At 44.6% G+C, this 144,179-nt stretch overlaps 1 protein-coding gene across 4 annotated transcripts; it reads right to left on the reverse strand.

The window, feature by feature from the left end:
- Window positions 1–16,954: 16,954 nt before the first annotated feature.
- On the reverse strand, window positions 16,955–76,303 carry ST6GAL2 (ST6 beta-galactoside alpha-2,6-sialyltransferase 2). 4 transcript variants are annotated; one of them, XM_070379496.1, is made up of 6 exons: window positions 75,723–76,303; window positions 47,290–48,196; window positions 40,678–40,775; window positions 38,968–39,069; window positions 34,443–34,617; window positions 16,955–21,661 (listed from the first exon to the last, which is right to left on the reverse strand). In XM_070379496.1, exons 2-6 carry the CDS (start codon window positions 48,146–48,148, stop codon window positions 21,408–21,410), a joined length of 1,488 nt encoding a protein of 495 aa, XP_070235597.1. In that variant the 5' UTR covers window positions 48,149–48,196; window positions 75,723–76,303; the 3' UTR covers window positions 16,955–21,407. The 4 variants fall into 4 exon arrangements, 3 of the variants coding, with proteins under 3 accessions (XP_070235597.1, XP_070235596.1, XP_070235598.1); XM_070379495.1 differs by lacking the exon at window positions 75,723–76,303 and adding an exon at window positions 75,227–75,589; XM_070379497.1 differs by lacking the exons at window positions 16,955–21,661; window positions 75,723–76,303 and adding exons at window positions 22,632–23,676; window positions 75,227–75,589.
- Between the last annotated feature and the right edge of the window lie 67,876 nt (window positions 76,304–144,179).

A 144,179-nucleotide genomic window follows, 5' to 3' on the forward strand; every position in this document is an offset into this window, starting at 1 on the left:
GCCTGTGTGTCATGTACATGGAAATGAGCATGTGTGAATATTTACTACATATTAAAATCCATCCAATCTTTAAGCTTACCTATGTGTGCTCAGTTGCTCAGTCATGTTTGACTTTGCAACCCCATTGAGTATAGCTTGCCAGGCTCCTCTGTCCATGGGATTCTCCAGGCAAGAATACTGGAGTGAGTTGCTATGCCCTCCTCCAGGGGATCTTCCCAATCCAGGGATCGAATCTGCATCTGTTGTGTCTCCTCCATTGGCAGGTGGATTCTTTACCACTGAGCCACCTGGGAAGCCCTAAGCTTACCTATGTTCAGTTCAGTTCAGTTGCTCAGTTGTGTCTGACTCTTTGTGACCTCATGAACCATGGCATGCCAGGCCTCCCTGTCCATCATCAAGTCCAGAAGTCCACCCAAACACATGTCCATTGAGTTAGTGATGCCATCTAGCCATCTCATCCTCTGTCATCCCCTTCTCCTCCTGCCCTCAATCTTTCCCAGCATTAGGGTCTTTTCAAATGAGTCAGCTCTTCACATCAGGTAGCCAAAGTATTGGAGTTGCAGCTTCAACATCAGTCCTTCCAATGAATACCCAGGACTGATCTCCTTTAGGATGGACTGGTTGGATCTCCTTGCAGTCCAAGGGACTCTCAAGAGTCTTCTCCAACACCACAGTTCAAAAGCATCAATTCTTTGGTGCTCAGCTTTCTTTATAGTCCAACTCTCACATCCATACATGACCACTGGAAAAACCATAGCCTTGACTAGATGGAGCTTTGTTGGCAAAGTAATGTCTCTGCTTTTAATATGCTGTCTAGATTGGTCATAACTTTCCTTCCAAGGAGTAAGTGTCTTTTAATTTCATGGCTGCAATCACCATGTGCAGAAGTGCGGTGGCTGTGACAATGCAGGAGCGGCCGAGAGGAGCTACTCCACATCCAAAGTTGGGGCAGCGGCTGACAGGAGTTACCCCATGTCCAAGGTAAGGAGCAGCGGCTGTGCTTTGTTGGAGCAGCCGTGAAGAGACACTCCAAGTCCAAGGTAAGAGAAACCCAAGTAAGACAGTAAGCGCTGAGGGAGGGCATCAGAGGGCAGACAGACTGAAACCACAATCACAGATAACTAGCCAATCTGATCACACTGACCACAGCCTTGTCTAACTCAGTGAAACTAAACCATGCTGTGTGGGGCCACCCAAGACGAAAGGGTCATGGTGGAGAAGTCTGACAGAATGTGGTCCACTGGACAAGGGTAGGGCAAACCACTTCATTATTCTTGCCTGGAGAACCCCATGAACAGTATGAAAAGGCAAAAGGATAGGACACTGAAAGATGAACTCCACAGGTCGATAGGTGCCCAATATGCTACTGGATATCAGTGGAGAAATAACTTCAGAAAGAATGAAGGGATGGAGCCAAAGCAAAACCCAGTTGTGGATGGGACTGGTGACAGAAGCAAGGTTTGATGCTGTAAAGAGCAATATTGCATAGGAACCTGCAATGTTAGCTCCATTAATCAAGGCAAATTGGAAGTGGTCAAACAAGAGATGGCAAGAGTGAACATCGACATTCCAGGAATCAGCAAACTAAGATGGACCGGAATGGGTGAATTTAACTCAGATGACCATTATATCTACTACTGTGGGCAGGAATCCCTTAGAAGAAATGGAGTAGCCATCATAGTCAACAAAAGAGTCCAAAATGCAGTACTTGGATGCAGTCTCAAAAATGACAGAATGATTCAATATCATGGCAATCCAAGTCTATGCCCTGACCAGTAACGCTGAAGAAGCTGAATGGTTCTATGAAGACCTACAAGACCTCCTAGAACTAACACCCTCCCCTCCCCCCCACCCCAAAAGCTTACCTATGTAGAGTACATTGAAGTGAAGAAACTGTTTGTCATTGGAAAAGGAGCATAAAATGGCTTCTGAAATATCTATAAGGTTTATGGATCTTTAAAAAGTCTAGTGAAGATGTAAGATGCCAAGAAGGAGTGAAGTATTTTTGAATGCAAATTACTTTAAGTGCACGAATTTGTTTTTCACTTGCACGATTCCTTTGTCACAGTAAGACCTTGCCTGAGAAGCAGCAGAGTTGCAGAGGGGTGATGGGGCTTTCCACTGTCCCTGAGTGAGTGTGGTGAGTGTGTAGCGACAGAAGGGCATCGCCCTGGCCTCTCTCCTTTTTATAACCATAGGCAAAATGGATGATTTCCTTTTAGTTACTATTTCTGTGCATTCTAAGCTAGATTTTTTTTTTTTTTTGAGCTGGAGGATATGATTAACCTGTCAATAGCCTTCATATATTTTTTATAAAATTACAGTAGTTGGTGCACATAAAATGATAAGTTGAGTATTATACACTCTTTTTCAGAAATCTTCCAATTTGATGTGTGGAGCTGGGCTCTGAAGGTGAGGAGATGCTTCTGTCTTTTCCAGGAGCTCAGCTCTGATAACTGATGTGTGCTTCTTCTTCTTCTTTTTTTTTTTTTCTGTTAAAGATTTTTTTGATGTGGACCATTTTTAAAGTCTTTATTGAATTTGTTACAATATTGCTTGTTTTATGCTTTGGTTTTTTGGCCTAAAGGCCTGTGGGATCTTAGCTCTCCGACCATGAATTGAACCCTCACCCCCCTGCATTGAAAGGCCAAGTCTTCACCCCTGGGCCTTCAGGGAAGTCCCCAACCTCTGCTTCTTTAAGAGATGTTTTCAAGCATCCTTCCCTGTGGCATTTCTCCCTTAGGTACCAAGTCTTGGAAGTTTCGACTTTTGCAAGTTCAGTAAATTGAATAATTACCCTCCCTAAACCTGACATTCCTGTTTATGATTATTTCCTATTTGTCAGTGTTTTTCTAAAAAAATTTTATTTATTTATTTGATTGTGCCAGGTCTTAGTCGTAGTACATGGGATCTAGTTCCCCAGCCAGGGATCAAATCCTGGCCCCTGCATTGGAAGTATGGAATCTTAGCCACCAGCCTACCAGGGAAGCTCCTGTCAGTGTTTTAAAAATCAATGAAGTAAGTAATCATGCATCATAATGGTGGTGGGTGGGCAGAAGGGCCTTGAAGTGGGAAGTCTGGCTAATGTAAATTTCTCTTGGGTGGTGAAATTAAATTCACATTTTATGAAATTAAACATTTTTCTTTGCCTTTTTGGGTCTCCTCCCTCCCCTTTAGTATGCACTGTGCATCTGCATTCACGTACCTCCTTAGGGAATAGCATTCCTTTATCTCACAAGGGTCAGAACCTTTAAGAGACAATCTTCCTCCTTGAGGGCTTCCCTGTGGGCTCAGTGGTAAAGAATCTGCCTGCCAATGCAGGAGACCTGGGTTCGATCCCTGGTCGGGAAGATCCCCTGGAGAAGGGAATGGCAGCCCACTCCAGTGTTCTTGCCTGGAGAATCCCATGGACAGAGGAGCCTGGTGGGTCACAGTCCATGGGATCACAAGGAGTTGGACAGGACTGAGTGACTTAGCACACACATACAGTCCGTGGGATCACACAGAGTTGGACACAACTGAGCACCTACACACGTGTTACTCAGAATAAGTCCCACAGTTTGGAGACACAGATGTAGATGTTAGAAAAGCTGAGATGTGCGTTTTAATATTTTCTGAAGATTCAAGTACATCTGGCTAGAATATGCAGGAAGAGACTTTCATTTGAGCTATGATTTATCCAGTGATCTCTGGGCCTCTAGTGTTAATAATTGTTTTGAACACTGCTCTTCTCTTTCAAGTTGCCTTTTCAATCAGCATTTGTACAGCTGCATCATCATAGCCATTTGTCTGCTGCTCTTTCAAGTTGGAACATTTCAGACTCTCTCTCTTTTTATTTTGTTTTTTAGAGTCAGCTTTGTGTTTGCAGTGTCAAGATTTACATTTGAAAGAAACAAGCAGTGAAAGAAGACAAGATAAAAATCAGTTTCTCAGAGATCCCCCTCCTCCCTTTTTTTAATTGAAGTACAGTTGATTTACAATGTTGTGTTAATTTCTTTTGCACAGCACAGTGATTCAGTTACATTCAGATAAAGTTTTTTATATTCTTTTCCATTATGGTTTATCTCTGGATATTCAGTAAAGTTTCCTGGACTATACTCTAGGACCTTGTTGCCAAGGGGGAAGTGGTAGGGGAGGGATGGGCTGTGAGTCTGGAGTTAGTAGATGCAAACTATTACATACAGAATGGATAAATGATCTCTCATTTTCTTTGAGTTAAATTTCACATGAAAAGACTCCTTCCTCCCAGTGCAAAGGGCCCAGGCTTGATCCTATATACTGCAACTTAAGATCCCACCTGCCACAACTAAGACCCGTGTGTGTGTGCATGCTTAGTCACTCAGTCGTGTCTGACTCTTGGCAGTCCTATGGACTGTAGCCTGCCAGGCTTCTCTGTCCATGGGATTGTTAGGTAGTTAGAATAGGGAAAAGGAGTCCAAAATGGCGGTGGCTAAAAGACAAGGAAAGGAAAACCCGTGAAAATAGAACAAAGGAACATCTAAGGACCAGAATAAGGACCTCAGGTAGAACAAACAGCACTCCTGGCTAGCCCAATTTACATAGGCAGGCCCAGCGGGGAGGAAAGAACATATAAAAAGAGGAGCCAAAGGGCCAGGGGTCTCTCTCCTGCGCTTGCATGCACTCTCTGTCTCTCTTTCTCCCTCTCTCTCTCACTTCTCTTTGTGTCTTTTGGGTTGGCATGCCCTCATGCCTCAAGGATGTATTTTCCTTTTATTTTCTAAATAAAACTGAGCTGTAACACGGAGCTATAACACAGACTGTCTGAGAGCTGTGATGCACCGAGGGGTTTAACGTCCGTCGCTTCAAATTTTTGTTGTGACAAACAGAACTGAGGGAATTACATGCTCCCCTGACAGGATTCTCCAGGAAAGAATACTGGAGTAGGTTGCCGTGCCCTCCTCCAGTGGATTTTCCCAGCCCAGGAATCGAACTGGCATCTCTTATATCTCTCATATTGGCAGGCAAGTTCTTTACCACTAGCACCACCTGGGAAGCCCAACTAAGACCTGGGGCAGCCAAGTAAATAAGTAAATACTATTTATTTATTTAGGCTGTGCTGAGAAGTAGTTGCTCTTCAGGCTTTTCTCTAGTTCTGGGGAGTGGGAGATACTCTCTAGTTGCAGTGCCAGGGCTTCTCATTGTGGCAGCTTCTCTTGCTGCAGAGCAAAGGCTCTAGGGCACATGGGCTTCAGTAGTTGTGGCACACGGGCTTAGTTGCTCTGGGATCTTCCTGGACCAGGGATCAAACCCATGTCTTCTGCATTGGCAGGCAGATTCTTTACCACTGAGCCACCAGAAGTCCCTGAATAAAATAAATGATAATAATAAAAAAAGAATGTCAGGCACTCCTCCTGTTTACTTCTGGAAACTTTCAAGGGTATGATTTTAACAATGCTGTTTTTCTTATTTTCTTTTCCTTTTAAGAAAACATGAACATAGCTAATAGTGGGTTGGAGAAGGAAATGGTAACCCACTCTAGTATTCTTGCCTGGAGAATCCCATGGACGGAGATGCCTGGTAAGCTACAGTCCACAAGGTCGAAAAGAGTCAGATACGACTGACTTCACTTTCACTTTCACTTTTCAATTATTTCATTGTATCAAGTAAACATTCAGAACCAATGCCTGGGTGACGTGCTCCAGACGGTTTTAACAGGGAAGGCACCTGTATTTCAGTCCATCAGGGTGACCAGGTGTACTTTAGAGAATGGTGGTGTTGCTTCTAAAGGCTGTCATTTATTCCCCTGACAGCACAGATTCCTATTTTTATAATAAGAGTTTCCAACTGGTGGAGGCATTGTCTTGCCCAGATAAAATTAATGTATCATGAGAAAGTTCCAATGCTGGGAGTAAAGTGTCTAGTGGAAAGGGCACTTCTTAAATTTTTACAAAGTAGGGGATAACTCTGGTTACCGAGGTGAGGTTCATGATGGGTAGAACTCTTTGGGAAAAGAAAGATCTTGGGTTCCATGTTGATCTGTTAAAATAGTTCAGTGGCATAGTCAGAAGGAATTTAATAGATTCAACTAAAATTAAGTTAGAGATGAAGATAAAGGAAGAACAGCACCTAGACCATGGCAGTGATGTGATGTGGATGGAACCACCCAGGGACAGAGTATAGAGTCGTAGGAGAGGGCCAGCTTTGGAGGAGATCCAGAATTTTATACAGAACAGAGGAGGAGTCAACCAACAGAGTCAGGTTGCAGGTACAACCAGAGTCAGGAAGAAGAGTCCTAGAGGGCTTCATGGAGGAGGTGGGAATTGAGCTTGGTCTAGCGTGTATGTGTGTATAGTTGCTCAGTTGCATCTGACTCTTTGTGACCCCGTGGACTGTAGCCCGCCAGGCTCCTCTGTCCATGGGATTTTCCATGGAGTGAGTCGCCATTTCCTTCTCCAGGGGATCTTCCCAATCCAGGGATTGAACTTGTGTTTCTTATGTCTCCTGTTTTGCAGGTGAGTTCTTCACCCTGTGCTACCTGGGATGCTCTAAGCTTGGTCTTAGTGGATGGTTAGTATCTGAGCACCTGGAGAGGAGAACAGAGGGAAGGCACTGGAGACATGGAATGAGATGAATAAAGCATGGAGGTGAGCAGGGGTCTATGTGCTTGTTTCAGGCAATCCTGATGAACCCAAGTGATGAATTCAGAACTGCTCCCTGTGGAGGAGTCACCTCCACCCTCCAGGAGCCCAGGCCTGGAGGCAGAGGACAGACAACAGAGGAATGAGCTCAGCCCTGTTTCAGAGGAAAGGCTGATCCACAGCAGGAGATGCCGACGGGGAGGGCTCTGTGGACGGAGGGATGTTCAGGTGGGGACCGTGCTGGGCAGATGAAGGCAGTGAAGGGTGGGGTATGGGAACAGTGGGATCAGAGGCGTGGAAGCCATCAGAGCTTAGCCCAGTGTGTGCATCACCCAGAGAAAGGCAGCTCTCCCCCAGTCCCTCCCCAGGAGGCAGGTGGGCAGAGGCCAAGCTGGAGACATAGGCTCAGCACTGGGCTCGCACCTATATTTCATTAATCCTTAAATAGGTCAAATCCCTTTCCCACTGTCCATGGGGCTCATCGATTTTTGTGGTACAGAATTTCGCTGTGTTACAAAAAATCCATTTCCAATTTATAAGAGCAAGAGATGAAACAGCTGTTACTCAGCTTTTCTTTATTGACTGAGGAAGTGGAGGAAAAAAAAAAAAAACGCTTCAGAAAACAGGAGAAGAGGAGGAAATTGCATGAATTCTTCAAACCATAGATCCCACAGACAAAATCCTTTCTCTATCTCTACTTTCCAAGTATTTGGTGGAGGGTCGGGGGGCGAGGTTTTGTCTGCTTCTATTTCATCTTTCCCAGGCCCATTTGACTCTGATGCTAGAGGTGGGCTGAATGGGTAATTTGTGCTTTTGGAAGAACATCAAACAGATGCAAGTAGCTCATTCCATCCATCTCTGAAAGACAGGGAGTTAATTAGGATGGGCCTGCGGCTTTGATGTGAGGCAGAAGAATCATAAGGAGTTCAGAACTTCTCAGTTCAGAGACATTTTCAGAAGGAGAGCTAGCTCACAGTTGTGCTGTGATTCCAAACAGCAAAAAGAGCTGGACCATCCAGTCAACCAGATCTGAGAACCATGGCTTTAAGATGTGGGTAACTGCCTGAGTGCCCCTCCCTAAGGAAATGGTAACTCAGGCCAGTATTCTTGCCTGGAGAATCCCATGGACAGAGGAGCCTGGTGGGAGTCAATGGGGTTGCAAAGAGTTTGACATGACTGAAATGACTTAGCCCGCATGCACATAGCTGATTAACAACCTCGTGGTAGTTTCCAGTGAACAGCAAAGGGACTTGGCCACACATGTACAGAGACACAGGGATTTTTAATGATGTTGCAACTTTGCCATCAGCTTGTAGGTTGAGGAACCTTGATTCTGTAAGCCCATCTTACAGTTAATCCTAGCCCGAGAGGAAAAACCTTCATTATGATCCCTAGAGTCTGGAATGTTGGAGCCTGAAGGCATTTCTTTCCAAGAGCCCACAGTCCTGGAGGAGGGTTTGTCCTTTTTACTCACATACAGGACACCTGGCTGTTTGAGTTTTTCTGATTTCCTAGTTGGAGAAGGCGATGGCACCCCACTCCTGTATGAGTTTGAGTGCTGCCTTCTCCATTTCTACAGAAAAAGGCATTGATATTTCAGTAGAGGTGGCATTGAAGCTGTAGATTGCTTTAAGAAGTGTTATCATCTTGGAATTTTGCTTCTGGAACATGTTTTTTTCAAGGTGTGAATTATTGAATTACTTGAGTTTTAAATTTCATGTTTCCATAAATACAACCTCACACTGATGACTAATCTTTATCTACCAAGCAGCATGTTCAATGACATGGTCGACGTGTCAAGCACATGTAATAAGCTTCATAAAGTTACTGCCGACATAAGTTATAGGGGAAAATCAACTCTCAAAACCTTCCGATAGAAGCAGAACATATTATGTCTTTAAAAGTAGATGTCTTTTCACAATGGTTCAGAAATTTTCAAATGGAGAGAAGAAACTCAAAAAATTGTTTACTGAGGTGTCAGATGTTCATTAAATGCTATGTAAAATTAGCAGGATGATAAATCTGATTCTGAAGCTCTGGAAAAAGTACAAGGAAATCTGTGTTTGGGAGGAAAGTATACAAGCACACACACACACACACATACTTGTATATGTATATGTGTATGTAAATTATATACATAATTTATATAGTTATTTGTATTGTATATGTAAATTATACTTGTATATGTAATTTATACCTTATCTCATTTCTGATTTTACAATAGCCAAAGTATTTTAGCTTTCCATCAGCCTACTCTGAAATTTTGAAGCAAATTGTAATTTATATTTATAATACTAACTTTAATAAATGTTCTAATTTTTCCATTTAATTTCTTACTTACAAAAACTTTTCTAATGAACATGATGTCAAATGATGTTATCAAAATATTTCAATAGCTGTGACTAAAAGTGGTTGCTAGAAAGATACAGAAAAAAATCTTTGCTAGAAAATTGTCTCATTTTTGAGGAGCGCTTTTGATTGCTTGGGACACTAGTCAATCCTTGGTTGCAAGAGATAGAAACAGACTTCGGCAAGTTCATCAGAAGAGGAAGGATGTTGAGCTGTTGATGACAACAGTGAGAGGGCTGAGAATCAGTCTTTTTTTTAAAATTGGAGGATAATTGCTTTACAATGTTGTATCAGTTTCTGCTGTCCAACAGAGTGAACCAGCTACATGTGTATGTATGCACCCCCTCCCACCTGGACCTCCCTTGCATCCTCTTCCATCCCACCCTCTAGGTCATTGCAGAGCACTGAGCTGAGCTCCCTGTGTTTTACAGCGGCTCCCCACTAGCTATCCGTTTTACACATGGTGGTGTATGTATGTCAATGCTACGCTCTTGATTCGTCGCACCTTCCCCTTCCCCTGCTGTGTCCACAAGTTCATTCTCTATACCTGCGTCTCCGTTTCTTCTCTGTAAATAGGTTCATCAGTACTATTTTTCTAGATTCCACATAAACGTATTAATCAATAATTGAAAATGAACCAACTGATGAAGGATTAATCTCCCATATATATGAAGCAGCTCAGAGAGCTCAGTATCAGGGATGTAGTCCTGAGAAGTAGGAGGTGGGGCTGTGGACAGAGCCCAGCTTGGGGCCACTAGTGACCTGGCCAAGATGCTGTCAGGCTCATGTCTCAATGATCTTGGGGACTTTGTGCCACAAACGCAAACCTCAGAGTCCAGGGGGAGGACATGCAGTTGGTCAGTGCACGGCTGTGTGCCCACCCTCTTGGTCGTAGGCTGGGAGAGGAAGCACATGGTGTTGCCAGTTTCCCTACTGCTTCCCGGAGACTTGTAAGGAGGCATTCCTCCCAACTCGAACGAATGTGTGAATCAGGTGGGCACATCCTCAAAACTGTGAGCTATTTCCTGCACTCACACCTTCGATTACTCAGCTCCTGCCTAAACCTTCCTTCTACCTTCACACTTTTGAAGTGACAGCTTCCACCTGAAATAACATGGCCCTTCTCCACAGGATCCAGTCCAAGCCACCATCATTCAATAAAACAGCTCCAGCCATCTCAGGAGACACAGGGGCTTCTGCAGCAGTTGTAATGCCCTCGAAATATTCTGCAACTTATAGTCACATTTTCAACATGAATATCACTAGGATACCCTTTATGCCAGGGCTCCCCAACCTCCAGAATCTAGTTCCTGATGATCTGAGATGGGGCTGTTGTAATAATAATAGAAATAAAGTGCACAATAAATGCCATGTGCTTGAATCGTCCCGAAACCATCCCTGTCCACGGAAAAATTGTCTTCCATGAAATTTGTCCCAGGGACCTCTGCCTCATACAAGGCGGGGAAGAAGGAAAGGGAAGAGAAAGGAGACCATTAAAATTATGAACAGATGTTCCTCTGGGCAGGGAAGGAAACATGCACAGAGGCCACACTCCCATTCCATTTTCCCGGGGATAACTCAGCTTTTCATTTGCATCTCAGCCTCAGTAAACTGGCCCATGTTCAGGTGTCACACAAGGCATGGCAGCCTAAAGACCAAGGGTTGTCTGGGCTCCATTCTCCTCTTCCTGCCCCCATAGTGTAACAGCTCCCACTGTCTCCTCCATGGCAGGACCATGGTACCCCAGCAGACTCTGCAACCTCTCTTCTCTGCTCACTTTTTTGGCCACATGACCCGAGAACACAAATGGCCAAGATGGTGGTGACATTGCTGTGTTCCCTGCTGGAAGCCTTCCTCTCTTGGTTAGGAAGCCTCCAAACAAGAAAAGCACTGGGACTTCCCTGGCAGGCCAGTTGCTAAGTCTCTGCACTTCCAGTGCAGGGGGCATGGGTATGATCCCTGGTCGAAGAACTAATTCCACATGCCTCATGGTGTGGTCAAAAATAATGAATAAATAAAATTTTTAAAATGAAAGGTTTAAAAAGAAACAGAAGAAAAGCACTGAATTGCAGTGACCAGCAATAAAAATATTTCACTGGGTCTGTCGAGAAGGCCAACCTTTATCTTGACTGTCTTAGGGGCTCCAATTAGGCTGAGAATTAAGTTGACAAACAGTAGATTTACAGAAGGGTGTGCAGATTCTTGGGCTTCCCTTATGGCTCAGACAGTAAAGAATACACCTGCAATGTGGGAGACCTGGGTTCGATCCCTGGGTTGGGAAAGTCCCCTGGAGGAAGGCATGGCAACCCACTCCAGTATTCTTTCCTGGAGAATTCAATGGACAGAGGAGCCTTGTGGGCTACAGTCCATGGGGTCACAAAGAGCTGGACACAACTGAGCAACTAAGCACAGCACACAGCACAGTGCAGATTCTTGCAGGCACGTGGGAGCCTCCGGAGGCCTTGGTGCTCGTATAGCACGTTGAACAGAGTTTCCGTCATAGGGAAGAAACTAAAATACTCAGAGGCTAAAGGAAGGTCAAGGTATTTCATCAGAGTTTGTACAGATTTCTCTCCACCTCGACTCCCCTTCTCAGGGAATGGGAATGCTTCTTTTCTCCTAGAACCAGAGGGTATCATTCATAGCGGAGCTTCATTTCCTGCCTCCAGGAGGAAAATAGGTGATCTGAGCACACTTCTTGCACCTGCTGTCTTTCAGGTGCCTTTAGATCAAAATAATCCTTAAGCCAAAGTGGTCTGTTTGAAATGGCCTATTCTGCTAGCCTCCGACATGAGGCGTGATCATACGATGGGTACCCTCGTTTTGACTTTAGATCTATTTATTTTGGCCAATGATGAGAAAGCACCACATACTGGTGGCTGGTTCACCACATACATCAAAACCCTGGACAGTATCCCAAACTTGTGTCAGCGCGAGTCTGTGTGCCCACACACAGTGAGGCCAAACAAATGGAAACATTGGAGTTTGGAGCAGAGGTTTGTTGCAGGGCCCTACAAGCAGAAGGGTGGTTCATGCCCTAAAAAGCCCCTAGCTCCCCCAAACTGCCTGAAGGGTATCAGCAAAACGCTTTTAAAAGCAGGTAAGGGAGGGTGCCTCAGGGTGTGTGATCAGCTCGCCTACAATCCTCTGATTGGCTGATGGGGAGGCTGCAGGTTGTGTCACAGGGTGAACAGCATCAGTCCTTAGGCTATAGGAGGCCTGGGCTGTGTGTTCAGGGTCTCAAGTAGTTAACACCTTCCGCTTGGTGGAGAGGCTGGTTTTCTTTATATCTGCAAAACAGCTCAGGAAATGTGCATCAAATACTGCCGTCTATGTATTTCAGAGAGGAGCTGCAGCAGAGAGTGTGGGGGAGGGGTTCTGTCCCCACCCCATCCCCAAGGCCCTATGAGTCCTGCTCAGTAACAGTACCTCCAGTCACTGCCTCTCATGTCCCCTGGACCATACTCAGACCTTAGACCACACACCCCTGCTGGGACACAAAGGGATTGAACCTGGGTCTCCTGCATTGCAGGCAGATTCTTTACCACTGAGTCACCAGGGTGTAAAGGCTCAAAGCAGAAGCTATGTGCTGTTCATCCCACTCTTCAGGTCCATCGGCCGGCTCCTCTGCTGGCTTCTCCTGGGTGGTTCCAGGGCTACATGCAGCCGTGGAGTCACCCAGAATGGATGGTTCACCTCATCCCCAGGTCTGATGGATGGTGTCAGGCCAATAGGCCCTGATGTTTCTTGTAGGCCAGCGTGACTGAGCGACTGACACTTCTTCTTTCACTACTTTCAGCTTGCTTTGCAGCACTTGCTCTGCAGATAACTGCTGTACCAATAGTGCACATGTTCAAAGAGAGCGCAAAGCTGTAAAGAAGAGGAAATAAATAGGAACTGAGCTATTGACAACACTCCCCCGTTTGCTGATTTATTCTGTTTAGTGAGAGTTTGTGCAGATTCTGACCAGCATCGCTGAGAGGTGATTAGCTCCTTCCTGGGGGCAATACAATGCAGGCACGGATCCTCTGTAGGCGGGAAAAGGGTCAGAAAGAAGAAAAAAATTTTCTTTCATATTTACCTGGGCTTCCTTATTTCATGCAAGAGGAGGATTCCTGCTGCATTTTGTTTAGAGAGACTTGAAAACAAATCATCCCCACAAAGACATAGTTTCATTTTACTTTAAAATTTAAACGTCTGAAACGTCTGTGAAAAAGCAACCATTTGCTCTGTTTAGCATCCATGAATGTCCTCTTCTATTAATTATTTAGATATATTAGACTGAGGAGATCAAAATATAAAAATAATAACAAGACCAGCAACGATTCATTTTATTAGCTGTCAGACCCTGTGCTAAATAATTTACGCACACTGTCTAAATTAATCATTGCAATAATTCAGTGAGTAGGTGCTGTTATGACCTCTATTTTCGCACATGAAGAAACAAATGTCAGAGAAAATAAATGCTGTACTCAAGGTTGCCTGGCTAGTGAGGAGGTAGGCACTGACCTGGCCTTTCTCATCAATAACATGATCCCGTGCTGTTGGTGGTGACATTACAGGGTGCTGGGTGCTGAACTTACTGTATAGCAGTGAGCATCTGGGGGTTCTGATCCCCACCACATCTGGATCAATTAAATAAATAAAGCAAAGCAGGAGAAGGGTTCTCTTCTCTGACCAGCCACACTGTTGAAACTCATCTCTTCCCACCAGACCACAAGATCTCCTGAATATTGTTAAAATTTGTTTTTTGTTTTTATGTTTATAGATCTTTCAAAAATATGTCAAGTATCAGGATAAGATAAGCTCCTCATTTTCTCACCATGCCAAGATAATCACTAGTTCTAATTATTTGGGCACTTAAAATTATTTTTAAGTCATGTATGTATTTATGTATGATATAAAGGTCTTCCCTAGCGGCTCAAATGGTAAAGAATCTGCTTGACAATGCAGGAGACGTGGTTTCTATCCCTGGGTCAGGAAGATCCCCTGGAGAAGGAAATGGCAACCCACTCCAGTATTCTTGCCTGGAGAGGCAAGTATACTGAGGAGCCTGGTGGGGTACAGTCATGGGGTCACAAAGAATCGGACATGACTTAGTCATTAAACAATAACAACAGCAGCCGTCAGTGCAGCGGTCTAGCGGGCCTAGTAGCTCAGAGGTGGGTGGGGAGGCCAGTAACACTGAAGCAGCACAGCAAAGTGAACAAAGGCCGAGGGACTAGAAGCTTGGATTAGATCCTGCTCCTGCAGCATACCAGTTTTCTATTTTTTTTTTTTTAATTGCAGAATAGTTGCTTTACAATGTTGTGTTAGCTCCTGGTGTACAGTAAAGTGAATCAGCTATACGTATACATATATCCCTTCCCTCTTCAGCTTCCCTCTCACTCCCAGCTTTCTCATTTTCGTTAAGTTATTTTGCCTTCCACTCTCTACAAATTCCCCTTATATCCATTGATTTTTCTGTTCCTTTGACTTCTGTGATCATTTCACACGTAGTGTCTCATTCTTCAAAGTGGTTTCTCCAGCACAACACCGAGGAGTTAGGATGGGAGCTGTGTATGTGTTGGGGGGAGTTTATGGGGTGTTGGCTTTCTCTTTGCATATGAGACCTGCTCCTTCCACTGGGCTGTGACAAACACAGAGACGGGCTGCTAATCAGGAAGTAGAAATTGCACTTGACACATGCAGTTCAGGGGTTTAGGGAACTGCTCTCTCCATAAATTTCAAAGCACAATTTCTCAAAATATTCAAGCAAAATGAGGCTCCAGAGTTGAGCCCTCAGGGTATGTGGGGAGTTCGGGGGGTATGTGAGCAGCAGAGTAGTGTCTCAGGGAGAGGAGGCTCTAAAAAGCCTGACACAGGGCTTCCCTGGTGGTCCAGTGGCTAAGACTCCGTGCTCCCAGTGCAGGGGGCCCAGTTTTGATCCCTATTCAAGGAACTAGATCCCACATGCCAGTAACTAAGACTTCACATTCTGTGAGCATGCCGCAACCAGGAACCAGGGCAACCAAATAAATATATAAATATTGAAAAGAAAAAGAAAGCCTGACCTAAGAGTTCCAAGCAGAGGCTTTAAGTCAGATGGGGACTGCAAGCTGGACTCCGTCACTTCCTGATTGTAGGGTTGCAGGCTGGTGAATTAACCTCTATAATCCCAATATTCCTGAAGCTAATATTATAACTACTTAGAAGGTGGTTTGGGAGGACCACCTGCCTGCCATTAACACAATGCTTGCCTAAACGAGCTCTTGTATTTTGTATCTGAAATTGAGACTCCACAGATCCTTTCTGTTGGAGAAGGCAATGGCACCCCACTCCAGTACTCTTGCCTGGAAAATCCATGGACGGAGGAGGCTGGTGGGCTGCAGTCCAAGGGGTCGCTAAGAGTTGGACACAACTGAGCAACTTCACTTTCACTTTTCACTTTCATGCATTGGAGAAGGAAATGGCAACCCACTCCAGTATTCTTGCCTGGAGAATCCCAGGGACGGGGGAGCCAGGTGGGCTGCTGTCTATGGGGTCACACAGAGTTGGAAATGACTGAAGTGACTTAGCAGCAGCAGCAGATCCTTTCTGTAAAGAACCAGATAATACATATTTTAGGATCGGTGGCTATTAGGTCTCTGTAGCAACTACTCGATTCTGTATGGAGTAGCCATGGCTAAGACGTCAACACATGAGTGTGGTTGCAGTCCAATAAAACTTTACTGACAAAAGGAGGCTGTGGGCTGCAGTTTGCCAACCTCTGCTCAGATGAGGGGTCAGCGGAGGTTTGCTGCCAGAGGGCTTCCCTCCTGCCAGATTCTGTATACCTAGGGTTTTGTAAGCACAGCACGGAGCACCCAGGGCTGTCTCCCCTGGCACCTCTAGCCTGAGGCAGGTGGAGTTGGCCTCCTGCTCCCTGCTCTTTGGCCTCATCTTTGTCCCGGGGCCGCCTCATCTCAGCATCCTTGCAGGGCTCCAGCTCTAGTCTTCCCGAATCGGGCCTGCATTTCAATGACCTGGAAGCCGGCATCTTGCACCTTATGGGGAAAGAAAACTGATGGCAAGCTACAGTGTGGGTCCCCTGTGACTCAGCACATCACTCAGAGGGAATTCAGGGCCTCCAGGCTGCTCACGTCAGACCTCACAGTCAACCCTGGACACTTCCCCTCCAGGACTCCTTCACATTCTAACCAGAAAATCTCTGGGAATTTCCTTCCGGGGGCCTAACTAACTGATTTCCCTTCATGAGGAAAGGGCAGAGACACTAAGGATAATGTGACATAGTACTGGGTAAGGAGACTTCAGTGTCTCCAAGCCTCCCTCTAGTCATTCATTTATCGTGTGTGCAGGCATCCGAAGTTGCTTAGTGTGTCTAACTCTTTGCAACCCCATGGACTGTAGCCCACCAGGCTCCTGTGTCCATGGGATTCTCCAGGCAAGAATACTGGAGCGGGTTGCCATGCCCTCCTCCAGGGGATCTTCCTGACCCAGGGATCGAACCTGCGTCTCCTGTGTTTCCTGTATTGGCAGACAGGTTCTTTACCACTGAGTCACCTGGGAAACCCTTATTTGTAGTCTCTAAGACTAAAAGCTCTGTCATGCTGGAGACAATAAATTAATCAATGTGCTAGCCTATAGGTAACGTTAGGACCTGTCTGCCTAATTTTGCCTTTTGTGCTGGAGGGCTTCTCTCCTGCCGGATTCTGTGCACTTGGGGTTTCCTGAGCATGGCACGGAGTGCCTAGGGCGGCCACTCCTCTGAATGTCCATGCCCTTTCTCCTGGTCTGGCAGGTAACCCTCTGGTGAGGACCGCTGGCCCCACCTCTGTTTCAGGCCGGCTGTGTCCAGGTTCAGAGTGGGAAGGCCTGCTATTCTTACTCCTTTTACAATCTTGCAGTTAGATCTCGGCTCTGTGCCATTTTTTTTTTTTCTTGAGACGCCTCATGATTTTGCCCCTCATTCATTATTTTGTGCAATTTCTACAAATTAAAACAGAGACGCATCTAGACAAATGAAAACATGTTTTATTTACAGGAAAAAAGTCTGTACATTGTGTACACATAAAAATATACAAAACCAAACTAGAAAATATCAAAGTGTTAAACTGTGTACAAACACATTTAAAAGGTGACTCCTGGAAAACCTCAAGCCTTAATTCATGTTGAAGAGTACACATTTCATTTTAAAAAGTATCATACAAAAAAATCCCCAAAGCTGTTAAAAAAGTTGACTGGTTTCCAAGGATTTTTTTTCCCAAGAAAAATTTCACAAGGATTTTTATATAGAGTCTAACACGATGTGTGGTGTCATAAATGTTAGGTTTTAACAGTTCTGACGCAGTTAATTTGTGTGAAACCTAAGCTAGAAGACTATTTTCCATAGATCCAAATAAGCATTTCTTCCCCTAATCTTGCAAAAACCATGAATTCTAGATCAACTTCTCGTCAAAGGTCAGAGTTCAGTTAGGTTTCTGATGAGGACACCACCTTTAGGTTGTAGTTCTACCCTCAGAGCACCTTGTAAATATTCCTGCCATACTTTTTAATGTAGCCAGAAGGTGTGAAATATGAGCGCATGGGAAAACTGGATTTTTTTATTTCATAGAAAGACATATAACATTTGCTTACTTCTCTTAAAAAACTGGTGCTTGCATAATTAAAAAATTTATTGTCAAGGTTTTAGAAATAAAGTTTGATGAAAAAAAATGTTTAAAAGCAACCATGTACGTAGATATGTATATATACAATTATATAACTATATCTACATGCACACTTGTTATAATAAGAGTCAGAACTATATCAGTGTCTTTCATTCCTTAAATTCCATTAGCCTGAGCTCATAGAGAAATTTTCTGGATTTCTTCTTACTAAAAGGCTTCAGTTACTTAATAAAGCAAGAATCAGAACTTATAATTTCTTCCCTCAACCAATTAATATCTTTCATTTACCAGTTGTATAAATAATGCCTGAGAGACAGATATATGCAGAATAATTTCATGATGGAAGTATCTGGAGTATAACACACAAGTGTGAACTCAGGCACACTTTCCCTAAGCACTGAATTTCAATATACAACTGCCCTCATTGGCTGTGGAACCTCTGGGTAAGAGTCCTAAACGATCAGAAAGTGAGAAGTCGACATACGCAATCTGGTTGAATATATTCAGACACTATGTGGCTTGCACACTCAGCCACGTGTTTCTTGGTCATCACCCTACCTCCTGGCTCTGCCTCTTGCCATAGTTAAGCAGCAGTGAGACTGGGTCACTTTGGCCACCAGCCTCAACCATGCACGGTGCCTTGATCTCTAAGAGAAAGGCTGGTCAGGGTGCTCTCATCATGACGTTATCTGTGCACACGAAATCCTCCATCACCTACCATCCCTCACGTGATCCTGATACCGCCAGACTGGACCTAATTAATTCTGTGGCTGTGAGTATTCCTGCCCCTAAGGGACAGCCCACAACATCAGGAATTAATCTGTTCCACCAGAAGGAACTGGCTCATGGTCATGTAACAGAGTGACCCTGGGTGGCTTTAAACACTTACTTTCATTTCCCAGCTTTGAGAAGGCTGATCATTATTTCAGCATGGCTTTGTCTAGATGCTATAGCTACTGTGATGACGATTACTAGGGAGCCCAGGGTTAATTAAAGGAGGGTGTGGGACATGTTGGGAGGACAGGGCTGGGGTTCCCTGAGCCCTGCATACTGTGGACAATGACAGACCCTGGGACCAAAGTTGAACCAAAGCCCCTCGCCAACCCTAATGGAGGAGGGTACTTATGTAATTCCTCCTGTCCACCTGTGAGCCCTTCGCCCTTAAGGTGATGTACAGGGCCAGCACTGGCATCCCAGGGGACAGCGTGGATGCTCTACCTATTAGACCCTCCCTTCATACCTAGGGAAGGGCTGGAGAGCCTCAAGGGGAGGACCTGAGACCTGGACGCGAGTGAGTTGTCATTTCTGGTCAACATTTCAGTGTGACAACAGCAACAACAAAAGATGGAGTGAAGTTACCTCAAGAAGTGACACAGTGTGACCTTCTTCAGTCCTGAGAGAGAAGGACCACCTAACGGCCTCGGTTTACAGAGCATCGCTTTATAGCAAGGGTGGAAGGTCTGGAAGGGGTGAAGCCTGAAAGAAATGCAGCGGGCACCATTTCCTTTAATTCCTTCATGGAAAGGCCGGCTGCTTATGGCAATGTGTGTATTTAGAGGGCTTAATCACTGTCTGCTGACGAGAAGAGTCAACACATCAACTATAACTGCCTAATAGATTCAAGGAGCTAAACAACTGAAACTCTTAAGCAGAAGAATGCCCAGCCTGCAATGTATGAATACTTGTACCGCGTTGTCTCAGTGTTTTTAACAGACCCTGGTTCCCAAGAGTCTTTAAGGCCATAATAAATCCAAAACCTTTAATTAAATGTTCTGTATCCTCTTCAGTCTTTCTTATAAACTCTGTGAGCTAAAGGTACATTTTAAAAGTGCATGGGTTGCAACAAAATGTATTTGGAGGCCTTTGAAGTGTTTTCTGGGGCTTCTGAACTTGAATATCTATGCTGACCCACCAGCAAATTTCCTTCTGCCCAGTATCTCATGCCGGCAGAAGGGGCTGTTCTGGATACAAGGAGGCCCAGAGGGAAACCCAGTAGGAAGGTGAGTAAAGAAACTTCAGTGTCATGGGTATCTGAGGTCAGAGCCTGCACAGTCTGGGGAGGGCCCAGGGTGACTGGACCAGTCACCCTGCACCAGCCACTTTGCAGTGTCAGGACTCACTGAACACCACACAGGGCTGTATCCGTTCAGGAAACGAGGGAGAAAAGCGGCCTGTTCATGTCTGCTTGGATATTAGTTGGCAGGCTGGACAGAACTATCCATCCCTTACCATAAATCTGGAAGCGAGGCTCTCACAGTAGGCTTGTAGTGGATATTGTCACAATCAAAGCTTTTCAATGACCCCAAATTCACTGTGACAATAAGCCATAGGAGATGTCTGCGACTTGGCCCAGTTTCTGCTGAGTATACTGACCAGAGAGGCCAGTTTCTGTCAACCATTCTTGCTCAGGAAAAAAAAAAAAAAAAAAAATCCTGGAACAAAAAAACCTTCTGTACTAAACTTTCCTGATGTTCACACTCTTGTGGAGAAGAACACATTTAAGGAAGCTGTGACTGTTCCGGCCAATAAGTTGTAACTGGACCATGGAGATAGGTGTTGGGTATGGATTGAAATTGTACGTTGAACTAAGGTATTCCATAATGTTTCTGTTTTACTACATTTATGGAAAAAAAATTTTTTTGATGCTTTTGTGACAAAAATTGAGATTACAACCAAATGAGCTGCTATAGCTAACACACTGGACTGACTCTCCTCTCTCACTGTCTTTCCCTCTGAATCATATACTTTTATTTTTTATTTGCTAAAGACCAGTGCTTTCACGCAAATGTATTTAATTATATGGCTTTGTTATGTTACTGACGCACAACAGATCTGTGAAGATGATGATGGGATTCCTAAACATCTGACTGTAGGAAGAATCAGCGGAAGTCAGTGTATCACCGTTAGGATCCCAACAGATGATATGAACCTGTGAGGAAAACACATGGAAGAGACAGGTGTGCAGCTCTAGAAGCACAGGGGGACAGCTCTAGGCTGGAAGGACCCCCCCCCCCCCGCACCGCCACCATGGGGAGTCCTAATCGTCAGTGCCTGTAGACATGCAGGTTGTGTGGAGGGCTGGCGGGTGCTGAGGCCAGAAAAGCTGGGGCCTGGGGCCGTGCTGCCCACGGCCGCCTGCTGCCCCATTCTGTGCACACCTGCCGCAATGTTCCCGCGTGCCTGGGGATTCTAGTCAAGCAAGGAAACGCTGCAGGAGAGCAAAGTGCCTCCCCTGGGTGCTGCCTGGGGCTGGCTTCTTCCTGGACTATCCAGGAAGGGGGCTTCATGCTTTTAGAAACGTGTCCTGATACACAAAACTGCAAAGCCTTCGGTGGCAGCTGGGAGCAGAAGTGGAGAAGACACCTCACAGGATATCCTGTGGGGTCTGCTGTTCCTACAAACAGGTCTGGGTGATAATCAGGGTTCGTCATCAACCCTGGGCTCTTTCACAACAAATGACATACAAATGACACAGCAGATGTGTCAGGTACTGTCCCGAAGCGAGGCTGCTTCCAGGTACAAACCACATCTCCATCAGGTGTGTCAGCTGAAAGCAAAGACCAACATTCTGGAGCTATTTATCCATTTCTTACACATTTTTTTCCCCTAGCTATCTTTGAAAATTTTTCTTTTGTATCTTTCTGGAGTTTCTTTGAATTCCATTTCTATGTTCTGAACGGTCGGACACACTCACTGGCTTAGAAAGGGAAGGATCCCCATGGTCAGCACAAAGTCACAGCTGCAGACACAAGGTCACGCTGCCTCCAGGGTGCCTTCCAGCATCTCCGGGATGCAGAGCCCGGCTGGCCCCTCAGGCACCTGGCGGGCAGCGCACGGCCTGCAACCCGGGCAGCACGACCTTGCCTTTGCGGTGCAGGTCACCATGGGTGCCCACGTTGAGCCGCTGCACCAGCAGCTTCTCGTAGAGCAGCGGGTGGTAGGCGCCCAGTGTGCAGGCGGCGTCATGGTAGGGCTCGTGGTAGTGACACAGGTCTGTCTGCCGCACTGATGGGACGTATTCGTACACGTGCACCTCGCCACACAGGTTCATCATCAGCAGGATGCCTGGTGGGGGAGGGGGAAGCAGAGCCGTGAGCAACTCGGGGAGGGGGAGGCATCAGTCCTCAAGGGTGGCGGATTCCACCGTCGTTTCTTCCTTGTCTACGTGTCTCCCTGTCCTAACCATGTGTCTGCTTACAGTCTCTTTCCCACCAGAGAGCAGAGGATTCGAGGGTGAGGGCTGGGTCACTTATCCATCTTCTTGTCATTAGTGGCATGCACAGTATTGGTGGAGAGTTAAGGATCCATGTTTGTTGAATGACTATATGACCTACTTTCCTTTTTAAAATTTTAAATTTATTTTTTAAATGAAGGATAATTTGCTTTACAGAATTGTGTTGGTTTCTGCTCAACATCAACATGAGTCAGCCATAAATATATGTCCCCTCCCTCTTGAACTTCTCTCCCACCTTCCTTCCCATCCCACCCCTCTAGGTTGTCACAGAGTCTTGGTTTGACTTCCCTGAGTCCTATATGACCTACTTTCTTAAGGAGAAGTAATGGGGGGATGGACATCTTTAGATGGGATGGAGGGTCACAATTGGGGCAGGAGATGCCTGCTCTGTGTCCCCTACCTTGTCGGCTTCACCTTGCGACTCTAGCTTCCAGTGAGTGGCATGTGTGAGGTCTGGGGACTGGGGCCGTGCTAAGACATGATGCTATTACACATTCACCCATCCAGCTGACCACTGGGGACCCAGGAATGAGAGAAGAAAAGACCAAGCAGTCAAACTTAAGCAGAGGACAGTTGGGGCCAGATCTGCATCCCCAAGTCCGAATATACTATTTCATTCCACACCCAGGTCCACCTGATTTACAACAGGAGAACTGTGATGTAACAAAGAAATGAGTGTAATGTGAAAAAAAATTTATTATAAAATCGTTAAAAGGAAAGAGATGGAGACACAGAGTTTAAGACAGCAAAAGAGACACTGATGTATAGAACAGTCTTATGGACTCTGTGGGAGAGGGAGAGGGTGGGGAGATTTGGGAGAATGGCATTGAAACATGTAAAATATCATGTATGAAACGAGTTGCCAGTCCAGGTTCGATGCATGATACTGGATGCTTGGGGCTGGTGCACTGGGACGACCCAGAGGGATGGTATGGGGAGGGAGGAGGGAGGAGGGTTCAGGATGGGGAACACATGTATACCTGTGGCAGATTCATTTTGATATTTGGCAAAACTAATACAATTATGTAAAGTTTAAAAATAAAATAAAATTTTAAAAAAAGTGTTTTTCTCACTGAAACTATCCATATTAAAGTTTCTTTGATTTCTTTTTTATTTTTAATATTTCAAATAGCTATAAAACTGCGTCATCATAGAGGAAGTCTCATCTGGATCTGTGCTAAAGAGCGTTATTTTCCGAGCTCTGTTATTTTCCCCATCACCTCTGTTAACACTCTTTACACTTGATCTTAGAAAGGGCGAGAAGCGATGTAGTAACACCTTTTAAACTTAAAATTATGTATGTGTGTGTGCTAAGTCGCTCAGTCGTGTCTGATTCTGTGACCCTATGGACTGCAGCCTACCAGGCTCCTTGGTCCATGGGATTCTCTAGGCAAGAATACTGGATTAGGTTGCCATTTCCTTCTCCCTTTTAGGAAAGGATAATCCTTGTTATGAAAAAGACATGAAATCACACAGTGAGTTCCTGTTACAGACAAGGCTGGTCTGCAGAGGACAAGCATATTTCTAAGTAATCAACTGTGTTTGCAGCATGAAAATGCTCACAACTGGGTAAAGTCCAGCACAAGGGCCTGGGGGAGTAGTGGGAAGGGCTTGGGGATGCAGAGAAAGGTTCCTGGGGGAGGTGAGGGTTGAATCTGTAGGCACCACCTGGGGGGAGGGGGAGGGGAGACAGGATGACAGAGAGGATCCGGTGTTCTGTTCAGAAGACATCAGGACGTGCCTTGACGGCCACAAAACTGCTTTCGGCTGCGAGTAACGCTGCTCCTTACAAGAGACACGGAGATTCTTCAGGTCGGCTTCTAGGAAGTCAAGCCGTTCCCAAGAGCTATGTGGAAACATCAAGTCCCAGCTCAGTCCCCCTCCTTCCTCCCAGCAGTGCTGGCTCCCTCCTCCTCTCCCCCTTCCATGAGCCCCACAGTGTGACCCAGATCCAGGTAGAGCCAGAGAGAACCAAGGACCAGTGCCTTCATATATAAATATATTTTAAAACAACTCTTAGAGCTTCAGAAATTTGCTAGGTATTTCATGGCCATCCCAACTGAAGGCTGACAAAGGTTTAGGAAGTGGGGTCCTTATCTTGAGTTATCTGCATTCTTCCTCCTGGTTTTTGCATCTCATTCTGTGTTCTTGTATGAACTTGCTTCCCTGGTGGCTCAGGTGGTAAACAATCCTCCTCCAATGCAGGAGACCCAGGTTCAATCCCTGGGTCTGGAAGATCCCCTGGAGAAGGGAATAGCAAACCATCGCAGTATTCTTGCCTAAAGAATTCCATGGACAGGGGAGCCTGGCTGTAGTCCATGGGGTCACAAAAGAGTCGGCCATGACTGAACGACTAACACACACACACACACATATGAACTTGTGAGTTCCTGTAACCATGAGCCTTGGTCCAGAGCACTAAAATTTAAGTTAGAGCCGATTCTGCCCCAAGTGTTTAAATGACAGGCAGTTGTAGCGGTGATATCAAATCATTAGGGCAACACCTTCAAAGGGAGGGAAAAATCAGTTTGCAACTTGTAGGGTACATGTGAAGTGTGGGCAAGATTTAGAAAACCAAGTGGAGAATATTTTTAATTATTCAAAAAATTTTCAGACATCATGGTCATTTCATTTAGCATATGTATACTCTGCTTTTTAACTTACCAACCATATATTACACATAAATTAGAGTTTAAATTTAAACTCTGCCATATAATAAATATTGAACATCATTATTAAATGTGGTTAAATCTGCACATCACTTTTCCTAGGAGTTTAGAGTACTTAGCCACACACAAAATCCTGAAATGAAACTTTTGCATGTGTTGCAAAGAGGAAGTGCGTGGACCATGATGTCTGGAGTGTGTGCCAGCCCTGGCACAGCTCGGGGCTAGAGTTGGGAGATGGGGTGTGAGGAGGAAAGACCGCAGGAGGTGGGGTTGGGACCACACTGGGAGGGAGCAGGCTGTTAGGGACTGTTGGAAGCCTCTTCAGTTAAACTCACTCTGTATTCAACTGGGCACAGGCTGAGGACTGGGATTTATAAAAAGTTTCTTTACGAAAAAAATGTAGGGTTTACCCTGGTGGTCCAGTGGTTAAGAATCTGCCTGCCAATGTAGGGGACACAGGTTCGATTCCTGGTCCAGGAAGATCCCACATACCGTGGGGCAACTAAGCCCGTGCGCCACAACTATTGAGCCTGTTCTCTAAAGCCTAAGAGCTGCAACAAGAGAAGCCACTGCAATGAGAAGCCCGAGTGCCACAACTAGAGACTAGCCCCTGCTCGTTGCAACTAGAAAAAGCCTGAGTGCAGCAATGAAGAACCAACACAGCCAAAAAATAAATACATAAATTAAAAAAAAAAGTAAACTAAAGAACGAATGTTTACATTTAAAAACAGGCGGCAGGCCCATGACCTACCATCCTGAGAATGACTGAAGAGAGTGTCTTCACTATGGTCTGAGACAAATGCCTGCACTGCCGGCAGCATCTCTTCTGACCTGCGGTGATGCTGCTCTATCACCATGGTGACGTCAACACCAACAACACATGGGCTGCAGACATTTTCTCTGCACTATGCTGACGAGGGACCGGGTCTGAGTTCCCCAGCCTGCCTCTGGGTTTGATGACTTGCCAGAGGGACCTACAGGGCCCAGCAGAGAGTCAGTGATTTATTACAAACCTGGCTCACACTGTCCAGACTCCAGAAGGATGCAGGTGCTGGAAAGAGGCCCCACTGCTGCATGAGCATCTGGGCACAGTGACCCACTCTGTCAGAAGGGAGGGTCTCCCCAAACCCAGGCTCCCAGAAGCCAGCCAAGGGTCAACCCTGCAGGCAGGGGTCCCTGGTGATCAGCAGGCAGGCCAGCGGGGCTGCAGCCTGTCTGCACAGATGCCCTGTACGTATAAACTCACAGCATCACATTGTTCCTCATCATTCCCCCAAGCCAGACCCATATGGGGACTTCACATCTGGCTACACTAAAAAATTTTTTTTTCATTTCCTTTCTTAGGACTGCTCAGGATTACCCCCAGAGCAAAAATGAATACAAATCATCTCATGCTATCTTATTCAGTAAAGAATTTTTAGAAAAATCACTTAAGGAACTTTAATGTTACATAATTTCGTTTATGGACTATCCAAAAGGAACTGCTTTCAGCACTAATAAAATTTTACTGCTTTCAGTGTGCAGCCAGACTTTTTGATAAGTGGATCAATATTTAGACACTTTTTAATGTATTTTTCCAAACCAATCAAATGGGCATGCAGCCAGTTCCTAAAAATCTTTGAACATAATTCATGTTAAGTTTTTTGGCCAAGTTTTACAAATGAGTAGAGATTCATTTGAAGAAAAAAAAGTGCAAATTTTTCTGGGCAATTATGACTCAAGAGCCATTCATTTGCCAAATTACAGGTTTTAAAATATTGTATAATTCAATATAATTATCTAACCAATTAAAAAGCATTTCCACTGGTCTTAATAAAAAGTCATAGTCTATGACTCAGCTTAACAAGCAGTATGTACACTTATTTATTTTTCTAAAACCTGGATAAAAAGCAAACTTCCACCTGCATCTTTGCATGTTATGTTCAGACGACCACAAATTCTGAATAAACAAGGTTCTCCTATAAAGACTCTACTTTTGGGGCTCCTCTGGTGTCCAGTGGTTGACAATCTGCCTTCCAATGCAGGTAACGCTGGTTCAGCACCTGTGTGGGGAACTAAGAGCCCACATAAGCAACTAAGCCCACTCGACAACTAGAGAGCCCACACCCTGCAACAAAGACCCAGCCCCGTGCAACCAAAAAAAAAAAAAAAAAGAAACCCAAACCTCTACTTTTCATATACGTAGATATGATTGATGTGTTAGAGTCTAACAGAACTTAATCATTTAGATTTTAATTGTGATCACACCAAATTATCTTACTTTGCACCTGGCAAAATATTTAAAATGATATCCCAAATTGTTAACAATAATAGAATTTTCTCCTTGATGAATGTATCTTTTTAACATGGAGCAAAATAAGCTATGGACATAAATAGAACCTAATGCAAGTGATGGGAAAAATACAGGCTCTCATCAATTTCAGGTAATACTTGAACATAATTCAAATAAGGAATTTCTGAGAATATCCAATAAACCCTGCAAAACATGTTTCTGAATGAGGGGTGAGGGTGAAAAGTTAAGGGTATTGAATGTGCTGGTCTAATGGAAATGTAGTAGCTATTCTGTGATTTCTCCATAAATTCATCATAAGATGGAAAATTATGAAAACTGTACTTAAGATTACTGAAGGAGCAAAAATGACATTTTAAGTGACATTTCCAGAAGATATCTGTAATTAAAATGTGGTTTCTCTGGGGATGAGATGAATTGGGAAACTGGAATATATATACTATTGATACTATTTATAAAATAGATAACTAATGAGAACCTATTGTGTAACACAGGGAACTGTGGTGAATGGGAAGGAAATGGGAAGGAAATCCAAAAAAGATGGGATATATGTATATGTATAGCTGATTCACTTTGTTGTATGGTAGAAACTAACAGGCTGTAAAGCAACTATACTTATATAAAAATTAATTTAAAAATATCAAAGACAATATTCACAATAGCAGCTCAACAAAATGAGTTACTTAAATTGTAAAAAAAGAAGTGGTTTGGAAATTTGCATTTCATGTAATAAAATAATAATTTAACAAGCATGTACTATATTAAGTAAAATCATGTAATGCATGAATAATACTTGAAAATCAATTTTTTAGCCCATTTATATTGTATTATTTGATGGTAACATACATTCGGGATTCACTGTTTACAGGGAAATGTAAAAAGTTGTTCCTCGTCAACATAATAATGATTGGTTTTACACAGTCATGTATGAGATGTTAAGTGGCTTATTATTTTGAGTTAACGTGTTATTATTTTGTGTTACCATCTGAGTTTGGATGATATATTGGAAAATTAGAGTCCTGAATGCAAAATAAAGTGGAAAAGAAATGAAGTCATGACTTGTTTTTAAGCATATTATTCTGCCTGTATATTCAATAGTCTGAAATTACAGCGTTTGCATCTGTGAAGTCTAGAAATAGTACTTATGCTATAAACAATTGAGGCTGCCTTTTCAAAAGGTGTGAGCGGGTGCTGGTGGTTTGTACAGTGAAAGCAAGTCTCCTATCAGTGCTGGTCAGGCTGGTGCAGAGGCCAGTCTGCCTGACGATGCTCAGCCCGGAACCCCCTGGGGTGAAGCTGGAGGGCCTCCTACATCAGACGGCAGAACCACCCAGGCAGACTTCAGGACTTCGGATGAACTCACACACCTCCCACAAAACTATCAGTGTGTATGAAGGCAATGTGGAAACCATGGAATTCCTAGGAAATGACTCTCCATTCCCTAGGAAGGCCTCAGTGCTGTCAGAACCACCTCCCAGTACCAGGTAATGAGAGAAGGCCTCTAGCATCCAGACAGGGATGAAAAAGAGAGATGTTCTTGCCATGTGAACAAGTGGCTCCCAGTGGACTGAAGGGTCCTGACACTGTGGAACAAATGTTCCAAAGAAACGGGTCCTGTGGAGCATCCAAATTACCTGGATGTGTGCTGCTGCTGCTGCTGCTAAGTCACTTTAGTCGTGTCCGGACTCTGCGACCCCAGATATGACAGCCCACCAGGCTCCCCCGTCCCTGGGATTCTCCAGGCAAGAACACTGGAATGGGTTGCCATTTCCTTCTCCAATGCATGAAAGTGAAAAGTGAAACTGAGGTTGCTCAGTCGTGTCCGACTCCTAGCGACACCATGGACTGCAGCCCACCAGGCTCCTCCATCCATGGGATTTTCCAGGCAAGAGTACTGGAGTGGGGTGCCATTGCCTTCTCTGGGATGTATGCTATTTCTTTTTATAAAAAAAGAGTTTTTTTTTTAATGTGGACCATTTTTAAAGTACTTGTTGAATTTGTTACAGTATTGCTTCTGTTTTATGTTTTGTTTTGTTTTTGCCACATGGCATGTGGGATTGAAAGCGTACCCCCTACATTGGGAGGCAAAGTCTTCATCACTGGACCACCAGGGATGTCTTATGTTACTTTTTTTTAATTAAAAAAAATATAAAGCAGAAAAAACTCAGGTTGGTGCTCTGTGATGACCGAGAGCAGTGGGATGGAGAGCAGGTGGGAGGAAGAACCAAGAGGGAGAGGATATGTGTATGTTGTTGTTTTGTCCCTCAGTCGTGTCTGACTCTTTGTTACCCCATGGATTGTAGCCCACCAGGCTCCTCTGTCCATGGGCCACGGACAGGCATACTGGAGTGGGTTGCCATTTCCTTCTCCAGGGGATCTTCCTGACCCGGGGATCGAACCCAGGTCTCCTGCATTGACAGGCAGATTCTTTACCACTGAGCCACCAGGGAAGCCCAGATACACATATCAAATCAGATCAGATCAGATCAGTCGCTCAGTCGTGTCCGACTCTTTGTGACCCCATGAATTGCAGCACGCCAGGCCTCTCTGTCCATCACCAACTCCCGGAGTTCACTCAGACTCACGTCCATCCAGTCAGTGATGCCATTCAGCCATCTCATCCTCTGTCGTCCCCTTCTCCTCCTGCCCCCAATCCCTCCCAGCATCAGAGTCTTTTCCAATGAGTCAACTCTTTGCATGAGGTGGCCAAAGTACTGGAATTTCAGCTTCAGCATCATTCCTTCCAAAGAAATCCCAGGGCTGATCTCCTTCAGAATGGACTGGTTGGATCTCCTTGCAGTCCAAGGGACTCTCAAGAGTCTTCTCCAACACCACAGTTCAAAAGCATCAATTCTTCGGTGCTCAGCCTTCTTCACAGTCCAACTCTCACATCTATACATGACCACAGGAAAAACCATAGCCTTGACTAGACGGACCTTTGTTGGCAAAGTAATGTCTCTGCTTTTGAATATGCTATCTAAGTTGGTCATAACTTTCCTTCCAAGGAGTAAGCGTCTTTTAATTTCATGGTTGCAGTCACCATCTGCAGTGATTTTGGAGCCCAGAAAAATAAAGTCTGACACTGTTTCCACTGTTTCCCCATCTATTTCCCATGAAGTGATGGGACCGGATGCCATGATCTTCGTTTTCTGAATGTTGAGCTTTAAGCCAACTTTTTCACTCTCCACTTTCACTTTCATCAAGAGGCTTTTTGGTTCCTCTTCACTTTCTGCCATAAGGGTGGTGCCATCTGCATATCTGAGGTTATTGATATTTCTCCCAGCAATCTTGATTCCAGCTTGTGTTTCTTCCAGTCCAGCGTTTCTCATGATGTACTCTGCATAGAAGTTAAATAAGCAGGGTGACAATATGCAGCCTTGACGTACTCCTTTTCCTATTTGGAACCACTCTGTTGTTCCATGTCCAGTTCTAACTGTTGCTTCCTGATCTGCATATAAATTTCTTAAGAGGCAGATCAGGTGGTCTGGTATTCCCATCTCTTTCAGAATTTTCCACAGTTTATTGTGATCCACAGTCAAAGGCTTTGGCATAGTCAATAAAGCAGAAATAGATGTTTTTCTGGAACTCTCTTGCTTTTTCGATGATCCAGCAGATGTTGGCAATTTGATCTCTGGTTCCTCTGCCTTTTCTAAAACCAGCTTGAACATCAGGAAGTTCATGGTTCACATATTGCTGAAGCCTGGCTTGGAGAATTTTGAGCATTACTTTACCAGCATGTGAGATGAGTGCAGTTGTGCGGTAGTTTGAGCATTCTTTGGCATTGCCTTTCTTTGGGATTGGAATGAAAACTGACCTTTTCCACTCCTGTGGCCACCACTGAGTTTTCCAAATTTGCTGGCATATTGAGTACAGCACTTTCACAGCATCATCTTTCAGGATTTGGAATAGCTCAACTGGAATTCTATCACCTCCACTAGCTTTGTTCGTAGTGATGCTTTCTAAGGCCCACTTGACTTCACATTCCAGGATGTCTGGCTCTAGGTCAGTGATCACACCATTGTGATTATCTGGGTCATGAAGATCTTTTCTGTACAGTTCTTCTGTGTATTCTTGCCATCTCTTCTTAAAATCTTCTGCTTCTGTTAGGTCCATACCATTTCTGTCCTTTATCGAGCCCATCTTTGCATGAAATGTTCCTTTGGTATAGCTAAAACAAAATTCTACTCTTTTTTTAAAATAATACATGTGCCATGCACAAGGGGTATTTGTGCATGTCTTTGCTGCTGCTCTGGACAAGGGGATGGTACACAGAGTACATCTCTGACACACATAAGGATGTCCTTCTGTGACCCAGAAGCACAAATACGGCCTTTGGTCAGAAGTCAGGGAAAAAGCAGTAAGTTGGTGCTTCCAACGTGATCAACATACCACACCCCCTCCTCAGCAGTCATATACACCTGGGAATTTATCTTAAGGAAATAGTTTAAAGGGAAGAAAAGTCTGCATGTTCACGTATAGAATAAATGATAGTATGTATTAGAATTGACATGTGGATATAGTAACAATTCATCAATATGATGGGTAACATCAAATGTCTTCCATCAGAGAGGTCCCTGCCCATAAAGCACAGCGTCCAGTAGGAACTGGTTGCTCCTCCAAAAGTTCCTTTTCTTCCTGCTGTCCTTCGTAACTTTCCCTGTGGTGAAGACGGTCTCCATCTACACCGCCCAGGGCCATAGCCACTGGGAACACAGGACTTTAAGAGCCTGAAATGGGGCTCAAGCACCGAGGGAGAGATTTTCCTCCTGTTTAATCCTAATTAACTTACACTTGAGCAGCCACCGGTGTCTAAGAGCTGCCAGCCTGGACAGGATGGAGCTAGAAAATGACCACAAGTGTGAACTGGCCCCATAAAAAGGTGTTGCTATGACTCTCCTTTCTCCCAGGACCATGAGGACATTCACAGGAGCAAGTGACTCGCCTGCAATTGGAAAGCCAGTGACATCAGAGGACTGTCGTTCAGCCCAGCCCCCACTCCTGAAACGACCCCCAGCTGTAATCCCGTTGTCCTGGAAAAGAAGCCACACAGGCAAGCAGTGTCCCTGAAAACTCTAAATGCTCAGCACACAGCTGTGAAAGGAAGCTGGCCACAAGTGGCAGGATTTCTTTCAACAGCAAAAACACACGGAAATGTTGTTTCCCAGCTATGACTATGTCAGAGGAAACTTTCAAACTTCATATCGGTAGTAAGTGTGTCTGAGAGCCCCCACTGTGCTCCCAAGCTCTTGCTGTGATCAGATTTCTGCCACAGGAATTCCCAGGGAGACTTGATTGGATGGCCACATCCCATTATGCTGTCTCAGCATCATTCCATCCTGTTCCACGTTCTTCCCTAGGTCAGCAAGATTCCATGACACCACACGAAAGACAAATCATAGTCCACCCTGGTTTTTCTGACCTATTCTAATCCCAGATGTCTGCGCCTAAGACTGACACTTTGTAGTTTGTTCCACTCATACTGGAGCTCTAGAATCCTTATGTGGTAGCTTGGATTACTGTATCTAACCTGCCATTACTTTGCCAACAAAGGTCTGTCTAGTCAAGGCTATGGTTTTTCCTGTGGTCATGTATGGATGTGAGAGTTGGACTGTGAAGAAGGCTGAGTGCCAAAGAATTGATGCTTTTGAACTGTGGTGTTGGAGAAGACTCTTGAGAGTCCCTTGGACTGCAAGGAGGTCCAACCAGTCCATTCTGAAGGAGATCAGCCCTGGGATTTCTTTGGAAGGAATGATGCTAAAGTTGAAACTCCAGTACTTTGGCCACCTCATGCAAAGAGTTGACTCATTGGAAAAGACTCTGATGCTGGGAGGGATTGGAGGCAGGAGGAGAAGGGGACGACAGAGGATGAGATGGCTGAATGGCATCACTGACTGGATGGACGTGAGTCTGAGTGAACTCTGGGAGTTGGTGATGGACAGGGAGGCCTGGTGTGCTGCAATTCATGGGGTCACAAAGAGTCAGACATGACTGAGCGACTGAACTGAACTGAACTGAACCTGCCACTTGTGGTTATAATATAATTACGTATCTGTACCCTTTGCTCTGGGAATTTTGCAGTGTCTCCTAGGAGAATACCCAGAGTAATCTTTCACTCACAGAAAAAATAGAACACAACATGGACTTCCCTGGTGGCACAGTGGCTAAGAATCCACCTGCCAGTGCAGGAGACACAGGTTCGATCCCTGGTCCAGGAAGATCCCACATGTCGCAGGGCAACTAAGCCTGTGCGCCACAAGAGAAGCCACCGGAACGAACAGCTTGCGCACCACAACCAGAAAGTATCCCCTCTCTCCACAACTAGAGAAAACCTGCACACAGCAATGAAGACCCAGCTCAGCTAAAAATAAATAAATAAATATTAAAAAAAAACAACCACCTTAGAATCTGACAAAGTGCCTTGGAAACAAAGTGTTTCAAAGGCATGACATAAAATGGGTGAGGGAGCTCTGCTTAAGGAAAATAACATGCAGTCATGAATTTTGTCTTGAATTCTGCATAAAATATTTCATATTTTTATAATACCTCAAAACTGCTCTAAACCCACAAGCCTCACTTTGCATGCTTCTTGGGCCTGTATCACTGACCAACTCACGTCACTTCCATAAACATTCCTTTAGTCATGGTTATCACCTGTGCAGCCCAGTGCAGGTTGTGTATTCATTAATACTAGGGTAGAGACTGCTACAGTGTTTTATGGACAAAATTCCTATCCTGGGTTTCCACTGCAGCTTTCATATGCCAAGGGGAGCTAAGGTCTTTCTTAATATCACCCTATTCAGGTGCCACCAAGACAGTAACAGGGCAAGAGGCTGAAACATGGGAAAAGAAATGGGTTAAGACCACATTTGAGGATAAAAACCTGAGTGCAAACAATACACTAGGCCAAGTGTGATGCCCTTGTTACATAAAGTCCACTATCCTGTGGAGAGAGTGGTGCTCAGCCTGAGAATCCTGCTACTCAAAGCCCAGACCCACTGGTGACCTTGCAACCCCTGCGAGGTGGTCCAGTGGCCATGAATTCCCATCCTCGACCTGGCCCCACATCAACAATGTGCATGCAGTGGTGGTGGTCCTGAGCGGCCCTGAGGTCTCCACCCCTTGAGTCTGGGGGGCCTCTGACGGCTGTGACCCACAGAGTGTCCTTGGGCTTCTGCCCTGAGAAAGCCTGCTTCCATTTCCTGTCACTGGAACACCTGCCAGGAGCCCTGAGCTTCCATCAAGAGTCCAATTACCATGAGGCCACCACCTACAAGCACATGGTCACCAGGCCAGCTGAGCTGCAACCCCCCAGGCATCCAGCAGATGGGCCCAACAGGGGGAGCAAGGTCACCCCATGGGGCAGCTGAATGCCCGCAAGTGACTCCATGAGTCTGGAACAAAGGGGTCACCCAGCTGGGCCCTTCCTGACACACTCCATCACGAGAGAAAATGAAACAGTTCATTTCAGATCTTGGAATGTTGAGGTAGTTTCTTACTTGCCTGCAGAAACTGAAACAGAGTCTTTGCACTCTTTTTAGTGAATCTATCTTCCCTCTAAAGACACCCTCTAGATGCTCTTGTATAGCACGGATGTACATTCATTTAGCATGAACCTACACCTGCTGCTACTCACCCAACCTGATAGCTACATACCGATAAAGCCAGAGGACGGCGGGTTGGGCTGGATCTTCTCCTTCGTGTTCTCCTGGATGATGTCCCAAAGCTGCCAGATAAACTTGGGGTGAAGAATGTAAAATGGCTGGTTCGGGTTTCTCTGACGATGCTGAACATACGGTGTGAACAGGTTGTAATCTGGCTTCTTGTACCACTAAGAGAAAAAAACACACAGTCAAGGCAGAGGTCCACACTGTGAAAAGGAAACCGGGCAGTGCTGGGGTTGTGGGTATTTAGAGGCTGAGGACCAGACTGGGAGGGGGGGTTAGGATGCCCCTTCTGTAGGCACTTCTACACTGGATGAGGGGTGAGTGAGTATAGGGGCTGAGGTCCAGCCTGGGGGACTGGTGCTTATTCTTTAGTAAAAGGAGGGAGAAGGGCTAGAGCAGGGTCAGCAGACTTTTCTAGAAGGGACCAGGTAGTAAAAGAGGTTAGGCTTTGGGGCCATGGGGTCTCTGCTGCAACTCCTGGGCTCCACTGTATACTTACATGGAAAGCAGCCACAGATGGTACAATATGCGGCTGTGTTTCAATAAAACTTTATTTACAAAAACAAAGGCAAACAAACAAAAAAGAAGTAAAGAAAAACAAAACAAAAAAAAAAAAAGGGAAAAAAAAACAAAAAACAGGGCCAGATGGCCCATGGCCATGGTTTCAATCACTGTATTTCAGAAATATGCTTTCCCAATCTAATCTCTAGTTCAAAAACATGTCAGCTGTTGCCTGGGGCCGGAGCCAGGTCTGGGAGGTGAATGAGTGACACACAGGACTCTCTGCAATGATGGGGAGATTCTGTTCCTTCATTGTGGTGCTGAATACAGGACTGTATACATTTGCTGCTGCTGCTGCTAAGTCACTTCAGTCATGTTTGACTCTGTGCGACCCCATAGATGGCAGCCCACCAGGCTCCCCCGTCCCTGGGATTCTCCAGGCAAGAACTCTGGAGTGGGTTGCCATTTCCTTCTCTAATGCATGAAAGTGAAAAGGGAAAGTGAAGTCGCTCAGTTGTGTCCGACTCCTAGCGACCCCATGGACTGCAGCCCACTGCCCAGCAACACACACATGTACAAAGATTACACATAAATGATTGCATGAAACCTCTTCATGGAGGGGTTTGATGGAGGGGCTTATGTAACTCAATGAAGCTATGAGCCATGCTGTGCAGGGCCACCCAAGACCGATGGGTCATAGTAGAGACTTCTGACAAAACGTCCACTAGAGAAGAGAATGGCAATCTACCCCAGTATTCCTGCCTCAAGAACCCCATGAAGGGCATGAAAAGTCGAAAAGATAAGACATCAGAAGATGAGCTTGGCCATGCACTCCATTGGGTGGCAATGAGTTGCACACAACTTAGCTATTGAACAACAACAATTATATGAAAACATATACACTAAGGTTGATTTTTAAAAAGTGTTCAGAAGCATCTCAGGTGCCACCAAGAAGTGGGGTTTGGAGAAGGTGTATGGGGAGGGGTTCATCCGGCTGACCGTCCCTTCAAATAGACGCCTCGGGCAAAGATACTGGTGTTTCTGCTCAGTGGTGTCTGACACTTTGCAACGCCATGGACCATGCCTGCCAGGTTCCTCTGTCCATGGGATTCTCTAGGCAAGAATCCTGGAGTGGGTAGCCAACCCCTCCTCCAGCAGATCATCCCAACCCAGGGATCAAACTTGGGTCTCCTGCATTGCATGCAGATTTTTTATCTTCTGAGCCACCAAGGAAGCCTGGGCTTGTATTACGATCCTACATAACAGTCCCTGGTTGAATGTGGTCTGTGGCTTTAAACATTTTGAGAAGAATAATTTGAACTGTGGCCCCCAAACCCCGGGGGGCAGTTAGAGAGAAGCTCAGGGTCTTCGCCACCTCCTCCAGACCCTCATGGAGCAGAAGCAGAGCCTGGCCTCCCAAGAGTGGCACAGTCACTGCCCATGTCCATTGATCAGACAGCTCATGCCCTGAGCTGGGAAGCTTCTAAATCAGGAGGAAACAAGGCCCACAGCCAGAGACTCTCATGGGTCCAAAACAGCAAGAAAGCTGTCAGAACTTAAAACCACAGACCTCAGACTGGAAGGAAGCTGACAAGTGCAAACACCCACTTGATGCTGGTTCTCAGTAGAAGGTGTGTGTGGGAATTGATTAGAGAGCTCTCTCAAAATCACAGGTGGAGGCTGGATACGGCCGGATTCCTGGGAACAGGGCTTTGGAGATGTGCGGGATAAGCCTTCAGGAGATGCCGATGTGCACTCCTGGGTGAGAATAGTTAGAGTCATGCCAGGTGTGTGTCCAGCCTCTGTCTCAGAATGCACAGTGACAGAATGCTTCTTCCAGAGGGACAGTCCATCATGGGCAGCTCTTTTGGAAAGTTACCCCCCGATAGGGCTGAAATCTGTTCCCATCTTCATCAGAGGAAGCTGGCATCCTCTGGGGTCATGGAAAACAAGTCCACAGCCAGTGGCACAGCTTATAGCATTGCTCATGGGGATAAAGTGCAGCCCATCTTCCTAGCCCCCTTTCAGAACAAGTAGACTGGCTTTTCACGCCAGGCTTCCCCAAAGTACAGAGGTTGTGAATGTAATTCTCTTATATATGTATTTTTTCAAATAAAGAGCTGACTCATTGGAAAAGACCCAACTCATTTGAAAAGACCCTGATGCTGGGAAAGACTGAGGGCAGGAGGAGAAGGGTGTGGCAAAGAATGAGATGGTTGGATGGCACCACTGACTCAATAGAAATGAGTCTGAGCAAACTCTGGGAAATGGTGAAGGACAGAGAAGCCTGGCGTGCCGCAGTTCATGGGGAAGCAAAGAGTTGGATGTGACCTAGCGACTGAGCAACAACAACTTACTTTTGGCTGTGCTGGGTCTCTGTTGTTATGCACAGGCTTTCTCTAGTTGCTGGGAGCAGGGGCTACTCTCTAGTTGTGGTGCTCAGGCTTCTCATCCAGGTGGCTTTTCTTGTGGTGGAGCACAGGCTCTAGGTCACTTGGGCTTCAGTAGCGGCAGCACATGGGCTCAGTAGTTGTGGCTCCCAGGCTCTAGAGCGCAGGTTCAGTAGTTGTGGTGCATGGGCTTAGCTGCTCCATGGCATGTAGGATCTTCCGGGATTAGGGATCAAATCCATGTCTTCTGCATTGGCAGGTGGATTCTTTACCCCTGAGCCACCTGGGAAGCCCACTCCCTTATATTTTGCTGGCTGGAAAGAATATTGTTCTTTTGCCTTTTTATACTGCTCATGGGGTTCTCAAGGCAAGAATACTGAAGTGGTTTGCCATTCCTTTCTCCAGTGGACCACATTTTGTCAGAACTCTCCACCACAACCCGTCCATCTTGGGTGGCCCTACACAGCATGGCTCATAGTTTCATTGTTAGACAAGGCTGTGGTCCATGTGATCAGTTTGGTTAGTTGACTGTGATTGTGGTTTTCATTCTGTCTGCCCTCTGATGGATAAGGATAAGAGGCTTATGGAAGCTTCCTGATAGGAGAGAAAGTCTGAGGGGGAAACTGGGTCTTGTTCTGATGGGTGGGGCCATGTTCAGTAAATCTTTAATCCAATTTTCTGTTGCTGGGTGGGGCTGTGTTCCCTCCCTGTTGCTTGACCTGAGGCCAAACTATGGTGGAGGTAATGAAGATAATGGTGATCTCCTTCAAAAGGTTCCATGCATGCACTGCTGAACTCAGTGCCTCAGACCCTGCAGCAGGCCACTGCCGACCCACGCCTCCCCCGGATATTCATTGGAAGGACCGATGCTGAAGCTGAAACTCCGTTACTTTGGCCACCTGATGAGAAGAACCATCTCAGTGGAAAAGACCCTGATGCTGGGAAAGATTGAAGGCAGGAGGAGGGGACAGGAGAGGATGAGATGGTTGGATGGCATCACAGACGCGATGGACATGAGTTTGAGTAGGCTCTGGGAGTTGGTGATGGACAGGGAAGCCTGCGTGCCCTAGGGGTCACAAAGGCAGAACTGAGTAACTGAACTGAACTGAATAATCTTGTTTATCCTCTATTCTATAAGATTAAGAAGGTTTGGAGGCAGAAGCCAAAGAGCTGCACACTCAAGAAAAACCTGTGACAGGCTCCATTTCAATAATAATGAGTTCTGGAGTCACAAAGCTTAGCCTGTCCCACCAAGAACTTCCCATTTATTTCAAAATATCTTTTAAAAAATGGGAAGGTGATGTAATCATCCTACAATGGAAAAATTCAGCATGTAAGCAGTCCAATTTCCGGTATGACTAGGACTTTCCTAGCATCTAGATGTTGTACGTTTTGTTTTTTTAAGTCCTCCAGAACAAAAACACTTTATCATCAGAGGGTTGATGCTCACCATGGAGCTACTGCAACTGGGAGTCAAACAGTATGAGCATATGTGAATTTAATTAGCGCCTATGATCAGTTTCATTCCGCCTGTCCAAGTTCAGTCCCTGACTTCTTCCTGTTATGTATCAGTCAAAGGCACCATCTAACCTGCAAGGGTCAGGGCACCAAGGAAATACTCACCAGGTTAAGATTTGCAGAATAAGGAGCTGGGTCCCAGGCCACCAAGATGACATCTTTATACAATGCACTGTCCATGAAGTGGTAGCTGGGGTTGGTTAGAATCTGCAAATATATACAAAAATCACTGCAAAGCAAGGGCTTAGGTCTTCAGAATTAGTATTTTTTAAAAGGTGAAAACTTGTTTTTTATAATCTTATTTATTTTTGGCTGTGCTGGGTCTTGGTGTTGGGCAGGCTTTTCTCTAGTTGTGTTGTGCGGGCTTCTCAGTGCAGTGGCTTCTTTTGTTGCAGAGTACAGGCTCTAGGGCATGCAGGCTTCAGTAGTTGCGGCACTTGGGCTTGGTAACTGCAGTTCCCAGGCTCTAGAGCACAGCTCAGTAGTTGTGGCACACGGGCTTAGTTGCTCTGCAGCATGTGGGATCTTCCTGGACCAGGGATCGAACCTGTGTCTCCTGCATTGGCAGGTGGATTCTTTACCACGGAGTCACCACAGAAGCCCAAGAAGTGAAAATTTAAAAGAGGAGTTGGAAAAAAATGTTCCTCAGATTTTCTAGGGGAGGGAGAGAGGCAGGCTTTACATACTAGAAATTTAGAAAATATCTGGAGAAAGGAGGGGGAGGCAGTTTCCTTTTTTAAGAAAAGAGCCCTCAATGGACCCATCTAAAGATACCAGCTCTGGATTGAATCCCCTGGCTCCTCGGCTACCCCAAAAGGCTCTTCTTCAGCGGCTTTCACAGGTCATTGAGGGTGAACTGCAGACCTAGAAGAACCAGAATCTTCAGGTGCCTCCCTGAGACAAACAGCCTCAGGACAAATGGAGCCCAGAGATCTGGAGACTGGGGCCCTCTCTGGCCCTGGGTGAGTCCTTCAATTTCATCTGCCCATCACCTTTTTAAAACTAGAGTTTGGTGGTGGGGCGGGGAGGGGGGAATGATGCATTGATTTGTCTCAGTTTTAAGACACTCTTCTTCACATCTTAGTATTTCTGAAGTTAGGGTGTATCTCACAGTGACAGGTGTCTTAATTTGCTGGAGCTTATCGTCTCCTCTTTGAAAAGCTGTCGTCAGACAGAAGAGGAATCTTCAATCAGTGGCGTTTCTGCATTCAGGAAGCAGGGCCTGACTCTCACCTCTCTCTCAGGCTGCGAGCCCAGGGCCTGATGCAGAAAGCACACCTTTTGTTCGGTAAGAAACTCACTATAAATTTCTCATCACTGCATTTTTTACATACAGTTTGAAATGCTAGAAATTGTTGTGGTTTGTTCTGAGAATAATTTTGTTACGAATTTTGGAAAACATTCTTCTTAAGAATATACAGAAAAGAATCTTCCTTTTTAAAATTTTCAAATGACAATGACAAAGTGAAATTTCTGAGGTGTTCTGCTGCCCCTTGAATTCTGTATCTTTGCCTTTCTGCCCTCCACCCCTGATTTATTCTGTTTAACTTCCTTTTTCACAGTTCCCAGAACTCAGTGTGCTACCTATATATATTTCTACCTTGATTCTGATTTTTCCTTTTGATCTTATTTACTTTTTTTCCCCTCTTCACAGCACACATGAATTCCCAAGTCTCTGCATTTTTTCTCAGTAATTTTTTATTATTACAAAACCCTGAGATCATGGTCATGGAAAGCTGGGTGATTTCTCTTCACTCATCCAGTTAAGCTATTTACTTGTAAAACATACATCCATGAAAAGTCTACCCAGCTTACCTGGGAATTAATGATGCGGACGGTGGTTTTATTTCCGACATCTTTCTCGTAGCCACGTGTAGGAGCAGAGTTAAACCTCAAAACCGCATCATGGGAATCTGAGGGACACATGTGACAAAATGACTCTTTTTTTGCCTCTGCATAAAAATCAGCATTATCTAGGAAAATATCTTAAAGCAAATCTTTCAATACCTGAAACTGGACCCCAGTAAAGTTCAGACACTCCTCCCCCCTCTCCACACACATTGTTCGGTATACTGTTTATTTAGAATGAGATCCTGGCTGGGGGCAAATAAACATGAAACCATATCAATCCATTACAAGTGGTCCTACAGCATCTAAGTTATATTTAGATGCTTGGTATGCATTCATAGTCTTTAAGGACATGCTTTACGTGTGCAGGAAATGTCAAGATGTGTATGTGTATCTAGACTGCTCTGTGGAGTCTCATGTGTTTCCTAGAAACAGTGCTGAAACCACAGTTAATCAGCTATAGGGAATTTCTATGGGTTTTCTCCAGTTTCAAAACAGTATGGAAGTTCCTTAAAAAACTAAAGCCAGAGCTACCATATGACCCAGCAATCTCACTCCTGGGCATATGTCAGAGAAAACTCTAATTTGAAACACACGCACCCCAGTGTTCACAGAAGCACTATTTACAACAGCCAAGACATGGAAGCAACCTGAGTGCCCACCAACAGATGAACAGAAGAAGATGCGGTACATCTATACAATGGAACGCTACTCAGCCATAAAAAAGACTGAAAAATGCCATTTGCAGCAACATGGATGGACTGAGAGATCATACCAGGTGAAGAAAGTCAGACAGAAAAAGACAAATCTATGATATTTTTATGCGGAATCTCAAAAAATGGTGACAAATGAACTTATTTATAAAACACAAACAGACTCACAGATATGGAAAACAAGCTTATGGTTACCAAAGGGAAAATGAGTAGGGAAGGGACACATTAGGAGTTTGAGATTAACAGACAGACAGTACTGTATATAAAATAGATAACCAATAAGGACCTACTGCATAGCACAGGGAGCCATACTCAATACCTTGTAATAACCTATAATGGAAATGACTCTGAAAAAGAATATATGCATGTATAACTGAATCACTCTGATGTACACCAGAAACTAACACAAAATTGTACATCAACTATATTTCAAGTTTTAAAAAAAATGACTCACCCATGTATAGTTTGTAACACTGTATAAGGGTCATTTGGAAACTATCAGCTCATTAAGTCATGCAGATCTTTCAAATATCTATGTATTTCATTATAAGGTATCAAATATCATATATATCACCATGGATACCATCACTTTTTAAGTTTGAAAGCTTCTAAGCTCATGGTTGAAAGCTTTGTCACTGGCAATGAATACCATTGGTTATGTTTCTAAAAGTGACAGGCTTACTTACTTCCTTTTTGAGAAAATACCTGCCAAATGTCCAAGTCTAAATTAAGTATATCTGTCTATCAGTCGTCTGTCCCAAGTATAACTGTGTTTCGTGATAAAAAAGGGCTCGTTCCACTCACAGCTCAATCACAAGAGTGCTTTTCTACTGGGGGCTGGTTTGCAGAAATGCTTTCATTGTTATTTCCCATTTGGTCTTAAAAACACATGTACTTCAAAGACTGAAATATAATAAAACCAATCATTTTTACTGCTTCATCAAGGGCATCCATATTTGGAACTGGCACCCTTTCCTGTTACTGTTAAGCTTGGCAGCAAAGCATTCCATGAAGGCTAGTAACATTGGGTACCACTGCTTTGATCTGTTTTATCCACTGCTGCTCCTGCATCATCCTATTCAACTGCCAACAGCCAAAAGGACCTGTGAGTGCTATAATGGAAATAGTTCTCACCTTGTGAACCCCTGAAAGGGTCTCGGGGACTCCAAGTGCAAGGTCACACACTCTATGAACTGCTGACCTGGGGCAAAAGTGGGGTGGCCTCCAGGCACTGAGAGGTAATCAGGGTGGGCACCAGGGCCAGAGGTAGGATGCTAGCACTCCTGGACCAGTTCTCTCTCTAATCCAAGCCCCCTCAACACAGCCTCCATCTAGAGGTAAGGTGAACAAATGGAGGAGGCCAGGCAGTGGGTGCATTTCTAATTGATTATGTAGAAACTTCAAATTAATCAATCACTGCAGCAAATGCCCCAGGTTTTAAAAGCTGGTGTTCTACACTGAAAGTGTTAGTTGCTCAGTCATGTCTGACTCTTTGCAACCCTATGGACTGTAACTCACCAGGCTTCTCTGTCCATGGGATTCTCCAGGCAAGAATACTGGAGTGGGTAGCCATTTCCTTCTCCAGGGGATTTTTCCCAACCCAGAGATCAAACTCTGGTCTCTTGTACTGTAGGTGGATTCTTTACCATCTAAGCCACCAGGGAAACCCTGTTCTACACTGAGGTGTGTTTTAAGCCTCAGAAGGACTTGACAAGGCACAGGGCACAGAAACGCAATCTAGCTTCACTCTTCTGGAAGTGGTATGAGTTTGAAGAGTTAAGAGGTCAATTTCGTGGAGGACATAGAGAGACAGGGACAGAGACTGAACCTCCTCCAGCTGTCAGGGAGCAGAAGGGACCAGGATGGGAGGGGGAGTGTGCAGAGGACGAGCAGAGTCCATCAGGCAGATCTTGCCTGGCTGTGCCTCTCCCAGATAATCGCCTTAAAAACTGAACTGTCCATTCACATTTAGAGGGAGAGGAACGGATCAGACAGGAGACAGGAGAAGAGAACATAGAGTCAGTCATTTCTGGAGGACACATTTCCAGGCAAGAGCCACTTCACGTTGACCTTGAGAACAGAGCCAGGCTCAGCACATCACTGAGGAAGACGAAAACCCTGCAGGGAGTGGCCGGCCAGAAGGCACAGCAGCATGAAATCCAGACCCAGCCCCGGTCGCTGCATTCCCAGAGCCCCCAACCCTTCCTGAGCAGGAATCTGTAGAGGGAGCCCACGCCCCAGTCTCCGGGGAACAGCCTGCCAGAGACAGTTCTTCTTCCTCCCAAACCTGCCACTCAGGTCTTTCTCACCTCACTGTGACTTTCACAATGTGCTCGCTCCAATCTTGGCTCTGGAGCAATCTTTCCCTAATGAGACCCTGATCCATCACTTCTCCGCTTTAAGATTTCAGAGCTTTGCACCAGGAAGCCAGGGATGGAGTTGGAGTTTCTGAGACCCAGACTGGAGTTCAAACCTGGCTCCATCCTCTGTGTCTCTAGGTGCATCAGTTTCCTTTATCTACAAAATGGGAATAATCTTGTCTGTCACTTGGCATCACAAGGCTGGTTAACACATAAAAGCATGGAGGATGGGAACTTCCCTGCAGTAACAGGGAAGACCCTACACATTGCTGTTGTTCAGTCACTAAGTCGTGTCCAACTCTTTGTGGCCCCATGGACTGCAGCTCTCCAGGCTTCCCTGTCCTTCACTATCTCTCGGAGTTTGCTCAGACTCATATCCATTAAGCCCGATGATGCCACCCAACTATACGTGGTACCTACTATTATGATCATTATGTGAAGTCTAACTTCTGGAGAATGACATATGAGAGCATGGGGCTGACTTGCCACTAGTCCAGCTTATCTGTTGGCTCTCCACCCCCAGCCTCTTGTGCTCTCCCTCATCACCCACACACTGAACTGTTTTTCTCGTCCACCTGCTCAGCTGGCCTCAGACATCAGCCCTCGAGGGGTGGCCAGATTCCAAGTTCATCTCTTCCCTGTCTGTCTACGTGTCTCTCTGTCCTTCTAATTGTGAAGTGTCTCTTTATAGTCTGTCTTTCCCATCAGACAGCAGAAGATTTGAGGTTAGGGCTGGGCCTCATCCATCTTTCCATCACTAGTGGTGAGCACAGTGGCTGGTGAAGAGTTTGGGACCATGGTTGTTGAATGACTATATGACCTGCTCTCTTGCTTTTTAAAGCAATGGTAACAGGATGCCAAATTCCAAGTTCACCCAGGAAGACGTCCCCTCCCTGCAAGGCTTCTCTCCATCCTCCCATTTCCCACATGCTGGCCGGAATCTGAGTTTCAAGGAACAGACTTGATCTCGCATTCCAGGCGATGCCTGTTAGCTTAGGGCAGATGTGTCTTGTCTAGAGCGTGCTTCCCCAGGATGGCTGCTAGTGAGCTCACAAATAATTATTATTTACAGAACAGGTGAAAAAAGATCATCTCATGACTCTAGCAATGAGTGTTCCATGTTTCCAAAACAGTTCACTTTGCTTTTCAGTAACATATTCAAAGTGGAGGTGTTTACAGCTGCTACACTGTTCTCAAAAACAATGACAAGGTATGCCTCAGTGCAACGGAATTGGGGAAACACTGTGGCACCGCAGCAGCCAGAAGAGGGAGCTGCTGAGGCAACCCCGGGGCATCCCTGGTTCCCTTGGGGAGGGGGCCCGGGGAGATTTTCTAGCTCTGCCCTCATAAGACCAGAACCTCCTGCAAGTCTTCTGATCTTCACTTAGCCAATTCACAAGTACAATAGATGCTTAGGGGTTAAGATGAGTTTAGTTAAACAGTACAGCATGCGCTATTGGTGGCTCAGATGGTAGAGAATCTGCCTGCAATGAGGGAGACACGGGTTCAATCCCTGCGTCAGGAAGCTTCCCTGGAGAAGAGAACGGTTATCCACTCTTATATTCCTGCCTGGCGAATTCCATGGACAAGGAAGCCTGGTGGGCTACAGTCCATGGGATTGCAGAGAGTCAGACACTACTGAGCCACTAACACACAGCATGCCCAATTCCAAGCTTCCTGAAGAAACTGGCTCTGTGACTTTGTTCTCATCAAGAGAGGTGCTAACAACTGTGTATTTATAAGTGTGTGTACATTCAGTTCATGTCAGCACCTGGCATCACGAGGGCCGATGCTGAGATGCCAGCTTATGAAAATGAAAGGCTTCTTTCTTGTCTTTACAAATGGAATTGTGCTATATTATATACTCTTAAAAAGGCAGATACAAAACTGGATTCAAAGGAAATGAAGCAAAACAATAGAGAATTTAAAAAAATTTCCAAGTGTTGGTTCTTCATGTACCTTTCTACGATTCTAAACATGAACCTTTGTGTGAGCGCAGATGCTGTCAATTAAATCTGGTTGCCAGAAACTAAGAAAGATATAACTGACACATCGTGTTCCCCAGAAACATGGAATTCCCAGGGCCATTCACACTCTCTTCTGAATTCTGAACAGAAAAGAATTTATAAGACTCTGGTCAAACAGAAGAGAATTTACAAGACTCTGGTTGGGGATATTTATGCCCGAATAAAGAGTGAGGGAATTCTGCCTGATGGATGAAAGCAATGCAAACACACAGGTAGGAGGCAGTGGGGCTTAAAACAAAGCAAAAATAAAAAAAACCAAGAGCAAGTCGGCGCCTGCTTTAAAGCATGCTGGTTAAATTCCTCCTTCCGTGATTAATCATGTCCTGGGAACCAGAGGGAAGTGTGGCTTTACTTCACCCCAGGGGCCCCTGAGCCAGAGCTCCCTCCTAATTGGAAGCAGCCGCTCTGCTCAGCTTTGGCCGCAAGTTTCTGTGACACTCGGACAACGTGATTATGAGCCTGCTTAATGTCAGCACGGGGACACTGGGACTCCAGGCCGCAAGCTCAGGCTTGAGCTTTGTTTTTTTTCAACTTGTTAAAAATTTCAGATTCAGCCTCATTGCCGAGACCCTGTGGGAGTAGGTCTGGGCTGTGCAGCCTGGTGATGGGGCATCAGCCACTCCTAGAGGACATGGAAAATGCCCCGGCCCCAGAGATGGCGATGACTCCTTTCTGTCCAGTGGGCAGTGACCCCTGCAGATTGCGTCCAGGGGGGCTGAGCTAACACCGTCCACCGTGAGGAGTTACAGGGGCGTGGTTTTACATCTGGCCTCCAGGCCAAGGCTGCGCCCAGTAGGCACTTGATTTCTTAGCACCTAGTACAGAAACCTGCCCAGAGGAGGGGCCACGTGTCTGCCTAAGGAGTGGAGGAGCTACCGGATCACCGGTGCTGCAGCGGGCTGGGCTGGTCACAAGGGTGTCGAGGGCCTGAAACTAGACTGCAGTTTCTTGAGAAGGGACTCTGCATCTAGATGTGGGAACCCTCCTCACTTGCCTGCTGCCAGCATGCCCCACAAATCTGGGGCTCCAGGCTGCAACAACAACCCTTACACGTATTTCCAGACAGCCTACGTGCCTGTCCAGTGGCCTTCAGGTTTCCCAGTCCCCATAAGGGCGGGGAGGAGGCCTTAAAATTAACTTTTCTCTCTACAGCAATGCAGGAGACACAGGAGACGCAGTTCGATCCCTGGAGAAGGGAATGACTACCCATTCCAGTATTCCAGTATTCCAGGAAGAATACCTATTCCAGTATTCTTGCTTGGGGAATCTGCTTGGGGACAGAGGAGCCTGGTGGCCTGCAGTCCATGGGGTCGGAAAGAGTCGGATATGACTTAGCGAATAAATAACAATAAAAGGAGACCTCTGCTGGATCCACCGGGGTTCATTCGGTCCCAGGGAAAGAAGACCCAAGACTCTCCAGAAACACAGTGTCAGACTGGCCGCCCTGGGGGTAGGGGTCGGGTGGCCTCGGGGACCCACCTATCTCCTCGCCCAGAGATGAGTTGAGGATGGCGCCTGCCGACGTGACCACGGCGCAGGTCCGGAGCCTGCGCGGGAGCAGCCGGCTGAGTGGCACCGGAGGGACCAGTGCGCGCCAGCCGAGTGCCGAGAAGGGCGGCTCAGTGCCGTCCAGGGTGCGCACCTGCACGCGGCCCCGCAACGCGCACAGCAGCTCGGTGCGGCTCCGCCCGGATGCGCGGCGCCCCCGGAAGCGCACGCCATGCTTGTTGGCGCGCAGGTAGGCACCCATGGCCTTCTGCAGACGCGGGTGCAGCATGCGCGCCGACGCATCGCCCTTCCAGAGCCGTCGCAGCAGGGCCCGGGACATGGACGAGTACAGCCGCTCCCCGTCCTCGCCCCGCGCGCTCAGGCTTTGCCTCCGTGGCCCTCGCTTTGCCCGCCGTCCGGGGGCTGCGCGTGGCGGCCGAGCCCCCTCCGGGCCTGGGTCCCCAGGGAAGAGGCGCCCCGACGTGCCCGGAGCGGAGTCCTCCGGGGCAAAAGCGCTTAGGGACGTTCTCCCTGTCTGGACCGAAAGAAACTCTTGTTCACGTTCAAAGCCATCTGCGGCCCATGTCCGCAGGGGGCCAGATGGGAGTCCCCGGGGAGACCCCCGCCGCAAGTCCGCGCCCTCGGGCAGGCCCTCTGAGGCCCCCATAATGGCCCGCTGCCTCCCTTGTGCGGGCAGCAGCCTCCGGGTCTCCAGAAAGGAGAAGGAGCTGGGCGCGGGCTTGGCTGGGCTGCTGTCGGTGAAGTAGAGGAAGATCACCACAAAGAAGAGCCCCCATGCAAACACCCCGCAGAGCATTCCTTGTCTCCATTGCTTCAGGTGCGGTTTCATGGCAGGTCCACGGGGTCAGCGCCTGTGTCCTGAGATGGCGACCTGGACCTGAAAACAGAGGGTGTCACAGTGAGCCACGCACGAAAGCGCTGGGGACAGTCCATCCTAGAGGGTCTCTTGGGGCGGTTGGAAGGAGCATCAGAAACCAGGATGGCCTGGAGCTCCGGCTAAATTCAGTGCTCATACGCCCCCACTCTGAATGCCTACAGAACAAGAAGTCCCATCCCCTCAACCCAGGGTCTTGGGAGAAGGGAGGTGAGCTCGGTGTACCATGGAGAACTACCCAAGGCACCTTGGTGATGTGTCTGCCTGCCCACCACCACGACTGCTTAATTCTCCCCGCTGCCCCCCTTCCCCGACCCCTCCCCACAGCTGGTTCCAGATTTCAGTTTAGTGAAGCTGGCAGCAGGGCTCAGTCCGGGTCGCCCTCTCTCGTCAGAACACTGGCTCAGAGCTCAGATCCTGTACAACAAAGGGCCAAGCGCTTCTAAGGGAAGCTTCCCCACAGTGCCCCGATGGTCCCTAGTAAGTGATGACCCAGCCACTGAGGCTGCAGGGGAAGGTTATGTTAGGGTGTCTGTGGACCTCAAAACACCCCCAGATGTTCACCCTCACCACCAGCCTCTGATAGAGTAAGATGGACAAATGTCGAAATTTTAAATAAGGGAGCAGATGAGGAGATGGGAGCAGATGAGGTTTTCATGCGAGGGCAAGGGGTTTACTTAGATAAGAACTGAAACCAAGTGGGCGATCCCTAGGTCAGTGTGGTCACCTGAGGAGGCTACACAGAGTCTCTTGTGGAAAAAATGATGTGCTAGGGTGAGAAACCCACACGCCTTATGGCCCTGTAGCTGATTACAGATGGACATGGGTCCTTCGCTCTCTTCCCATGGAGAGGTGGGTCTGGGTCTCTCCCATTTGAGCAGGGGGAGTGCTCTGACCAGTTACCAGGCTCAGGTCCAGCAGCTTCCATGTCCTGCCTTTAAAATGCTCACGAGGGAGGAAGTAGTCACCAGCAGAAGCAGACATCTCTCCACGGACTGAGAGATGCCCAGCTGAGCCCTGGCTGTCCAGTTGTCCCAGCCCACTACCATCCTGGACTCCAGCCCAGTGGAACGTTCAGATGATTCCAGTTCTGTCCAGCCTCTGGCGGCAGCTGCATGTAAGACCCCAAGCGGGAACCCAGTGGAGCCAGTTAACCCTCAGAACCAGGTATGATAAAGACACTGGTTTAAAGTGATAGAGGTTGCTCTTCTGAGCCACAGGTCTGGAGCTGATTCGTTACATCAGAAACGATCATTGGAACAGGCTCTGCTAGAAAAGCCAGATGAGAAGTTCCCCAGATGCCTCAACAGTCATGCACCCTTGAGACAAGTCCAGCTTCTCAGAGGGATTATGTGAAGAGCAACATTCACTGAAGTGTTTTTTAAGTTGTGGCTTCTTAAAAGCTGCTGTCTGCTTGACACATCAAAGCAAGGCTGTAGATTTCCTTCGCAGCCACACATCAAACCCACACACAGAGCATGGTCTCACCAAGCCAGACACACTCATGCCAGCGAACAAATGTACAAGAAATAGTGCCAGCAGTTAACTTGCTCTCTGTCAGACTCTGTGCTCACTTAACATGCTTCCTTCGTTATCTTATTTGGTCTTCCCAGCACCTGGTCAGGCTTCCCAGGTGGCGCTAGTGGTAAAGAATCCACCTGCCAATGAAGGAGACATAAGAGATGCAGGTTCAATCCCTGGGTTGGGAAGAGCCCCTGGAGGAGGAAATGGCAGCCCACTCCAGTATTCTTGCCTGGAAAATTCCATGGACAGAAGAGGCTGGGGGGCTACAGTCCATGGGGTTGCACAGAGTTGGACATGACTGAAACGACTTAGCACAGTGCCTAGTAAGTAGGAAACACTGCTGTGTCCATTTTATAGAGGAGGGGGTTGAAGCCCAGAGAGGTTAAGTAACTTGCCCAAAGCCACAGAGATAGCACGCAGTAGACAGCACCAAAAAAGCCACCTGCTTACACTTTTAATGCTAAGTTCTGACTCCATCTGATGGTACCAGATGAGGCTGTCTATTCTAAATACGCCAAACTGTGGGACTCTGAATACACATTTCCATTCCTGACCGTCTCGGCAATGTCCTGGTACTGGAAAAGCTTCTCAGGGCTCACCACCAAGTTCTGTCCATAACTCTTGAGGGACAGCCAACGAGCAGCGTCCCCAGACAGACACTGCCTGGGGACCACACTGAGCAGAAACTGCTAAATGATCTTCCCAAACCTGTCCACTCAGGAGCCCACGCTTCAAACTGTGATGCCCCAGACTGATGATCGAAAAGCTGTTTCCAGGATCTCAACATTTCTATTAGCAATCACAAAATTACCCTTAATAACAGTTATTCTGTGTTTCCTCCAGCTGAGCACCATGCCGCATTGCTCTGACACCAACCACCGCAGCTAGCAGGGCCCCCACGGGGAAAAGACTCAGTCCCACACGATGGCCCCACTTCAGACACCAGCCTGGAGTGGGCTCCCCAGGCCACTTGCACTTCTGGCAGTTTGGCTACTGATCTGGGGGCTCCCTTAAGTTTGAAGATTTGCTAAAGAGACTGGCAGAACTCAGGAAAGCACTAATATTAATACACACCAGTGATCACAGTCTCTGGGAAAGGGATACACAGAGTTTGAGGGGTGGGTGGGGGTAGTCCCAAGGGCAGAGGTTCCAGGCTCTCTATACCTGGGGTCTAGGAATGTCACATGAGTGACATGAATGTGTTGACCAATCACAAAGCTCCACTGAGCCCTGACCCGAGTTTAGTTGGGGTTTCTCTAGGTGGACATCACTGACTGAATACTTGGCCATGTGACTGAATTCAAACTCCAGTTGCCTTCCCACCTCCAGAGGTCAGGCTGGCCCAAAACCCCCACCATCTCATCACTGGATCGGTCTTTCTGGTGATTGCCCCCATCCTGGAAGGTTCACCAAGACTGACCTCTTTAGCACAACAAAGACCCTCTTATAACTCAGGAGATTCCAACGGTTTTAGAAGCTCCATTTCTAGACCTGGGACAAAGACCAATTCTTTGTACTGCAGTAAGGCAGTAGTAGCTAATTTAAAAGGTAGTCTTTCTGCTCCTGGCTGGAAATCCTCATTACTGCTGGCTGCACTGGGAATAGCTTTGAGCTAATCCTGGCAGGTCACTAAAGAATAGGAAACAGAGGCTTCTTATTTCAGCATTCGCTTCAGAGTCAAAGTGAGAGGTGTGCACAGGGCTGGGGTTGGCAAAGCCTTGACTTCCTGAGGAGGAGCTGGGGGCCAGCACAACACCCAGCTGCCTCCATTCAGCAGGGTCAGGAGGCCATGGGAACTGAGCTGGCAGGGGACCTGCCACATCCCACGGCACACTCAGGGCATCACATGCACAGCCTGCTTTATATGGATATGCCTGACTCCCAGCAGAAGACTCGAGAAACCCTTTCCCTCATGGGGAGGTGAGAGATGTGAAAGGGAGGGATGTGATGAGAGGATGTCTCGGGACTCGAAAGGAGGAAAGGAGAAGCCCTACAGGACGGACGGAGCTGCAAGGGGCCAGGACCCTGGGAGATGTGGGGTTCCCTCCACAGGTCTCTGGGAGGTGGAAGGGCAGGTCTGTGAGGCCTCGGACGTGAAGAAACGAACATCATCCCAAGGTACAGGATGACTTCTCATCAGGTGAGACTTCCGCGCCTGATGCTTGGTAATAACCTGAAGGCATGGGTTCGCTGCCTCCGCTCTGGGTGAGGCTTCAGCTGTTAATAAACTGCAGCTGTGCCTGCAGCCTCTGTCACTGCAAATCTCTGCTGCCAGTTAAGGAAACGTCCTCCAAAATGATGAAATCTCAAGGAGGTGCAGATCCTCTGCCAGCAACAGGCTGCAGAAATCATTACATGTGTCATGGTCCCAGTTATTGGTACTTTTGCAAAGATCCAGGACATAGAGGTGGAGGATGCTGTCAGAGTCAGAGCCTGGATCAGTTTTTGCCTTAAAATAACCATACAGCCTAATAGGGTTTCCCAGGTGGCTCAGTGGTAAACAGTCTGCCTGCCAATGCAGGAGATGTGGGTTCGACTCCCTGGGTCAGGGGTCGAATAGAAAATGGAATAGAAAATGGCAACCCACCCCAATATTCCTGCCTGGAGAAACCCATGGACAGAGAAGCCTGGTGGGCTATAGTCCACAGGGGTCTCAAAGACTTAGACATGACCGAGTAACTGAGCACATGGCCTAATAGGAAGAAATGTTGGATAAATGATAGAAAAAACATTTTTCTCCCGTTTGTATAGTACACCTGAAATGCTATGATGATACAGCTCAAATAGATAGTGTCTGTAACTCACTGATCTATTTCATCAGCAGCAGGGGGACATGAATGGCGCCAGGGACATACAAATAGAGGCTCATCATACAAATCATCGGTCCCCAGGCGGTGATGAAAAGGGGCTCCTTGATGGAGCACATGCAGCCTTTTCTGGGATGGTGTCTTTGACTGAGGCTGTTGAGGTCCTGCTGGCCAGGTGAGAAGCATGGCCTGTGCTGTGTGGATTTCTCTTTTTCTTTTAGGATTCCAACATCAGCACCTGGCCGTGCTAGGGCATAAGTTCCAATTGGGTGCTCTCTGCCTATTTCAACCAATTTTCTTCGTTCTCACCTTTTGCCTACTTTCTGTCGCCTTTGTAGCCAAGCTTCTAGGAAATGTAACATACGGACAAGGATTAGAGACAAAACAAAAAAGTGACCCACCGCGAGAAATCATGTTGATGCTTCTACCTGCTATGGAATTCTGATGCCCAAATCTTATATGCTAATTCTCAGAGAAATGAGTCCCATTTCCACATGGATGTTTCTCAAGAGCACAGAGTATTCAAATGCTCCCTCAAGTCATTCAGAAAGAAATCACATTCTCAAAAAGGCACAATTTGTGATAAGTTGTCTGATGAAATTATGCAATGTAAGCACCGGCACAGACCAACACCACGATGCAGCTGAGGACTGCGTACATTTGTGCTCAGTCACTTCAGTCGTGCCCAGCTCTTTGTAACTCTATGGACTGTAGCCCACCAAGCTCCTCTGTCCATGGGATTCTCCAGCAGCTGAGGGAGCTGAGGGTTAATACCATCTTATTAAGGCTAAAGAGAAATTAGGGCTTCCCTGGTGGCTCAGTGGTAGAGAACCCACCTACAAATGTAGGAGATGTGGGTTTGATCCCTGGGTCAGGAAAATCTCCTGGAGAAGGAAATGGCAACTACTCCAGTATTCTTGCCTGGAGAATCCCATGGACAGAGAAGCCTGGCAGGCTACAGTCCATGGGGTTGCAAGAGTAGGACACAACTCAGTGATTAAACAATGACAACAATGAAAGAAAAGTTAGTTCTGGGCTTTGCTTCTTGAATACTGTCCTACCTACCCCCTGAGGTTGACAAGCTTGATTGCTGGTTTTCTTGAATGGAGAGTGTCTTTTCTTTTTCTTTTTTTTTTTAACACACACATTGATGGATGTGTCTGCCCCAACTGCCATTCGGCCAGGTTTTCTCTTGGCTTAAGAGACTCTTGTGCCCTTTTGTGTGTGTGTGTGTGTGTTGTTGTTGTCTAAAACCTAAGTATTTGTTTTAACACTGAGATAATAATAAAGAAGATGTAGTGTATGAGCTACAGTGAGGCACTCGTGCATCTTAACAGCCTTCAGGAGTCATTTTCTTTCAAGAATCATTTTTCTAAAATTAGCTATCATCACATCTTCAAGGAAACACTCAGCCAGCCAAGCACAGGAGGGGGCTGCCCTGGAGGGAGTGCTGCTGTCTCTCTAGCACCTCAGGCCTTCCCTTCACAGAGGACCCGCTTTCGTTTTTTCATTGTTTATAAATGTGAGGAATCCTCAAGGCCAGTAACAGTCCACTCCTTAGGGCATCCTCTATCCATTTCAGCCCATTCATAGGCTAATGTCGGAAGAATAGAAAGGAAAAGGTCAGCCAGGTCGAGCAGAACTGGTGGGAGGAGACCCCCTTCTCTGTCTCCCTCTTAACCAGCAGGAGGGCAATTCATCCTCAGAAGGAAGGGCACCCCACTGCTGGAGGCTTCTGGTCAGTGACCCCAGGCCCTCAAAAGGGTGCGGCAGTCCCGGATGGGAGGAAGGATGCTACTGGGGCTGGACCACGGAGGGCGCTCGCTGGGCAAATGTGTAAGTTACACACCTTAGCACTAGGCTTCCTCTCAGGGCAAAATGTGGCAGCTGGGGCAATGTCAGAGCAGAAAAGCGTGAGCCATTTGACGTCCTATGAGCAGCTCCCAGCAAAGGAGACCCATGTTGTGGGGTCACGTTAGGTCAGGCGGGGGCAGGGTGGATTATGAACAGCAGATGTCAGGGGGGTGGACCAGACCAGCATCACTCGCTGCTATCAGCAGGTGCCCCCACAAACCACTATATCTATACTGTCTCATTTTAATTCTTCATTCTCAGTTTTACCAACTCCAGTATTCTTACCTGGGAAATCCCATGGACAAAGGAGCCTGGCGGGCTACAGTCCATGGGGCTGCAAAGAATCGGACACAACTGAGTGACTGAACACACACAATGTTTATAACAAACTCCTCTTTGCTAAGTCACTTCAGTTGTGTCCAACTCTGTGCGACCTCATAGATGGCAGCCCACCAGGCTCCCCTGTCCCTGGGATTCTCCAGGCAAGAACGCTGGAGTGGGTTGCCATTTCCTTCTCCAATGTGTGAAAGGGAAGTCACTCAGTTGTGTCTGACCCTCAATGACCCCATGGACTGCAGCCCACCAGGCTCCTCCGTCCATGGGATTTTCCAGGCAAGAGTACTGGAGTGGTAATACCATCACCTTCTCCAACAAACTCCTTACAAACATTATTAATCTCATTTGGCTCTGAATGGTTCCCTTTCTCTACACCATTTCAGAGTCCCATCTTTTTCTATTATATCTCAAAGCTGGGGATGGTGCACCTTGCTTAAAATTTTAATGAAATTTTTTCCCCTCTCTGCCACAAATACCATGCTGAATTCTAGCCTAAGTCCCTGCACTGGTGGGATCATGTGGTCCCCTAAAATCCTGTTTCCCCTAACATCCTTTTTTATGTTCACAGAATCCACAGGGCTCTGAGCTGGCAGCCACTGGAGAGTCTCACCTGGCTGGCCAACCACATGAATTCCGCCCATCAGAAGGGGAGGCCAGCTCTCAACACTTTCGGAGGAGCTCCAGGTGTAGAGGTCCCTGATCCCAGGGGGTTTGCTCTCTCAGTAGGAAGACAAAGTGATGATTCTGACTACCTTCGCTGTCCCAAGATGGGTGAGTGGACAGAGGAGAGACTGGGATTGAAGTCATCCTGGTTGCTTCCAAAAGAAGGGGACCAGAGGTGGACCGTGAGGGACAGAGTGGAGTTGGGGGCGGGGCTCAGTCCCTTCTGGCCAGGGTGGTGAGCCTGGCTGTCTGGTACGCACATGGGCGACCAGGAGGGGTGGGATACCCAGATGGACAGGGACATGCCCTCTCATTGGGACCATCTCCCTCAGCAGTTCAAGGTCTGTCCTTTGGCAGCAGAGCAGATGGAAAATGGTTGAAAAGGCAGAGACTTGCTGGATTTAAAATAGATAAGCAACAAGGACCTACTGTACAGCAGAGGGAACTCTGCTCAATGTTATGTGGCAGCCTGGATGGGAGGGGAGTTTAGGGGAGAAGGGATACATATGTATAGCTGGCTGAATACCTGAAACTATCACAACATTGTTAATCAGTTATACCCAATAGAAAATAAAAAGTTCAAAAAAATAAATAAGAGTCAAAGGTTCACATGGGCAAGTGGCACTGGGCAGCTTTTAGCTCTCAGAACTTTCTGCAAGGGGGGTGGCAGGTGGTGGCAGGGCAGTGGGGTTGGGAAGACTGTTTCTGGCTGTTCAGAGATGCACAAGCTGACTGCCAGCTTGCTTCCTCAAGAAATGCAGGCCTCCCTTCCTCATCTGAGAGGGTCCGGAGCATCACCAGCAGGAGACGGGATGCAGTGGTGGGGGATGCTGGCACCACCCAGGGGCAGCTCAGGGACACCGCCCCCGAGTCCAGACTGCGGGTTGGACAGTGAGACCCACGACTCTACAGTGTGTAGCTGACCAGAAGGCCCTGAGGTCGGACAGCCTGTTCTGAGCCTTCTTGTCATGTTAGAAAAATCTGTTAAGCCTCAGCTTCTTCATTCAACATGCACCATATGTGTCCTAACCCTCATTGGTCTACAAGACTCACCACAGTACCTGGCTCACAGTGAGAGTTCAAGACACAGTAGTTTTCAGTTCAGGTTTGGTATTGTGTAAAAGTAAAGAAGTGACACTGTGCAGACAGAGAGAATAGACTTGTGCACACAGTGGGAGGAAGGAGAGTGTGGGACAAACTGAGAGTCACATAGACATATATACGCTATTATGTGTAGATAGCTAGTGGGAAGCTGTTGGGAGCTCAGCTTGTGCTCTGATAACCTAGAAGGGTGGGTGGGGTTGAGAGAGAGATTCAGGAGGGAGGGGTTATATGTATACTGGTGGTTCATGTGATAAAGAATCCACCTGCAATGGGGGAGACCTGAGTTTGATCCCTGGGTTGGGAAGATTCCCCTGAAGAAGGGATTGGCCACCCACTCCAGTATTCTTGCCTGGGTAATCCCAAGGACAGAGGAACCTGGTGGGCTATGGTCCCTGGGGTTGCAAAGAGTCTGACACGACTGAGGACACACACATTCCCCCAAGAGCCCAGAGAAGAGGGCGCTTCGGAGACCCCTCTCAGGAGTCTTCGAACAACCCACGAGGCGTGTGCACTCCATCAGAGTGGAAGTGGGCAAAAGCCACTTCCTCAAACTCCAAGCTCACGGCTCTAGCTCTGTCTGCACAGAGGAGTGTGGATAAATGTCAGGGAAGCACTGAGGCGAAAAGGAAGCTGCAAAACAAACCCAGCACATCCTACTGTTTATGTAAAACCTGACAACTCCAATACAAATGGCAGATAGAAGCTCCTTTGAGGAGGGAGGGAAGGGCCTGGGTGAGAGGAGGAAGGGTGTTGAGTTTCACCGCTCAAGCGTGTCTGGAGTAAAATGGCAAAATATTCACAACCATGCAATCTGAGTTTGGAAACTCACTATTTCTGTTTTACACAGATTTCAAGTATTTACGATTTCAAACATAACAAAATTTGTCAACATAAAACTTGTCCTGAAAGTTGTAAAAACAAGAATAAGAACTCGTTAATTGTGTTTATATTTATGTTTCTGTTTCCCGATCTCTTTGGGTCATAATTCCTGCCAATACATCAGCACAAAATATAAATCTGACAGTGAATTCCAGCCTTGGTTGAGGACTTTCATGTGACAGCGTTATCAGTCTGGAAGAGAAAAGCTCAAAGCTAAAATGATTTATGGAAGCGTAAAAGAGCTCTGAGCTCACAGCAGGCTGTGAGAAAAACAATTTTTGTTTTAAAACACATATACACACTTATCATGGAGTCAAATAGGAAATCAACTTGAAGATTTAATATAAAACATGAGACTTTAAAGACACTTCTCTGTGTGGAGCTTTCAACTCTGCCCTGAGCTTCAAAGCCAAGTTTTCCATCTGCAGACCTCACCTCAGCAAAGGTGCGAGGGGCTAGGGTGGACTCAGTGGACCTCAGGAAAATCCAACGTGGTCTGGATGTTTTCGGTCTAGCCTGCTTTTCCAGATTTCAGTTTCAGAACCAGTAAAATGTTTCCAGGTTATGAAATAGTTTCTGAAGTTTCTCTGAGTTTCGGCCACCCGTGATAACGTACTCTAGTTCCTACCTGCCTCTGGTCGCTGCCAGTCACTGGGTCACTGTGCCCTGGCTGAGAGCTGCACAATTGTTCTTGCATCTGGTGTGTGTGCACACAAGCACAGTGCTGATTTTCCATTGCTTCATTCATTCATAAACTCCACAGATACCTGCACACCTGACACATGCTGGATTCCAGGTATGCGATGTTAAACACATCAAACATACCCCCCGCCCCAGGCCTAAAGTAATGTGGGAAAGACAGAACCAAGTTCACAAGTCTGGCAGGATGCTAGGCATCCTGACTGATTTTTTTTTTCTTTCCCTTTTGCTGTACCTTCCTGAATTCACGGGGACAAAGAGCAGACCTTCTCTGACCCAGGATGACTGTCACAGAAGAACCAGCAGCCCTTTATGTTAATTCTCAGCTTTGAAGTTCAAAAGCTGTATTTCAAGGACTGTGGAGGGGAGGACACAAATTTGGAAGAATCCTTTTTGAGTCGGTTTTCCCTTGCCCAAAAGGAGGTAAAAACTATCCCTGGTGGCTCAGATGGTAAAGAATCTGCCTGCATGCAGGAAACCCTTTTCGATCCTTGGGTCAGGAAGATCGCCTGGAGAAGGGAATGGCAAAACATTCCAGTATTTTTGCCTGGGAAATCCCATGGACAGAGGAGGCTGGCAGGTACAGCCCATGGGGCCGCAAAGCGTCAGACACGACTGAGTGAGTAACACACATAGGCTGATGGAAAGGAGAAGGGGAATTGAAATAGGAGAGTGAGACACTCAAAATACAGCTTCTGTGGAGTTTAGATAAAGCTGCATTTCTTGAACCCTGGGGATGTGGGTTGAAGATGCTGCATCAATGGGGGGTTGTGACGGTGGTACTGCCTGTATGATCTCTCTACCCCCACCCCTCACACACTCATCTCCTCAAGCACTCTTCTTCCCAGTGACCATGGTCATCTGCTCTGGGGCCAACCTCAGACCCATCCTGCAGTGAACAAGGGAGCACCTGAGTTCCCCAAGATACCTTGAGCTCTGCAAGGATGACTCTATATAGACCCATGGTCTAGGGAAATGCGGCACGCTACCTGTGAATACAAAGCTGGATGTGGTCACAGTGGGAACACAGGTCCCAGGGCTGAAGTGCACGCCCTCGTTCTGTCTTCTCCTGTCATTAAGTGATGGAAAGAGATGGAAATATCTAAAAACCCACAAAAATCTCTTCTACTCGCGACACATTCCTTGTCATCTAATGATACTAAATAGATTGAACCATATTTTACATCCACAATCTTATAAAGTCCCACAGCTGAACAGAGTGCTGCAGGAATTAAACAGGAGGAAAATTAAGAATAGAATGACTATGCTGTAAAGTCTATAGAGTCATCCTCGCAGAGCTCAAGGTTTCTTGGGGAACTCAGGTGCAACTTGTTCATTGCAGGATGGGCCTGAGGTTGGCCCTGGAGCAGATGACCACAAGGTGGCTCCCAGGGCTCACAGACAGGACCCCCAGGGTCCGTGTTCCTGAGAAAAACCCCCGGCAAGTGGAGAGAAGCATGGGTGCCCCACGTGCTACGGTGGGACCTGTGCTCCTCAGTCAACCTCTACTGTCTCTGTTCTCTTAGCTGGAAAATTAGGAACAGCTGCTCTGAATGTCTCACAAAGTGATTGTGGGGACAGATTGAGACTGGGAGCCAGAGGGACGTGGAGCTGGAAAGAGCCTTATTATTATTGTGCATCGTCTTCTCTTGGTGGTGAAGACACAGAGGTTACAGAACAACACTTCTGTGTGTGGTGCTACACGTATGTGAAAAAAGAGAAATGGAGACAATGGATGACACATTGGAGACAATGAAGACGTATAGAACAATGGATGGACAGCAAGGGGGAAAGGGCCAGGGGGAGGATTAACTGGCAGACTGAGGTTGACATATATACACTATTGATACTAAATAGAAAATAGATAACTAATGAGAACCTACTGTAGAGCACAGGGAACTCTACTCAGTGTTCTCTGGTGACCTCAATGGGAAGGAAATCCCAAACAGCAGGGATCTATGTATACATACAGCTGATTCACTTTGCTGTTGTTGCTCAGTGGTGTCCTACTCTTTGCAACCCCATGGACTGTGGCCCGCCCGGTTCCTCTGTCTGTGGGATTCTCCAGGCAAGAATACTGGAGTGGGTTGCCATTCCTTCCTCCAAAGGATCTTCCCGACCCAGAGATCAAACTCTAGTCTCCTGTGTTGCAGGCAGATTCTTTACCGTCTGAGCCACCAAGGTAGCCCATAAAATAGAAAGCTAATGAGAGCCTACTGCATTGCGCACGAAACTCTACTCAGTGTTCTGTGGTGACCTAAATGGGAAGGAAATCTGAAAAAGACGGAACATATGTAAATATATTCGCTTTGCTATACAGCAGAAATTGACACAACAGTGTGAAGCAACCATACTCCAACAAAAATTAATTAAAAAAATGAAACCTCCTGGCATCTGCTCCAGACTTGAACCAAAATCCCAGAGGCAGGGCCCATGTGCCTGCATTGCATGTTGGCCCTTGGATGGCTGCATGAGTGAGTAAAACCTCAGGGCAGGAGAGAGAACAGGTACTGTCCTCCCATGCAGTCAGGAGGTGGTTTGGCAGGAATCCCCAAACCACCCACAGAACCACCCACAGATGCTTGTCTGACCACAGCTTCCTAATCCCCATCACCTCTCCCGAAACCAGCCACACCCACCTTGACCCATGCAGCCCTGTGCAGCCCTGGACCCCACAGGCGAGACTGGGCTCCCAGCTGAGTGCCTCTGCGAGGACCATTTCCTCTGCAGGAAGATGGGGGCTGTCACCTCAGGAACCAGCTGGGGCACCCTTCCCTGGCTGCTTCCTGTGCTACCCAGCCCTGCGTCCGTGCCTGCTTCTCCCACTGGCAAGGGACTTTTAACACCCGAGGCACAGATACATGAATAAAAGAAACAGCAGAGTGTAATTATGCTTACAAAAACTTTCCCATAGCGTTGAACACTACTGCCTTTGCAAATCATACCCAGATTCCCATTCTACAGAAGCAAGATGTTAAGCAGCTGAGTCACAAACACCAGTTCTCTCTCCTCTGAAAGGCTGAGTGCCATCACACAGCTCAGCCAGTCTTCCAGAGGATTTTTATTAGATTCTACACAGTCCATGTGCTTCCAGGCACGGGTGCTCCCAGAATGGTCTCCCCTTCTTCCTTTTTTCCTTTTCCACACTTTCTACTTGATTCTGGAATGGTCTATGATAAACACAGCTTGTAACAAACCTTTCAAAAAGAACTTCTCTAAATGTCATCCCTGCTCAGCAGTACAGATAAAAGTTTTAAAATTGGCTCTCAGGCAAGGGGAGTGGGGAGGAGACCTGATTTTTAGCATTTGCCTTTCTATGGTGTAAGTATTTCCACCACAGCCAATTTCAATCTACTTATGTGTCCTTATTGAACTCAGAGGTGGGAACAGACACAGAAGCTCATCTCAGTATTTTTACTACACAGATGCAATAGATGCAAAGGACTCCTGAAGGAGAAGAGGCAGAAGATGTGATGAAACTGTTAGGAATCGATGAGTTTTGAGAGCTGACCATCTTTGTTTTTAATATAATTTAATAATTGGCTCACAAAATTCCTGGGGGCTTCTCAGATGGCTCAGTGCTAAAGAACCCGCCTACCAGTGTAGGAGACACAGGACATGTGGATTCAATCCCTGGGTCAGGAAGATCCCCTGGAGGAGGAAATGGCAATCCACTCCAGTATTCTTGCCTGGAAAATCCCATAGACAGAGGAGCTGGGCAGGTACAGTTCATGGGGTCACAAAAGAGTCAGGCATGACTAAGCGACTGAGCACCAATGCACAGAGTTCCTGAACATTGGCAAGGGAGCTGCAGAAACTGGGGCACCTCACCCCTCCCAGAAGAAGTCTATCCTGCAAGGGTATTCATGCCAGGGTTCCTGGTTGTTCAGACACCTGGAGGGCTTCAGGGTCCTTTAAACAGATGCAGAAGCACAAGTTTAGACCTTCGAGGAGGGTGCCATGTGGCTACCAGACAGCAGGTGTCTGTATGGCAGAGACAGGTGCACATGGGTGTCAGTCCTGCTGGTGAAGGCTCGGCTTTGGGGAGAGGGTCTCCAGCGCTGCTGGCTTTCAATGCCCAGATGAAAGGATGGTGATGATAAAGCTGGTTTGCTGTTTCTTCCCAGCATGTCCTGTTACACACATTCACATGTCTTGACTTTTATCTTAGGTCCCGCCTTCTTGTAAGACTCTACATCATGATGTCCAAGCTCTGGGATCCATCAGCCTCAGAGGCTTTCGCTTCACAGGTGAGGGTGCTGAGGTTCAGGGGCGGGCACGAGCTCTCAGGGGAAAGTGACAGGGGCTGGCAGCCAGGTTTTGTCTTTTTATAAAATCACTTGCTGTTCAAAGTGCTGAAGGCACTCTATTTTATTTCCTTGTTCATCTGTACAGGCACTGACTCATTTCCAGAGGGCTAATAAGATTCATCCTCTGTGACTTACGGAAACCTCTGTGCAGCCTGCTCAGTTCTGGAGGTGACACTGAGTGGCCTGGCTGCATCTGACCAGCTGCCTGTGTTTAAGCCTCACCCGGTGGTAGAAGGAGTAGAGCTCACAGGCTCCAAGTGTGCTGCTGTGTCAGTGATAAACCTAAGAATGACCTGTGAGCTGGGCGCTATGAGTGCCTCAGTTTCATGATGAGAAACTGAGGTTGAGTCCATGGGACATCAGTCGGGCCGGCTTCACAGGCACACAACCGGGAGCCCTACGGGAGCCCTACAGGAACCCGCGTGCAAAGGGCCAGCCTTGGTTTCCTGCTCCCCTGTTGCTGTCTTGGAGGTCTTCAGAGTTGTGTCTTTGATTCTGTGTATTCTAAGTGAAGCTAGAAGGGAGACCAGGACCATGGAGCGTGTGCTCCAGCAGAACAGAGGTGGAGTATTCTCTGTGCAATCACCAGTCCTTGCTACTCATCCATGTGCAGCAGCTGAGTTTTTGTGTGGACATACGTTTTCAACTTCCCTGGCAGCTCAGATGCTAAGAAGTCTGCCTGCAGTGAAGGAGACTCATGTTTGATCCCGGGTTGGGAAGATGCCCTGGAGAAGGAAATGGCAATCCACTCCAGGATTCTTGCCTGGAGAATCCCATGGACAGGGGAGCCTGGTGGGCTACAGCCCATGGGGTCAAAAAAGAGTCAGGCACAGTTTAGCAACTACAACAAGAACATCAACAGCATAGAATGTATAAACCCAAGAGTGAACCCAAAGGTTAACTATGGACTTTGGGACATTATGATGCATCAATGTAGGTTCATCAGATTGCAACAAATATACCATTTGGGGGTATGCTGATAATAGAGGATGCCGTGCTTGTGTGAGGCAGGAAGTCTCCATATGTTCTGCTCAATTTTGCTGGGAACCTTAAGGTGCTCTAAAAGTCTGAATTTTTTGCTTTTAAAAAAAGTAGAACAGAAAGAAGAAAAGAAAAAAGAATAATGACCACAAATTCTTCCAAAGTGGAGGCCTGGAATCTGAAACTTAGTCTGTTGGCTCCAGAGTTCATGTCTCTCACAGCGACTGCCCTCTACAGTTTACAAAGGGTCTCCCCATACTGTCAAGTCAGTGCCATATGGCTTTCAAATTAAATGTCCAGTTCTGACCTCCGGTGCGCTGAAAAGAAACTTTTCACAGCTCATAAATCGTTAGCACCTGCTATAATAAAGTAAGCATCAGTGTTCAAGCCTCCAAGCAGAGGTCAGGGGCTGAAATCCCCTGCCATGCTCCCACAGTGCTCGTGTAGGTATGGATGCAATGAGGTGTGTGTCGGAGAAAGAGATGGAGACGGAGGCAGGAGCACGGAATCCAGCACAAGAAACGCCATCCGCCCTCCCTCAGGGGAGAGTCTGGGAGCTGCGGAGACCATGACAAGAAGCCAACTTAGTTCTCTTTTTAAGAAGGAGATGGCTGACCTCAGCACGTTCCTGTTCCCACACTTGTTAACTGTGGCCAAAGAGTGTAAACCAGGGAGCGAGTACAATAACAACCCTGTGAGATGCACGATTCATGGAAGGAGTGTCCTCGGCCCCTCTCCTTGACTCCCCAGCCCTGAGGATAAAGAGGCAGTGGGCGGAACTTCACTGCTTGATGGCAACAAGCCCAAGTCTGCCATGAAAGGAGCGACTTTTACTCAACAAATATCTACAGGATCTACTGGAGGAATGTTCGAGCTGGCGACACAAAGGCAGATTACATAAGTTTCCACGTCTCAGAGTCTTTTTTTTTTTCAAGTAATTAATTTATTTGATGGGGGATACTTACCTTACAATACTGTGATAATCTTGCTATACATTGACCTGAATCAGCCACGGGTGCACATGTGTCCCCCCATCCTGAACCCCCTCCCACCTCCCTCCGCACCTCATCCTTCTGGGTTGTCCCAGGGCTTTGGGTGCCCTGCTTCACGCATTGAACTTACACTGGTCATCTGTCTTACATATGGTAATATACATGTTTCAATGCTATTCTCTCAAATTATCCCAAATTATCTCGGCTTCTCCCACAGAGTCCAGTGTTCTTTATGTCTGTGTCTCCTTTGCTGCCCTACATGTAGGATCATTGTTCAGTTCAGTTCAGTTGCTCAGTCATGTCCAACTCTTTGTGACTCCATGGACTGCAGCATGCCAGGCTTCCCTGACCACCACCAACTCCCGGAGCTTGCTCAAACTCATGTCCATCAAGTCGATGGACATGAGTTGGATGGTGATGCCATCCAACCATCTCATCCTCTGTTGTCCTCTTCTCCTCCTGCCTTCATTTTTCCCAGCATCAGGGTCTTTTCCAGTGAGTCAATTCTTCACATCAGGTGGCCAAGGTATTGAAGTTACAGCTGCAGCATCAGTCCTTCCGATGAATATTCAGGACTGATTTCCTTTAGGATTGACTGGTTTGATCTCCTTGCAGTCCAAGGGACTCTCAGGAGTCTTCTCCAACATCACAGTTCAAAACTATCAATTCTTTGGTGCCCAGCTTTCTTTATAGTCCAACTTTCACATCCATACATGACCACTAGAAAAACCATAGCTTTGACTAGATGGACCTTTGTTGGCAAAGTAATGTCTCTGCTTTTTAATATGCTGTCTAGGTTGGTCATAGCTTTTCTTCCAAGGAACAGATGTCTTTTAATTTCATGGCTACAGTCAGCATCTGCAGTGATTTTGGAGCCCAAGAAAATAAAGTCTGTCACTGTTTCCACTGTTTCCCCATCTATTTGCCATGAGGTGATGGGACCAGATATCATGATCTTAGTTTTTTGAATGTTGAGTTTTAACCTAGCTTTTTCACTCTCCTCTTTCACTTTCATCAAAAAGCTCTTCAGTTCCTCTTTGCTTCCTGCCTTAAAGGTGGTGTCATCTGCATATCTCTCCCAGCAATCTTGATTACAGCTTGTGCTTCATCCAGCCTGGCATTTCACATGACGTACTCTGCATAGAAGTTAAATAAGCAAGGTGACAATATACAGCCTTGAGGTACTCCTTTCCCAATTTGGAACCAGTCCATTGTTCCATGTCCGGTTCTAACTGTTGCTTCTTGACCTGCATACAGATTTCTCAGGAGGCAGGTAAGGTGGTCTGGTATTCCCATCTCTTGAAGAATTTTCTACAGTTTGCTGTGATCCACATAGTCAAAGGCTTTGGTGTAGTCAATAAAGCAGAAGTAGATGTTTTTCTGGAACTCTCTTGCTTTTTCTAGTATCCTCTCTATGAGGCTGAAGGTAAAGACCCCCCTGAACTCCGAGGGGACCCCCTCCCCTGACAGCTGCCCCTCACCCATCCTGATACACAGCTCAGCTGGACAGAGCAGGTGCCCGGCCTCTACACCTGGGAAACAGATCATCTTTATTTACCTGTTTGTCAGGGTTGCTTGTGTTTCAGACGGTAAGGAATCTGCCTACAGTGCAGGAGACCTGTTCAATCGCTGGGTCAGGAAGATCCCCTGGAGAAGGGAATGGCAACTCACTCCAGAATTCTTGCCTGGAGAATCCCATGGACAGAGGAGCCTGGAGGGCTACAGTTCATGGGGTTGCAAAGAGTCTGACATGACTGAGCACACACACAGCACAAACAAGGGAAAGGCAGGACCTCTTGTAAGATCTGAATTATTCATCATCAGTTTCTAGGAGGCCACAAAATTGTCTTGACTTTGAGGTTCCCTGCCTGAGAGTAAATCTTCTCAAGCAGTCTGAAACAGTTGGAAAGAAGAAAAAGAAACAAGCAAAACACTCAGCCTACTGCGAAGGTCAAGGCTGAGTTCACACTCTCCTGAAATGTTGGGGTCCACTGGAAACCAGCTTCAATAACCCATGGTTCTGAATTCCCAGAAGAACACAGCACCAGTTGGTGAGCTAGTTTGATCACAGGCTTAGGCCTTCCTGACTGGCATCAGGATTTCAGAACCCAGTAAGAGAATTTTCTACCCAGTTTCAGTTTTCAAAGACCTTGTCCAGGACAGCAACATAATTAAAAAGTGCAGAGAAACCAACTGGTAATGCAAACCTCATTAAGTTGGCACAGCGTGACTCATGAGGAAAATTAAAAGGGCTCAAGGGTGTGCAGAGAGCTAAGGTCCTACCGTTTTCACAGATTTTCAATTTTAATATATTACCACAAATAGCAGTAGCACTGAATACTGTGGGAATCAACCCAGGCCTGTGACAGTGGATGGTGCAGTGCTAAGTCGTATCTGACTCTTTGTGACCCCATGGACTATAGTCTGCCAGGCTCCTCTGTCTATGGGAATCTCCAGGCAAGAATACTGGAGTGATCTGCCATGCCCTCCTCCAGGGGATCTTCCCAAGCCAGGGGTTGAACCCACGTCTCCTGCACTGGCAGGTGGGTTCTTTACCACTAGCGCCACCTGGGAAGCCCAACAGTGGATGGAGGTTCCTCCAAAGAGCTTCCTTTGCCAGGTGTGTATGTCCAGAACCGAACTGGGTCTGTGAGACTTCGTGGAGATCCCGAGTGTTGCTGGTGCTGGGGGTTGTCACGGGACAGAACTGCCGCAATGCCACAGGCAGCAACGTGGCGGCTAAGGACCAACACACATGTTGTCATTAAAATCCACTTAACTGGATTATGAAAGTGATTTAAAATGACTTCCTTGGGTGAGAGGAAAGCCACGCTTAGGTACCTCTCTGTTCATTTGCAAGTCATCCCTTGTATCTTAAGCATACTTAAATGGAGCAAGAACAGTTTATTCAAACGCTCCATGTATTTTTTTTTAAACTCCATGTGCTTTCATTAAACTCCTGCAATGTTCTATTTACTACAGAGAATCACTTGAAGTCCCTAACTTCAACCACTGGTGACAGTCTTTATTTTCATTCTAGTATGGGTTCAGAGTAATGGAAAGAGTTCCTTTAATTAACTGACTCACTCAGGGCTGCCCCGAGCCCTCACTTGACCTTTAGGGAAAGCAATGCAGAGCGCTTAGCACATAGAGGACGTAGTCTGGGAAGATGCTTGGAAAATACAGGAAGCACCATATAAACTCTCATGATTCCAAATGCAGCTGACCCTCTGTCCCTCCCGGGAAGATGCCCTTAGTCTGCATGGCTGTCTCCTGCAGGGAGTGCTGGCAGAACGTGTAATGGCCATGCGTGACATTCAGGCCAGGTGTGACACACCGCTGGGGACACAGCACAGTACCATCTCTGGCTTCCCACCAAAGGTGTGTGTTACCTTCTCCACCTGCACTGGGAGGGCCAGAACTCAAAGCACTGCACTTACAATTCTTTGTGGTCAGCTGAGGTTTGATTTTCCTGCCCAGGGACCTTTCCCAAATTTTAATATCTGTTCACAGATGATTCATGGGCAAGCAGGAAAAAACTGCAGCCCAACCACAACCACCACCAGCCCATCCCTGGGGACCAGCCTTATTATCCCACCAGGGGCTGCTAATGTGTGTGGCTCTGATTGTTAGGATTTGATACGTTTATGGATCCGAGATGAGTGCTTTTGTAAACTCTCCCTGGGAAGGTCCTACCCAATTTATTTACTAATTACTGGCCAACTACACATGTCCCTCACTTCTGAATGCTCTGTTAAAGAAAGGAACAAAGATGCCCAACTACATCTGGGATCATTATGAAAAGAGAGGCGCTTTTCAGGTGTTCTCTGTGAGATTCAGGGAGGCATACAAATAATAGGGTTGAATGGTTTAAGTCTGACTTCCTAAAGTAGCTAACAAAATGTGAGAAAGGAAGGCCTGCTCCAGACCCGATATGTTCCATGATGTCACTGCCCTGGCACCTGGAGATCATCAGGTGCTCGAGGTTTTGCTCAATTGGTAAAGAATCATCTGCAATACAGGAGACCCAGCTTCAATCCCTGGGTGGGGAAGATCCCCTGGAGAAGGGAATGGCAACCCACTCCAGTTCTCTGGCCTGGACAATCCCATGGACAGAGGAGCCTGGCGGGCTGCAGTCCACGGGGTCGCAAAGAGTCAGAAAGTGAAATTCACTTTTGTGTATCTTGGTGTGAACTTTACCATCTGTCCTCTGTTCTCCCCACACAAGCAAGGGGGCCTGTGACAGCCCCTGTGTTCTGTTCACCCTACAAACTGCCAGACACTAAAGGAAGGACACTTGGTTTTGAGGTACATAGGTGACCGGACTGGACTTTAAGCAAAAATGTCCTTGGCAAGCACACAGGATAAACAAGGGCAATGTCGAAATATCTAACTGCAACCCTCAGTCCTGCTTTCTCCCACCATGTAAAAACACAGTATAAAGCAAGCACACACCTGACCTTCCTCCTCTAGTCCTGCTCTGAATCTACCTCCCCCACAGGGAACTTGAGTTGTGATACCAGGAGTCCAGTCACCTGGCCCAGCCCAGCACCCTAGGGGCACCCTAGATACCCTGCTGGAGATGCCACTGCAGGATCTGGTCCCGAGGATGAAACACATTCTGCACCTACCCAGGTACCGGGAGATGCTGACGCTGTAAGAACCCTCACGCTGCACACAGAGAGAAAAAAGCGCGTGTTCCCACACGCAGTCTTTGTTGTTGTGCAGTCGCTCAGTCACGGCCAACTCTTCTGTGACCCCCTGGACTGTAGCCCGCCAGGCTCCTCTGTCCATGGGATTCTCCAGGCAAGAATACTGGGGTGAATTGCCATTTCTTTCTCTAACACACGGTCTACTTATAATAAACGAAGAGTGCAGTTTAAACCCTAAACATTTTTGAGATCTTCCTACTTCACTGACAATGTGGAATTCTCCCGAGATCTCTGATACAGGAAGAAGAGTGTTCTCTCGGTCAGAAGGCCAGGGTTCTGATCCTGAGTTTGTTTCTCAGCAGCTGTGAATCCCAGCCAGGAACGTTTACTTGTCACGATTCACATTCTCTCTCATATCTGACATAGAGTCACATCAGTCCCGGGATGTGTTCCTCCCATATTTAAGTGTGAGTGTGTGTGAGGGTGTGCCAATGTGTGTGTGTGCTTGCGTCGTCTTTTAAAAGATAGTCCTCTTTTTTTTTTTTTTTTTCACTGGGACTTCTCAGGGGTATAGTTTTCCCAATTGTAAAATATAATTTACATAGTAAGACCCTTCTTCTAATAGGAAAAGCAAATTCATTCATTTAATCATGCACCTATTGGATTAACTGTATCATTTATAAAACAAATTCCGTATTAATTGCACTTTTTCCTACCCATCTGTGGCCAGAGGTACAAATACAGGTTTTAACACACTGCAAAAGAGCCATCAATAGACTTTCAAGGAAGCTGCTTTTCACATTAATTTCTGATTCATGAAAGCTATTGGGGTATCTACAAGATTTACCTTTTCCCAAATATAATTTAAAGCCAAGCCATTCTACGCTCAGTCACTCAGTCATGGCCAACTCTTTTGTGACTCCATGGACTGTAGCCTTTCAGGCTCCTCTGTGCATAGGATTTCTGTGCAAGAATACCGGAGTGGTTTGCCATTTCCTACTCCAGAAAGTCATTCTAGAAGCCACAATAATTAGCAACATGCAAGAACCTGTACTTGAAAAATTTGTATAATTTGAACACAGAAAACCAATGGTTCTAAAGTTAATATAGCATTCTTCTCTCAGGCTCAAATCCTAGAAGCAGCCTGGCATAGGACTAAGTATGTGAACTTTAAATTTCTGAAAACAAAGGCTTCTGACCAAGACACTGCAGGATTTTTCTTGACGATGTATTCTCTAATGCTTTAGCCAATATATTTCTAAACATCCAAGAGGCTACTTTCTAGGCTTGCACTCTTTGATGACCCAATAACTCAAAAGTGTGTTAGTTGCTCAGGCGTTTCTGACTCTTTGCGAGCCCGCGGACCGTAGCCTGGCAGGCTCTTCTGCCCATGGGATTTTCCAGGCAAGAATACTGGAGCTTGTTGCCATTCCCTTCTCCAGGAGATCTTTCCAACTCAGGGATCGAACCCAGGTCTCCTGCATTGCAGACAGATTCTTTACTGTCTGAGCCACTAGGGAAGCCTCAAAGCACAGGGGTAATTCTCTTGAATCTTAGCTTATATTTTTCTTTGGAAATGTCACTGCTGTCACACCCCGTGAGCCTGAATTTCACCCTACTACTGCATGACCGGATATCCCAAATGGCCTGGGCCACCTTTCAGCTGCAACTCAGGCTTCTGTCTGCCTCCAGGTTCCAAAAGACACATACTCCAGGCCCTGTGCTTGCAGCCTGGACAACCTTCTGGAGCCAGCATGCCTGGGTGGGGCTGGGAGCTCTCAGTCAGTGCGCTTCCTCTTCAGAGTGGTATCTCATGTTGCTGCGTGGCCTTTGGAGACACCCAAGTTCAGTTCAGTTCAGTCACTCAGTCATGTCTGACTCTTTCCCACCCCCATGGACCGCAGCATACCAGACTTCCCTGTCCTTGACCAACTCCCAAAACCTGCTCAAACTCATGTCCATCAAGTCCGTGATGCCATCCAACCATCTCATCCTGTCACCCCCTTTTCCTCCTGCCTTCAATCTTGCCCAGCATCAGGGTCTTTTCCAATGAGTCAGTTCTTCGCATCAGGTGGCCAAAGTATTGGAGCTTCAGCTTCAGCATCAGTCCGTCCAATGAATCTTCAGGACCGATTTCCTTTATGATTGACTGGTTTGATCTCCTTGAAGTCCCTTCTCAAGAGTCTTCTTCACCACAGTTCAAAAGCATCACTTCTTTGGTGCTCAGCTTTCTTTATGGTCCAACTCTCACATCCATACATGACTACTGTAAAAACCATAGCTTTGACTAGATGGACCTTTGTTGGCAAAGTAATGTCTCTGCTTTTTAATATGCTGTCTAGGTTGATCATATACAATCTTTTCTTCCAAGGAGCAAGTGTCTTTTAATTTCGTGGCTGCAGTCACCATCTGCAGTGATTTTGGAGCCCAAGAGAATAAACTCTGTCACTGTTTCCATTGTTTCCCCATCTATTTGCCATGAAGTGATGGGACCGGATGCCATGATCTGAGTTTTTTGAATGTTGAGTTTTAAGCCAACTTCTTCACTCTTCTCTTTCACTTTCATCAAGAGGTTCCTCAGTTCCTTTCTGCCATCAGGGTGGTGTCATCTGCATTTGGAGACATCCAAGCCCAAGTTCAGATCCCAGCTCTGTTCTCACTCTTGAGGCAGCCACTTCCTCCTTCTGAGCTCAGTCTCATAGCATGGCCCAGGTTATGGCCAAGGTGCCCCTTGATGCCCTGTGCAGACATAACAGCAGGGTGGGGCATGAAAAGTCTCAAAGCAGAGGCTCTGATTATTCTTGGCGTCACTGCTCTCCCCAGGACTATGGGCTGTTGGAAGGGATGTCCAGTATGGATAACTAAAGGCTCCTTCTCTTCTGAGCAGGGGAATTAGCTTTTCAATACGCCAGAAAACACAATTATCCATTCCACGCAATCCGCATGCTGGAAGACACCTTGGAGAGAGTTTAAGCAGAGTCTTCATCTGGCAGCCCTGAAAACCATGCAGGTCTGTGCAGAACTCGGGACCGAGAGGTCACCCTCCTGCTTCATTCTCTGAGAAAGTCCAGCGCAAAACTGCTACCCCAACCCTCACACTTGTTAGAAACAACATCTGCCTGGAACTGGGGATTCTTTCCTGGAGAAGACCACAGGGGGCAGCGGAAAGCGGGAGGGGTATGGACAGGTCTGTTCAGACAAGTCCCTGAGAGTGGGTGGCGGTGCTCTGATGTCAGTCCATCCACAGGGCAATTCCATGTCAAAGCAGGAGGGACTTGGTGCTGGGAGGCAGACCGGAACCTGCCTATGGCCAAGGGAAGACAGTAGGCAGACCACTGCGGGAAACCCAGCTTTTACCAAGTGGCAGGTCTAGGATGGATGTGAGGGCTGGACCAAACTACTGGCTGAGGACTGCTTGGGCCAGTCTCACACCCTTTACATTAGGGCCAGTCTCACACTCTTTACATTAGGGCCAGTCTCACACCCTTTACATTAGGGCCACCACTTCACCCACAGGCCAGGTGTGTTCCATGCATTTTGAATTGCATCTCTTCCCCATCAATTTAGGGGGGCTGGACGGGGCTTAGAATTTAAGATCAGGATGGGATTTTGTAAGAGTCATAATAAATCCATGCTTCTGCCCAAGCCCCATGTTTACACATAAATCGCTCAAAAGTAGAAAAATGGCAGATGTAGTAATCCACAGTCTGATGTTTATGCATAAGAGTAGCTGGTCACATCTTCCAGCACACTCAGGATTTGGACTTGACACCAACCTGTTAAGAACATTGAAAACTGCTGTGTAAATTACACCTGCACAGTCCTGATTCCAAAATTAGTATCTGATTCTATGTAATTATTTCTCTTACTGTCAGTTGTCAATTTAATCCCCTAGTTCTTTTTAAAGGAGTGTCCAATGATTAAAATCGCAAAGCTTGACATACCCCTACCTTGAAGGCACTATCTTTGCTAAGACATTCAAGCAAGAAAAGTAAAGTAGTTCACTTAATTTAAGCAATTACAAATTAAGATGATATAATAGAAGATCCAGGAGGGAGAAAAAACACTGTATACTTAGGTGAATATTAAAACAAAGGCTGTCCCAATTATTAATGCATAAAACATTTTTTATGCAAAAGCATCAAGAATGAGACAACAAATCTAGACATTAATTAAAAGTTTCTCAAAGGTCAAATATCTCCAAGTTTCTGGAAAGGAACTTGTCATTGGCTTACCTAAGTAATAGGTACAAAAGTATAGAAATAAATTGGTATTTATAGAAAGACTTAAGCACTGAGAAACACTTGGATAAACTGTAGACACAGAGGATAAAACTCCAGTTAGTATAAGCATGCACACACTTCATCATCTCAGGAAAAGGAGAATCTCAGAAAAAAAGAGCTCCAGAAACAAACATCTACAGGAATTTCTCAGCAACCACTTCACTGTTCAACTTATCTCACAGGCTGGCCACAAATCCTTCCCCAGACCCAACTGATGTGTTCACCTCATGAGTAAACTTTTCCGTCTTAATTATCCTCATCAGAGACTGAGCAGCGCTGCCTGCTCTTCTCTACATAATAATCCATTCACATATTTTCAGATGTGAAATTATCTCAGCTTTGAATCCTACAGTCTAAATGTCCTCAATTCTTTACTTCTCAGATCGCAGGTACCACTTACTACATTCAGCAAATGCTGGTTTCTGCTGAGCTCTCTCCCACCTTTGGCCCTTCTTGTCTGAACTTTGGGTTCAGAACCCCACTAAGAGCTGAGGTTCATTACACAGTCTCTACAGAGATTTAGCACAAAGCTTCAGAAGCTTCACCTGCACCAAGCAGAAAGGAATACCCCCAGTTTACCTCACTCACAACAAAACTTTTATCAAGAATTCCAACATGTTTGAGTGACTTTTCTTAAACTCAGCGGTAAAATTCAAGGCAATTCTTCCATTAGCTTCCAGCATTCCCCACTCCCTACCGCCAACAGTTTTCCTGATGCATGTGGGAAACGCGAGCCTTCAAGGGTTGGAAAAATTTTGGTTGCCAGTTTCAGAAAAATAGCAGGGTAAAAATAAGCTCAAGGCCACACATCATTTTTCCTTTTAAAAGAAAACGTCAACCCCAAGTTTGCAACAACAGCATTTCAATTTTTGAAAACCACGGGTCATGAATTTTATTTCAATATGGCAAAGTATGTCGACCAAAATTAAAAAAAAAAAAAAAGTAACTATCGAGTAACCCGCCCGAGGCGTTTAAAATGTGCAGAAAGTACTTAAAATGCTTTTCGAGTCCCCCAGCAATGTCCTCACCAAGCAAACAGCCAACCGAGCTGGGGATCAGCTGGCCCCTTCCCGGTCAGAACGCCAACCGCACACAAAGCAAAGATTCCGACCAAATATGGTTTGCCTCTCCTCAATTTTTCAGCCTGATCACTAAAAATACGTTCACAACCAATCCAGCCAAGCATTACTCTTCTCCCAAAGTGCTTCTCGGATTATAAAACAGCTTTGAAAGTTCAGCCTGACAAAACAAACACGGTACCAGGGGGAGAGACCTGGAAGGCGTTCGCAAAAAGTCTCATTTAAATTCCTGGAAAGCACGGCTTCTCAAACAGCTATTCGGATCGCTTTGGAAGGAGGCAGCAGCCGCTTAGCTCCAGCCAGGAGTTTCACTCCGCTCCATTCCCCTGCATCGCAAAATCCGAAGGAGATGGACGTTGCATTCCATATCCCCGAATGCATCAAATCTCCTTTCGGTACACGGTGGAAAGTGGGACAACTCCGAAGCCGCCCTCCTCGCGCCAGTGCGCAAGAACGAACACCCCACTGCTCAGGATTCACAAGATCCTTCTGCCCCAAACGTTTCAGCTACAGAAAACTAGAGATCAGTGCAACGCACTTTAGACTTTAAGAAGCGCAGATGTGCCCCAGGGTGGGGTCGAGAAGACAATTAAAGACCTCGAAGCCCCTTCTAGAGCCAAAATTAAAGATCAGTGTCACTGAGGGGCACACTGTGTCCCCCTATCCCCAGAGCGCAAGTCTTCCGGTGGGCTCACCTCTCGAGGAATTTCCTGCTTCTCCCCCCAAAACTGTCCTCAGCGCTCCCCCTATACCCCACCACAGGTCTGGGAGCGGGTCGCCGAGTCTAACTCGGTGCGGAGTTGCGCCCGGCTCCGGCGACCCAGCGGCAGCCGTCTGGCACCGCCCGACCCCGAGCCCTCGGTCGCCCACCTTTTCCGTACGCCGCGCCTCCCTGCGCGCGACCCCGTGGCGTGGAGTCGGGGACGAGCGTGTCACATCTTCTTCTCCCGCGGCCGCTCGGGTGCGCGCCACGCGCTCCCACAATTGCACGGACTGGAGCAGAGAGCCGGGGCCCGGGCGCCAGACGCGCGCGCGGCTCAGCGGCTCCCGCAGCAGCAGCTCGCCTCCGCCGAGCAGCCTCCTGGCGCCGACCCAGAGACCCAGCGACCCGCGCTCGCGTCCCGGGCGGCCGGCGGGGTCTTCTCTGGTCCTGTTCGCTCCGTGTTGGGCGGCGAAAACGAGCGCGGGGGACTCGGCCTCCGGGCCGGCGCGATGCGCCTCATTGTTCCAGGCGGCGGCTCCCTGCTCCCAGCCCCCGCGCAGAGCCTGCGCCGCGCCCCGCCCAGCGCTCCCCAGCGCCCACCCCTTGCCCCCCGCCCCTCCGCCTCCGAGGCTTCCTCCGGCCTCCCCTCGCTGCCGTGCTCACCTAGCGGGCGGCAGCTGGCTTCGGGAAGTTCCGCGACCACTCCCCACTGCCTGGCGGCGGCGGCGCAAACGGTACAAGGTGGGCGCTCCCCGGCTGCGAGCCGAGCCCCGCTGCTGGCACAAAGTGATCGTAGACTGGGGCGTCGCGGTAGCCTGTAAAGCACGCCTGTCCGCGCCGCCGCTGCCAGCCAGCCCCGGTCCTCCGAGGGTCACCTGCACAGGCTCCGCCCGGCACCGCGCGCCGCAGCCGCTGGCACTTGGGCCTGGCCGACGGCGGGGATGCTGTGAGCTGCGGGGCCTGGGTCGGGGCACTAGGCCCCGCGGAAGTGAGTCTTTGTGCGGCCCCGCTGCGACACACCCTACCGCGGCGCCGAAGGCCGGGCTACCTGCGCGCGAGGCAGCGCCCGGGAGCGGGCCGGGTGGGGTGCAGGGGAGCGAGCGCAGCATCCTCCCGGCCCGCAGGCTCCCTTTGTTCCGCCCGCTCGGCCGGCTCCAGGCCGCCGCCCGGCCTTCGCTCCCGGAAACTCCTCGGAGGCGCAGGGGTCGGGGTTATAGCGGGAGTGGCCACCTGCCCCTGGGAATTCCCTAATGCACCCTCTGCCCGGCCATCCCCGCCGGGCCGGCAAAGTTCTCCGGACCGCGGCCCCCAGGCTGCTGGCCCGGCGCGCGGAGAACAGGCGCTGGAGCCGGGGGTGGGGCGGCAGATCGGATGTCCCTCTGCCAGCGTGCGGAATGTCCATTTGTCGCCGCGGCCCTCGTCCCTTCTGAGGGGACCGCAGCTGGTCCCTGGGACCAAGACCACGACGCGCTTTGTTTGCTGGTAAACACGCGCCTTTGAACTTCAATGCGCTCCCCGCGTGCGCGAAGGAGGCGGTAGGCAGTTCCCCACCTTGTTGTCCTCCGGCGGCCCCAGAGGGCTGTTGGGGTGGGGGTGGGGGAGCCACCTGGTAGTGGCCGTCTCAGAGGGACAGGTTACCCCCCGGCCCCCCATCCTAGCTCCCAGCAGGAGCTGACAGTTTGGAGATACAAATCCTTCACTAAATACACTGTTTTAAAATTCGTATGTACATTCATTGACCTAATTCAGGATTTTTAGAAGAAAATAATGAACTGGATATCCAATCCATTCAATATTTACTGAGTGACTGCTGTGTTCCGGGACTCCGGGCTGGAGAAGGGGCAGTAGACAAGCAAGCTGAGTAGCACCTCTTTCCTGCCTTCAGGGAGTTTGCGGAAATTTAAACCATCACCAGGTGTTCAACTAAAACCCACTGGGCAAGACGCGCTGCCCTCAATCAACAGTGGGGGCCAAAAACGCTCCCCCTGTGTTTCCCCAGTTGTGGTGATGGTTTCTGACACCTGGAGTTGGGAGGAGCTGCAGTGAAGGGATCGTGTGTCACATGGGATTAGAGAAGAGTGATAAATGTGAACCACCGACAATATGGGTACAAGAAAGTGACCTGATAGGGTCCTGGGCCTGGTGGGGATGGGAGTAATGCAGAAAAATCCACCCCTTGTTCCCTGACAGAGGGCTTCCCAACCTCTGGGGTCTCATGCCTGAGTATCTGAGGTGGAGCTGGTGTAAAGCAGTATAAATAAAGTGCTCAGTAAATGTAACACACTTGAATCATCATGAACCATCCCCCACTCCAATCCGTAGGAAAATTGCCTTTTAGGAAACCAGGAAACTAGTCCCTGGTGCTAGAAAGATTGGGGACCACTGCTCTGAGGGACCCTGGCAGGTCACAGACTCTATGGGCCTTGATTTTCTCTTCTGCATAATGCACTGGAGGGTACCTACCTTCCAGGTTTATCATTAAGAGTAGAGCTCAGGGACTTCCCTGGTGGCGCAGTGGATAACAATCTGCCTGCCAGTGCAGGGGACACGCTTTGATCCCTGGGCAGGGAAGACCCCACATGCCACAGGGCAACTAAGTGAGCAGAAACTACCTAGCCCGTGTGTGAAACTAAAACTACTGAAGCCTGCGAGACCTAGAGCCAGGAAGTTGCAGTTACTGAAGCCCGCCTGCCCTAGAGCCTGTGCTCTGCAACAAGAAAAGCCACTGCAATGAGAAGCCCATGCACCCCAACTAGAGAATAGCCCCTGCTCCCACAACTAGAGGAAGTCCACATGCAGCAACCGAGACACAGACAGCCAAAAAAATAAAAGAGTAGAGATCAGGTATTGAAATGTCTCCCTAGTGCCTGAAATGGTATGTCTAATAATTGTAGTAATTAATATATAATAGTAGCCATTATTAAAATCCCTTAACCATGAAATAGAAAATAATTTATATACTCTTCCTATAGTGTATACATATTTAAATGCTGCAGAAGTTAGTGCCTTGATTACCTTAAGGAAATTTTAATGAGAAGTTAAATAAGAGTAGCCAAATAACAATTAACTTTATGCTTGTAGAAAAATTACCACCTGCAGGCAAATATGCAAATCATTGTAAAATTTTAAGTGCATTTATTATTTATGGTTGTGTTAATCAATGAAGTGGGGCTAAATTGACTTAATTATTGTTTCCTAAGGAAATCAGAAAGCTAGTTGACAGACATAAAGCTATCAACTGATGATCGTTTCTGTCCAAGTGTATGGTAAATAAAATATTTTGACATCCCTTAATTGCTAAGAGGCATCTCAAGTAGGAACAGATTATTTAGTTTTTTTTTTTTAGTCTACAGATTTGCAAAAAATTCACTTGCTCTTCTGGCATTTTAATATTCCATTCCTTAAAAAAATAAACAAACCAGAATAAATTTATTCTTAAGCATCAGAAACCCATTTGGTAATACCCATTTCTTCCTAATAAGCTGAATGTCCTTTTCTGTTTTTAAACTCAGGGTCCCACTATCCTTTTTCTTATCCAGTGTTGTCAGATGACAGATGTGTTCACAGGAAACATTCCTTCCCTCTTTTGAAACTTGTCCTTGATTAGCAGTCACATCCAGAAGTTCCGTAAACTCCCATCTGAGAAGTATCTGGGTTTGGGTAGGAAATGGGTAAACATTTTCTAACTGTATCATTGTTGAATCTGGGGGACTTTTTTCCACTTAACTACTGTTTGTAGAAAAAATTGCGGCCCTATTATTATGCCATTCATTCTCACAATAAACCCACAGATTATTTGACAGATGTGGAAACTGAGGCTGACAGATTTCTTTTTCTTAGGATCATTTTCTTTAAGCATTATGTCTTCAGTTCTGAGATTTTCACTCTGTAAATGAAATTAGTACCTCAGGGAGGAAAATAACTTACAGACGTGTTCTTCATACTCAATCAGTGAGACAAATGTGTGTGTGGGCCATGCAAAAATGAGTTTTGGATACTCACTTGTTTGGAGTCCATTAAGTAGTGCTAGGACTTCCCAGGTAGCTCAGTGATAAAGAACTCTCCTGCCAATGCAGAAGATGTGGGTTTGATCCCTGGATTGGGACGATCCCCTGGAGAAGAAAATGGCTCCCCACTCCAGTATTCTTGCCTGGAGAATCCCTTGGACAGAGGAGCCTGGCAGGCTATAGTCTATGGGGTCGCAGAGTCAATGACTTAGTGACTACACAAACACTTAGCAAGCGTGCAAACCATGCTAGGATTAGGAACAAACATTCTTTTCCTAGCCAACCTATTTTTTTTGTTTTCTTCTAATTGCCATTTAGTCTTAGAAATATTAATAGGAAGACGACCACCATTAAGAAGAAGCAGGCTTAGGATTTTGGATGGATGTTGTGGTTAGAATCCCGGACATGCAGGCGGTAACATCAGTGACCCTTCCATATTTTCAGATGGGGAGAAAAAGATCTTTCTTTTCATCAGATGTGGGCTTCCCTAGTGGCTCAGATGTAAAGAATCCACCTGCAATGCAGAAGACCTGGGTTCAATCCCTGGGTTGGAAAGATCCCTTGGAGAAGGGAATGGCAACCCACTCCAGTATTCTTGCCTGGAGAATCCCATGGGCAGAGGAGCCTGGCAGACTACAGCCTATGGGGTCATAAAGAGTCAGACACAACTAAGTGACCAACACTTCACTTCAGTAGATAAGAAGCCTGTACCGGAAGACACTATGACTATCTCTTGCCGCCATCCAGCTTGCATCTCCCTATCCTGGAACTCCAACTGGAAATGGAGCAGCCTCGGGCAGGATCAGGGGGTCACAGCCACACCTGCAGAACTGACCTAAGTGAAAACAAGTCAGGCTGTGAAAGAAGTTTCCCTTTGGCAAACTTTTCCGTGTAATCCACGACCTAAATTTAAAAGGACAGGACTCAGAGCCCAGGGTTTGAGTCCCCTGCATCGTATAGCAAATTCCCACTGGCCGTCTATTTTACACGTGGTAACGTATATGTTTCTAGGCTATTCTTTCTATTCACTCCACCCTCTCCTTCCTTTCTCCCGCAACCCCATGTCCACAAGTCTGTTCTCTGTGTCTGCCTCTCCTTACAGATGGGTTCGTCAGTACTATCTTTCTGGATTCCACATACATGCATTTATATACGATATTTGTTTTTTTCTTTCTGTCTTATTTCACTGTGTGTAACAGGCTCTAGGTTCATCCACTGTGTTAGAACTAACTCAGAAGTGACAACTTAGAGTGGGATGGGGTGGGGGGGTGGGAGGTGGAGGGAGGTTCAGGAGGGAGGGGACATATGTGTACCTATGGCTTATTCATGCTGATGTATGGCAGAAACCAACACAACATTGTAAAGCAATTATTCTTCAATTAAAAATAAATTAAAAAAAATTTTTTTAAAAAGGACAAGACTCATCAGGGAGATCTGGGTTTTCCACCAACCCTGTCACCTTCATGAAGCTGTTTGAACCTTCTGAGCCTCCACGACCGTGTCAGTGATGCAAACTAAACCCACTTCACAATACCTGCAGGAGGGGGAGCTCACTGCACAAGCTCACAGACATCCACAAGTGCACCGCACTTCACAGTTTATGTAAAGGCTTCTCTCCCCTCCACTCTGAAGTAGGAGGTGAAGAACTGGGGGATTAATAAGGCCATCTAGAGAACTGGGGGACCATAATCATTGCTAACACTGATGTTTTAAGCCCTACATACTAAGCCCTTTATAAATATTGACTCATTTAATATAACAAGGATTTAAAAAAACTTTATTTTGGAATAATTTCAAACTTAAAGAAAAATTAGAGAACTAATACCTTACCCCAGATTCCCCAGACTCTGGCACTTGACTGGGGTTGTCACATCCCCCATCACTTCTGTTTTGTCCTGAAATGTTTTCTCCCTAGAGCAAGTTGCATCCACTGTGTCCTTTCCAACTCCCCCAAATGCAGGTACTCCAAAGTGGCTTTAAGCCACTTTGCTTTTAGAAAAAACCACAAGTATCTGTCTTTGCAAACAGAAAGAAATCCTAGGAGGATTTTTCACTTTTATGAAAAAGGGCAAAAAGTGAAAGTTGTGTCTGGCATGTGCTTTGCACGAGTGGCCTCCCCAGGCTCCTTCCTGGAACCACGCTGAGCATCTCAGCATCTGGTCCCCAGGGCTGTGAACCCTGTCTGGGAACATCTGTGTGCTTCTTCATTTATTTTGAGACCGCTAGCAAGACCCATCGTAAGTGACTTCCTCGCTTTACACTGTTTCCACTTGTGAAAGCGTCCCTGGGGATGAACTACTTTCACATAGTTGGGGCAAATCTATATTTTATTTTCCTAACAACAGGGACATTGTCTTACATAATTAGGGAAGTGATATTATTATACTATGATCTCATCTCAGACTCTATTCACATTTCACTAATTGTCCTGAGGAAGTCCTTTATAATAATAATAAGCAATATAACAATATATTATTATATAATATATATTTTATCATAATAAACAAAATAATAATAATGTCTTTTATAATAATAATAAACAACAGGGCCCAGGAACCCATCACGAATCATCTGTTGTATTTCATTGTATCTTTGGTCTCTTTGGTCTCTTTAATCTGAAACAGTTTCCTTAACTTTCCCATTTTTTGTACAGTTCAGATCATTTCTCGTGTTAAGTGCCCTCCAGGTGGGCTTGTCTGATGCTTCCTCACAATCAAATTCAGATTAGCTTCAGATTATGCTTTTTTCCTTTTTGGCCAGAAACACCCCAGTGTGACAGAGCATCCGTTTGGAAACTACATACTGTGCTCATTCGTTCCAGTAACAATGAGCTTAACTTCTGTTACTTGCTTAAGGTGGGGTGTGCCAGTTTTCTCCACAGTGAAGTTACTATTCCTTCCTTTATCATTAAAAGTAATTTGTGTTGAGATGCTTTGAGGATATGTAAATATTCTGTTTCTCCTCAAACTTTTCCTCTCCTGTTTAGGCCTCTGATCTCGATTCTCCCCTGCAAGGACGATGCTTTCCTAATCCCATCCATACTTTACACGGTGTGGTTGGCATTTTGCCACACGGAAGAGCTTTTTCTCTTTTCCCCCATTTCTTGATTTTATAACAAGCTTCTTATGCCAGTGTTTTTGTCTCCGTCTTTCGAAAGAGGAAACTGAAACGTCACAGACAGAGAGAGCAGACTGTCCTGGGTCACATGGCCAGTGATCAGCAGCAACTTGGGCAAGATGATAACTTGGAAACCATTTCCTCCTCTGTGAAATGAGAGCAGTTGGCTAAGTCAGAGGGCTGCTCTGTGTGACTTCCAAGTGCCTACTCTAATTGCACGTCCAGCAATTGTTCAATAAATGGCTGCTCTTAGAGGGTGGAAGTGTGCTGGTTTGTAGATATTAAAGCGCAGGTACAGGGAGTGAGAAGGATGCATGTTACAGGGAGCCTTCTGACCACGAGCCCTCTCGTTCAGCCATTGTTGAGTGCCAGCACTCTCCCAGGGTCCTGCAGACACAGATGCCAATGACAGGACAGGGGCTTCTGTATTTCCATGGAAACTGAAAGTACAGACCCACGACATCAGACCGCATCTGACAGTAACCCACCATTCGCAGCAGCTGGGCCACGAAGCCAAACCACAGCCTGTGGACACTCAGGCCCCACAGTCAGCGTTCATAACCACTGGCTTCTCAAGTGTTTGCCCCACTTCTGACACACACTGTCCTTAGGAAGCCAAATATGGTCCCCTAATCAGCCACATGGGCTTCCCTAGTGGCTCAGACGGTAAAGCGTCTGTCTGCAATGCAGGAGACCTGAGTTCAATCCCTGGGTTGGGAAGATCCCCTGGAGAAGGAAATGGTAGCCCACTCCAGTATTTCTTGCCTGGAAAATCCCATGGACCGCGGAGCCTGGTAGGCTACCGTCCATGGGGTCGCAAAGAGTCAGACACGACTGAGCGACTTCAATTTCACTTTCAATCAGCCACATAAGATGCCTGATTACTAGTTAGCCCAGGGCTGCAAGATAAATGGGCTCAGTCGCTCAGTAGTGTCCAACACTTTGCGACCCCATGGACTGTAGCCTGCCAAGCTCTTCTATCCGTGAAATTTCCCAGGCAAGAATATTGGAGGGGTTTGCCATTTCCTTTTCTGGGGGATCATCCCAACCCATGGATCCATCCCATGTCTCTTGTATCTCCCGCGTTGGCAGGCAGTTTCTTTACTACTGAGCCATCAGGGCAGCCTGATGGTGGCTGACTCCCTTGCTATCACCAGCTCAGAAGAAATAGCCTTAGCTGGTCCTCATTTGGGCGGTCTTCATCTGTTTCCACATAGGGAGAGGGGAGACCCATCAGAAAGTTGCCAAGGACATGTAATTCCATCCCCGATCCTTAGAAGTATTTGACAAAGGACTGAAAACTTAGTCAGGAAATTTCCTTTAAAAAAATAGTCCTCAGAGAACAAATGGCCCGTATGTGATGTTTCTTTGATTACCTTTTCAGAGACCTTTCCAAACAAGCGAGCAGTATCATTAATTAAAACCTACTTCTGCTGCTGGCTAATTTTCCCATTGATTAGCTCTGCAATTTGTTATCTGTCTTTCACAAAAGACTCATCATTTTAGGTTGAAGCAGGCTGCACCAAACACAATTACCACTGAGTTAAAAACAGCATTCTATTTCAGAAGTCAAAATCCTACATTCATTTTTAACATTTTTTCAGTCAGTGATAGAAATGGTACAAAATAGCTTTAGTTATAGAAACTAATGGGTAATAATTGCATGAATTTAAGAGACAGCAGATGCTGAAAGATGTGGCTCAGATGGTTAAGAATCTGCCTGAGACGCTGGAGACCTGGGTTTGATCCCTGGGTAGGGAAGATCCCCTGGAGGAGGGCATAGTAACCCACTCCAGTATTCTTTCATGGAGAATCCCATGGACAGAGGAGCCTGGTGGGCTACAGTCCATGGGGTCACAAAGAGCCAGACACGACTGAACAACTTACTTTCAGGTTTTCAGGAGACAGAAGAAGCATGAATATGAAGTAAAACTTTGGACCATTTTTTTTCAATCCAATCGTACTTTTTTAAAGAAGTACTAACTTGTCTGATACTTCTCTTGTCCAATTAAAGCTTATTCTTTCCAACATATTTCTAGGTCTCCTTTAACACAGTTTAAGATCAATACTTACATTTATATTCGTCACTGGTATTTGTCTGTAACTTCCTTTTTCGGTGGTGTCTTTGGTTTTAGTATCAGAATGATGTTGGTTTCATAGACTGTCTTTGGGAGTATGGAAAACAATATGAAAAAGAATGCGTAGGTTAGGACTGAATCACTTTGCTTTACAGCAGAAATTAACACAACGTTGTAAATCCACTAACTAAATTCCAATTTTGTTGTTGTTCTGTCACTAAGTGGTGTCTGACTCTTTCCCACCCCATGGACTGCAGCACACCAGGCTTCTTTCTCTTCCCAGAGTTTGCTCAAATTCATGTCCATTGAGTCAGTGATGTCATACAACCATCTCATCCTCTGTCACTCCCATCTCCTCCTGCCCTCAATATTTCCCAGCATCTGGGTCTTTTGTAATGAGTCAGCTCTTAGAATCAGGTGTCCAAAATATTGGCGCTTCAGCTTCAGCATCAGTCCTTCCAGTGAGTATTAAGGACTGAGTTCCTTTAGGTTTGCAAGGTTTGTTCTCATTGCTGTCCAAGAGACTCTCAAGAGTCTTCTCCAGCACCACAATTCGAAAGCATCAATTTTTCAGGGCTCAGCCTTCTTTATGGTTCAACATTCACATCCACACATGACTACAGGCAAAACCATACCTTTTAGTTTTGTCATAGCTTTATGGACATTTAGGAACCAAGTAAAAGAGTTTTTCTCTCCGATTCATAAGTATTGTTTTATAGCTACAGTCAGTTTTCATTATTTGCAGTCATAATGTCTTGGAGTGTTCTCAGGAACCGTGGATTAGCAATGCTGAATCACAGCTCCAGGTGAAGTACAGGGTTAGTTCCTGTAGGCTCTTGATTGTAGCTTTTTCATGAGGTGATTGATAACCTTTTAAATGTGTTTCTCTTTAAAGACATCTGGTTTAATATGTACTGTCGACCCATTAACACTGAATCACAACCGAGTGCATCGGGACATGCCTGAAGGAAACAGTGTCTCACACGTGTGTTTGTAGTTTGCCCATAATATGTCTTAGCGTGTGTTTCTTTGTTTTTTATTCTGTTTGAAGATTGTTCATTGCTTGCTCTGTAGGTTTACACTTTTTGGCAAGTTTAAGAAGTGTTCAGTCTTAATTTTTAAATATTATTTGTTTATTTTTTATTTTTGGTCATGTTTTGGGGCATGCTTCCCTGACCAGGGATGGAACCCATGCCCCCTGAGTCAGGAGCACCAGGTCTTAAACACTGGCCCAGCAGGGAAGTGCCCAGTCTTTTTTTAGGTATCTTTAATTTCCATCCTCTTTTTTGATCTCCTGGGATTCTGACAACATGAAAGTTAAACATTTTGGTATAACCCCACTTGTCCCCGAGACTCTATTCAGTTATTTTTCCATCTATTTTCTGTATCATTTAGATTTGATCATTTTTATTCTTCTATCTTCAAGTTCACTGACTCTTTCTCTTTTCATCTCCATTCTCTTGTTGATCTCATCACTGATGAGCATTTTATTTTGGCTAGTCTACTTTTCAGTTTTAAACTTTTTACTTGGTTCTTATTTGTATCTTCTCCATCTTTTCTGAGATTTTCTATTTTTAAAATTTGTCTTCCATATTTGGCCAGTGAAGCATGTCTGTGATGGCTGCTTTAAACTCGTGTCAGAGAATTCTAACATCTGAATGTCCTCTTGGTGTTGGTTGATGTCTACTGGCTGTCTTTTCTCATTTAGTTGGAGATATTCCTGATGTTTTGTATGACAAGTGATTTTTAAAATTAAAACCTGGATATTTGGGACAGTATATGATTCAGGGTCTTATTTAAATGTCTTAGTAGGCTCCTCTGACCCCACACCAGTGGGAGAAAGGGGATGGCCCCTTGTGACTCTCAGGTGGTGGTCTAGAGTCTAGAGTCTCCATGTGACCTCCTTGGGGGCACTCTGGGACTCCTTGGATTTCTAGGTGGAGGTGGAGATTTAGGTAACTCCCTGGCACTCCGCTGGCACCACCTTGGCACCTGTTATATTGTTTTTTCTTAGTGTATTAAAAATAAAAGATCTAAAAGGATTTCTCTGTCACCAATAAACTCACAAGCTGGGAGGGGAATGATGTATTTAGACCAAATAGCTATTCTGGCCGATTCTTTTCCTTCGAGAATAAAATAGTGCTATGAACGGAGACAGCCTTTGTGGATGCAGAGCCAGCAGCCATTAGACAGAGGAGAGGTTCTGCTTGCAGAGAACTCTGCCAGCTGTTGTAGTTTGGTTCCCCAGAAGCAGACTTTGAGACAAGTGCAAGTGGAGGTGACCCCAGGAAACATCAGTGCAGAGGGAGCCTGGGGAAGGAAGGCCCGTAACCATAGACAGCCGATAAAAAGAGCATTGTGAAGCAGATAACCAGAGTGGGTCCCCACGATCCATCTTGTGGGGTCCCTGGCAACAGCAGAGCACACTGAGCTCAGAGTGTGATGGAGCTGGGGTATCAGATGTGCCAGTCTCCCTTCAAGGACTACGTTGGGGGGTGGGTGTGGGTTGGGGGCAGTGTTAGTTCCTTGATGCTGCCCAGAAGGACTCCAGCTGCCAGAGGAAGCCCCCAGGCAGAGATGGAGTGGCAGCAGCTGGAGGTCAGCCTGGCGCGCTGCATGGCCAGGTCTGATGGGGGATGGGCAGAGCACCATCATGATAGCATCAGCACCACCAGCCCAGCAGGCACAGAAAAGCACCTGGGCACATTTAGGCACAACCTGAAATACCCAATGAGAAAACTGCCCCTTTTAACTGGAGCCCTCCCTCCATGACCCTGTATTTGTTGCAAGAAGAAATACAACAGGAGGGTTCTTATCTCCCTTAGGTCTCATTTTAGCACCTCCACTGCCCTTGGTGAGAATGCTCCCTGTTCCCATCTTCTTCAAGGACAGGCCCCCATGCTCTCGAGTGACCCAGGTCTCCTCTCTCCGAGGCACCTTCAGACAAAGCCATGATGGGGTGTTAGCACTCCATGCTGAGAGGGGACAGAGCCAGTGTCTGAGGGTGATGCCAGGCACTGGAGCCACTGCCAGGTGGGGTTGGGGTCTCTAGTCATCACAGAGGTCCTCCTCTATGATGAGGGGTCCATCCCCTCCTACGACTGTTCTTGAACTGGTCTCCTGGCTTCGGCTGAAGGACAAGCAGAGCCCCTCTGAAGATTTAACTTGACAAGGGAGAGGATTTGACCTGACGAGGGAGCCATGCGGATGAGTAAATTCACACCTGGACCTGGTGTTCTTTTTTATTTTTTAACAAATGCTTTTAATTTAATTAATTTATTTACTTTTGGTTGTATGGGGTCTTTGTTGCTGCTCAGGCTTTTCTGTAGTTGTGGTGAGCAGGCGCTACTCTCTACTTGTGCTTGGGCTTCTCGTTGTGATGGCTTCTTTTGTTGGGGAGCACGGGCTCTAGGGTTTGCTGGCTTCAGTAGTTGCAGTGTGTGGGCTCTCGAGCGCAGACTCAGTTGTGGCGCACCATCTTAGTTGCTCTGCTGCATGTGGGATCTTCTGGGACTAGGAATCAAACCCGTGTCCTCTGCATTGGCAGGCAGATTCTTTTCCACTCAACCACCAGGGAAGTGCAGGACCTGGTGTTCGAATGCAGAACCCTAGTCCGTCCTTTTCTGAGCCACTGAATGTTTTGGGGGAATGACATTGACTGCCACACTTTGGCATTGTACGAATCAGCTGAAAATATAATTGTTTAATTTTCCCTATAATCACATAGGATGCTGTCTGAGCTGGGAAGCACATGATGCTTTATAAGAGGGAAGTGTCACTTCTGCTCTGTGGTTGCTGGAAGCCTTAGAAAAATGCAAACATATGAAGCGAATTTAAACGTGTGGAGGAGACTCTGTCCCCTGTTTCCTGAAAGATAATAGCAATTTCACCCTTTCTCCATGTTTTATCTTGGCCTGTAAGGTAAGAATATGAAAACCAAACAATGAAAATACTTTTAAATGCCTTAAGTTCATCTGTCAAAATACTCACATGGTTGGAAACCCTACATAAGAAATCTGAAATCCATTTGAAGATAAAAGTTCCTTTTGAAATGATCTTCCTCTACCCCTTCTAGTGGCAGTCAAAAATGACATCGCTTTCAACTTAAAAAATAGGACTCGAAGCTAGTTTGGGAAACCGGGCCAATTCTTTCCCCAAATCTGGCTTCGCTTGAAAGAAAATATTTTTGGATGAGCACCAAGCCTTTTGCTGAATATTCTTTTAATGTCAGACCAAGCATTAATACAAACAAGAAATTGGGTTTAGGTATTAATATATACCTCCTATAGCCCAAATTTTGAATGATTCTGCAAACTATGTTTTTTATTTAGCTTTTATAGTAGTTTCCCAGAGCTGCTGTAAGAAATGACCACAAACATTGTGACTTTCACAATAGAAATTTATTCTTTGCCAGTTCTGGAAGCAGAAGTCTGGGATCAAGATTGAGCAGGGCTTCCCTCTTTCTGAAGGCTCTGGTGGAGGGTCGCTCCTCACCTCTCTCGCAAACTGCAGGTAGTCTTTTCTGTGGCTGCGTCACTCTGATCTCTGCACTTCTCCTTTTTGACACTGGCCATCTCACACGCTAGTAAAGTAATGCTCAAAATTCTCCAAGCCAGGCTTCAGCAATATGTGAACCATGAACTTTCTGATGTTCAAACTGGTTTCAGAAAAGGCAGAGGAACCAGAGATCAAATTGCCAACATCTGCTGGATCATGGAAAAAGCAAGAGAGTTCCAGAAAAACATCTATTTCTGCTTAATTGGCTATGCCAAAGCCTTTGACTGTGTGGATCACAATCAACTGTGGAAAATTCTGAAAGAGATCGGAATACCAGACCACCTGATCTGCCTCTTGAGAAATTTGTATGCAGGTCAGGAAACAACAGTTAGAACTGGACATGGAACAACAGACTGGTTCCAAATAGGAAAAGGAGTACGTCAAGGCTGTATATTGTCACCCTGCTTATTTAACTTATATGCAGAGTACATCATGAGAAACAGTGGACTGGAAGAAGCACAAGCTGGAATCAAGATTGTCGGGAGAAATATCAATAACCTCAGATGTGCAGATGACACCACCCTTATGGCAGAAAGTGAAGAGGAACTCAAAAGCCTCTTGATGAAAGTGAAAGTGGAGAGTGAAAAAGTTGGCTTAAAGCTCAACATTCAGAAAACGAAGATCATGGCATCCGGCCCCATCACTTCATGGGAAATAGATGGGGAAACAGTGGAAACAGTGTCAGACTTAATTTTTTTTTGGCTCCAAAATCACTGCAGATGGTGACTGCAGCCATAAAATTAAAAGATGCTTACTCCTTGGAAGGAAAGTTATGACCAACCTAGATAGCATATTCAAAAGCAGAGACATTACTTTGCCAACAAAGGTTCATCTGGTCAAGGCTATGGTTTTTCCTGTGGTCATGTATGGATGTGAGAGCTGGACTGTGAAGAAGGCTGAGCACCGAAGAATTGATGCTTTTGAAGTGTGGTGTTGGAGAAGACTCTTGAGAGTCCCTTGGACTGCAAGGAGATCCAACCAGTCCATTCTGAAGGAGATCAGCCCTGGGATTTCTTTGGAAGGAATGATGCTAAAGCTGAAACTCCAGTACTTTGGCCACCTCATGTGAAGAATTGACTCATTGGAAAAGACTCTGATGCTGGGAGGGATTGGGGGCAAGAGGAGAAGGGGACGACAGAGGATGAGATGGCTGGATTGCATCACTGACTTGATGGACGTGAGTCTGGGTGATCTTCAGGAGTTGGTGATGGACAGGGAGGCCTGGCGTGCTGCGATTCATGGGGTCGCAAAGAGTCAGACACGACTGAGCGACTGAACTGAACTGAATTGAATGTAGGGCCCACCCAGATCATTCAGGATGACCTTGAGACCTTTAGCTTAATTATATATGCAAAGACCCTCTTCCCAAACAAGCCCACATTCATAGATTCCAGGTATTAGGACTTGGACATAACTTTTGAAGGACCACCGTTCAATCTACTGGGGCTTCCCTGGTGATTCAGATGGTAAAGAATCTGCCTGCAGTGTAGGAGGCCTGGGTTTGATCCCTGGGTCAGGAAAATGCCCTGGAAAAGGAAATGGCAACATACTCCAGTATTCTTGCCTGGAAAATCCCATGGACAGAGGAGCCTGGCAGGCTACAGTCCATGGGGTCCCAAAAGCATCAGACAGGACTTAGGAACTAAACCAGGAACCCTTCTCAAGATTTCCAAACGTCTGCTGTTCTCAGCTAGTGCAGGAAACATCTTCCAGGAGGTGGGAGCAAGGTCTCAGTGCTGAGTCAGGACCTGGGGGGTGAGGCTTCGGCTAACTCCCCTCAATGCTGATTGGCTGCCCGGTGTCACATGACCATCCCACAAGCTCTGAGGACCCAGTGGAGCAAGTTGGGATGCTGAGCAAGAAGAAATGGGTGTCCCCAGTTTCTGATCACAGTTCTCAGGTAGGGGGTCCAGGGGAAGGGACAGGTCAGTTACCAGAGGAAGAGTAAAGGAGAAGAATCTTTTTCAAGTGGACCCAAAGCCAAACTCCCAAAGTTGATCTACTCTTGTTTCCCAGGTGTCCAGACCCTGTTTCCTTGGCATGTCCACACAGCCTGATAGTACTTCCCTTCTGGGGCTGTAGACACCCCAGGCCACCACTTCAGTCTCCAAGGAATAATGCTGATGCCACGTGCAAAACAGAATCTCATGACTGGGCTTCCCATGCTACTGGGCCTTGGAGAGGGAACTCAGCAGTGGGGCTGACAGTTTTCTGGTCTGTGTAGCTGTGAAGGTGAGGGCTGGCCTTCCAGCTACAGTCTTCTTTGTCTTGTGCACTTTCTACGGGGGAACCAATGTCCCCAGTTCAAGTCAGATTTTCAGGATTCAGGCTTCTCACTTCCATTTACAATTCCTGGGGAGTCATTTAATTAGAGTCTTCTTGGTCCTGTCACACTCCACAGACAGGGCTCCTTTGGATCAACTCCTGCCCCTGGTGACAGCAGAGAGGGGTCATTTATAATGGGGCAGACAAACACCTTAAAAGACATCTCTTTACCCCATTACCCCTGTTACTGATGCTTACAAATTTTATTATTTTTTAAAAGTATGTGTGTGTGTGCCCAGTTGTGTCTGACTCTTTACGACCTCATAGACTGTAGCCTGCCGGGCTTATCTGTCTGTGGGATTCTCCAGGCAAGAATACTGGAATGGGTTGCCATTTCCTTCTCCAGGGGATCTTTCTGACCCAAGGATAGAACCAGAGATAGAACCTGCATCTCTGGCATCTCCTGCATTGGCAGGTGGATTCTTTACCATTAGGGCCACCTCATATTCAACTGGAATCTTGCTGACTCCAATTTTGTTCTGGCATCAGGATGTCCTGTGTCTCCAGGGCTCTTCTCCAGCCCCAAGGATGCATGTCTTAATTGCTCTAATCTGGAGCTTCTTATCACTTGGGGGGCTTTTAAACATCTGGATACTGAGAACACACGTTAGACCAGCAAAATAAAAATCTCAGGGGACGACGCTCTGGAATCAGTATTTTGTAAAGCTTAGTAGAAAAAACACTTGGTGGAAAATCTCTGCAAAACAAATATCTGATAAAGACCTGGCATTGTGAATATTCAATGACCTTTTAAAATATAATGATAAAAAAAGAAAGAATCCAGTTAAAAATGGGCCAAAGTTTTGAGCAAAATTCACCATTGGTGGTGGTGGTGGTGGTGGCAGAGGATCTGTAAAAAGGTTTTCTTCTTTATTAGAAAGTGGTGCAGAGGGGGACTGTTCTCTCCCCAGGTATTGGATGTTGCTCTGTGAAGACAGGTTGCTCAGATCTGCTCAGCCTTCCTGCAGCCACAAGGAGACAAATGTGAGAGTAAAGGCAACTGAATGGCAAACAGAAGGTGGAAAGAACAGGGGTCTCTGGGGACCTTGTTGTGACTCAGTTTTCCAGTTGTCAGACTACCTAGCACCTGATTTCTCACTGTGTGGCATCATGGGAAGAGAGGGGGTGACAGAGAATGAGATGGTTGCATGGCATCATTGACTCAATGGACATGAGTTTGCACAAGCTCTGGGAGATGGTGAAGGACAAGGAAGCCTTCAGTCTGTGGGGTCACAAAGAGTCCAACATGACTGAGCCACTGAACAACAACAAAAGTATATTCACTTATTGTTTGTTTGTTTTTTTTTTGAGAAAAGCCAGCATAAAGCACTTTTATCACTTATTGTTAAACAAAAACAGTTCAAAACATTCTGATTGGAACCATTTTTGAAACAATGGCTTGAGTGCCTTGGTTTTTAAAAATATCTATTTATTTATCTATTTGGATGCATTGGGTCTCGGTTGCAGCTTGTAGGATCTTTGTTGCATTCTGTGGGGCATTTTCCTTGCAGTCCACAGGCTCAGTTACTCCATGGGGATCTTTAGTTACAGGACCAGGGACCAAGCCCGAGTCCCCTGCATTGCAGGGTGGATTCTTAAGCAGTGGCCCACCACAGAAGTCCTTGCTGTCTTGATTTTAACAATTAAGTTAGAAAAACATCGTCATCATATGTCATACCTGAACTAGCAGGTTCAGAGCTGTGCACCGCACCGTCAGGGTAGCTGCTTGCCTGGGGTTTGCTTCCAGTCCCTTCTCCAGCTGAAAGGATGATTTTGTCCCAGGCTTTATAAACAGGGAGGGCGTATGCCAGCCTTAAACATAACTCTTTATTTTCATTGCTTTTGTTGTCTAATTGGTTCCGCTGAGCTGGAACTCTACCTTCTTCAGGTCAATGAGCTCCTGTTTCCAAGCTTTATAGTACTTGTGAAAATCTGAGGTTGATATAAATGCTTGAAAGGCATTTGCAGGAAAGATAGATAGTTATAGCATTATAATGAAATGTGGTTTTCTCTAAAAGGTCAAACCAGACAGTCTCATCCTTAGAATGAAGAAACTGGTATTAAAGTATTACATGATACAAATGCTAAATTCTAGAGCACTACATGCTACCATTTAAATAAAGATGTTTCAGTGGGACCATTTACTGTACAGCACAGGGAATTCCGTTACTCTGTAATGACATATCTGGGAAAAGAATCTAAAAAAGAATAGATACATGTATATGTATAACTGATTTGCCTTGATGTACACCTGACACTAACACAACATTGTAGATCAACTATCCTGTTGTTGTTCAGTCACTCAGTCATGTCTGACTCTTTAGGACCCCACTGACTACAGCATGCCAGGCTTCCCTGTCCTTCATTGGTCAAATTCATGTCTATTGAGTTGGTGATGCTTTCCAACCATCTCATCCTCTATTATCCCCTTCTCTTCCTGCCCTCAAATCTTTCCCAGCATCAGAGTGTTTTCCAATGAATCAGATCTATACTAGAGATCAACTGTGAAAGTGAAAGTGAAGTCGCTCAGTCAGGTCCAGCTCTTTGCGACCCCATGGACTGTAGCCCGCCAGGCTCCTCTGTCCATGGGATTTTCCAGGCAGTAGTACTGGAGTGGATTGCCATTTCTCTTCTCCAGAGATCAACTGTACTCCAATAAAAAATAAAAATTAAAAAAATGTTTTAGTTGCCAGGATCACGGTGAATAAAGGAAGTAGTAGAGTCTCTCTCTTTGCTGCATTTTTCCTGTGTCCTCAGTTTATTCTCTATTGCTAATAACTAATAACTGAGCAGTGGGACTATCACTTCTGAGATGCATGAAGACAGGGAACAGAGGCAAAGAACAGCTGAAAGTGTTCATGCTCATCAGATGGTTTGCATCCATGTTTATAAACAAGAGCCACGAGAAAACCAAGACCTGAAGGGCACGCACGAGACGCTGTCTGAGAGCAGTGAGCATCCTATAGAAGGTAGTCATTCATAACAGTCACATGTTTAGTGGATGGATGGGGGCTTCCCAAGTGACACTAGTGGTAAAGAACCCGCCTGCCAATTCAGGAAATGTGAGACATGGGTTCAATCCTTGGGTTGAGAAGATCCCCTGCAGGTAGGCATGGCATCCCACTCCAGTATTCTTGCCTGGGAAATACCATGGACAGAAAAGCCTGGTGGGCTGTAGAGTTCATAGGGTCTATAGTTCACAGGACTATAGTCCATAGAGTTGAAAAGAGACACAATTGAAGTGACTTAGCACACAATGCACTAGTAGATGGATGCAATCCCTGGACAAAATGCTCCAGACTGAGATGTCCCTGATTTTCAGAGACTGGGTGGATGTGCTCCATGTTGTCCTCCTCTCCAGGATCACCCCCTTCCACGTGGACTCTGGCTTTCCATAGTATGCCCTTGGTTAAGAGGATGTCTGTGGGTCTCAGTGACCTCATCTAGTGAGTGGGACTGATTTCACAGGTTGTCATAGGACTAAATGCATAGATGTAAAGGAAGAACAGCTCTTGATACACAACAGTCACTTGGTAGGTCACGTCTGCTCTCAGTGTCAGCCTGAGTAATATCATAGTAGCATTGTGGATTACAAGCTGGGGCTGTTTTGAGGCTTAAATGAGATGATGCACATGAATTACTTGGCCCAACACCTGGTGGAGTGAATCCTCAGGAGTGTTGGCTGTCAGTCTGTCTCAGAGGTGCGTCCCAGTCCATGTCCCATCTTCCTGCTAGAGGGCAGGCCAGCCCCCAGAGTGCCCACTCCACTGCTGTTCTGTTTCTCTCTAACTCTGCATCATTCTGTCACATAAGACACTCTGATTGCTTTTTAAAATTTTACTGAAGTATATGGGCTTTCCTGGTGGCTCAGTGGTAAAGAATCCGCCTGCCAAACAGGAGACGTGAGTTTGATCCCTGGGTTGGCTTCCCCTGGCGAAGGAAATGGCAACCCACTCCAGCATTCTTGCCTGGAGAATCCCATAGACAGAGGAGCCTGGTGGGCTGCAGTCCCTTGTGAGTTGCACAAGACTCATTGAACACAACTTAGCAACTAACAACAGCAAGACTAGTTGATTTACAGTGTTATGTTAATTTCAGGTATAGAGCAAAAAGTTCAATTTATACATATAGATGCATTCTTTCTAATAATCTTTTCCATTATGGTTTATCACAGGATATTGAATATAGTTCCTTGCATTGTACAGTAGGGCCTTGTTGTTTATCCATCTTAATATAACAGTTTGCACCTGCTAATCCCAACCTCCCACTCCATCTCTTCCCAAGCCAGTCCTCCTTGGCAACCACAAGTCTGCTCTCTGTGTCTGTAAGTCTCTTTCTATTTCATAGATAAGTTCATTTGAAGACACTCTTTTATGTAAGCAACACAAGGCAGTTTTCCTAGAATTTTAGCTATGAAGAAGGATCCACTCATCAAAAGGTTGTGTTTGATGTTCCTAAAGACCTGAGTGTTTCACTTCATGACAGTTCAATGAAGGTAATTTGCTTGATTCTTCTTTTTCAGTTTCCACCCAGGTGTTTGGCTCCGCTCCACAGAGAGAGTGCCTGAATGTTGTTCCCTTGTCAGTGTTGAAAGCTATTTGAGAATATACTTGAAATCAAGTAACAAAGATGTATTATTCTGTAGCTCTTCCACTCGATACACAATCATATGAGTATTCTTGAGGAGTTTGTGTTTTACAAAACACATCCGGATGGTAACTTACATCACAAGTCCCAGGCAAGTTTGAGCCTCTGCCTTATCACCTTATCTCAAAGATACTTGAGAGCTATTATTTGTCATATTCTTTCCCTACTTTGTCTTTGTCCATTTGAGCCATGATATGAGATTGTGAAGAATAAAAATGAAAAAAAAATTATAGATTAGAAATGAGTGGTAGACTTGAAACAGAATAAATGTACACAAAAGGTAAAAAAAACAGAGAGACATTTTTTCCCCCTCATGCTCAAGCTGTCTATCTTCATTTGGAACAGGGAGGCAAAATCATGGTTAAACAGTGAATGCAAATGTCACGCTTGCTGACTTCATTTAGCCTCGCTGCATTTATTAAAGCTTATATTTAACATCTTGCCTATCCAAAATATAACATATGGACATGTGGGTGAGGGCGCTATAAGAACTTTGCTTGTGCAATCTTTGGTTTGCAAAGGCTTTCAAAATAACCTGAATGTTAAATTACCATTTTTAAAAAATGACTTTTTAAAACCTTTGTAAGAGGAGAGGAAAAACACCATAGCCAAGAATTTCTTTAAGTTTCCAAGATAGGCTAATGGGGCCAGGAGACTGCTAGGGAGCTGGTGGGGGGAAATTCTGAGATATCCCAGCACAGAAGGGCATCCTTGTGGCAGGGCAGGCAGAGAATCCGTGAAGTACTTTCTGAGCTGAAGCTATGGTGCCTTTGAACTCTGCTGCTGCTGCTGCTGCTGCTGCTGCTGCTGCTGCGTCACTTCAGTCGTGTCTGACTCTGTGCTACTCCATAGATGGCAGCCTGCCAGGCTCCTCCATCCCTGGGATTCTCCAGGCAAGAACACTGGAGTGAGTTGCCATTTCCTTCTCCAATGCATGAAAGTGAAAAGTGAAAGGGAAGTCGCTCAGTCATGTCCAACTCTTCACGACCCCACGGACTGCAGCCTACCAGGCTCCTCCGTCCATGGGATTTTCCAGGCAAGAGTACTGGAGTGGGGTGCCATTGCCTTCTCTGCCTTTGAACTCTAACAGAAGTTAATTCAAGTCATTGGTGTGTGTGTGTTTGAAACTTAAGAAACAAACAAATAAAACAAAACAATCTCTTTATTTGCATCTCAAAAGGAAAATCTTCATTGACACCCTTGGGAATCTAGCTATGGTTTCTGCAATGACTCTATAAAGCTTGCATCTTTTGACAGGAGACAGCTAATGAGTTTAGGTCAAAATCCACTGGAGAATAAGTGAACTTTTAAGTGCATGGTTGGAGCCAGTTATAAGTCTTGTGTGTGTGTGTGTGTGTGTGTGGTTTTGTTTCCCCAAATCCTTGTGTTTCTTCTTTTTTTCCCTGAAGAATGAAATCTTTATTCCTCCCCCACTTTTTTGGCCACAACACATGGCATTTGGGGCCTTAGTTCCCTGACCAGGGATGGAACCCTCACCCCTTGTAGTGGAAGCGCTGTCTTAACCACTGGACCACTAGAGAAGACCCCCCTCCACCCCCCGCACCCTCCCTCCCCCGGCTCATGTTTCATTTTAATGAAACCCACATAAAGGAAGCCTTTATGAAGAAGAGGTGAGAATGTCTGACAGAAACAAAGAACACAGCAAGTTGTATGAATGCTGTAGATCAACATTCCATTTTAAAAGTTCAATCTCATCCTAGTGAGAACTTGAAAACCAGAACTTCTATACACCTTTAAAATGTGTTTAAATAAAAAATAGTCTGTTTTAATTATAGAAAAACTATATTCTCTATTTTTGATATATAAATAGCTAGAACCTAGAAATAGATAAGACTTCTTTCTTTATAAAAATGCACTTGGTTGCATTTTGCTTAGATCATGAATATGATTTCAGTGCAGTTATTGATCCAAGCTATTCAATTCCATCATACTAGATTGCTTCTCATCTTTGGGTGGCAGATTTCAAGAATTCAGAGAATGTCAAACCTCATGTCATGAATGGAGGCTCAGGTTGTTTGGTCTCTGGCGGCATTGTGGTAGATACCCACAGGACCCTCCTGAGGTGCTGACTCCAGTCCTGCGAACTGAGCACAGGGCTTCTGTAGGTGGGTAGACTTGGATTTGACTTTGTCTTTTCCTGCCAGGAGCCTTGTGTTCTCAAACAAGAAGCTATCTTGCATCACTGTTGCCTTAAGTGTAAAATAGAAGTGGTAATTCCTGCTTTGTAACGTTCTTTGAGCACTGAGTAAGGTTGTTGGGGTGAGTGATCCCTTTGAGAACAGTGTTGTCACAGAGACTGAGGGCCAAGGGACCTTCCGCTCCTCCCTGGGCAAGCTCTTCACCCATACTCCACCTTCTTCTTCTCTCACCAATGTGAAGGTCAGCGCTTCCTTCTGTAGAGAATGCAAGGAACAAATCACACTGCTTTTGAGACTGGTCCAGAGACGAGCCTTGGGCTGATAGGAAATATTGTTGGATTTGTTCGCTGTTTCTAACACCCATCTCCCTTTGAGGTGTTGACATTTTATGTCAAAGGTAGGTCTATGGTTTGTCTCAAAATCCAGCCCTCTGTCTGTTGGGGGGAAGAAAGTGGTATTAATGCAGCCATGCTCATTTGTTTTCTGTTGCCTAGGGCTGCTTTGGCTGTAAAGGGCAGAGTTGAGTAGCTGCCCCAGAAACCCTATGTCCTGCAAGTGTAAAACTGACCGTCTGCCTCTTTAAGGAAAGCTATGTGACCCCTGGTATGGTTGTCGGCCAGGTCCCTGCTGACTCATGTAGCTCTTTCTCAGATGGGAGTCCACAGCCTAGCAAACACCAACATCAAGCCCTTCTAGAACCAGCTACTGGGCTACATTGTTTTTGTTTAGTCATTAAGTTGCCTGCCTCTTGGTGACCCCATGGACTGTAGCCTGCCAGGCTCCTCTGTCCATGGGATTCTCCAGGCAAGAATACTGGAGTGGGGTTGCCATTTCCTCCTCCATGGGATCTTCCTGACCCAGGGATAGAACCTGTGTCTCCTGCATTGGCATCCGGGTTCTTTACTACAAAAGATCTGGATCAGCTTCAAAAAGGAGGGAGAATGTGAATTAGACTAGATGCTCAAATATGTTTCTGCATCTTATTGTGGGCTTATTACATTTATATTACTTGGTTAAATTTTTTGATCATTGCAGCTTGGAAGAAACAAAGGCAACACTGTACATAGCAATACCAACTTTGCAAATGATTTCCTAAGATGGGTTCCTCTGTGGTTACCTGATGTCTATTCTGTTAGATTGTCTCCGTAGGGGACATTTCCTGACCTTGACTTTAAGTGTCAAGGACACTGAGTAACTTATAATGTCCTTCTCAAAGGACAGAAACGTGCTGATTCTCTGCTTGCTCTACACATATCCCATCTGATTTTATAGGTATTTGTCATCTTAACTCCTAAATTTTTTTTTTACTCTCTGTGGTAATAAACAAAGGTCACCAAATGAAAACAAAGAGGCTTTTTATTTATAGCTGGGACTTAGGCACCATCACTTGTATCTTGGCAGAGACTCAAGACTCAAAGGCAGAGAGAAGAGTGGAGAAGATTTATGGTGGAATAAAATGCAGAGCTCAGGTGCCCTGAGAGAGGCTGCTGGCCATACATAGATGACATTTCCTTTATCAGTTCATCCCCCAGTAACACTTTCCATGTTAGAGAGTGGCTACTTTAAGTAATGCTGCAATGGACTTGGGGATACAGTTACCTCCTCAAGTTAATGATTTCATTTCCTTTGAACATATACCCAGTTTTTGGATTGCTGGATCATATGGGAATTCTATTTTTAATTTTTTTATGAACCTCTATACTGTTTTCTGGGCTTCCCTGGTGGCTTAGTCAGTAAAGAATCCACCTGCAATCCAGGAAACAAGACTTGATCCCTGGGTCAGGAAGATCCCCTGGAGAAGGAAATGGCAACACACTCCAGTATTCTTGTCTGGAGAATCCCATGGACAGAGGAGCCTGGTGGGCTACAGTTGATGGGGTCGCAAACAGTCAGACACGACTGAAGTGACTAAGCACGTAAGCATGCACGTACTGTTTTCCATAGTGGCTGCACCAATTTACATTCACACCAGGAGTGCACAAGGGTTCCCTTTTCTTCATATCCTCAGCAACATTTGCTGTGTTGACTTTAATTTAATTTTAGTTTAATTTCTGTTAGTTAAGTGTTGTTTAATTTACATTAGTTCAGTTTGTCTTTGTAACATAAGGAGTTTATAGTGACTCCTCATCGTTATTTTGGATTTAATAGCTAAGAACTTGTGGGATAAATAGAGTGTGTATGTATTTTCCTTTAACACTTGTAAATAGCAAAATAACCATGAGCTGTGCTTCCTGCTTCTTCACAGAAATACCTGCACTCCCAATGCTTGTTAGGAAGCATCCCTCATCCATGTGTCTCAGGCCCTCAGTGAATGGGAGGGGAGGTACAGCCTCCAAATTTGCTTGGTCTGCATGCTTATGCCAAAGCACCCTGGACCAATCCGAATTTGTGTCTTGGGAAATATGGAGAAATATAGGTAATTGGAATCAGGCTATGAAACTAATAGGATGTTTCAAGAAAGGCCATGAGAGAATGTGAGCCTGGAGGAAGGTGACATTATGAACAACAAAAACTATGACTCACCAGAGTAGTGGGGGAGAGAAGGTGTTTGGGTGGAAGAGGGGGAAGACAAGCTGTTGGTGGAAGGACGAGCCAGAGATTCAACAGAAGAATGAAGGGGACAGTGCTGGCAAAGTGGAGGAAAACTCAAGCTTTTGAGGCTATATGATTTCCTAGGATCTTTGACATTTTATATTGTATATTTTATACAAAAATATATATTATTATCTGATTTCTTTATAATACTGCAAGGGAATGAGGTCAAAGATTTTGATTTGCCCCTGTAGCATCACTGATTCAATGGACACAAATTTGAGCAAACTCCGGGAGATAGTGGAGGACAGGGAAGCCTGGAGTGCTGCAGTCCATGGGGTTGCAAAGAGTCGGACGTGACTGAACAACCCCAACAACCCCAAAGTAGAGCAGATGTCAAATACATGTCGAGTTAGTGAAAAAGAGTTTATAACTTTATGATTCTGTATGAGTCATTTTTATTGATTTGGAGCTTGTGTTTATCTACAGAGCAGACCTTAGATCTTAGGTATGGACCAAGGGACTTTGCAACTTACAAATCATTAAAAAAAATAATAGATCAGATGGAGTTCAGTTCTATTGTTTAATGAACCCAATACTTTGCCTTTTTCATCCACAAAATCCATTTCTAGCAACTTGCTTGAGTTTGAGGAAATGTAGAACATTACACCAGAGAAGGCAATGGCACCCAACTCCAGTACTCTTGCCTGGAAAATCCCATGGACGGAGGAGCCTTGTAGCCTGCGGTCCATGGGGTTGCTAAGAGTTGGACATGACTGAGTGACTTCACTTTCACTTTTCACTTTCATGCACTGGAGAAGGAAATGGCAACCCACTCCAGTGTTCTTGCCTGGAGAATCCCAGGGACGGAGAAGTCTGGTGGGCTGCCATCTATAGGGTCGCACAGAGTTGGACACGACTGACGCGACTTAGCAGCAGCGCAGAACATTACACAGGGACACATTTAGCCTTCTGAAACATCCCTGTTAATGGATTAGCCCAGGTTTTTCCCAAAATGGATACTTTTAAATAAAATACTGAGAATAAAAGATGTGGTCATAGAAAAGATTGGAAAAACCCACTAATGATAACCAAAAGCATGCAATTTTATATACGAATGTGATAATTTCTTTAAAAATTAAATTTTATGTTGAATAAAGTTGAAAATGCAAGTATAAATCGAAACATGAATATTAATAAAACATACAACCATGGTTAAGAAGAAACTCAAATTGTGCTCATGGGTACATAAGTGTGGACACTTAGTTATAAAATCTGTATTATCCCTTTCTGATGCTCCTTCTTTTCAGGATAGCAATGTAATCAAAGGTTGTAAAAATTGCCGGAAGTCTCTTAGCGGGAAGTTGGTAAGGTTGGCATAATTAATTCATATTTCTGTCCCTCAGACAGTGAATATTTATATGTCCAAATGTGTGGCAAGAAGAACTGCTTAACTTTAAGCAAAATATGATTCAAGTTAGATGAAAATTAAGCTGTACATTTAATCATATGAAATTCAGACAAAACCATAAGATTATTGGATGTGTTTCAAAATTATGCAGTTGATTCTAAAACTGCTATGGTGTCAAATGCACAAACAAGTATGGGTTTTGTAAGGCAGTGTGCCACCATCGTCTTATCTATGGCTAGTGATTGCAGACTAGATTCATCTAGTCAAAGCTTTGGTTTTTCCAGTAGTCATGTAAGGATGTGAGAATTGGACCATAAAGAAAGATGAGCACTAAAGAACTGATGCTTTTGAACTGTGGTGTTGGAGAAGACTCTTGAGAGTCCGTTGGAATGCAAGAAGATCAAACCAGTCAATCCTAAAGGAAATCTGTTCTGAATATCCATTGGAAGGACTGATGCTGAAGCTGAAGTTCCAATACTTTGGCCACCTGATGTGAAGAATGACTCATTGGAAAAGACGCTGATACTGGGCAAGATTGAAGGCAAGAGGAGAAGGGGACAACAGAGGATGAGATGGTTGGATGGCATCACCAACTCAATGTACATGAGTTTGAGCAAGCTCTGGAAGTTGGTGATGGATAGGGAAGCCTGGCGTGCTGCAGTCCAGGGGGTTGCAAAGAGTCGGACATGACTGAACTAAACTGAACTGAATGATGGCCAAAAGTCTTCTAGAATAATCTTCAACTTCTGAAATTAAGACTTTTTCAATAACAGAAGGAAAGAATAACTAATTAGCATGTGGCATGTATGCTATTTCTGTTTAGCTAAAAATAAACACAAAACCCAAACATATATACATTTTTTCCTCCAAAAGTCTGTCATTAAATTGATGATGCAGCTTCTGTCTGAGGATGTCAGCAGATCAAGAAAGTGGCAAATGTCTGTATTAAAGGAAGGAAGAGCAGACTCTTGCCATTGTCTTTATTTTCCACTATTTCATCTATAATCCTATTCTTCTGACCTCAGATCCCTGTTTTCTGACCTGTTGATATCACTGAGTGAGGGGCTTCCTTTGGTGGGTTAGCAGAGAGCATTTTGGCAATTAACAGCTTATGCTTCTCTCACTGGTATTGTGACTACATCTTTCAGAAATGTAGTTTTGTGGTTTAGATACAAATTCAATTCTGTGGGAGAGAAAACATTTGGAAAAATCTAGCCCTTCACTTTATGATTTTGCATATTGGAATGACTCGTGATCTGAATTTTGGATGCTGGATGACCACAGGTCTTATGATGTGCTCCAAGGATTTCATAATCAAAATGGATGACTTTTACCTCTGGGGTGTCACTGAGACTTTCAATACATCCAATTAACTTTTACTGTGAAAGCCAAAATTGCAAGAGGCAAAACAGTACACGGCATACTAGGTCTGCTTTGTTTGAAAATATTTAGAGATTATCAAGGAAGATAAGTTTTTGTGTAATAATGCTGTTTCTAGATTTTGCTGAAGTTAGTACTCTGTAACAATGTCTAGCAAAGCAAAGTAATGCTCAAAATTCTCCAAGCCAGGCTTCAACAGTATGGTGAACCAAGAACTTCCAGATGTTCAAGCTGGATTTAGAAAAGGCAGAGGAACCAGAGATCAAATTGCCAACATCCACTGGATGATAGAAAAAGCAAGAGAATTCCAGAAAAACATCTACTTCTGCTTCATTGACTATGCTGAAGCCTTTGACTGTGTGGATCACAACAAACTGGGGAAAATTTTTAAAGAGATGGGAATACCAGACCACATAACCTGCCTCCTGAGAATTCTGTATGCAAGTCAAGAAGCAACAGTTAGAACCAGACACGGAACAACAGAGTGGTTTCAAATTGGGAAAGGAGTACATCAAGGCTGTATATTGTCCCCCTGCTTATTTAACTTATATGCAGAGTACATCATAAGAAACGCTGGGCTGGAAGAAGCACAAGCTGAAATCAAGATTGCAGGGAGAAATATCAATTACCTCAGATATGAAGAGGTACCACTCTTATGGCAGAAAGCAAAGAGGAACTTAAAGATCCTCTTGATGAAAGTGAAAGAGGAGAGTGAAAAAGCTGGCTTAAAACTCAAGATTCAAAAAACTAAAATCATGGCATCTGGTCCCATCATTTCATGGCAAATAGATGGGGAAGCAGTGGAAACAGTGACAGATTTTATTTTCTTGGGCTCCAAAATCACAGCAACCATGAAATTAAAAGACATTTGTTCCTTGGAAGAAAAGCTATCACAAACCAGATAGCATATTAAAAAGTAGAAACATTACTTTACCAACAAAGGTCCATCTATTCAAAGCTATGGTTTTTTCCAGTAGTCATGTATGGATGTGAAAGTTGGACCATAAACAAACCTGATTGCCAAAGAATTGGTGCTTTTGAACTATGGTGTTGGAGAAGACTCTTGAGAGTCCCTTGGACTGCAAGGAGATCAAACCAGTCAATCCTAAAGGAAATCAGTCCTGAATATTCATTGGAAGGACTGATGCTGAAGCTGAAGCTCCAATACTTTGGTCACCTGATGGAATGAATGGACTCATTGGAAAAGACCCTGATGCTGGGATATAGACGGCAGGAGGAGAAGGGGACGAAGGAGGATGAGATTGGATGGCATCATTGACTCGATGGACATGAGTTTGAGCAAATTCTGGGAGTTGGTGATGGACAGGGAAGCCTGGTATTACTGCCATCTATGGGGTTTCAAAGAGTCGGACACGACTAGGTGACTGAACTGAACTGAACTGAACAATGTCTAACTTACATGCATATTCTTGTAGTATTTTTTAACAGAGGCTTTTAAAATGTTTATTTTATAGGAGTATAGATGATTTACAATGTTGTGTTAGTTTCTGCTGTACAGCAAAGTGATTCAATTACACACATACACACATATACATTCTTTCTCATAATGTTATCCCAGATTATTGAATATGGTTCCCTGTGCTATATAGTAAGAGCTTGTTGTTTATCCATCTCCTCCTGCCAACATAGGAGACATGGGTTCCATCCCTGGTCCAAAAAGATCCTCTGTAGGAGGAAATGGCAACCCACTACAGTATTCTTGCCTGGGCAATCCCATGGACAAAGGAGCCTGGAGTGCTACAGTCCATGGGGACACAACTTATGGACTGAACAGCAAGAACAACAGGTATATACTAGTTTGCATGGAGCAGAGACATTATTGACCAGTTAATGAAACCACATCAATGTGTCACTGCTGCAATGATACTGACTGGTGGCAAGTGTCAGGCTGAATGTCACATTCCCCATTAATTCTTCAGGTAGTCTTGGATCTCTCATTTACATAAACCCGTCACCTTGTTTGGGGATGTCATGTAGATACCATACTATGCATTTGCCCTTTGACCTATATCTGAATATCAGCAGATAGATGCAGGCGAGAGTCAGTCTCCCAGAACATTAAGAACACCTCTGTGCAAAGGAGGAAGCCATCCTCATCCTTGTGGGGTGCATGACTGACCAGACAGCTCAACCTGAAGGTAGGAGATGTACAGAAACACAGCCCAGACCTGCCAGATTCACCTGTCTCCAGGGAGTTGGGCCTGCTTTGTTGCTCCTGGGCCAGTCATGCAACCATGTCATTTGTCATCCATCCCCAAATATTTTTTCAGTGAAAAGAGGTGCTTTTTAATAAGTACACTTTGACCAGAGACTCAAACTGGGGCAGCATCCGGGGCACCAAGAGGTACATCTGAGCTAAGCCTGCTCAAAGATGGTGACTCCTCTCCACCCACGTGCAGCTGTCTTCAGGGCTGGCCTGTCCACTCTGACGTGTAAGCATCGTGGTCTTGGGACTTCTCTGGCAGTCCAGGGGTTAAGACTTTGCCTTCCTATGCAGGGGGTGCAGGTTCGATCCCTGTTTGGAGAGCTGGGATTCCACATGCCTCGTGGACAAAAACCCAAAACATAAAACAGGAGCAATGTTGCAACAAAATCAATAAAGACTTTAAATATGGTCCACATCAAAAAATCTTAAAATAAAAAGAAGAATAGCCTTGTTGTTAGGCAATATACTGATGTATTTATGATTGTTACTGTTGTTCGGCCACTAAGTTGTGTCCATTAGGGTAAAAGGGTGTAAATAAAAATATATGAGACAGAGAGAGAAAGAGAGAGAGGAAGAGTGAGAGAATGCACAAATCATAAGGCAAATGGGGAAAATATAAAACATTGGTGAATCAGGGTAAAAGGAAAATGAGAATACTGCTGAGTATTTTTGCTTGAAATTTTACCAGAATTAAAAAATTATAGAAGCTTTTAAGTTTAATTAGGTCCCATTTGTTTATTTTTGCTTTTATTTCCAATATTCTGGGAGGTGGGTCATAGAGGATCCTGCTGTGATGTATGTCGGAGAGTGTTTTGCCTATGTTCTCTTCTAGGAGTTTTATAGTTTCTAGTCTTACGTTTAGATCTTTAATCCATTTTGAGTTTATTTTTGTGTATGGTGTTAGAAAGTGCTCTAGTTTCATTCTTTTACGTGTGGTTGACCAGTTTTCCCAGCACCACTTGTTAAAGAGATTGTCTTTAATCCATTGTGTATTCTTGCCTCCTTTGTCAAAGATAAGGTGTCCATATGTGCGTGGATTTATCTCTGGGCTTTCTATTTTGTTCCATTGATCTATATTTCTGTCTTTGTGCCAGTACCATACTGTCTTGATGACTGTGGCTTTGTAGTAGAGCCTGAAGTCAGGCAGGTTGATTCCTCCAGTTCCATTCTTCTTTCTCAAGATAGCTTTGGCTATTCGAGGTTTTTTGTATTTCCATACAAATTGTGAAATTATTTGTTCTAGCTCTGTGAAGAATACCATTGATAGCTTGATAGGGATTGCATTGAATCTATAAATTACTTTGGGTAGTATACTCATTTTCACTATATTGATTCTTCCAATCCATGAACATGGTATATTTCTCCATCTATTAGTGCCCTCTTTGATTTCTTTCACCAGTGTTTTATAGTTTTCTATATGTAGGTCTTTAGTTTCTTTAGGTAGATATATTCCTAAGTATTTTATTCTTTTCGTTGCAGTGGTGAATGGAATTGTTTCCTTAATTTCTCTTTCTATTTTCTCATTATTAGTGTATAGGAATGCAAGGGATTTCTGTGTGTTGATTTTATATCCTGCAACTTTACTATATTCATTGATTAGTTCTAGTAATTTTCTGGTGGAGTCTTTAGGGTTTAGCTTCTGCACAACAAAGGAAATTATAAGCAAGGTGAAAAGACAGCCTTCAGAATGGGAGAAAATAATAGCAAATGAAGCAACTGACAAACAACTAATCTCAAAAATATACAAGCAACTCCTACAGCTCAATTCCAGAAAAATACATGACCCAGTCAAAAAATGGGCCAAAGAACTAAATAGACATTTCTCCAAAGAAGACATACAGATGGCTAACAAACACATGAAAAGATGCTCAACATCACTCATTATCAGAGAAATGCAAATCAAAACCACTATGAGGTACCATTTCACGCCAGTCAGAATGGCTGTGATCCAAAAGTCTACAAACAATAAATGCTGGAGAAGGTGTGGAGAAAAGGGAACCCTCTTACACTGTTGGTGGGAATGCAAACTAGTACAGTCACTACGGAGAACAGTGTGGAGATTCCTTAAAAAAATGGAAATAGAACTGCCTTATGATCCAGCAATCTCACTGCTGGGCATACACACTGAGGAAACCAGAATTGAAAGAGACACGTGTACCCCAATGTTCATTGCAGCACTGTTTATAATAGCCAGGACATAGAAGCAACCTAGATGTCCATCAGCAGATGAATGGATAAGAAAGCTGTGGTACATATACACAATGAAGTATTACTCAGCCATTAAAAAGAATACATTTGAATCAGTTCTAATGAGATGGATGAAACTGGAACCTATTATACAGAGTGAAGTAAGCCAGAAAGAAAAACACCAATACAGTATCAGATCAGATCAGATCAGATCAGTCGCTCAGTCACTAACACATATATATGGAATTTAGAAAGATGGTAACAATAACCCTGTATATGAGACAGCAAAAGAGACACTGATGTATAGAATAGTCTTTTGGACTCTGTGGGAGAGGGAGAGGGTGGGATGATTTGGGAGAATGGCATTGAAATATGTATAATATCATATATGAAATGAGTCACCAGTCCAGGTTCGATGCACGATACTGGATGTTTGGGGCTGGTGCACTGGGACGACCCAGAGGGATGGTATGGGGAGGGAGGAGGGAGGAGGGTTCAGGATGGGGAACACATGTATACCTGTGGCAGATTCATTTTGATATATGGCAAAACCAATACAATATTGTAAAGTTAAAAATAAAATAAAATTTAAAAAAAATTATAGAGAGAAAAATAAATATAGATGATAAGTAAAAGAGAGCCAATGTATGAGTTGCTGAAAAGGAAACCAAAATAACAGAATTGAAAAATGTATTTAAAAACATGGCCTTGAGGTTAAAGAAAGCACTTGCAATGCAGCAGGAAAAACTAAGACGGGGTAAAATGAAGCTTATTGTGTTCTTTTCTGCAGCAACTTTCACGGCAGGACAAAGACATCCAAAGAAATGAAGAGTGAGCTAAAGGTTTTATACTCATTTAAATGTCCTTCAGGTGTAAGGGCTACAGGCAAACAGTTTTGAACTTGTGCAAACTCAGAGAAACATTGTTCCTGAGTTCACCTAAGGGAGTTATTGGAATTGGAAGGCACTCTTAGCTGACCCAGAGATGCTAAGAGAAACCACAGTGAAAGATATCAGTAAGCATCAAATATAAAAGCGTGAAACCAAGCCTAACACAAGTGTCAGTGCCAAATACCTAGTAATGTGTCTATGAGGCAACGGATAAAATTAAAAGAGAGAAGGGGAAACAAATCGAGAAAAATATGTTTTATTTCTCATAACTGGAGTCAAAGGATCAATTTTATGTATTTATTCATCTTTAAACAGCTTGGTATTGCAGTTTAACTAGACAGACCAATAGATAACAAAGCCAATCAGAAAAATGTCCAGAAACTGACCCTAATTCAAATTTTGTGCATGATAAATGAAGAAAGACAAAATACTTAACAATTTGAGGTGATACTACTGGGAAGGCATTGTGGGGGTGGGGCGGGGGCGGGGAACGAAGGTAAATCCTACAACAGAAGTAGAATAAAAGCAACCTTAAAATCACAGGGGCTTAGTTTAATTTAATGGAACAAAGGTTTATGATTCATTCATGTTATTTGCTAGTTGTTAAGCTGAGTGGACAATTTGCAATTTTTAGGTAAATCTGAAACAATTCTAATTTTTTTTAGAGTTTATAAAAAAATTCCAAATCCCATATTCTCCCCTGAAACTGCTGCTTTCTCTGAAGTGGGTGGGGAGCCCCGTGATCTGGGGGTGCCCATCCCCTAACCTCACTCTCCCTCAGGCCGGATGCTGACTCCTGTATTGTCTCCCCCACCCGCCCTTGGTCAGCAGGAAATACAGAGGCGAGAGGATTAGGTCATTTCTGTGCATTATTGCTGTTCCTGAGGCCTTTCCGGAAACCTCTGGGCATCTAATCCTTTACTCCTCACTGGCTGCCAGCCCGCCAGGCCTCCAGGCTCTTCTCAACTTGATTGCCCAGCTCCTGACCTCTGCTTTGACCTCCTTTCTGCCTCTCATCATTTGATTTATTTCTGAAGAAGCATCAGAGCCTGTTAGTTCTGGAAGGAAACTTATACCCTATAGTCAAATCCTTTTGAGTTACAAAAAAATCAAATGGACTCAGGGAAAGCGAGAGCTCTCTGCTCATCTTGACCTCAGGGAGAGACTGCGCCCGGGCCCACCCCCAGCAGACCTGGATGTCAAGCCTGGTCTAGGCCCTTCTCAACCGACTAGACTCTCCTGAAAGCAGCTCTCTTTTAGATTTCATGTTATGTGTGTTGTGCACACACACAAAACTACAAGTGTGTGTGTGTTCATGTGAAGGTTGAGTCCGAAATCAATGTAGATCTTGCCTGTCTCTTGTACACAATGTTTTCTCTGAAGATATTAAACAGGAAAATTTGACCAGGAGTGGACAAACATCTATTGGCTGAAAAGGCACACCTCTGGTTTTTGAACATTCTAAACTATTTTTTTTCCCAAGTCTTTCGGAGTAAACTTAAGGTGAAATTGTTACCTGGTTTCTATCTTCTTGGCCACCAAAGCTCCTAAAACTCCATTCCAAAGAAATGATGGTTTGTGCTGGATTTGTTAGTTTATGTAGCAGATTGTAAAAAGTAGAATTCATTCTGACTTTTAAACCTTGATGCTGGGTTCCTTGGTGATCTTCCCTGGTGGCTCAGCTGGTAAAGAATCCACCTGAAATGTGTGAGACCTGGGTTCAATCCCTAGGTTGAGAAGATCCTCTGGAGAAAGGAATGGCTACCCACTCCATTATTCTGGCCTGGAGAATTCCAAGGCCTGTATAGTCCATGGGGTCACAACGAGTCAGACGTGACTAAGAAATTTGCACTTTAAGCCTTGATAGATATCTGCCTTTAGAAATAGAAGTTGTGTTTTTCTCCATGGAAGTGAGCTTGAGAAGATGGTGCACTTGAATGACTTGGGGACGATGTTAAGTTCTTGTCTGAAAGACATGGAGAAAAGTGTGAAAATATGTCCAAGAAAATAAACTGAATGCAGAGCTGTGCTTGGGGTCAGATGTGGCAGGTTCTCAATAGAATGTGCTTATTCCAAAGCCTGGGCAAACTGTCCCGGTACAACCCTGACCATAATAGTAAAAATGGGGGAATTTCTGAAAACACGCTACTAGTGCAGAGGCATGGAATTTTTGCCTCTTCCAACTGGCCTTATATTTGAAAATATACATGCTGGCAATGTGTTAATTTTTCCTTTCAAAAATCATTTTAGAAATTTTAGACTGAAAAAAAAAAAGACAAAATAAATTAGTACCTCCCTGAAATGATTCAACCAAATTTCAGGATATATTTCAGAAATGGAAGAAAAATATGTGGGATTTGAAAGTGTTGAATACGAAAAAAGGGACAGCGACTTTTGAAAATACTGTTTCTCAGTGCTTTTCATTGTTCAGAGGCAACTGTTTGATGTTTATTCTAATCGAATCAAAGCAACACAATAGGAGGATCATCACTCAGATTTCAAGGAAAAACACATTTGGGCCTCTCAACTCTGTTAGTCCTTTTGATTTTCAGCTTTGAGAAGAAGTTACTTTGAAAATTGTAACTATTTCCTAGAATGGACTGCCTTAAAGTAGATCCAGACTATCTTTTTAATGAAATCCATGGATCAAATACTATATACCAGGGTGAGAATGAACAAACTATTAATATCGTTACAAGCAACATCATGGATAAGCCTCATCAAGGAACAGCTAAGTTAAATGTGACAGACATAACACAGTGTTTGTCCATTTATGTAAAACTCAGCAACAGGCAGAGCTAATTTATGGGGTTGGGGTCTGGTTGCCATCAGAGGGCGGTGACAGGGAGGAGCACAGAGGTCACTCTGCGTTCTTGTTTGGTCTTGTATCCTGTTTCTTCTTCTAGGTGCTGGTTATAGAGGTGCATCATTTCAGTGAGAGTTAATTGAGTTGATTACACTTCAGATATGCATACATCTCTGAGTATTTTGTTGTTGTTGTTCAGTCGCTAAGTTGTGTCCAATACTTTGCAACCCCATGGACTGCAGCAGGCCAGGCTTCCCTGTCCTTCACTATCTCCGGGAGTTTGCCCAAGTTCATGTCCATTGAATCAGTCATGCTGTCTAACCACCTCATCCTCTGCTGCTCTCTTCTTTTGTGTTCAATCTTTCCCAGAATCAGTCTTTTCCAATGAGTCGGCTCTTTGCATCAGGTGGCCAAAGTATTGGAGCTTCAGTTTGAGCATCAGTCTTTCCAGTGAATATTCACGGTTGATTTCTTTCAGGATTGACTGAATTGATTTCCTTGCTGTCCAAAGGACTCGCAAGAGTCTTCTCCAGCACCACAATTCGAAAGCTCAGTTCTTTGGCACCCAGCCTTTTTTATGGTCCAACTCTCATATCCGTACATGACTACTAGAAAGACCACAGCTTTGACTACATGGACCTTTGTCAGCAAAGTGACTGATGTCTTTACTTTTTAATATGCTGTCTAGGTTTGTCATAGCTTTCCTTCCAAGAACCAACTGTCTTTTAATTTCATGGCTACAGTCACCAATATACTTCAATAAAAAGGTTACTGAATATAATTAGTCTGATGTTTTTTCCTCAAGATAGATGACTTTTAGCCTAAATTTTTTAGTAAAGACAATCCACATTTGATCAAAGAAATTTAAGTTGTAACTATAAACCCACTAAAACGTTTGCCTGAATTTTGAGATGTTCTTTCAGACATTCACTGTGGGTTAATTGATTACCAGCGTCTTCACTAGGCAGGGATTTGAGGAAGCCACTTGCTCCAAATTCCAGTAATTCTAAGCATCTCACTGCAGTTTTAAAATGTTAGGTGTCAAAAGTATTTTAGATGTATTAAAGTCAAGAGTATTTTGCATAAAACTAGGAGAACTCACTGTAGGTTGCCTGGAAATGCTACTGTGTATGGGTTTTATTCATTCCTGGTTCAACCAAAGTGAAATTGCTTTGTGGTGATAGTGTTTCCTTAAGGGAATATATTTATATATATATATTTATATATATATATAAAACAGCAAATGAAGGTCAAAGGCATTTCATTGTGCTTTCACTGGTTTCCAGAAACCTTCCAGCTCCTGGCATTGGATTCACCTTGGAGAGAACTTCCTGTCATCCAGGGACACTGTACTTTTTCATGAATTCTGTCCAACTTTCCTGAAAGCAAATAAGCAGAGCTGGCGAAGAATGGGAGCTTTGACTTGAAAGTCAGAGTGTTAGTTGCTCAGTCGTGTCCAATTCTTTGTGACCTCCATAGACTAGCCCACCAGACTCCTCTGTCCATGGGATTCTCCATGCAAGAATAATGGAGTGGGTAGCCGTTTCCTTCTCCAGGGAGTTTTGACTTGGCACGTGAATAAAACTGACATTAGTGTAAATGGTTATTTAAAACTAAAAATAGTTCAGATTGTTGATCCTTTCAATTATGTAGAAAAAAGGCATTTAAAATCAATCTTGAAACAGCATTTAGTATCATTCCACATGTGCATGTATTAGCAGATCTGAAAATGCTTAGTGGACAGCTTGTGAGCTCTATCATGGTAGACCACTGCACATTCAAAAACCTGTCCATCATCTGGTGGTTGCTATAGCAACAGCCTAGTTTCAGCGGGAGAAACCAGATTTTTTGTGCCAGCTCAATGGACCTCTGAGTTCACATCCCCTCCTCCTCCAGCTATAAACCATCATTTCTGGTCAGGGCAGAGCATGATACCAAGAGGCTCAATTCTGGCAGCTAGAATGTGGGGTACGTCCTTGTCGCTGCCTCTTTGTCTATTTGCTTCCAAATTTGTAATGATGTCTTAGCAGATGGATGTCTTGTAATTACTCCAGATGCCTTGGTTTTTGATCAAGATTCTGTATTAAGAAAAACAGTTTTATATAACTTAAATGTAGTTTTGTCTTTTCTCTGCAGCAGGAGATCTTGTTAGCATGTTCTGGTTGTCATCAGGCCCCTTCATGCCTGGGGGAGGTTGTGATGCTACCAGTGGAAGTTCCTGCTAATGTTCTCCAGATGGGCTGGGCTGACGGCGGTTTCCAGACCGGAAGCTTGCTCTGAGCGGTTGGGAAGAGGCTGTGCTTGGCGTGTCTGATATGGGCCCACTGTCCTGCCGGGCTGCCACATGTGGATGTAATTCTGAGTCACCACACTGCAATGATGGCTGTCTAGGGCCCAGTGAGAGAGCTCAGGGTCAGATACTGGAGCGAGCCCAGGAGGCACTGTAAGTTTCTCTTTAGATCTATTTAAGTGCCTTCAAAAGTATCCATTAAAGAGTACAGACAACAGAAATGTATGTTTGTCTAAAGAATCTATGAGTTGTGATATTTTTATCTCCTATTCCATTTTTCTACAACCACTGATGCATTAATTTAATAACATAAATAATTATACCTTCACTTCAGTTCAGTACACAGAGGCAAAGAATTATACCTACTATTCAAATAGCCCTAATTTTAAAATTCATGTTGTAATAATTTTAACTTTACAAGAAAGTTGCCAAATTAGAACAAAAAGTTCTTAACTTCATCAGACCACTTCAAATGTTAACTTTTTCTGTAACCACAGTGCAATTACTAAAATCTCACTTATTAACTGGTATCCTACAGTAAGGAGCACTTTCCTTCCCCATCATCTATATATATCTATTTATCTGTCTATTTATTTATCTATTTCATCTATCTTTATGTCTTCTATTTTATTTTTTTCACTTTTTCACTTTCACTATTTCATTTATCTTAATGTCAGTGTGGACTGACTATATGGACTCTCAGATATGTTTCATTCAAAGATATTTTCCTTCTTCATGTACTGCTTATAAAATTAAGAATAAAAATAATTATGTGCAAAGTAAAAATGAAAAAAGTTAAAAGATATTCAGAGTTCTTCTTGAACTTTCCCTGCCTCAGGCCCTGGAATTCAGTCCATTAAAAAGTCTGGTTTCTGTCATTGGAGAATAGTACTTGGAAAACAAAATTAGAGTGCTAGGTGAATTTTACTTTATTTATTTTAAATATCAGAGAAATTTTTATTAGTTCATATTTTTCTTGCTGTTAATAAAAATTATGGTTTAGAATAATAATTTATTTAAAAACTGTATTTCTAATACAGAATATTAAAAAATTTGAAAAATGTTTATTATTTCTTTTCTGATTCCAAAAGTAGTATATGTGCAGTGGGGGAAATTTTTAAATAGAGAAAGGTACAAATTCTCATTCTAGTGCTAATCACAGTTAATATTTAAACATTTTTTCTTTTGGGTTTTTATACATTGAAATAAATAAGAAGCCATACCATATATAATGCCTTAACCTACATTTTTTTTTTTTTTTTAAAGGCTGTGCTGTGCAGCATGCAGGATCTTAGTTTTCTGACTGGTAATTGAACCTCACCTGTCATGTAGTGGAAGAGAGGCATCCCAACCACTGAACTGCAAGGGAATTCGCAATATAACTTACTTTTAAAAACTGAATATAGTTTTAAACACTTTACCTTGATATTAGAAATTCTCTTGAAACACTCTTTTAATGAATGTATAATATTGCATTGTACTAACACAATTTCTTGAAAATTTATGAAGTTTTCTATTACTTAATTTTATATATAATCTGACAACAAATATTCTTATACATAAATCTTTGGCTCATCTCTGTAGATTATATTTTAAAATAAAAATAATCATTTTATTATTTTTTCATACACTGGTTTACAAATATCATATTTTAATAACTTAATAACTTTTAAATTAGGAAGACATCTTTCCAGAATGTGATATAAATTAGTCACCACTTCTCAGAAGGCTGTCAAACTCAGAACCTAATTAGTAGTCTATCTCTAGCCTAAGTTACCAGGATACTATATATATATATATATATATATATATATATATATATATATATAAATTAAGCCATAGTAGATGTAGATAGGACCTCAACTGTATCTTTCTAAATCACACTAAAAGAATGGTTTTAGATAGGATGACAATTCATTTTGGATCAGTACTGAGAGAATTCATATCCATTATGACAGGAATTTTACATTTATTATTCATAAAAAAAGCTGATAGCATTGTGGATGGATTTGTCATCCTTGATATATTTGTGAATGATCAGAAATTTATTTTCAATCATTTAAATTGCCCTGAAGTGGAAATCCCAAAGCTGGGATTCAGGTGGGCCCAACCCACCTGTTTAAGAAATAAACACGTGGGTTGGGCCCAAGGTAGCTGTGCTTGAAGCCAAGTTTTATACAATTCAGTGTCTGAAAGAGTGCTATGAGCTCTGGGTGCTATAGGAATCATAGAGGAAGAGTATGTGTGGGTTGCACATTCCTGGGGATCTTCCTGGAGGCAGCTGAACATATATACAGCTCAACTTGCCCCTGGCAGTGTTGTCTGTACCTGGAGAAGAAAATGGCAACCCACTCCAGTACTCTTGCCTGGAAAATCCCATGGATGGAGGAACCTGGTGGGTTACTGTCCATGGGGTTGCAAATAGTCAGACACGACTGAGCGACTTCACTACTAAAGCATTACATTAGGGATTAAATGAGAAAAGGAATCAGGGAAAAGATTTCATAATGGGGAAGAGCTGAAGTTTCTTAAGTGACAAGCCTTGTGAGAATCATCTCACATGTGCCATTCTCTAAACCATCTTCCTTATACCTGAAGAACTTTCTCCAAAAATGGGAAGGTCAGAACCACCTGTCAATTCCTGAGCCTATGGCAGAGTTTATTCTTCTTCTCTAACAATGAGGAATCAACAAGACCTGGATTATTAGGAGACTAGACGGAGGCTAGACATCATCACCCGATATCATTGCTGACTCAATGGATGTGAGTTTGAGGAAACTCTGGGAGATGGTGAAGGACAGAGAAGCCTGGTGTGCTGCAGTCCATCAGGTCACAAAGAGTCGGATATACTTAGTGACTGAACAACATCTACACCTACTTCAATAGCTACTGTTCTTTCTCTTTCCACGTGAAGGATAGACTACTTCTAACATGGAGGATCTCCAAGTGAGGAATTGCAAGATACATATAGAAAACTATAGTTTATAAGTGATAGTAATCCATCTAGATTATTTCTACTTCTGCTGCTGCTGCCAAGTCGCTTCAGTCGTGTCCGACTCTGCGCGACCCCATAGACGGCAGCCCACCAGGCTCCCCCGTCCCTGGGATTCTCCAGGCAAGAACACTGGAGTGGGTTGCCATTTCCTTCTCCAAGGCATGAAAGTGAAAAGTGAAAGTGAAGTCTCTCAGTCATGTCCGACTCTTAGCGACCCCATGGACTGCAGCCTACCAGGCTCCCCCATCCATGGGATTTTCCAGGCAAGAGTACTGGCCCTCATAAATCCTAAGATGAATCCATTTTCCATTTGCTAAAAGCACTTTCATCCCAGGGCCATGACACAGCTGAAGCAAAGGGGCAAGGATATCCTTACTTAGTGATAACAGGTTAAATAGACTGAGATGCTTATGGATATGGATGAAGTCACGATGGATGCTATAGTAATAAATAGAAGCAGGGAATGGACTCGAGGGCACTTAGTCACTCCTTGACTTCAGAGTTCTCCAAGAGGATAGCCAGTCCTAAATCGGGAGAGAAGCACACACTTCATGCCCTTTCTGTGTATTCGTCAGCATTTCCATGGAGAGAAGGGACTGGCTGAACCTAGGAAGACTTCTCAGAAGCCATTTTAAACCAGACATCACAGGCTCAATCTTGAAACAGAAAAGACTTTTAACTAAAACCACACAATTACCTTCCTTCTTTTATTTTGTAGTGATTAGTGAGAATTTGGAAAACCTCCCTGTGCTCTCATATGTCTGTATTAAAGAAGGGCTGTGAATGGTGAACATAATAGTCATAATCATATGATAACATCTTAACCACATAAAAGCGTGCTGAGGCTTAGCAAGTCCATAAAGAATATGTGTGTGTGTGTGTGTGTGTGTGTATGGAAATAATTAGGTGTATCCATGCCGAGTTCTTTACAACAAATTTCTCCCTGTTCTTTATCCTTTAATCTATCTGCCTCCAAATATGATTATAAGATAACATTCTTGGCCTCAGAGGAGTTTTGTACTTTTGTTAGGATATTTTAGGAGGATGGAGAGAGGAGAAAGACAGGCAAGCATATGACTATGATGCAGTGTTTTGTTATAATAAAAATATAGACAAAGACACTGGGAGACTAGAAATAGCTTTGCCTCTGTCAGGGGTTGCTCAGCAGGCTTCATAAGGAAGAAACTCCTTGTTGTTGTTGTGAGTCACTTAGTCATGTCTGACTCTTTCAGACCCCATGGACTGTAGCCCTCCAGGCTCCTCTGTCCATGGGATTTCCCAGGCAAACATACTGGAGTGGGTTGCCATTTCCTCCTCCAGGGGATCTTCCCAGTCCAGGGATCAAACTTGCATCTCCTGCATGGCAGGTAGATTCTTTACCACTGAACCACTTGGGAAGCTCAAGTAACTCCTAGACTTTGTCTAAAAGGACAAGGAAATTTCGACACATGCTACAATGTGAATTACCCTTGAAGACGTTTTACTAAATGAAATAAGACACTCACAGAAAGACAAATACTGTCATAAAAAGGAATGAAATTGGATCATTTGTAGAGAGGTGGATGAACCTAGAGTCTGTCGTACAGAGTCAAGTAAGTCAGAAAGAGAACAACAAATATTGTATATTAACACGTGTATGTGAAATCTAGGAAAATGGTACAGATGAACCTGTTTGCAGGGCAGTAATAGAGATACAGACATGGAGAATGGACTTGTGGACACTGAAGGGGTAGGAGAGGGTGGGACAAATTGGGAGAGTAGCATTCATATATATATATACTATCATGGGTAAAATAGATAGCTAGTGAGAAGCTGCCATAGCCCAGGAGCTCAGCTCAGTGCTCTGTGATGACTTAAAGGGATGGGAATTGGGGGTGGTGAAATCCAAGAGGGAGGGGATATAGGCAGAGTACATCATGTGGGAAATGCTGGACTGGATAAAGCGCAAGCTGGAATCAAGGTTGCCTGGAGAAATATCAATAACCTCAGATATGCAGATGATATCACACTTATGGCAGAAAGTGAAGAACTAAAGAGCCACTTGATGAAAGTGAAAGAGGAGAGTGAAAAAGTTGGCTTAAAATTCAACATTCAGAAAACTACGATTTTGACATCTCATCCAATCACTTCATGGCAAATAGATGGGGAAACAGTGGAAACAGTGACAGACTTTATTTTTGGGGCTCCAGAATCACTGCAGATGATGACTACTGTGAAATTAAAAGATGCTTACTCCTTGGAAGAAAAGTTATGACCAACCTAGACAGCGTATTAAAAAAGCAGAGACATTACTTTACCAACAAAGGTCCATCTAGTCAAAGCTATGTTTTTTCCAGTAGTCATGTATGGATGTGAGAGTTAGACTATAAAGAAAGCTGAGTACAGCAGAATTGATGCTTTTGAAATGTGGTGTTGGAGAAGACTCTTGAGAGTCCCTTGGACTTCAAGGAGATCTAACCAGTCCATCCTAAAGGAAATCAACCCTGAATATTCATTGGAAGGACATGAGGCTGAAGATGAAATGCCAATACTTTGGCCACCTGTTGTGAAGAAGTGACTCATTGGAAAAGACCCTGATGCTGGGAAAGATTGAAGATGAGGGAAGGGGATGACAGAGGATGAGACGATTGGATGACACCACTGACTCAATGGACATGAGTTTGAGTAAACTCTGGGAGTTGGTGATGGACAGGGAAGCCTGGCGTGCTGCAGTCAATGGGATCGCAAAGAGTTGGACACGACTGAGCGACTGAACTGAACTGATAGGGCTTCCCTGGTGGTCCAGTGGTAAAGAATCTGCCTGCAATGCAGGAGACTTGGATTAGATCCCTGGGTTGGGAAGACCCCCTGGAGAAGGAAATGGCAACCTTCTCCAGTATTCTTACCTGGGAAATCCCATGGACAGAGGAGCCAGGCGGGCTAGCCTGGTGGGAGTCTTTGCAACCACGGAGTTGCAGAGTTGGGCACAATTTAGAGACTAAACAACAATAATTAAAGTGTCCTAAAATGGAGCAGCTATAAATTTAATTTATTTTGTCATGTTGCATTATATGTAGCGGGCACTGTAGACTTGACAAAGGACGCTCTACCATATAAGAAACCTAGTGCCATTGTCTCTATCATCCTGCTATGGACCTGCTGAATGACTGTGTGGAAGACCTTTTCTATTCCTCTGTGTCAGATGGACTTGTGGGTGAACCTAAGTTTTGGTTAACTGCCTCAGAGATCAGTCACTTGGTCACATGGTGAGCACACGTTTATTTCATAAGAAATTGCCCTTCTTTTTCCCAAAAATGCCTTTACTATTTTATGTTTCCACTGAAAGATTTAGTTTCTCTATATTCTTGCTAGCATTTGGTGGTGTTACTATTTTCTACTTTGTGTGCTCAGTTGCTTCAGTTGTGTCTGACTCTGTGTGACCCCATGGACTGTAGCCTGCCAGGCTCCTCTGTCCATGGGATTCTCCAGGCATGAATACTGGAGTGGGTTGCCATTTCCTTTTCCAGAGGATCTTCCCAACCTAGGGATTGAACCTGTGTCTCTTATGTCTCCTTCATTGGCAGGGGGTTCTTTACCACTAGCGCCACCCAGGAAACCTGTTTCTTACTTTAGTGTTTTATTAATAATAGTTGTGTAGAGGTAGTGCATTGTGGTTTTAATTTGCTTATCTCTAATAACTGTGGTGTTGGAGAAGACTCTTGAGAGTCCCATGGACTGCAAGGAGATCCAACCAGTCCATTCTGAAGGAGATCAGCCCTGGGATTTCTTTGGAAGGAATGATGCTGAAGCTGAAACTCCAGTACTTTGGCCACCTCATGGGAAGAGTTGACTCATTGGAAAAGACTCTGATGCTGGGAGGGATTGGGGCAGGAGGAGAAGGGGACGACAGAGGATGAAATGGTTGGATGGCATCACTGACTTGATGGATGTGAGTCTGAGTGACTCCGGGAGTTGGTGGTGGACAAGGAGGCCTGGTGTGCTGCGATTCATGGGGTCGAAAAGAGTCAGACACAACTGAGCGACTGAACTGAACTGAACTGAACTGAACTGAATGGCTGTTGACCTGAACATCACTTTATTTTCTGTCTGTATGTCATCCTCTTTGCTGACATATCTCTTCATGTCTTCTTTTGCCCATTTTCTAATTAGATTATTTGATTTTTTAATTGATGAGTTTTGAGAGTTCTTTATATATTTTAGCCATGAATCCTCTGGTCCTATTTGCAGTTTTCAAATATTTCCTTTCAGGCTGTGGCTGTCTCTTTATCTTTTATAGGGTCTTTACAGATAAAAATTAAAAAAAATTTAAACACAGTTTATCAGTTTATCAATTTTCCCTGTTATGTATCATGCTATCAACATGTATGGCTTGTTGTTGTTTAGTTGCTCAGTCATGTCCAACTCTATTGTGACCCCATGGTCTGTAGCCCACCAAACTCCTCTGTCCATAGGATTCTTTAGGCAAGAATCCTGGAGTGGGTTGCCATTTTCTTCTCCAAAGGATCTTCCTGACCCAGGGACTGAACCTGCGTTTTCTGCATTTCCTGCTTTGGCACGTGGATTCTTTACCGCTGCAGCACCTGGGAAACCTATAGTGAATAATACCATGTTGTATTGTATATTTGAAAGTTGCTAAGAGAATAGATCTTAAAAGTTCTCATGACTGGAAAAATTTGTAATTCTGTATAAAAACAAACCAAAACAGTGGGTGTTCAACTTGAGACCAAACACATACAACTGGAGAATGCCTTCTCTCCAGAGAACAGCTCTTTTCGTCCAGAAAGCACGGCTGGTTTTGAGAGAATCAATTCCTAGGTTGGTTGATAATTCCAGGGTTCCAAGGAGGAGAGAGGGGCCTGGAGCCCCTGAGAAGGAGAAAAGGGTCTGGGACTCTCAAGGAGAAAAGGACAAATGTTCTCTTCTACATTGCTTTGTCTTAGTCAATATAACAACATATAGGATATGTTTCACTAAGAGTTGGACTCGACTGGGAGACTTCACGTTCAGTTTTCAGTTTCATGCATTGGAGAAGGAAATGGCAACCCACTCCAGTGTTCTTGCCTGGAGAATCCCAGGGACGGGGGAGCCTGGTGGGAGGCCGTCTATGGGGTTGCACAGAGTCGTACACGACTGAAGCGACTTAGCAGCAGCAGCAGCAGGACATGTTTCTCCTTAATAAGAACCTTCTGACTAATCCTGCTATCTTAAAATGTATATTATGAGAGTGGGTCTGGTAAGATCTTTCTATTGCTCATTCTAATCTTGTTAATTTAAGATGTATGTTGTGGAAGTGGGTGTATGTTGTGCAAATGGGTCTGAAAAAAGTATATAAGGCCTTGATAAGACTAGCTAGGGGGACATTCTCTGATGTCCCCCTTCTGATGTCTATGTCAGAAGCTTTCTCTGTCCCTTTTCTTACTTTAATAAAACTCTGCCACACAAAAGCTCTTGAGTGATCAAGCCTGGTCCTTGGTACCGAGTTAAATCTTCAGAGATCATGAATCTGACATCTTTAACTGCGAGCTATCAGTTTAACACAGCCATTGATCCTTTCAATGTAGGGTGCAATTTCCTGTCTGAAAAGTATTTAGTGACGTTCTCATCGCCTCTTTAAAAATTATACATGAGATTATGTTAATGGTCGTGTTCTTCATGCAGAACATCTGGCAATACTGGCAGACTGGATGGAAGATGGATCCTTGATAGATGTTCTACTTAGAGCAACACTTGGAGAGTGCCTTGGAATTTGTTTCATCCTATGAATCTTAATGCTATTTTAATGCCATTTTTGGTTCAAATTCTTTTTTTCTTAGGTAATAAAAATGAGGAGAGGTGGTCCTAAGATGGCAGAGGAATAGGACAGGGAGACCACTTTCTCCCCCAACAAATTCATCAAAAGATCATTTTAATGCTGAGCAAATTCCACAAAACAATTTCTGAATGCTGGTGGAACACCAGGCACCCAGAAAGGCAGCCCATTCTCTTCAAAAGGAGGTAGGGCAAAATATACAAGATAAAAAGATAATAGAATTAGGGACAGAGATCCATCCTGGGGAGGGAGTCGTGAAGGAGGAGAAGTTTCCAAACACCAGGAAACCCTCTCACCGGTGGGTCTGTGGGGGAGTTTTGGAATCTTGGAGGGCAACATAACTGGGAGAAAAAAAATAATAGAGCCCACAGATTACGGCCTAGCCATGACTCCCAGTGGAGAGGTAGCCCGGTCGCTTGCATCCACCAGCAGTGAGTTGGGGCTGAACAGGGAGATGTGGGCTGCATGCATAGAGTGGGGACTGGGCCTGAATGCCCTGAGGACAATCTGAGGGAGCTAACATGAGACAGAAACCCAAATTGTGGGATAGCCAGAGAGGAAAAAAAAGAGAGAGAGAGAGAACTCCGCCCCCCACCCCCCCCCACCCCCCCCCCGGCCGAAAAACTCTGAGGCACAGCCTGGTTTGCTCACAGAACAAAGGACTGAGCAAATACCAGAGGAAAGCTGCAGATACCAGAGGCTGCGGACCGGCCCCTCCCCCCACCGGAAGCAGAGAGGCAAGTGGGTGACAGCCAGAGCCAGAGGGCTAGGGGCAAGCTTGGCCCCAGAGACAGCATCCTCTACCAAACTGTGAACAGGCTCCTGATTGCTAACCAAGTCTTCCTGGGATCCTAGATGGTTGACATCTGCCAGGAGGGTTGCAGTCAGAGATCAGCTCCCCAGAGGAGACACATGGCACACCTGAGACGGTGCTCTCTCGGTGCACCCAGGAAACCGAGGGGCTGGGACCAGGGAGGTGATAAGATGCACCACACAGCTGGGAGAGTGCACTCGCCAAGCACCTGGTCGCTTGAGCTGTTCAGACCTGGGAAGGGCACAAAACGCAGGCCCAACCCGGTCTGTGCTTTTGTGGAGTACCCGAGAACCTGAACCTGCTTAGACCTGGGAAGTGCATGCAACCAGGGCCCGCTTTAGACAGTTCCCCTGCAGAGCAACTTGGAGCCTGAGCAGTGTAGACTGGGAAAGCACACACACCATGAATGGGGGCAAACCCAGAATGGCGCAGACACTGCAAGCACTCCCCACATATGCCAGTGATATTTGTTTGCAGTGTTCCTCCCTCCCCAAAGCACAACTGAACAAGTTAGCCTAAATAAGTGACCACCTTTGACCCCTTGTGTCACGGCGGAAATTAGACACTGAAGAGACTTGTAAACAGAGGAAGCCAAAATAAGCAAAGAAGAGGGAACTGCTCTGGAAGTGACAGGTGCAACAGATTAAAACCCTGGCGTTAGCACTGACTACATTGGAAGGGGCCTATAGACCTTGAGAAGAATTATAAGCTGGAACAAGGAACTATCTGAAACTGAACTGACCCCACCCTGGCCTCAACAGCTCCAGAGAAATTCCTAGATATATTTTAGTATTATAATTTTTGAATTTTTTCAGTTTTTTATTTTTAAGTTGTTACTTCTTTAATTTTAATTTTTATAACCTACTTTTACCTTGCAAAAAAAGACCCTATTTTTAAAGCAAATTTCATATATATATATATATTTTTATAATTTTTGTGATTTTGTTTTGTTTTTTTAATATTATATTTTTGAGAGCCTAACCTCTACTCTAGATTTTTAATCTTTGCTTTTTGATTTTTGTTATCAATTTTGTACCTTTAAAAATCCAATCTTCAGTACCCATTTTTACTTAAGAGTGTGATTACTGGCTTGATTCCTCTCTCCCCCTTTTGACTCTCCTTTCTCTCCCCCAAGTCACCTCTGTCTCCTCCCTCCCCCTTCTCTTTTCTACCTAACTCTGTGAATTTTTTCGGGTGTTCTTGGCTGTGAAGAACACTTGGGGAACTGATTACCGCTAGATCTGTCTCTCCCTGTTTGATTCCCCCTCTTCTCCTGGTCACCTCCATATCCTTTCTCCCTCTTCTCTTCTCTGTGTAACTCCATGAACCTCTCTGAGTGTTCCAGACTGTGGAGAGCACTTAGGGAATTGATTACTGGCTAGATTGCTCTCTCCCCTTTTGAATCCCCCTCTTCTCCTCCTGTTCACCTCTATCTTCCTCCTCACTCTTCACCATGTAACTCTGTGAACCTCTCTGGGTGTCCCTCACTGTGCAGAATCTTTTCACCATTAACCTAGATGTTTTATCATCAGTGCTGTATGGATGGAGAAGGTTTGAGGCTACTGTAAGAATAAGACTGAAAGCCAGAGGCAGGAGGCTTAAATCCAAAACTTGAGAACTCCAGAAAACTCCTGACTCCAGGGAACATTAATCCATAAGAGCTCATCTAAAAACCTCCATACCTACACTGAAACCAAGCTCCACCCAAGAGCCAACAAGTTTCAGAGCAAGACATACCAAGCTAATTCTCCAACAATGCAGGAACATAACCATTAGCATTAAAATACAGGTGGCCAAAAGACACACCAAACCCATAGACACCTCACAACTCACTACTGAACATGTCATTGCACTCCAGAGAGATGAGATCCAGCTCCACCCACCAGAACATAGACGCAAGCTTCCCTACCCAGGAACCCTTGACAAGCCACTCGTCCAACCTCACCCACAGGGAGGAACCTCCACAATAAAGAGGAACCACAAACTTCCAGCATATAGAAGGCCACCCCAAACACAGCAATCTAAACAAGATGAAAAGGCAGAGAAATATCCAGCAGGTAAAGGAACATGATAAATGCCCAAAACCAAACAAAAGAGGAGGAGATAGGGAGTCTACCTGAAAAAGAATTCAGAATAATGACAGTAAAAATGATCCAAAATCTTGAAAACAAAATGGAGTTACAGATTAATAGTCTGGAGACAAGGATTGAGAAGATGCAAGAAATGCTTAACAAGGACCTAGAAGAAGTAAAAAAGAGTCAATCAATAATAAATAATGCAGTAACTGAGATAAAAAACATTCTGGAGGTAACCAACAGTAGAATAACAGAGGCAGAAGATAGGATAAGTGAGGTGGAAGATAGAATGGTGGAAATAAGTGAAGCAGAGAGGAAAAAAGAATTAAAAGAAATGAGGACAACCTTAGAGACTTCTGGAACAATGTCAAATGCCCCAACATTCAAATCATAGGAGTTCCAGAAGAAGAAGACAAAAAGAAAGGCCATGAGAAAATACTTGAGGAGATAATAGTTGAAAACTTCCCTAAAATAGCCACCCAAGTCCAAGAAACCCAGAGAGTCCCAAACAGGATAAACCCAAGGCACAACACCCCAAGACACATATTAATCAAATTAACAAAGATCAGACACAAAGAATAAATATTAAAAGCAGCAAGGGGAAAACAACAAATAATACACAAGGGGATTCCCATAAGGATAACAGCTGATCTTTCAATCAAAACTCTTCAGGCCAGAAGGGAATGGCAGGACATACTTAAAGTGATGACAGAGAAAAACCTACAACCCAGATTACTATACCCAGCAAGGATCTCATTCAAATATAAAGGAGAAATCAAAAGCTTTACAGACAAACAAAAGCTGAGAGAATTCAGCACCACCAAACCAGCTCTTCAACAAATGCTAAAGGATCTTCTGTAGACAGGAAACACAGAAAGTGTGTATAAACTCGAACCCAAAACAACAAAGTAAATGGCAACGGGATCATACTTATCAATAATTACCTTAAATGTAAATGGGTTGAATGCCCCAACCAAAAGATTAAGACTGGCTGAATGGATACAAAAACAAGACCCCTATATATGCTGTCTACAAGAGACCCACCTCAAAACAAGGGACACATACAGACTGAAAGTGAAGGGCTAGAAAAAGATATTTCACGCAAATGGAGACAAAAGAAAGCAGGAGTAGCAATACTCATATCAGATAAAATAGACTTTGAAATAAAGACTGTGAAAAGAGACAAAGAAGGACACTACATGATGATCAAAGGGTCAATCCAAGAAGAAGATATAACAATTATAAATATATATGTACCCAACATAGGAGCACCATAATATGTAAAGCAAATGCTAACAAGTATGAAAGGGGAAATTAACAGTAACACAATAATAGTGGGAGACTTTAATACCCCACTCACACCTATGAATAGGTCAACTAAACAGAAAATCAGCAAGGAAACACAAACCTTAAATGATACAATGGACCAGTTAGACCTAATAGATATCTATAGGAGATTTCACCCCAAAACAATGAATTTCACCTTTTTCTCAAGTGCACATGGAACCTTCTCCAGGATAGATCACATCCTGGGCCATAAATCTAGCCTTAGTAAATTAAAAAAATTGAAATAATTCCATAATTATTTCAATAATTCCAAAATAATCTTTTCTGATCACAATGCGGTAAGATTAGATGTCAACTACAGGGAAAAAACTATTAAAAATATGAACAGGGACTTCCCTGGTGGCCTAGTGGCTAAGATTCCATCCTCCAAGTGCAGGGGGCTTGGGTTCAATCCCCAATCAGGGAACTAGATCCCATATGCCCCTACCAAAGATCTTGCCTGCTGCAACTAAGATGGTGCCACCAAATTTAAAAAAAAACAACAAACAAACATACGGAGGTTAAACAATACACTTCTGAATAACCAACAAATCACAGAAGAAATCAAAAAAAAAAAACAAGATATGCATAGAAATGAAGGAAAATGAAAACACAGCAACCCAAAATGTACGGGATTCAGTACAAGCAGTGCTAAGGGGAAGGTTCACAGCAATACAAGCTTACCTCAAGAAACAAGAGAAAAATCAAATAAATAACCTAACTCTACACCTAAAGCAACTAGAAAAAGAATAAATTAAGAACTCCAAGGTAGTAGAAGGAAAGAAATCATAAAAATTAGGGCAGAAATAAATGAAAAAGAAACAAAGGTGACCAGAGCAAAAACCAACAAAGCTAAAAGTTTTTTTTTTTTTTTTTTTGAGAAGATAAATAAAATAGACAAACCATTAACCAGACTCATCAAGAAAAAAGGGAGAAGAATCAAATCAACAAAATTAGAAATGAAAATGGAGAAATCACAACAGACAACACAGAAATACAAAGGATCATTAGAGACTGCTATCAGCAACTATATGCCAATAAAATGGACAACTTGGAAGAAATGGACAAATTCTTAGAAAAGTATAACTTACCAAAAATGAACCAGGAAGAAATAGAAAATATTAACAAGCATGGAAATTGAAACTGTAATCAAAATCTTCCAAGAAACAAAAGCCCAGGACCAGATGGCTTCACAACTGAATTCTACCAAAAATTTTGAGAAGACCTAATACCTATCCCACTCAAACTCTTCCAGAAAATTGCAGAAGGTAAACTGCCAAACTCATTCTATCAGGCCATCATCACCCTAATACCAAAACCAGACAAAGATCCCACACACACACAAAAAAAATACAGGCCAATATCACTGATGAACATAAATGCAAAAATCCTTAACAAAATTCTATCAAACAGAATCCAACAACATATTAAAAAGATCATACATCATGATCAAGTGGGCTTTATCCCAGGCATGCAAGGATTCTTCAACATTCGCAAATCAATCAATGTGATACACCACATTAAAACATTGAATGATAAAAACCATATGATCATCTCAATAGATGCAGAGAAAGCCTTTGACAAAATTCAACATCCATTTATGATAAAAACCCTCCAGGAAGCAGGCATAGAAGGGACATACTTCAACATAATAAAAGCCATATATGATAAACCCACAGCAAACATTATCCTCAGTGGTGAAAAATTGAAAGCATTTCCTCTAAATGTCAGGAACAAGACAAGGGTGCCCACTTTCACCAGTACTATTCAACATAGTTTTGGAAGTTTTGGCCAGAGAAATCAGAGAAGAAAAAGAAATAAAAGAAATCCAGATTGAAAAAGATGTAAAACTCTCACTGTTTGCAGATGATATGATCCTCTGCATAGAAAATCCTAAAGACTCCACCAGAAAATTACTAAAGCTAATCAATGAATATAGTAAAGTTGCAGGATATAAAATCAACACACAGAAATCCCTTGCATTCCTATACACTGACAATGAGAAAACAGAAAAAGAAATTAAGGAAACAATTCCATTCATCATTGCAATGAAAAGAATAAAATACTTAGGAATAAATCTACCTAAAGAAACAAAAGACCTATATACAGAAAACTATGAAACACTGATAAAAGAAATCGAAGATGACACAAACAGATGGAGAAATATACAATGTACATGGATCAGCAGAATCTATATAGTGAAAATGAGTATACTACCCAAAGCAATCTATAGATTCAATGCAATCCCTATCAAGCTACAAATGGTATTTTTCACAGAACTAGAACAAATAATTTCGCAATTTGTATGGAAATACAAAAAACCTCAAATAGCCAAAGAAATCTTGAGAAAGAAGAATGAAACTGGAGGAATCAACCTGCCTGACTTCAGACTATACCACAAAACTATAGTCATCAAGACAGTATGGTACTGGCACAAAGACAGAAAAATAGATCAATGGAACAAAATAGAAAGCCCAGAGATAAATTAACACACCTATGGACACTTTATCTTTGACAAAGGAGGCAAGAATATACAATGGAAAAAAGAGAATCTCCTTAACAAGTGGTGCTGGGAAAACTGGTCAACCACCTGTAAAAGAATGAAACTAGAACACTTTCTAACACTATACACAAAAATAAACTAAAAATGAATTAAAATGTAAAATCAGAAACTATAAAACTCCTAGAAGAAAACACAGGCAAAACACTCTCTGACATAAATCACAGCAGGATCCTCTATGACCCACCTCCCAGAGTAATAGAAATAAAAGCAAAAATAAACAAATAGGACCTAATTAAACTTAAAAGCTTTTGCACAATGATGGAAACTATAAGCAAGGTGAAAAGACAGCCTTCAGAATGGGAGAAAATAATAGCAAATGAAGCAACTGACAAAGAATTAATCTCAAAAATATACAAGCAACTCCTGAAGCTCAATTCCAGAAAAATAAAAGACCCAATAAAAAAATGGGCCAAAAAACTAAACAGACATTTCTCCAAAGAAGACACACAGGTGGCTAACAAACACATGAAAAGATGCTCAACATCATTATCAAAGAATTGCAAATCAAAACCACAATGAGGTACCATCTCACAGCAGTCAGAATAGCTGCTATCAAAAAGTCTACAAACAATAAATGCTGGAGAGGGTGCAGAGCAAAGGGAATCCTTTTACATTTTTGGTGGGAATGCAAACTAGTACAGCCACTATGGAGAACAGTATGGAGATTCCTTAAAAAACTGGAACTAGAACTGCTGTAAGACCCAGCAATCCCACTGCTGGGTTTACACATTGAGGAAACCAGAACTGAAGGAGACACATATACCCCAATGTTCATTTCAGCACTGTTTACAATAGCCAGAACATGGAAGCAACCTAGATGTCCATTGGCAGACGAGTGGATAAGAAAGCTGTGCTACGTATACACAATAGAATATTGCTCAGCTATTAAAAAGAATGCATTTGAATCAGTTCTAATGAGGTGGATGAAACTGCAGCATATTATACAGAGTGAAGTAAATCAGAAAGAAAAACACCAGTAGAGTATATTAATGCATATATATGGAATTTAGAAAGATGGTAACGATGACCCTATATGGGAGATTGCAAAAGAGACATAGATGTAAAGAACAGACTTTTGGACTCTGTGGGAGAAGGCAAGGGTGGAATGATTTGAGAGAATAGCATTGAAACATATATTATCATTTGTGAAATAGATCGTCAGTCCAGGTTTGATGCATGAGACAGGGTGCTCAGTGCTGGTGCACTGGGATGACCCTGAGGGGTGGGATGGGGAGGGAGGTGGGTGGAGGGTTCAGGGTGGGAAACATATACACCCATGGCTGATTCATGTCAATGTATGACAAAACCACTACAATATTGTAAAATAATTAGCTTCCAATTAAAAGAAATAAATTTTAAAAAATAGAAAGAAAAAAATGAGGAGAAATGGTTCAGACGAACTTTTTAAAAGTCTATGCTTTGGCTTACAGGGTAATCAATGTATGAGTGCTCAGTTGGTCAGCTGTGTCCAACTCTTTGTGACCCTGTAGACTGTAGCTTTCCAGGCTCCTCTGTCCATGGAATTCTAAAGGCAAGAATACTGGAGTGGGTTGCCATTCCCTTCTCCAGGGGATCTTTCTGACCCAGGCATTGAACCCAGGTCTCTTGCAGTGCAGGCAGATTCTTTACTGTCTAAGCCACCAGGGAAGCCCATGAATACTGGAGTAGGTAGCCATTCCAAGCCCAAGGATGAAAACATGCAGCTTGGAGTCCCTGAATGCCTTTGGGCTCAGATGCCTGTTGGAAACCCCATTCCATAGCAGAATGGAAAGAGAACAATGAATGCTGAGATAGTCCTGACAAAACCCAGGGCCAGGAGGTAAAGTAAACTTCACAGAATTGGGAAAACTGACAAATACTACATTTAGGAGAAAACGCAAGCTCAGGGAGATAGCAGCAATTGTTCAGTTCAGTCACTCAGCAGTGTCTGACCATTTGCGATCCCAAGGACTGCAGTACGCCAGGCTTTCCTGTCCATCACCAACTCCCAGAGCCTACTCAAACTCACATCCATTGAGGCAGTGATGCCATCCAACAATTTCATCCTCTGTCATCCCTTTCTCCTCCCGCCTTCAATCTTTCCCAGCATCAGGGTCTTTCCAAATGAGTCAGTTCTTCACATCATGTGGCCAAAGTACTGGAGTTTCAGCTTCAACATCAGTCTTTCCAATGAATATTTAGGACTGATTTCCCTTAGGATGGACTGGTTGGATCTCCTTGGAGTCCAAGGGACTCTCAAGAGTCTTCTCCAACACCACACTTCAAAAGCATTAATTCTTTGGCACTCAGCTTTCATTGAAGGTCAGAAAGGGCGGCGGTGAGGAGATACCCCTCTTCCAAGGTAAGGAGCAGTGGCTGTGCTTTGCTGGAACAGCCGTGAAGAGATACCCCACACCCAAGGTAAGAGAAACCCAAGTAAGATGGTAGGTGTTGCAAGAGGGCTTCAGAGGGCAGACACAATGAAACCATACTCATAGAAAACTAGTCAATCTAATCACACTAGGATCACAGCCTTGTCTAACTCAATGAAACTAAGTCATGCCCGTGGGGCAACCCAAGATGGGCGGATCATGGTGGAAAGATCTGACAGAATGTGGTCCACTGGAGAAGGGAATGGCAAACCACTTCAGTATTCTTGCCTTGAGAACCCCATGAACAGTATGAAAAGGCAAAATGATGGGATACTGAAAGAGGAACTCCCCAGGTCAGTAGGTGCCCAATATGCTACTGGAGATCAGTGGAGAAATAACTCCAGAAAGAATGAAGGGATGGAGCCAAAGCAAAAAGAATACCCAGCTGTGGATGTGACTGGTGATAGAAGCAAGGTCCGATGCTGTAAAGAGCAATATTGCATAGGAACCTGGAATGTCAGGTCCATGAATCAAGACAAATTGGAAGTGGTCAAACAAGAGATGGCAAGAGTGAATGTCGACATTCTAGGAATCAGGGAACTCAAATGGACTGGAATGGGTGAATTTAACTCAGATGACCATTATATCTACTACTGCGGGCAGGAATCCCTCAGAAGAAATGGAGTGGCCATCGTGGTCAACAAAAGAGTCCAAAATGCAGTACTTGGATGCAATCTCAAAAACAACAGAATGATCTCTGTTCATTTCCAAGGCAAACCTTTCAATATCACAGTAATCCAAGTCTATGCCCCAACCAGTAATGCTGAAGAAGCTGAAGTTGAACGGTTCTATGAAGACCTACAAGACCTTTTAGAACTAACACCCAAAAAAGATGTCCTTTTCATTATAGGGGACTGGAATGCAAAAGTAGGAAGTCAAGAAACACCTGGAGTAACAGGCAAATTTGGCCTTGGAATATGGAATGAAGCAGGGCAAAGGCTAATAGAGTTTTGCCAAGAAAATGCACTGGTCATAACAAACACCCTTTTCCAACAACACAAGAGAAGACTCTACACATGGACATCACCAGATGGTCAACACCAAAATCAAATTGATTATATTCTTTGCAGCCAAAGATGGAGAAGCTCTATACAGTCAACAAAAACAAGACCAGGAGCTGACTGTGGCTCAGACCATGAACTCCTTATTGCCAAATTCAGACTTAAATTGAAGAAAGTAGGGAAAACCACTAGACCATTCAGGTATGATCTAAATCAAATCCCTTATGATTATACAGTAGAAGTGAGAAATAGATTTAAGGGCCTAGATCTGATAGACAGAGTGCCTGATGAACTATGGAATGAGGTTTGTGACATTGTACAGGAGACAAGGATCAAGACCATCCCCACAGAAAAGAAATGCAAAAAAGCAAAATGGCTGTCTGGGGAGGCCTTACAAATAGCTGTGAAAAGAAGAGAAGCAAATAGCAAAGGAGAAAAGGAAAGATATAAGCATCTGAATGCAGAGTTCCAAAGAATAGCAAGAAGAGATAAGAAAGCCTTCCTCAGCGATCAATGCAAAGAAATAGAGGAAAACAACAGAATGGGAAAGACTAGAGATCTCTTCAAGAAAATTAGAGATACCAAGGGAACATTTCATGCAAAGATGGGCTCGATAAAGGACAGAAATGGTATGGACCTAACAGAAGCAGAAGATATTAAGAAGAGGTGGCAAGAATACACAGAAGAACTGTATAAAAAATATCTTCAGTACCCAAACAATCACGATGGTGTGATCACTGTCCTACAGCCAGACATCCTGGAATGTGAAGTCAAGTGGGCTTTAGAAAACATCACTACGAACAAAGCTAGTGGAGGTGATGGAATTCCAGTTGAGCTATTTCAAATCCTGAAAGATGATGCTGTGAAAGTGCTGCACTCAATATGTCAGCAAGTTTGGAAAACTCAGCAGTGGCCACAGGACTGGAAAAGGTCAGTTTTCATTCCAATCCCAAAGAAAGGCAATGCCGAAGAATGCTCAAACTACTGCACAATTGCACTCATCTCACATGCTAGTAAAGTAACGCTCAAAATTCTCCAAGCCAGGCTTCAGCAATATGCAAACCGTGAACTTCCTGATGTTTAAGCTGGTTTTAGAAAAGGCAGAGGAACCAGAGATCAAATTGCCAACATCTGCTGCATCATGGAAAATCAAGAGAGTTCCAGAAAAACATCTATTTCTGCTTTATTGACTATGCCAAAGCCTTTGACTGTGTGGGTTACAATAAACTGTGTAAAATTCTGAAAGAGATGGGAATACCAGACCACCTGATCTGCCTCTTGAGAAATTTGTATGTAGGTCAGGAAGCAACAGTTAGAACTGGACATGGAACAACAGACTGTTTCCAAATAGGAAAAGGAGTACGTCAAGGCTGTATATTGTCACCCTGCTTATTTAACTTCTATGCAGAGTACATCATGAGAAACGCTGGACTGGAAGAAACACAAGCTGGAATCAAGATTGCTGGGAGAAATATCAATAACCTCAGATATGCAGATGACACCACCCTTATGGCAGAAAGTGAAGAGGAACCAAAAAGCCTCTTGATGAAAGTGAAAGTGGAGAGTGAAAAGCTCAACATTCAGAAAATGAAGATCATGGCATCCGGTCCCACCACTTCATGGGAAATAGATGGGGAAACAGTGGAAACAGTGTCAGACTTTATTTTTCTGAGCTCCAAAATCGCTGCAGATGGTGACTGCAGCCATGAAATTAAAAGATGCTTACTCCTTGGAAGGAAAGTGGTGACCAACCTAGACAGTATATTCAAAAGCAGAGACATTACTTTGCCAACAAAAGTCCATCTAGTCAAGGCTATGGTTTTTCCTGTGGTCATGTATGGATGTGAGAGTTGGACTGTGAAGAAGGCTGAGCACCGAAGAATTGGTGCTTTTGAACTGTGGTGTTGGAGAAGACTCTTGAGAGTCCCTTGGACTGCAAGGAGATCCAACCAGTCCATTCTGAAGGAGATCAGCCCTGGGATTTCTTTGGAAGGAATGATGCTGAAGCTGAAACTCCAGTACTTTGGCCACCTCATGGGAAGAGTTGACTCATTGGAAAAGACTCTGATGCTGGGAGGGATTGGGGGCAGGAGGAGAAGGGGACGACAGAGGATGAGATGGCTGGATGGCATCACTGACTCGATGGACATGAGTCTGAGTGAACTCCGGGAGTTGGTGATGGACAGGGAGGCCTGGCATGCTGCGATTCATGGGGTCGCAAAGAGTTGGACACAACTGTGCGACTGAACTAAACTTTCTTTATAGTCCAACTCTCACATCCATACATGACTACTGGAAAAATCATAGCTTTGACTACATGGACTTTTGTTGGTAAAATAATGTCTCTGCGTTTTATTACGCTGTCTAGGTTGGTTATAGCTTTTCTTCTAAGCAATACGTGTCTTTTAATTTCATGGCTGCAGTGATTTTGGAGCCCCCCAAAATAAAGCCTGTCACCATTTCCACTGTTTCCCCATCTATTTGCCATGAAATGATGGGACCAGATGCCATTTTTCTCCCTTACATAGAAATGCAGACCCAGGCAGAACAAAAGCCAATCATAGATTTTTTCCCCCCCTGCTCTGGAATGCATTCTTAGAACTAATCTAACAACCTTGTTTAGCAGGTGGAATAAATCAAGGAGGAGGGAGTTCAGTACTAGAGAAGAAGCAGAAACCAAGGTTTTCCCTTCCTCTTGTCCTTCTATGAGGAACTTCGGAGGCTCTGGTGGCATAGTTAGAGGGTAGTGATGGGGTCTGAGGACAGACTGGGTTTGTTGTTGGTTCTGTCGTCTCAGTTATAATCCCTCTTTTGTGAAATGAGAATAAAGATGATTTTTCTCTAATAAAGTTGTGGAAAAAATTAAGTGAGGTAATGGAAGCAGAGTTCCTGGTGCACATAGTGGGTCACAAAACATGACAACAAATACAGTTAATACATATGCAGACTTTAAAACCCTGTGATCTAAGATTTGGGTGTTTCCATGTCCTGGCTATTGTAAATAGCACTGCAATGAACATAGGGATGCATGTGTCTTTTTGTATTATGGTTTTCTCTGAGTATATGTCAAGGAGGGGATTTCTGAGTCAATAGAGAAATGGATAAAGAAGATGTGGTACATATACTCAGTGGAATGTTACTCAGACATAAAAAGTAATGAAACTGGGACTTTTATACTGGGATGGATGAACCTAGAGTCTGTCATACAGAGTGAAGTAAGTCAGAAAGAGAAAAACAAATATCGGATATTAATGTATGTGTGTGGAATCTAGGAAAATGGTACTGACGAACCTATTTGCAGGGCAGGAATAGAGCTGTAGAGAACAGAGAACATACTTGTGGACACAGTGGGGGAAGGGGAGGGTGGGACGAATTGAGAGAGTAGCCTTTACATATGTACACTGCCCTGTGTAAAACTGATAGCTAGCAGGAAGCTGCTGTACAGCACAGGGAGCTCAGCTCCATGCTCTGTGATGACCTAGAAGTGGGGGTGGGGTGGGGACAGATGGGAGGGAAGTTCAAGAGCAAGGGGGCATACATATACTTACAGCTGATTCACATTTTTGTACAGCAGAAACACAACACTGTAAAGCAACTATACTCCAATTAAAAAAAATACTAAAAAGTAAAAAGTAAGACAAAAAAAATGCAGCAGAGATGCAATGTGGATGAGGCCGCAGGATCCAAACAGACCACAGACACTAAGCCTTGGCCGCTCTCTCAAGATGTCTTCTAATCCAAAAGGAAGGATTGAGAGCAATGGCTTTATGCTTTTGGTGTGTTTTCCCATCATTTTCATCTTTCCATCTCCCCCATTTAAACCATAAGAATCTTGCTGGGAACTTCTGCACTGGGAGTACGTTTCCATTCAGGCTTCCACCAAAGAGAGCACAAAATCAAGGGCAGATTGAGGAGGTACAAGAGCCAAACCCAGAGGGATGGTATGGGGAGGGAGGAGGGAGGAGGGTTCAGGATGGGGAACACATGTATACCTGTGGTGGATTCATTTCGATATTTGGCAAAACTAACACAATATTGTAAAGTTTAAAAATAAAATTAAAAAAAAAAAGAGCCAAAGGCTCAAAGCCTCGTTCCCCTACTGCTGGTGGGGCCCCTTCCTCCCTCTGCAACTTCAGTTTTCCTCCATGTTTTGTCATGTTCACCCCTGAGATCTGAGCTATCATTATAATAATCAAGAATGGGAGAATTGAAGTGTTTATTTTCAGTTGAACTCTACAGAGTGGTCAGTTTTTGATTTACTGTTTGGGGAGAGGAAGACAAAATTGACTTAAGGCACCCTTTTTCCCTTGAATTCAGATCTGTCCACAGTTTTGCAGGGTCACGATATTCTTGAATTTTTGCATGCATTCTTGAGAAATTCAGAGAAAGCATACACTTTTTTGTGTGTCAATGTTTTGAATTTTAAAAATTCAATGGATTTTTACTGCAGGAAATATGAACCCCATTAACATGCTTTTTTTCATTTACCACAAAATACTAGAAGGTAGGTTAACTTGTACCTCAGTGTTCAAAAACTGAAGACCAAGATGACAAAGTAATTTGCTATTTGTCAATTTGTAATAAGTATCTTTAAAAGATGGAAAAAAATCACTTAAAATGAAATGTTCAGCTAAAAATGATTTCTTTCTTGCTATAAATCCATAAATAAATCTCAAAAACTGTCATAAACACCAGCAGCACTTTTTGAGTTTATAATAATCTCTGATTACAACGATATTCATTTTCCTTGGCACAATTTGACACTTGTGCAACTGCTGACTTTAACAAAATGGTCATGGTATTAAATATTTAAAAGAGGTATTTAAAACCACCATGGAATTAAGGCATAAAAAGTTATATTAAGGAAAACTTTTTTGACGGTTCTTCTGAAATCATTTAAAAATTAGCTTTTTATATGTGCCTCGTTTTTAGCACTTGACAATGGCAATTTTAAAAATTACACATAAAATTCTTCTTCAGCTAAGGCCATGAACAGAATTGGTTCTGAGTATCATAAACCGACTGAGGTATAAATCGTTGCAAAGTAGTGGTTGGAAAAAGCACTGTAATAACTCAGTTTTAACAGCCTGATCACAAATAAGAACCTACAATCCATGGTGGACTCCAGTGTTTCATAAACATATAAGTAAATTTTGGTACAGATTTCTGATCTTTCTAGCCAGCCTCATAGTCCTGAACCCAAATTCAGCATTTAATTTGCTACTTTTGTGCTAAGGACGAGCCCTGCCCTGGGCAGAAGTTGACTGTTCCGCTTCTCCTAGTGACAGCAGTGTTGTCGGAAATTTATGGTGGTGGTCATATTGTCAGCTGTTGCACTTGGTATCTCATTCCGTGGATGTGTTAATTCACTCACTCCAGACATTCAACACTCAGTTGAACTGTTTTGTCATTTGAACTTGTCGACAGAGAAGCAATTTCCAGCTTTGAGATGTTTAATGTGATTTGTGGGTCAGTTGATACTTGGGAGGTGGTGGTCATTGGCATTCACCCACAGGTGACAATTTCAGTCAAAATCAGCCCAGACACTGGCCCCTGTGCCAAATGGGTGGTTGCCCAGGAGGTCAGGTTGCATCAGTGCAGACAGTCTCCATCTGCAGTCTGATTCACTCTGTGAACATGATGGAAGCAGAGGGGATCCACAGATGATGGTTACTAAAACATGACCATAAGTGTGTGTTTTCCACTGAAAGGTGTCATTGTGGATGGTGAGTTGCCTGTGGTGCCAATCCATGTTTGTGAGAAGGCTTTCTGTGAATGCCTGGGGTCCAATGTTGCCTGACAGTGAGGATGGTCAAATGCTGGCGCCTATTGTCCAAGGGGGTGGTGGCATGCTGTATCACTGGACACACTTTGGGGAGGGTTTAGAAACTCTGGAGACAGAGATTCTAGACGAAGCTGGCAAGATCCTGAGAGACCCTTAGTCTGTTCAGGTTCCTTGAGCAAAAGTACTGAGTGGTTTAGGAAGAGCAGAAGTCCACTGCTCATGGTCCTGGAACCTGGGAATTCCAGGATCAGATTTGGTGTCTGTGGAGAGATGTCTTCCTGGTTCACAGACTTTTGCCTTCTCTCTGGGTCCTGGCATGACAGATGGTGAGGGAGCTCTCTGGCTTCTTCTTACAAGGGCACTGAGCCCATTCATGAGGCTCCACCCTCATGACTTGATTACCACCATCTCCGAACACCATATTGTGTGGATTTGGGGGGACACAAACATTCCATTGACTGCATCCTTTAAACAATGACTGTTAAAACTTAGAGATGGTTAAGTGTTCCCCGCCCATCATAAATATGCCCCCAGTCAATACAAGCCCATGAGCACAGTGACTGTTTTTTTTCTACACATGAATTGTCATTGCCTGTAGCCCAGAAATTCATGAAAGCCTCTGTAAATGTTAGGACTCTTGTCTTTGCTGATTGCCACCCACTCTCAGGAAAATCCACTGTTGTCCAGCAAAATGAAAGTTCATTTTCCTTGTTTTATTGTATGACCAATCAAATGAATAAGATAAATAGATAAAAAGTTAAGGTCCTAGCTGTATATTCACCAAGTTATACCTTTTCTAAAACTTGCAAAGATAAACCTTTCATCTCAGTTGATTAAGGCCGTTTTCTCTCTCCACTTTGTTTTTCCTGTGGTCATCCTTTCTCATGTCAAAGGTCACTGGAGGGTTTGCAGGCACTTTGGGAATGCAGGTTACGAGAAGTTAGGTGATGTTTAATCTTGTTTTATGGAGATCTATTTATGAGAGTCCCTTGGACTGCAAGGAGATCCAACCAGTCCATTCTGAAGGAGATCAGCCCTGGGATTTCTTTGGAAGGAATGATGCTAAAGCTGAAACTCCAGTACTTTGGCCACCTCATGCGAAGAGTTGACTCATTGGAAAAGACTCTGATGCTAGGAGGGATTGAGGGCAAGAGGAGAAGGGGACGACAGAGGATGAGATGGCTGGATGGCATCACTGACTCGAGTGAGTGAGTCTGAGTGAACTGGACGTGAGTCTGAGTGAACTCCGGGAGTTGGTTATGGACAGGGAGGCCTGGCGTGTTGCGATTCATTGGGTCACAAAGAGTCGGACATGACTGAGCGACTGATCTGATCTGATTTATGAGTTTCTCAGGCAGTTCTGTGCATTGCTCCATGATTGCCAATTGTTCATTGTAAGACTGGCTTTGAGGGCTGTTACCTGGGCCAACTTACTTCTCCAGGTGTAGTAAAGGAGGTTAGGGCTGGAGGTTTCAGGGCAAAATGATCCTGCTTTGGCTACCTGGTCTGGAAAGCGAGGAAGGGCAGAGTCAGAAACACCAACCATTTCCAACTCAAAAAGAATCTAAGATGAGTCATTGAGGGAGAAAACTTGAAAAACCCTGAGAATTTAGTATTAGTCATTCAGTCGTGTCCACTCTTTGTGACCCCATGAACTGTAGCTTGCCAGGCTCCTCTGTCCTCATGGGATTCTCAAGGCAAGAATACTGGTGTGGGTTGCCATTCCTTTCTCCAGGGCATCTTCCCGACCTAGAGATCAAACCTGAATTCCCTGCATTGCAGGTGGATTCTTTACCATCTGAGCCACCAGGGAGGCAGGGCTCAGGTTAAAAAGAAATTTGACAAAGCTGTTCCTAAATTTGACAATGGACTAAAAAGGTATCTGACATTACCAATATTGAGTTGGAAAGATGAAAGGAACTTTTCTCAACTATCAAAGGCTCAAAATACAGTAGATCAATGTTGCTATAAAAATATATAGGGAGTGATATTTCTCTTCATTCCATAGAAAATACCAAGTCATGGCCCTACAATGGGAGGATGAAGAGTATATAGATTAAAAATAGAGGAAAGAAGCATCACAAAAGTTGCTAGGGAGGGAATTCATGAAAATGTACTATTTTACTGGATTTTATGGTCACTGTGGTGTTTGCTTTTAAATCTGTATTTTTTTTCACTTGCCTTTTTTCATGCTCACTTTCATATATGTGGTTTTTAAATTATGAAGTGACTCCAACTGTAAAATGCTTCAGAACCCATGAAATCCAGGTCTGCTCCAGGGTGGGGCTTTGGACATTCTCTGGACATAGTTTCTGAGGCTTAAAAGTGGGTAATTTGGGACCTTCCTGGTGGTCCAGTGGTTAAGACTCTGTGCTTCCAAATGCAAGGAACACAGGTTTTGTTCCTGGTTGGGGTACTAAGATCCCACATACTGTGTGGTGAGGCCAAGAAAACATATTTTTTTAAGAAGTGGGTAGTTGTGCACCTTCAGAGGACTTCTGTGTGCCACAATCAGATGGTTTCTGGCACACAGTTGTTTTTAAGTTGTGTCTCAATCTTTGTGACCCCTTGGATGGCAGCATATCAGACTTCCCTGTCCTTGACCATCTCCCAGAACTTGTTCCAACTCATGTCCACTGAGTTGGTGATGCCATCCAACCATCTTATCCTCTATTGTTCCCTTCTCCTCCTGCTTCTGTCTTTCCTGGCATCAGGATCTTTTCAAATGAGTCAGCTCTTCATATCAGGTGGCCAAAGTACTGGAGCTTCAGCTTTAGCATCAGTCCTTCCAGTGAATATTCAGAGTTGATTTCCTTTAGGATTGACTGGTTCAATCTCCTTGCTGTCCAAGGGACTCTCAAGAGTCTTCTCCGGCACCACAGTTTGAAAGCATCAATTCTTCAGTGTTCATCCTTCTTTATGGTCCAACTCTCACATTCATACATGACTGCTGGAAAAACCATAGCTTATTGGCACATGGTAGGCTTTCATAAATGCTCATTTTCTTTTCTCTCTTCTGAACTGAAGTGGTGTACATTTATGATCTTAATTTTGACCTTTACATCTTTTCTCCCTGGCTAACTATCTTTTTATTTCCCCAGAAACATTCTGAGTTCATTATGCTCCTGCTTGGTCTCTGCCACGCTCTCTTCCTGTCTGATTCATCTTCGTTCTGCTGTCACCATGATTTTTCAGAAAGTTTGACCTGATCCAAGTTAAAAATCTGACTTCCTTAAACATCTTTAATGATTCCTTTTGACCAAAAGATAACGCTGACATGGCCTTAGTGTGGAATTCCAGGTCCTGAAATTGATTCTTGCCTACGTTTCTAGCCTGAAATGATGTCTCCCTGAAAACCTGCAGTTCAGGCAGCCAGACAAGTAAGAAACTTACCTCTGAGCTTCCAGTCTGTTCAAGTTCAAGAAATGTTCTTTCCCTGCCTGTAATTATTCATTCACTCATCCACTCGTGACAGCAATACTGAAGCCATGCAGGACCTGTGGGACCCTGGGCACAAAGTCTTTCAGTGTCCCCCATTTTCTTGATTATAGGAAATAGTCTTCATTCAGCCTCTAGGTCCTTCCCTGAGTTCCAAAGGGCAGGTTCAAACAGTTGCTAATCAGGAAAGGGAGGGGATGCAGAGACAAGGGAGGAGCAGTTAAGAAACAATAGTGTAGTCTTGGGACAGATCCTGGTTCCCCTCCAGGGACAGACACAGCAATACATTAGAGCTACTGTGCAGACGTGAATCCCCCAGCAGGTGGGAGAAGTTAACTCTGTTGCCCACAAGCATGGAGACCCCAGGCTTGTTGGAACAAGCAGGTTGATGATGCTGACTCTCACTTACCTTACCACCTGCCAGTCAGAAGAATGTCCAGAACTGGCCACGCCCTCTTTGAACCATGATTACAACACTCCTCTCTACCCTCTCCAGGTGGGACCCACAACTGTGGGTGTATTTGTGGTTCTCGGATGGAATATATACAGGCTCAGAATGGGACACACTGAGTCCACCAACATGTGGCTGATTTAGGGGTGACAGAGCTGTCAGGCCACCGGTGGCAAGATGGCAGCTTGGTGTTGCGGTTCTCTTGTTCTGTGTGTTGTGTGTGCTCTAGTGTTGTCTTGTGTATTTGTCTTGTGTGTTTCATAGTGTTGTCTATGATTCTGGTGTCTTTGGTATGTATTAGAGATGGGTGGGTTTCCCAGATGGCTCAGTGGTAACAAATCTGCCTGCCAAGCAGAAGACATGGGTTCAATCCTTGGGTCAGAAGATCCACTGGAGGAGGGCATGGCAACCCACTCTAATATTCTTGCCTAGGAAATCCAATAGACAGAGGAGCCTGGCAAGCTATAGTTCATGGGGTCACAAAGAGTTGGACACAAGTTAGTGACTGAACAACAACAACAGCAACACTTAATTCAGGAGACTTTGAGTGAAGCAGGTGACTCCAAAACCTGGATGGGCCTCATCCAATCAGTTAATGGACTCAAGAAAAAGACTGAGGTCCCTGAGCAAGAAGGAACTATGCCAGCAGACAATGTGGATGGAATAGCAGCTCTTCCCTGGGTTTCAACCTGGTGGCCCACCCTGCAGATCGTGGGCTTGCTAGCCCAATGATCACATGAGTCAATTCATTAAAATGAATCTGTCTATATATATATACACACACATGCATCCTATTGGTTCTATGGGCCAATTCAAATATTATCCTATTTGTAAAGTCTCTACAGCTCCGAGTTGGTTCTCCTCCACCAGCCCCTCCTGTAACATCCCCTGACTCTCACTGTTCAGGACACAAGATTCACTTTTGTTTACATCCCTCTCCCTCATTAAACTGTGAGTAACTTGGGGATCAGGTCTTATCCATTGTGGAAGTGGCCTGAGACTAACATTAGCTGGTATTAAAAAAGATGCTCAATAAACATTTATTGAATGAATGAGGAAGATGAATGGATAAAAGACCATTTGCAGTTGCAATTTTCATGGTGATTATGATGCCGGGTGCGTGGCAAGTGATGGTGGATATCCGTGATATAGGCTGACACCACAGGCTCTTATTTACTATGAGCCAGACCCTTGCCTGGGCTCTAAAAATACCCTAGGACCTGAAAGAGCTCACACAAGTTTGTTTTTATTAAATTAAGGAGCTCTGCCCAAGAATCCTAGGACCAGCCATGTCTCAGGTTACCTCCCCTACTATAACCCCTACCCCAGCCCCCCAGCTCTTTCAGCACCGAGACAATGTAGGGCTTGTGCCCAGGCAGAAGGAGAAAAGGATTTAAGGTTATATCCGAGAGCCGGAGCCAAGGGGGCTACTGATGGAGGAATGGCTGCTGATACTTGTCAGATGCAGCAACCTCTCTCCCCTAACCCTCCCCAGCTCCCCGTGAGCCTCAAGCTTTCCAACTGCTTTCAGTGCCATGTATTCTGAAATGATCATATGGGCTAATCAAGCCTCAAGCAGGCCGTGGGGGAAGGCTAGGAGAAAACAGGGTAATAAATCACACGTTTTTGACACCATAGAGTTGAGAGAAATGACTAAAGCATGTTTGTAATTTATTTTCTCCTTGAAAAAAAAAAAGAGTTATTTCTGGCAGTGTGAACATCAGATTTCTGAAAATAAATTACTGGCTTATTTGTCACTGAAGTTGTGGATGCATAATATCTATAGGAAATTCAAGTCTTCTGGGCCAGCGCCTTAGATGACAGAAGTCAGAGCAAAGA

Source organism: Bos mutus, chromosome 11, assembly GCF_027580195.1.
Source record: "Bos mutus isolate GX-2022 chromosome 11, NWIPB_WYAK_1.1, whole genome shotgun sequence".
Lineage (NCBI taxonomy): Eukaryota > Metazoa > Chordata > Mammalia > Artiodactyla > Bovidae > Bos > Bos mutus.

Coding starts and splice junctions, on each gene's coding strand:
- ST6GAL2 (XM_070379496.1), bottom strand. CDS start 48,148: ATGAAACCGCACCTGAAGCAATGGAGACAAGGAATGCTCTGCGGGGTG. Junction 40,776..47,289: donor ATCTCTGGGCGAGGAGATAG/GTGGGTCCCCGA, acceptor TGTGTCCCTCAG/ATTCCCATGATGCGGTTTTG. Junction 34,618..38,967: donor ATTCTGCAAATCTTAACCTG/GTGAGTATTTCC, acceptor TTTTTCTCTTAG/TGGTACAAGAAGCCAGATTA.